The 144,179-nt window shown below is 38.9% G+C and overlaps 1 protein-coding gene across 3 annotated transcripts; it reads left to right on the plus strand.

The window, feature by feature from the left end:
• Positions 1-9,784: 9,784 nt before the first annotated feature.
• PLCL2 (phospholipase C like 2) lies at positions 9,785-114,155 on the plus strand. 3 transcript variants are annotated; one of them, XM_061464898.1, is made up of 7 exons: positions 9,792-10,247; positions 10,935-11,495; positions 70,975-73,461; positions 76,925-77,128; positions 92,154-92,229; positions 104,555-104,664; positions 113,157-114,155. In XM_061464898.1, exons 2-7 carry the CDS (start codon positions 11,163-11,165, stop codon positions 113,334-113,336), a joined length of 3,390 nt encoding a protein of 1,129 aa, XP_061320882.1. In that variant the 5' UTR covers positions 9,792-10,247; positions 10,935-11,162; the 3' UTR covers positions 113,337-114,155. The 3 variants fall into 3 exon arrangements, 1 of the variants encoding a protein (XP_061320882.1); XR_009745399.1 differs by lacking the exons at positions 92,154-92,229; positions 104,555-104,664; positions 113,157-114,155 and adding exons at positions 76,109-76,152; positions 76,379-76,465 and having other exon boundaries at positions 9,785-10,247; positions 76,925-77,058; XR_009745398.1 differs by lacking the exons at positions 92,154-92,229; positions 104,555-104,664; positions 113,157-114,155 and adding an exon at positions 76,109-76,465 and having other exon boundaries at positions 9,785-10,247; positions 76,925-76,985.
• Positions 114,156-144,179: the final 30,024 nt, after the last annotated feature.

Below are 144,179 nucleotides of genomic sequence, written 5' to 3' on the forward strand. Positions count from 1 at the left end.
AAGGAGAGTGACCAGCAGGTTGAAGGAGGTGATCCTGCCCCTCTACTCTGCTCTCGTGAGACCTCACCTGGAGTATTGTGTGCAGTTCTGGTGTCCTCAACATAAAAAGGACATGGAACTGTTGGAACAAGACCAGAGGAGGCCATGAGGATGATCAGGGGACTGGAGCACCTCCTGTATGAAGACAGGCTTAGAAAGTTGGGGCTGTTCAGGCTGGAGAAGAGAAGGCTGCATGGAGATCTCATAGCAGCCTTCCAGTATCTGAAGGGGGCCTATAAGGATGCTGGAGAGACACTCTTCACCAGGGACTGTAGTGACAGGACAAGGGGTAACGGGCTAAAACTTAAACAGGGGAAGTTTAGATTGGATATAAGGAAGAAGTTCTTTAATGTAAGGGTGGTGAGGCACTGGAATAGGTTGCTCAGGGAGGTTGTGAATGCTCCATCCCTGGTGGTGTTCAAGACCAGGTTGGACAGAGCCTTGGGTGATATGGTTTAGTGTGAGTTGTCTCTTGGAACTAGATGATCTTAAGGTCCTTTCCAACCCTAACTATTCTATCATTCTATGATTGTATATTAAAATCTTAAGTTGGTTCCAAACCCCAGAAATTCAAATAAAGTACCTATTTATGGAACCTACTGTATTTCTGGTCAGTTTTTCTGTTGTCCTTCGGCAGCTCATGTTTATGTTTACAACCAGTATTTGTGAGGTGTTTCCCATAATGGGGAACAGTGCTGTATATTGTTCTTTAGCTTTATTTAGGCCTTTCGCATAGTTTGTTTTTCCTGAAACATCTATTTCATCTGCTTTGTGTAACTACATCTATTTCTTTCCAGAGCATAGCTTTGTATTTTATTGGGAAAAACAAAGAATTATCACCACAGAATGTGGAAACAAAGAAAATAGTTGTGAATATGTGTGTGTGTGTGCGCGCATACTCATCATCCAGAAACCATGCTGATAAACAATGTGAAACAAAGCATTAATAATTCAACAAGCTGGATGGCAAAATGAAAAAGCTGAAGAAACTGTTTGGGTTTGTTTTTTTTTTTTTTTCCCAGCTGGACAATATTTAAGCATTTGAAGTGGTACCTCTTCAATCAGAAGTAATGACTGAAATCAGCAGAATTGAAAGTTCTGAAATAACTGGTCAGAAAAAGGTGTGGAATAAACTTAAGGTGTGGGATAAACACATCTGCATTTCTACATGCCAGGGAGCCTTTGTGAGGCTTTAAAAGATACTGAGTAAATCAGTCCCTGAATTTCATTGCCTATCTTACGTTAAAATGCTACACTTAATGAAGACTAATCAATATAATTTTCCTTTCATTGACACCATCACCCTTTGCACCCGTACAGAATCATTTATGTAAAATGGCTGGTATTATTATAGTGCCTCTTACTTGAGACTTCAAATAACATTCACGTGTATGAGGTGCCTTAAAATAATTAAAACGAATGAAAATACAAAGATGCAGACCTGTAGAAATCAGTGAAGCCTACTGATGTACATTAGCGGATCCTCAGGGCACACACAGTGCTTCAGTTCTTCACTGCTCTTTGTCCCAAATTCCTTCCAGATACACGCATGCACACCAGAAGACATTTTTCCAGAGAAGATAAATGATCAAGTGATTAGAAAAGCGGTCAGGAATTTTTGAGGTCCTGGATCCATTTTCAACTCTTAGACATTTCCTAAATTACCCAGAGAATGTCTTTGTGGTCTTTTGCTCGCAGATACAAGATCACACAGTTTGCATTGCAAGCTGGGTGGCTAGGTGCCAGCTCTGAAGTGTATGATGCCATATATTTATACAGTGGCAACAGCTGTGAGCCTTGATCTCGACTGGGGCCTTTAGTCTTTTCTGTAATGCAGATACAAATATGATAAATTTGAAAAAGATTAAAATCAGTAATCTGATCTTATTCTGCATAGATATGCAAATTTGTGTTCTGTTTCTTGCTTAAGAAGGACTTAGGAGCTTAAAGGGGGAAAAAAAGAGAATTTTCAATGGAGTGAAACCCCAGGATCCTTTTTTTGCCAGAAAGTGACTTTATTAAGTACTGAAATGACTAATGTCATACAGTTAGAAGCATGCATTTAGGCCTCAGCTGTTTCTGCTGGACAAAAAGCATGCAGAACATATCGTTTGCAGTATAGTCTGAAAGAGAAAATCCCTTCTTCAGCCTGTGTCATTGTATCTGGACATAAGGAGTTCTTGCATTCACAATCATTTCATGAGATCGGTCCAGTTTTCTTCTTCCCTTGTACAGTCATAACCCTTGACAGCTAAGTAATATCTTTGAATTTGATTGTAATACTGTATCTCAAGACATTCTTTGCTATATTTTTTTTCCATCCAATCAACTTTTTTTTTTTTTATTTCATTTTGTCTTCTTTTGGTTTCAACTCTGTTTCCCAATTCCAGTGGCTAACAGTTCTTATTCCCTTTCTCCTACCATGTTTTTCTATTTACCAGTTCCCCAGCTTTATCTCCCTCTCCAGTTTTGACTTGCCCTTTACCTCACAGTTCACTCTTCTTTTTTCCTGCCACTGTATTAGAGCTATGGAATATGATGACAATTATCCTATAACTTGTTATAAGTAAATTTTAATAGTTTTTACCATTATGTCCTTTTGTCCTTCTCTGCTGTCCCTTTTCATTAATTTTCTTCATTCATCCTCTTCCCCTATATACTATTTTCCTAACATTTCTGGTATTTCTTCCATCTGTCCTTGGGCAGTGACTTAGAAATTGCTCAGGGGATCGAACTTGTAGATTCTTATCTTAGATGGAGAAGGAAGAAGCAATTTGTACAGTGAGTTCAAGGAAAGTGAAATGTGTAGACCCCTAACAAGAAGGAAGATCTGGATGGGAAAATAAAGGATGGAAGGATTTTTTTCTTTACAAAAAGGAGTTAGAGGAGTCTCAGCTGGAACAATTTTGTTTTCCCAGGCCACTGATAACATGCAGGCAAAAAGGTGAGAGAACTAGAAATTCTTCAAGTACTGCTTAGTTTTGGCATTGTCTAGACATTTCTCTTCCTGGTGACTCTTCTTCCAGGAGTATGTTGCCATAGCAAAAAACAGAAGTGGGGAATTTCCCTTCTGTTTTTTGGCAGAAGAAAAGTGGTGCTTCGCATTACTTCAGATGCTGTTTACTCAGAAAATGATAGTGCCGTATATTAACAGATTTATCTGAAAATCCAGAGAATATAGGAAAATTTACATTAACTATCAGGACCCTGATTTTCATGGACGGTTTTTGCAAAATATAAATGTTTTAGAGAAATGAGGAAGAGCATTTCCTGCCTACTGCACTCCTATCAGTTTGTGGTAGTGGTACAATAGATGCTTAGTTAAAGTTCTGACCAGATGTTTCAACTATAAAGCTATTCTAGTAGAGAAGTTTTGAATATGCATATGAAAGCATCTATAAATACTGTAACTTATTAGCATTTTTACGGCTAAAAATAAAACAAATGACTGTTAACTTACACTTCAGAAGTTGAAAGATTAGGTAACAAATTAAATGGTAGAATTGACTTCTGTTAAGACCTGTGCTGGTTAGTGCAACATACCCAAGCCTACAATCCCTGCTGGATAAGAGCTGATGTTAATTTTACACATGTGAGCAATATGAAAGAAATTAATGGGATTAAGGAGCTGCATTACAAGCTTTGGTACAGGATACAATCTCACTGGCTGTTATGATGCAGTCTATGCGTCTCCATGTCAAACAGCATAAAAAACTATGTTCCACCATGTTTTAAAAACCTGTTTCAAATAATTTGTGCTGTGTGACTTTTCTCAAATGACTAAAAGGAAATTCATTTGTGTCATGGGGTATGATGAGTTTAATCAAATCCTGTTCTCTCTCCACGCCTTTTGTGGGCATATACTAAGAATATCATATAATTTCTTGTAGTTCAGAAAAGCTACTAGGCTAAAGTGAATAATGTAGATATTGATTGTCAATCATTCCTCTTTTATTCATATCTTTCCTCCTTCTGTGGTGTTGTGTGCTGTAAGCTTTCTAACAAGAGAAACTGAGCCCAGCATATAGTTAACTGTTTATCAGCACAAGTGTGTATGTGTTAACTTGCCTATTATGTCTTCACTTTGAAGACATAACACACTGCAATTCCTACTATGCATGTGTAGACCTAATGTTTACCCTCATGGACATGATAAAATGAAGACAATTTTAGAGGGAACTCGGATAACAAAAATCAACCTATTTTATTTACTTATCCTCCTATCATGGAAGAGATTCAATTTTCCTCAAAGCAGTGACAGTGTTTAATATTCTCTTATGAAGAGAATTCGCAAAGCATATCATCCTGAAATGACAAACTAAAAGCTTTATGTGTTGTTTTTACTTTTTTTTTCCTGTGTGAGAATTTAATGAAAGGTTTTGATCAGCATTAAAACTTTGGTTAGTTTACAAAACAAAAGTTTAGGTTTGAAGAAGTTTGAATCTCATTGTGGGATATTTTGTTTGCATGCTCCTGTAATAACGGAGTCAGATGCCTCAAATTACAAAAATAGATGACTTAAGAAATGCCTTATGTCCCAGAAGTCAAATGCCTCTGTATATATCCAAGAGTTACTAATAAATATAAGGAGGGACAAAATGAAACCCAAACCTTTGCAGAATTCTGGCTCTCAGCCTATTTTGTAACTCTGTAACTTCTCCTTAGAGGGCAGAGTACAACGCTGGGAGACTGCAAACACTGCTTGTATGCTCTTTTTAATGATGCATCAGAAACACTTCAAGAACAGGTTTGTTGTTGCAGTCTCTCTGGTAAAACATATGTGCCTCAGCTGAAATGCACATGATGCAAGTCTTATCCACCCTATCAATCTTTGCTAATATAAGAAAATACAAATATTGCTCTATAGAAACCTTAGCCAATATAACTTAAAATATTGTTACAAAATAAGCTTTTTCCAAACTGTGGTACTAAAATGAAACAGAAAAGGTTTCATTTTCAGCCTTTCCAAGAGTGGCAAACAACCAACATGCTAGGGTTACTCAAAATTAGTTCCTAGGTCATGACTTTCAAAAGAGACTTAATTTCTAGTTTGCAAACTGAGGCCTTAAGGGAGCCTGATTTCCAGAGAATCCTTCATGTTTGCTCTTTAAAGTCCCAGTGAAGTGTCCAGTTCACTGTTTTAAAGTCAGGGACTACTGCTGTGCGGTTTTGAAAAATCTTCACCTTTTTTTAAGTATACAGTTTCATTTTCAAAGCAATTTGATTTAAAGCTACACTGCAACCAACTAACCCCACAGCATGATAGTTTAGAGAACAACTCTGGAAGGATCTTGATTTGGAAAAACTGTCCTTCAGGTTTCAGTAATGTGCAGGGGAAGAGATGATTTACTGTTAATGTCTTGTTAACCCTCAACTATCAAATTTCGTAGATTGATAGCCAAACTAATTGGCATGACAGTAGGATAGAGAGTAAACATTCCTTAGGCAGCAACTGATAGGCTAAAATGGTTGATCTGCTTGATTAAAAACAAAATCCTTGCACCTACTGATAGTATAATGAACTTTCTAAAATTATAAACATAATTAATTTCAAGTACTCAATGTTAACAAATGCTTTCCAGTAAACAAATCTGTCAATTTAGCCTATGTTTGCCTACCTACATCCGTTCATATTCCCCTACTTGTACTGTCTGCTCTTTTTATGTGCATACAACGCACCTGCACTTTACAGATGTTGTATACAATAATGCATTATTTATAGCTAAACTTTGGTTTGGATTAATTATGAATTAGATTCTGACTGTAATGGGACTGCTTAAACATGTATACTTAATTATAAACAAGTATAATAAACAAGTATGTGCAAGAGTGTAACCTGAACAATCAAGTCAGGCAATTAAAAAAAAATATCACTGGAATTGTAAAGATACTTATAATAATGAAAAAACATATTCCAAGCAGACTGTCAGAAAAGCAACATTATTTAAACAAGAGAATTGCTAATTACAATTTTTCATGTTTGGAATAAAAAGTGTTTAGGATATTAAGAATAATTTGGTGTTTGGGTTATTTAAATACTGGTCATTTAGTCACTGGTTAGAGGTTTAAACATAGCCTGTTTCCTGGCCAGTCTCTGCTGCCACACTATTTGAGTTAGGAAAGTTCAATGGGCAATATTAGCTTAGCCGTGGAACTCTGATATTTAATAGGATTTTATGAAAATATCCAATATGTGCACATGACAGCAAGTTCTCACAGTTAAATATTGTCACAGAAGTGTCTTTTGATTCCATTATAATCCTGATTTCATTTTACAATTAAACAAATCGAGCTTGCTGAGGCCAATATTGAATAATAATAACGAGAAAGTTTCTTCTCCCCATGATATTCAAAATGTTGTGGCAAAAAAAGTGTACGGTTAATGTCAGTATAATGTGAACTACTTCCTGAGCTCACTGGGATAAAGAAGGTCTCTACAGACCATTGCTGGGACTCTGGTTTATCAGAAATGCTTCATTTTGTATACAGAAGTACTTTTCAACTTATGCATTCAAAATGTATCTGAATAAATGCTTTGCTAATATTAAGGAAATTCTGTGAACAGAATGGGGCAAATAAAAATCACTGAATAATCATCAGGAGACATCTAAGATTTAGATTAGATATTAGGAAGAAATCCTTTGCTGTGAGGGTGGTGAGGCACTAGCGCAGGTTGCCCAGAGAAGCTGTGGCTGCCCCAACTCTGGCAGTGTTCAAGGCCAGGTTGCACAGGGCCTGGAGCAACCTGCTCTAGTGGAAGGTGTCCCTGCCCATGGCAGGGGGTTGGAACTGGATGAGCTTTAAGGTCCCTTCCAACCCAAACCATTCTGTGAATCTATGATTTGGTGAAAGAATTATTTGCTACCTTCATCCTTCTAGCTCAACCTTTCTAGTTCAGTGTTTGATACCATGTTTTTATCAGTAGTTAGAATAAGCATAATGCCAGTACTATTACACTGACTTGCAGGCATGTGTCCTCAAGAGGACGTTCGGAAGTTTTACTGGTTCCTTTGCATTAAATCATCACTTTTACAGCCAAAAGTCTGGCAATGTCTGCAGGTCTTGATATCATTCATTACAGAACTGCCAAGGCTAAAGTGAAATGATTTCTTTTTCAGTGGTGTTATCTTGTTTCTATACAGGTTGGACAGATAAGCAGAGTTGAAAAGGGAAGTTTTTTTTCTTCTTTTTTTCTGTGAGACAGGACTGATCAAATTTTAAGGCTAGAGGCCTTAGAATTGGTGTTTTTGTATGTGCATCTTAAGTAGAAAAATGACAGAAAGCACACATCTTCCTCACCAGTTTACTGGCAACCCCTTGTGATGAATGATTCTTACAACATTTTGTACCTCTTGCATGTAAATCTCACCCCCCAGAAGAAACAGTTATGATCCTAATGACAAAGCATCTCCTGTAGGGATGGTTTATGATGTGCACATCTACAGATACAATGCTGAATGTTCCTTTAATATTCAAGGCTACCTTCCCTACTTAAATAGCAAGATGTTCAGGCAGGAGATGTTCAGATAAGGGCAAAAGGTAAAATCTCAGCTAATGAAAAACACAAACTTTGGCTGTTTCAAATCTGAAGTTTAATACTAGTGTCTGTCAGTATTTACAGCCTAAATCCTGCAGATGTCTAGGTTTTCATTTAAACTTAAGGATTGTTAATAGTTTGATTAAAATTGGGACCATATATATGAGTGATGTAGTAGTGTCAGGTCCCCTTGCCCTCTAGGAATGATACTGAATAAGTAATATCCTCCAAATAGGTTCATACTTTCCTCCAAGCTCTATAATACTTCATGGTCCCTTCTTCCTACAGTGATGAACGCCATTGTCCAGAGTTGCAGGCAGACTAATGCCCGCAAGTCATAGATCAGAGATTAATGATTTATTACATGCAATTATTAGGCACCCAAAGCAGATTTATTCTGGGTGAGTGGCTTGGCACTTCCTTGACACAAACCCAAGTGGGTTCCTGTATCTTAGTTACTGGCAGTCTTACCTGAAAGGTGAATTGTTTGGTCGTTTCCTTGGTGCAAAGACAATTATTTAATAATGCCCATGAGCAGGTTACTGCTGAACTGCAGTCACATTCCCACTTGTGTTCTGTCTTCCCTCTGGCCCAGTGTCTCTTGGTTTCCTTTCTATAGTGTGGCACAGCTTCCCAAGGAAAACACTGTCACCAGAACTAGTCTGTAATCTGGTGGCGGTCTAATAGCAGTGGGGACATGGATGTGAATCCCTTCAAGAAGGGAGGGCATTGAAATAAGGGCTGTGATGGAGACAGAAGAAGGCATCACTCCTGTGGCTCTCTGTGTTTTGGAGGAGTGAGCTGGCAGCTGGCACCTTGGTGCTCCAAGGGAGAAGATGGAGGTGCCTCCCCTTTCAATACAGCTGAAGGCAGTGGGCTACCAATGGATGGAAGCATTGCTCTGCAGTCTGTGGTAAGGCCCTGGAGACGATGAACAGGACTGAAAATGTCCTCTTTTCTCTCCAGTGCTTCTACTGTGTATCTCTCCACCAGCACACCAAAAGGGGTGTGTGTGTGTTATGCTGCTTCATTCTAGGTATCTACAATAGGCACCTGATCTCTGGTGCCAAGGCTCCAGATGCAGTCAGTGATCTCCAGAGGGCAACTGAGGGAACCTAAAAGTGAAGTGCTTCCATTCAGCTATAATCCCAGTGAGGCTCCTTCATTACGCACTTGAGCCAAACGCTGAAGGTCAGATGGTGTGGGCCATCTTAGGTGTCTCTGCTCAGTGAGACTCCTTGCACTCCTGTTTCTGCGGCTCCTAATTTTGCCTATGCTCTCGATGCAGTGGCTCGCTGCCTGACTCAACTCAGTTTCAAGCAGAGTTTCAGTTCCAAGTGCAATGTGGCATTTCATTTCCCTGTATTCAACTTGATCGTGAAATACCAAGCTCTTGTAAAGCACAGCCATCCCAAGACATACAAATAAATGTGTGGCTCTTTGAATTATACCTTGTACACAGAGTCACTCATGTTTGTCTCACCAAACGGAAACAAGTACACATGGGTAGATTTAGAGTAGACATTAGGAAGAAGTTCTTTACTGTGAGGGTGATGAGACACTGGAACAGGCTGCCCAAAGAGGCTGTGGCTGCCCCATCCCTGGCAGTGTTCAAGGCCAGGTTGGATGGAGCTTGGAGCAAGCTGGTCTCGCGGAAGATGTCCCTGCCTGTGGCAAGGGGTTGGAACTGTATGACCTTTAAGGTCCCTTCAAACCCAAAGCACCTATATGATTTAAGGGCACACCGGCCGTGCTTGCTTTGTTGAGGACACACGTCTCAGGATAACTGCCAACCCGCGATTTTCATTCGGCTTTTAACGTTCCAGCACTCCAGCACCTCCTTTCCTTCATTAACGGCTCCGGACATATCGGATCGGGCCAACTGTGACCCGCGGGGCAGCCCCAGCGCCCGCCTCGGCCATGTCCCCGCTGGCGCCCGCGGGTCACCTCACAGAGCGCGGGAGCGACAGTTGGGCCCTCGCCCCTGCCCTTCCTGCGTGCCCTGGCGGGCGATGCCCCTCGTCAGCGCCCGGGTGAAGGGCGCAGGGCGGGAAGGGCCGGCGGAGCCGTCCGGTGTGAGCCGAGCCCGGGGCGGGCGGGAGCGGGGAGCGCGGGATGCGGGCGGGAGCAGCGCCGGAGAGCGGGCTCTTTAGTGTCAGCCTGAGGCGACTACGCGGGGAGGTAGAGTATGCGTAGGAATCCGCCGATAACCCCGGGGCGAGGGAAGGGGCCGACCCGGCAGGACCGGGTCCTGCCCTCCGGCGGAGCTGCAGCGAGCTGCCGGAGGGGGGTGCTGGCGGCGGGGCCGCCCAATCCGCGCGGAGCCGGCCCCTGTGATTGGCAGCGGCGGCGGCGGGGGGGGGGGGGGGAACCCGGCTCGGTTACTCTGCCTTCCCGGGAGAGTTTCTTATCGGGGGCGGTCGGCGCTGCCGCTCCCCTCAGCGCTACCGGCGTATTCCTCCCTCGAGGCTGCTGCCGAGCGTTGAGCCGGGGGAGGCGGCAGCAGCAACAGCAACAGCACAGAGCGAGGGAAGCAACCACATGAATCAGTTTCTGTCTGTATCCGGCTCCGGGCAGAGGCGGCGACCATAGCGGGGAGGAGGAGAGAGGGGAAAAGCGGCTACTGCAGCAGCGGCAGTAGCGGGGCTGGCCGTGCCACCTTGCCGCTGAGGTGGGTAGCGGGGGCGCAGCGTACAGGCAGCTGTGGGGTGGAGGCGCGGCGGGTAGCGGCTCCGGACGGGTGTGAGGGCTGGGGTGCTGCCGCTCGTGAGGCGGCTGGATGTCGGCAGGCGGCGGGGAGAGCAGAAAAGTTGCCGATGGCGCCCGGGGGTGCCCCGCGGGGCGGCGGCGTGGCTGCCGTTCCGCCGCTTCTCAACGCCGCGCGTGGCCGGAGCGGGACTGCGGCGGGTCGTCCCAGGGGGACATGGGACGGGCTTTCCCCCGGGCGGAGGCCGGAGCGTTTGGGGCGTGTTGTTCGTCAAGTTCTCTTTTCGGTCCCGCTCGGATGCGCCGCGATTGCGGGTTTCGCTGTGAAACACGGGTGAAAACACCGCCATGAACGCCGCTCTTGTTTTTCCTGGCTGAGCAGCCCGCGCGGCGCAGTTCCTCCGGTCCCTCTCACATCTCCCCCCACCTCCCGCGGCCACGCCGGGCCCCTCTCCCCGCCGCAGGGCTGCGCTCGGCGTGCGCCTGGTTCCCGCGCGGCTCTGAGTCGCACACGGCCTCCGAGTCGCTATGCGCGGAGACCTCGCAGACCCTCCGCTCCCCACGCGTGTCCATGTGTCCGTAGGGAGCGCGCTGTAGTGTAACGCTCCCGCCCGCCGCCCCGTGTCACGTTTCCTTTCTGTCCCTTCCCCAGGTGCCAGGGGAGCGGTGTTCGCCAAGGCGCAGCTCAGCCGTTTCTGTGCCCCCCGCGTGGAGGAGCAGCGCGGCCTCGGCTGCCAAATGTGCGGAGGGGAGAGACTTGTGCTCAAAATCCCCCCACGATCGTAAATACACGGAAAGCGGAAGAAGAGCCACCGCCGAGCAGCTGCAGGAGGAGGGGAGGGGGACAGCGGTATCGTTGCAGCCGTAGTCAGGGAGGCTGATGGCGGAGTTTGGCAGTGGTGGCAGTACCGGCGGCGGGGGGCTGCCTTCCTCCCCCGGGCCGGTCCAAGGGAAGGTGGCCTTCAAGGCAGGGGATGGGGAAGGAGGAGGAGACGGCGGAGGTGGTGGTGGCGGCGGCGGGAGATCCCGCTTTGACAGTGGTGGCAGCAGGGTCTCCAACGGGGACTGTGCCCTGGCGGGAGCCGGCGACCAGCCGGTATCGGCTCCTCCTGCAAGCCCGGAGTGCAGCAGCAGCAGCAAAGAGAAAGGATTTATCACCAGTCAACAACGAGAAGGCAAACCCGGCATCCCCCGGAGGAGCAGCATAATTAAGGTAAGAGCACTTGCTCCTCCCCATCGGGGTCTTGCCTGTTTCTCTGTGACAGAGGCAGGGAGATGCGGGTGGTAGGTTTGGCTCACAGAGCCTTTAATTTTTTTTTCTTTTGTTTTTTGTTTTTTTTTTTTTTATTTCGCTATGGTGAAGGGACTTGATTTTTCCTTTATCAGAAGTGGACAACCAGTGAGAGGATGGCTTTATACACATCCATGCTTGGGGTTTGGAGAGGGGGAAGATGTCATGTTATGAGGTTTATTAAAATAGAAGGCTCTAACTCCTGCTGGAGAAGGGCAGGGAAACTAGCTGGCTTGTAAAGAGACAACATGGGCACCAGCCTGGCAGGGAAAGACGTGGATTAGACAGTATCCTTGTTATTTGGGATGCACCTGTGCAGAGCAATTTTGTGGCTCCATTGGCTTGTGTGTGTGACAAGCACACAGCAGGTGATGAGAGATTCTGGATCTCACTGGGCTGGGGGTGGGAGAAGGTAGGGTAGAGATCATTCTTCTTGTTGAAAGTGACAGCGCATTTAACAGTAGGCTGTGTTGTACTTCACCTATAGAAGCATCTTTATCCTTAGCTATGCATATTCTGAATGCTAATGTTTCATCTTGAAAAGTAGGGGGAGCATCGGTGGTGGAATGTGGATAAAAAAGGTTTGTTTTTTAATACAGTTTTTTATACAAATACAGTTGTTTCCTTTCCTTAAATCCATGGCTCCTGAGATGACTCTTTGTCTTTCCCCAATTCCAGTGAAAAGGTCGAGAGAATATAAAGAAATTACTCCATTGGTATAATGACTGTACTATCTGAAAAATGAAGCACAACTTCAAGTACTTAAGAACTGAGTTTAATCAAGGTCAGCTAGATCAAAATCAAGCTAGATTTGTTGTCTCTTAGATATTTATATGCCTCCAAATCAGCTGTGATGGATTGACCTTAGCTGGTGCCAGGTCCCCACCACAGCCTCTCTATCATATTCCCTCCTCAGCTGGACAGGGGAGAGAAAATGTAACAAAAGGCTTGTGGGTCAAGACAAAGACCGTGAATCATCCACTAATTACTGACACAGGCAAACCAGACTCGATTTAGGGAAATTGGTTTAATTTATTGCCAATAAATCAGAGTAGGATAATGAGAAATAAAACCAAATCTTAACTTCTCCTCCTCCCCCCCCCCAAAAAAAAAAAAGGAAAACAAACCCCAAACCCAAAACTTCTTCGCTGCCCATCCCTTCTCGGGCTTAACTTTACCCCCAAATTCTCCATCTCTCCCTGCCAGTGGCACAGGGGGGATGAGAAATGGGGGTTGTGGCCTGCTTGTCACATGTTTTCTCTGCCAGTCCTTCTTCCTCAGGGGGAGGACTCCTGCTACTCTTCCCTAGCTCCAGTGTGGGGTCCCTCCTATGTGAGACAGGCCTCCATGAACTTCTCCAGTGCGAGTCCTTCACACAGGCTGCAGTTCTTCACAAACTGCTCTCTTGTGGGTGTCCTATAGGGTCCCAAGTCCTGCACCAAACCTGCTCCAGCGCAGGCTTCTCTTTCCATGGGGAAGGGGTCACAGCCTCCTTTGGGAATCCCCTTGATCCAGTGTGGGGTCCTTCAGGGGCTGCATATGGAGACCTGCTCCTTATAGACCTTCAAGGGCTGCAGGGGCACAGCTGCCTCACCATGGTCTGCACCACGGTTTGCTCCATGGGCTGCAGGGGAATCTCTGCTCCAGTGCCTGGAGTGCCTTCCTCTTCCCCCTGCTTTTTCACTGACCTTGTTGTCTGCAGAGTTGGTTCTCTCATGTATTCTCACTCCTCTCTCTGACTGCTGTTTTCACAGCAGTTTTTTCCCCTTCTTATCCCAGAAGGCACTAGCATTGGGCTCGGCATTGGCCAGCAGTGGGTCCATCTTGGAGCTGGCTGACATTGGTTCTGTTGGGCACAGGGAAAGCTTCTAGCAGCTTCTCACAGAAGCCACCCCTGTAGCCCCCGTGCTACCAAAACCTTGCCACACAAACCCAATAGATTTCACCCCTCACCTCTGTGAATTGCGTATTTATAATTAGCATTAAAATCTACATCCGTCACACAGTCTTCAGAAACTTAAGTCACATCAACACAAAAAGAATTCCCTACAGCAAAATCAAAACAGTGCCATCAGAGCACTGAGCAAATGCAGACAGTTTACACATCCAATCTACCCCTTGTCACTTCACCACAAGTAGAATAACAAATGCCCCATGATGGTTCTGCTCTCTAATGTTAGGTCCATGTTTTGCCTGTTACTTCTGTTGTGTTGGCTGGATGATAGAAGAACGTGGAAATCCAAGACTAGTAGTGTATCTCAAGTTGTGTTACTGTCTCCTGGACCTTTCTGTAAAAACCGAAGGGAGAGCGCGGGCAGGCAGCAGTGGAACACATTTGGCAGCCTGCACCCACCCTTCCTGTTAGAGCCCTGGTGCTGGGCGTGTATGTTTGTGTGTGTGTGAAAGAAATTACAGCAGCAGACCAGGGGCAGTTGAGCTTGGTGTTGGAGTAACTTCATGTTTACTAGATTTGCCAGTGATTTTTTTTACAGGTCTAATTTTTTCCTAACAGTTATGTTTCTCTGTGGTAGCCCAAGTAAGATACTAGTGTTGTTTGCAGTGTATATCATGCCATCACACTACTTTGTAGTGTATGATTTGATTATATAGCAACCTTCTGCCTCTCTGGAGACTAAACAAGGATACAATACCTAGGGATTCATGATATAGTAAGATCAAGAAGCATGAGATAAGGAAATATGTTTTGGATTGTATTTTGTGAATACCTAAATCGAGGTTTGTAGTTTCCACACAAATGATAGCATTTTGTAATATAAAATTATTCAACTTTCTGCTATTATTACTCATGAATGCCATTTTGCAAATGTGAACGGTAACCTGTTTAGCTGCCAAGAACTGATTACTACACCTTTGTGTTACCATTTGGATAATTATGACATGAGTGGAAAAAAACAACACTCTGTTCAAAGTTATGTGATCCATATTTATCTTATATAGGACTGTTTTAATACTTCTGGGAAAAATCACATATACTGAATATTCTTCAGCCTGCTTAGTTCAGCAGTTCAGAGGTAGTTTGAATCCGGTTGTGTAGGTGCCTGCGTTTCAATATGAAACTTCTTGGAATATCTGGCATGAGTAGTAAACCTTCAGATGCTTCTTGTTGTCTGCTCTTGCAGAGCACTAGTCTGTAAACCAGAGTAGAAAAAGTAATATATAACCTATTTTTGGAAAATGTCCCTAGAGTTTTAGTAACACGCATCAGTGATGTAAAACTGCTCTTAAAGAAGATGTAGAGTAACCTCAGGGAACAGGTCTGTTCCATCCAGATGCAGATTTCTTACGCTTCATGCAAAACACAGCATTGTTAGTTGGTCTGTAAAACGCATGTTTATAGAATATCCAATTCTTTAAATGTTTTGCCTGCCGATTACTTGTAGGCTTTTGAGTCACAAACAGACAACTGACGTTTGAATAATAGTTCCAGTGGAGATTAAATTCTTTAGAACCCCATGTTTGTGCATGAGAATCAAGAGCACAGAAACCTATTTTATTTTGGTTTTAGTCTGTGCTTTGATTGGTTGTCTATTTTCATAACTCCTCAGAGCAGTTGCTGCCCTTTTTCCCTTTCGTTCCTTACTTGCAGTATCTGTTCTTTCTTTTTTTCCCTGGTTCCATATTTTTCTTTCTATTTTTATTTGGTGCACCTGCATCATTTTGGATTTTTCTTTCTTGTTTGGTACAAGAGGATATCCTCTTCAAGGCCAAAGTGTCATCTAGGATGTGGTAGGGCCACTATTACTGGAAAAGCTAATATGATCTTCATACCATGGTAGTTTACTTTTCACTCTTGTGTATAAGCTGTGTTTAGGCTGAAAGTGTTAAAGCTTGTACTCTTCATCTGTAGCAATTTTAATGGAATAGCCTATTTCATTGTTTACCTTGCTGAACCAGATTTGAGAGCTGGGGACTGCATTTCTGTGTTTACAGAGACTTTTTCACTTTCTGTTTCTTTCTGCCTATATTAATGAGATTTTTTATGTTTCAGAGGTGGTAGTGACAACGCATCATGCATTCATTAAGAGCTTAGGCTCTTCAGATACTTGATTTGTGGACTAATTTATGTACCACTTATTGGTATGTAGTGTTTCTTTCAGTCACTGTTTTGTTTTACCATAATATTTTTCTTCCTGCAAGTAACTATGGTATCCTATAATTCCCTATAACAGTTCCTTTAATAGTCTGTAAAATGAATTTACAGTGAGTCCATCTTGCAGTTTCGAGTGGATTTGAGCATCCTGTGAACTTCTCTTGGCTACTATCAAGTTGTCAGTGAGGTTTCTTTGTTTTTATGTGAGGTTCCTCTGCATCTTTGTTAAAGAGACTTGGACGGGGTAGGACTTTGAGAATCCTTACAGCAGCAAATGACTTGTGGTGTGTATGTTTCCTCAGAGCTGCTTGCTCCCAGGAGTCTCCAAGAAATGCTTACAGAACCTCACAGTTTGTCAAAACTATAGACCTAGACAGAAAGAGATCCAGTGGGATAAATATGTCTTTGTTAGGAGAGGTGTTACAGTAATAAAATGAGAAAAGATACACTTAGGAGAGACTGCAGTTATTTAGGAAGACAACAAAGAGAAATAAATGGAGAAAGGTGGTTTGGCATTTTGTGACCAGGAGTGTTCTTAGCTATATGTGTCTGGAAGCAAAGTCCAGGGTTTTTTTTGCATATAAGAATACTGATCTTGGTGTCAGTAAACTTCTTCGCTGATAACTTAAACAAATTTGTATCTCCATTTTATTCTGGGTGTAAACTCGTGCTTTTTGTGAAGTCATGCACTTGCTAAGTGTTGGAAGCTCCTAAGTTTCAAAGTCTGTGAGAAGAGACGAACCAAATTTAGCAGGTGTATATTCTAGGGTATAATTTTCAGCAGAGCTTTGCTTTCGAAACTAAACATTCGTATATCTGTGTCTTTCTGTGACTGAGGAATTATACAGCACATGCATCAAGATCTTGTTTCTTACTAAAATGCCAGCATTACGTTATTATCTTGTTCAGTCTTTTATGATTCCTGGTTCATACTGTATTCCTGTTTGTATCAGGTGTAAAAGATAGAAATATGGAGAACCTTATGCAGCGTTTTTTATCACTGTGATTGTTTTAGAGGCGTTAATAAAGCCTTTTGTATTCACAGTAAACGCTAAAGTAGTATTTTCAGTAGAACTATGTCCTCTCTACTCCTAAATGACCTTAGCCACAATGGCACATTACCAAGTCTTTGTGGAGAACCAGGCATAGATCATAACCATCTAGCTTCCATCTAAAAGGATATAAAGAACTTAGATTGCTGGAATCAATTTAAAGTATATGAAATAACCTGATTTTCAGTCATCTCTCATGTATGGAAAGAACCCTGGGTAATAATGCTGTTGTGATATTTATACATATATGCATTTATGCCCAATACCTTTCAGATGTGCTAAGCATTTTCAAGTAAACTTGATTGAGCAGTCACAGGTTCAAAGGTGCTAAGGCTCCCTAAGTTGAAAGAAAACAGCCATATAGAGGAAGGAAGGAGAAAAAAACCCTAACATGTACTTTCTTTCTCCACGCCTGTTCCCCATGGAAACAAAACGTTACAGCATCAGCTGAATTCTTCTTAGTTACAGAAATCTGTGTGGAAAAAAGACATGAATGTCCCAACAATAGAAGATGTCTTGCTCAGAGCACCCGTACTAATTGACACTAAAATTGGCACCACAGTAAAGCCTATATTTAGGAAACAAGGCTGTGACAGTTGAGGTACTCCTACGTCTTACCTTGGGCAGGCTTTCAACTAGACAACCAAAGCATAGATTTTTCTGAGGAGCTGTTTTTGGATTTGTTTCATTTGCTTGTTTCTTAGTTTCTTCTTGTTAATGTATTGTAGATCTTTCTCATCTCTTTAGTTTGTTAGATGGTGTGAGAGATCTGCTAAGTGCAGCTCCGTAAATCCTTTTAGAGGACACTTTCCTTTTGATCTATGGATTCCCAGCTAGACTATAGAATGTTATCGGTACCTTTTAGTATTTGCATTCTTCCTTCTTCATCCTCTACTACTTATTATGTACTGGCTTCCTAATTTTTAAAAATATAACCTCTATTTTAAAACAATACAGAACACCATATAGTATCTGTTCCTAAATTTTTTTTTTTCTGTCATAGCAAAGCTATAAACCTTAGGTATTTGTATATAGTGTTGTATGTATGTATTAGGCACATATATCAGGCAGTTTACTACTTGTTAACAGTGACACTGCGCTATGTCACAGCCACTAAATGGATACATGAGGATACTCGCTTCACCCAAGCTCAGTATGTAATTTAGTTAGCTTATGTACTATAGCCCATGAACATAAGGCATTTTTGCCAAAAGATGATTTGAAGCAGGAGGTTAATTTGGATGATCTGAACTTCTCTGTCTTCTCTTCTGGAAGAGCTTACATGTCTATTTCTGTTGACTGAATAAAGACTTTGGCTAGTGTGAATAATAGCACTTCTTCACCCCCTCCACCCCCAGATCCTTAGGATTCCACAAAATATGTTCAGTCTGTTCAGTGGTGAAAAAATAATTAATGGAATGTTAAATCATTATGAATACCTGATGAGATTTCTTTAATGCCTATTATCAGGCTTGATCAAAGATAGGACAAGTAGTTTAGCCTTTTTTTAAACTAGGAATAAGAGCAGTGGTCTACTACCCCTGGCTCACAGATAATACATTGCTCCTGTGATTTGTTTGAATTAGTGGAAGATTAAAACAGTTAAACTGAGACTGACAGGACAAGTTACTTGCATAGTTCCCCAGCCTTTGCTGGTCCATGGGTGATACTGACAGTGATCTTTGTTTTATTCCCACAGACTCTGTTAAAAAATCCCTTAAATAAGATTTGCTGGTTGTCTGTGGGCCAGATTAAGTTAAAACACATGTTATAATACTGGGACATTGATTCTAAAATGTTTATCTTTGCACACAAATATGGGATTGTGTTCAAAATTCAGAAATAGGCTAAATCTAAGTAGAGTAGGAGGTAGATTTTGGGGGAAGAAAGGTGTATAATAATTTAACGTGGAGAAGAGGAAAATACGGTGAAAAGCAGCATCATATGTGTGTTGTTCAAAAATAGGGCTGGAAGAGACCTCAAGAGGTCAGTCTGCTCTACTCCACTGCTCTGCTACAGGATCAACTGTTAATAAATTTCAGCATGATGCTCTTTGTCTTTTAATCACCTTTTGTTTGTGATCCTTCTATACAGCGCTGCTGGGTGATTATTCCTCTTTGGGTATGGGCAAAAGCAATCATCTGCATGGAGTTTAAAAGCTTGTACTTGCCCTACTGACTGCATTCTAATTATTTCAGATCGTATCTTCAATTTATCACATTATTCCTGATTTTGACTTATTTTCTAGAATGTATATAGCTTTTCCATCTTCAGGTGAACAGCCAGTTTTAAATATGCTCTTATTTCCATCATACAGTGATACATGATTTTTTTTTGTTGTTGTTAAATTATTGTAGCTCATGGTTTTAAATGTAAGTTCAAATTATATACACCATGTTGAAGATAAAAATCAGTTATTTTTACTCATTACAGCCTATAACCTGAACAGTGTTATGTTGCAGAATCTAATTCAGAAATACGGTTTATGAGAAAATGTCTTTCGTTCTAGTATGCTAAAATAATATTAAGTACAAATTCATAAAATACTTAGTTGGTTGCAGTGTTGGCATAAAAAAAAGGCTCTTTGAAAGGGGTGGCTTGTTTGTCTTTAAAGAGTATAAGTAGCAAGTGTCCTCTTGGCTTTTCACTTTATGCTTATGAAGACTTACTGTTTTACACTTGATTTTCACACCTAGCATGCCTTTAAGAATGGAGTAGTGCCATCACTGTACTCTCTTCTCCTTGTTGTAGGAGATGTATGAAGCAATCCTTTGGAAGGGTATGTTGCCCATTCTCTTGACTGCAGTACATCTCTTAGTTTCTACTTAAGTAGTTTCTTTTCAAGAACTCTTAGTATAGGCTTATTTGTCCCTTGCATGCCTGAGTTCACCCACCTCTTCCCTCCTAGACCTTGACTTCACAAAACACTGAAGTTCAAGACAGTGAGGAGTGCAACATAGCGTGTGACTGGAAATCCCAGTACTGAGGCTCACTGTTAACTGGTGCAGTCTTGGGAAGGTTAAATAATTCTGATTCATTTCTGCCTCTCCTGGGATTCCTTTTAATGTCATTTGACCCTTTGGAATAAGTAATAAAATATCCCTGAGTACTTCAGATTGTGTACTGTGTTCAGGGATCTTTTGGGATACGAAACATTCATGTTCTGGACATTGTAGTATGGAGTTTGTAAGTGCAGGCAGACAGGAAGTGCCTTTAAGCAAACAAACAAGGAAGATCCTTTTCAGAATAGTGGCTGAGAGTTTAATCAAATGAAAAATGTAAAATAACAAGATATTAACCTGGATTTCCAAATTTTCTGTAAAAATACTTTAATAAAGGGAACTGATTTGTGGGTTTTATTTTGATGCAAGAAATAAGACCCCCTTAATGTGACAGGTACCTTATCCCAGTAAAAGGTTATACTCCCAATAGAATGACCCCATGGCTTCCCCCATAAGGGCTAAAACTCCCAACTGGGGTAAAGACCCCCTTAACTTGACAGTACCTTACAAATGTATAGTGGATAATTGATATGATGCACATTAGTGTCATGACTTTCCTAATACCTTTGCTGAAATTGCTGTAAATGTTTTGATATTTCCTCTAAATTATGACATAATATTTTACAAGAAAAAGAACCAGTTCTGTTTTGCTAGAAAGCATTTCCACAGAATTTTCAAGTTCTTTTTGTAGTTGGGTTTCTGCAATAATAGCCTTCTGTGGCTATGATTTCTTTTTTCTTTCCCTATTTTCATTTATTTTATTTTTTCCCTCCTTCTTACCAGTGTTACTATTTTGCCTTCACTAAAAAAAGATAGAGCACTGTAAGGTTCTGTGCATGCTTTGATGTGTTAGCATTCATGTATGTAAGCATATCCCCATACCGTACTACCCTTTTTAGTGTAGGATAGGAGAGGAAGAATGATTCTGAAATTCTGGTTTTTCTTTTGTGATCTGATGGAAGATCTTGGATGCTTTATGTATTTTGTTACCTAGTTCCTGATGGCAAAAGTGTTTGACTTTGTCAACTGCTTATTGTGACTGCATTCCTTAAAATAAAATGTAAATGACTGTTTATTTAAAATAAAAATAAATCATTGCTTAATTCTTTGTACTATTAAAGTGTAATTTGGATTAAGAGGACAGAAATTCAGTTCACTCTCAAAGCTTTTGTTCCTTCATGTTATTGCAGGTGTTTTTATGATAGGCAGTTGTTTATTGCATTTAGTCAACTCCTGTAAACCCTACAGGAGCAATTGTTTAAAAAAAACAAGCAAGACAGCAACTGTGTACTCTACCATGCTTTAGTAAATTAGAAGCAGAATAAGTATCTTTCATGTACATGATTTGCTGTAGTAATATTTACATTCAGTACAATATTTGTTTTTACAAATAAGATACTTTTTTGATACATAAGACAGGAAAACATCAGTAATAGTTGGAAATAAATCACTTCAGGGAATAACTTGCATCAGTTGAAATGTATTTTGCCATTTACAAAAAATTGTCACTAAAGCAGGTTTTTTTAGATATGTTGGTAGCAGATTGGTGCAAAGAGCATTTCCAGTCTGAATCCTAAAGACTAATATTTACGTGAAATGAGAATGCATTTAGTCATGGCACATTACTACCACATAGTGGAGAAAGTAGAGCAGATGTAACTAGTTTTGAGTTCAGATAGTATGTTTTTCTTGCTTTTGAAGAACCCCCAAGAACATTTTATGGCTTACTTGGAGGTACTTCATTTGTTAAACTCCAGTTCTTAAATTTTTCTTTGTTCTCCCCAGTTGTAGTAGTTGTAGTGATACATCTCACGAGCATTGTTTGAGGTTGACAAGGTTGACGCTTTTCAGCTTTATTTGTTCCTCATCTTAAATAGCGCATACCGTGTGCCTTGTGTTTGGTCTGTCTTCTTTGTATGGGCAGCCTGATTTGGAATCTGCTCCGAGAGTAGTGGTATAGTGTTCAGGCAATGAGTGCTTTTAGTTGTGAGTGGTGTCTTCTGGTATTCTGTAGATTTAGAAATGAGGCCCTGGAAGAATTTGTAATGTTATGCTTTTACTATCCTGCTTGGATACACACCTGGTTCTGGTTTGTGTCACCTTGTGTCTTGTGTCACCCTCTCTGTTTGTCCCTCCCCTTCTTTGGTCTCTCCCCATCCCTCGTACACCCTGGGTTTTCTGCTTCAGCAGCAGAGACCACAGACTGGCCGTATTCTGTTTTTCTTCTTTAACAGCTAGTGGAGATCCTTCTGTTTCCAGCAAAGCACTAGAACTGAGCAGAGCCATCTGCAAGAGTTCAAGTCTGCTTGCAAATCCCCCAAAAGGAGTAACAAAAAGGGAGTACAGATTCCTGTGTCAACCTTCACAATAGGGTGAAGTCCGTCAGGGTTTGAGGCCTGAAACTGTGATGAAGGCTGACTCAACAGCTTAGGGTAGATGAATCTGTTTCCCCCAGTCTTCAGAAGTTGCCAGGCCTTGTGAATTTAAGAAAGGCTGCCAGGGTCAGACCAGAAGTCCATTTGACTCATTAGCTTGCCTCCAACAGCAAGTGCTATGAGAAGGAAGAGTAGCAAAAGCCTCCTTTCCTGACATCTCCTCCTGGTCTTAAGTGACTTGGAGCTAAAGCCCAGTTTGACTTCTGTAGGCTTTTCACTGCTGTGATGTCCTTGTGGCAGCTTCTTAACTATGTGTTGTGTGAAGTTCTTTTCTGTCTGGTTGTACCTGGCAGGTACTTAATTGTTTACCTGCTATCTGCTGGTTCTTGTGTTAGAACACTTTCAAGTTACCTGTATCTTGAAGAATAGAGAAAGGTGTTCCTCACATTTGCTTTATGTCATTTTTTTTTTTTTGTTCCCAGGCTAAAGAATCTGAATGTATTTAGTTGTTCCACCTATTCAAGCTTTTCTGTGCTTTCTAAAATTCTGTTGTCCTTTTATATTTTTTTCCTTCTGTTATTTTTTCTTTTTGCAGTGTGGGTCTAAAATGCTGTTCCGAATATGTGCCAGTTAATGTGTAAATCCCCTATGACATAATGAAGGTTTAGCAATATTGTGATGCTGACTTGGATTGTAATATATTTATTTTTAGTGTTTCCATCATCAAAGATTTAAATGGTATCACTGTCACTAATTGGCAGTGGGGGAGTGCTGTTAAAACCTTTGACTAAATATTTAAAACCTCTTTTTGAAGAACCGTGTAAGAATGCCTGTGCTGGTGATGATGCTTGTGTTGGAAGTGGCTGGCATTAACATCTTCACAGGAGATGGAGGTTCTGTTAGAAATCTTTTACCATGTTATAAAGACTTTATGGTGCTGGTGACACACAAATTGCTGATTAGCGCATCTAGCTCCTAGGTATAGTCAAGTATGTTTGTTTGCCTAGTAACAGAATGAAATGGCATGGATATTGCATAAAGCTGAAAAATATAGTGCTAATAAAAGTGCTTTCCTTTTATAGTAAGCTGTTAAATACGAAAGAGGAAGGACCTTGTTTTTGTAAATGCAATCTGAGTATTTTGGATGTCCTAGATTTTTTTGTTTTACAGTTTTTTCCCAAAACTCTTGTTAATGGATTATTTTATTCAATCTTGTACTTCTTTTGCTTTTGTAATTTGTGAGGCTGTTCAGGATGCCCATATCCGAGTCCAGAACAGCAAAGGCGGCATTTCTGGTCTTTAGTAAACACAGACAATGTGTAACAATGAGACCAGATAACTTCCTGAAAAACATCTAACATTTCACCTCAGAGAAGAATTCATCTGAGGGTTAAACTGGTTATTACATGGTTAGAGTAACACATGAAGGATAAATATAACTGGAAGTTTTTAGGTCCCACAAGATTGATACAACAACATTATCTTGGAAGGAAATCCCAACACTTTGTCACTTCAGCTGTTGAAAGTAGAAATGGTGTGAGGAGTCTGTCAGGATACTGTCCAGAGTTTTTCTTAGGATAATCTCCCTTCCCCTCCCTCCCTCCCTCCCCCCCCTTTTTTTTTTCCTTTTTCTTCTTTTTCTCTTTTCTTTTTTTCTCCTTTGAGGAGGGGAATTGTTTTCTTTTTTTACTTTTTCAAAACTTTCTGGCTAGGAAAAAGTAAACTAGGAAGGAGAGTGATTCCTGTTAGTCTATTCCTTCTCAGCCATGTTGACGGAGAAGACACTTCTGTTATTCCTGAATTCCTGAGGATTCTGGAATCCTCATGCTTTTGTGTGTCCACTTTGTGACAAAATCTAGTACCTGACTCATAGTTTCTGAGCATTACTTTCAGCAGTGTTACCGTTACAGAATTCTTTAAAAGCTTCAGGTAATTCTACTTCTTGTTTTTAAAAGTCTGATTATGTGCTTCTTTGGTTGTTTTTTTTTGTTTGAAAATGACACTGTTGGAGTAACAGGAATAGAACATGACATAGATTTAAATTGTTTTACATGTGGAAATAAATATTTCTGTCCACAAATACTGAACTTCACCTCTCAAAATAGTAGTTGCTCCTGCCTTGCCAGGAGACAACTGATCCTGGTAACTGCTGCTGAATTTTTATATTAACCAGAAATCACAGCTCAAATACATGCTTTCAGTGTGCTCAGTTGCAGCAATACTTTTTTTTTATTCCACATCTGATTTGAAATTCAACTCTGTCCTTAATGGATACATAAAATTTACTATAATCGCTTTGAGGGGGAGGTAAGTGGGATAAAAAAGAGCTTGTGATTAAAGCTTTGACCTCTAAAAAATTATTTACAAGATTAACAACTTCCTACAGACCTAGGAATCTTGAATTAATTTTATTTAGAAAAAAATAGATTCCAGTATTTGGTCTGCAAACAATCCCTGCATGTATTAGAAATACAATAAAGTAAATAATTAATTTTTTAATTTATTTCAGGTATTTATCAGTTTTTCTGGTGAACGTAAAATTACATTATGGAATGCCACTAACTAAATGCATTTTTCGCCAAGAAAACATACCACCTTCTGGTTTAACATGGTGCCACCATGAAGTAGGTCTTATATTAATTCAGTGGATGCTCAGAGTACTTTATCAAACAGTACCTGAGGTGTTGGAGAAATAAGATTTTTCTGATGTGTTCTGTTAAAGTACAGCATAGCTGTTAAATGTTTAAAAAGATTTTGTATAAAATACATACAAGTGAAATTATTTGTTATATAAAACAGAAATGCAGAGTAACATCTTTTTTTCTGTTCGGTTCAGAACCTTACCCTTATCTGCCATGTCACTACAGTTTGCAAGAGTCAAATTTGATTGTAGTGAAAGCTACTCCTTACTATTTTTTTCCTTACTACTTAAAATGTTTAGAATACAGTTATGTATTATAGAAATGCATACCTCATAACTCTTCCTTATTTTAAATTTGTGATCTCCATCCCTTACTGTGGTTGATAGGAGTAAGTCATGGGCTTCTACTGCAAACTTCTTGCCTAGAAGACATGGCTGACAAACTTTTAGAGGTCCTTGCAGGATGATGTAAACAGTATTGGTCTTGAATTGATCAGCTGATAATGTAGTTTAAAGGCCTTCTTAACCTCCTGTGTCCTTGAATGCCGATTGTGTTCAGGATAAGCCCAGTATTATTGAACATTCCTGTCTATCAAGTTCACTTGCAATAAGTCCTTATAGAAAGAAAATTTTTTGGGACTCACCAGCTGAATTTTCTTCCTTTGTTGATACCTCAGTTGCTTAAAACAGTGTGTACTTTTTTACTTACTTCAGTTGTCCTTTTCTTTGGTTTAACTGTAATGAAGCCCTTTGCGATAAAGTGTATGAAGTTCATGTTTTGCATTCCTGTTATGTTAACCTACGGTACTGTCTAACCTTAATGTTAAAAAATCGCAAGTCAAGACCTCAATCTCAGATTTTATTTTTTTTTAATAGTAAGACATGAAAATTAATATATTGGTTTGCTTTCAGTGGTCTTTCTGGCATAAGACATTTTGCACGTGTGCCATATTTTCCAAATATGGACACAGAATGTATGAATACATATAAAATTCAAGTTAATTTGGAGATTCTGAGATCTAAATATCCATAAAGGATTTAAGAAAACACCCAGTATTGTTGCCATAACATTTGGAAGACCAGATAACATTAGACGATAAAACACGATAATGGTAAACCATTCTACTTTCTATGTATTTACATAGGTGGTCTTACCCTTTTGTTTCTGTGTGTAATTGTTCATTTTTTTGCAAGACTAGCAAGGTGCTAATATATATTTCAAGTATTTTCAAACTTCTCTTAGCAAAGATTTCATGATCTTTGTAGTTAAATGTCTAATGTTTAAGAAGAATGTTAACGGTTCTTTAAATTGTTCCTTAAATGTAAATTGTTCCTTATATAATAAGGCAGTTTGGGAGCAATTGCCATGCATTTCTGAATGGTGTTAGAATAGAGGCCCTGCAAGCTGTGATAACAGAAATCAGATGCTCACAAACTTTTCTTTAGCGACTATTTATGAAAATTTCTCTACATGATAAGAAATATGGATAAACAGTTCCAAAAGAAGTCTCAAAACTTACAACCAGATACAGAAATCTGAGGACCTAAAGCATACCAGTTTAAAAAAAAAAGGTTATGGTAGTTTAAAAATTCTTAAAATGCTGTTCTTGACAGAGAAAAGAAAGAGTGTGAGGCCCCAGTTCAAACCTATTAATTAGTTATACCAGAAAAGAAAATACTTAAGTATTATTTCAGGCCAACAACTTGTTAGGAATTTAGATCTGAGTCCAAGGTTTCTGAAACTAGAGGCTTGAGAATGTTAACAGGTTTTAGCACTAGTAATGAAGAGAAAGTACAATGATTTCACATATAGCCGACATATAAATCATAGTCACAATGTTTAAAGGAGTTATTTGGAAACTGTAGAATTGCATGCAATCTCAAACAGAAAGAGCTGTAAGTGTTGGTGTTGCATGTGTTCCTTGTTGCTAAGTAGTAGGGCAGTTTTTGAGAGCTGGTGAAGAAAAAAGAATGGATTTCTGGTTGTGTGTCAGGAGGAGTTTTATGCCAAGAATAATGTGACTGAATGAGGCAAGATATTTTTGAGTCCTCTGCCTACAACTTCGGTTGCTCATAAATGATTTCAGCATGGTATAGCATTGTCAGGTTGGACAGGGCTTTGAGCAACCTGGTCTAGTGGAAGGTGTCCTTGCCCATGGCAGGGGGTTGGAACCAAATGGTCTTAAGGTCCCTTCCAACTCAAACCATTCTCTGATTGTAGAAAGCTATACTTACTAGTATTCTGTGGTGGTGTTTTTTTTCATCTTCCTGGGAGTCCAGTTAATTTCTTGCTGGAAAGTGTCTTGGGAGATCTTACTGTTAGAGGCAGTTGAACAGCAACAAAATCCCTCTGTGACTTGTCAAACCATCTTTTCTCAGCATTGCAGTGTATGAAATTAATGTGACACTTCTTAACCCTCCCTCTGGAAATAGGGTTCTCTTTATGGTGGTTCTTACTTTGTAAGATTTCTTCCTTAATGTAGGTGGGATAAAGTTTTGTGCCTAATACAGTTTTCTTTAGTTTCTACCTCTTAATGAAAGTCATGGTCATCCCAGGGAGGAAGCTGCATTTTCTCTCCAATGTTCCAGTGGGAAAACAAGCAGGACTGCCATTCTTGCACCTGCTACATTGAAGAAAGGGCGAGAGGCAACAGTTTAGATAAAATGAAAGATATTTGGACCTTTTTTCTACATTGCACTACTGCTCATTAATAAGAAGTGTTCTCATCTAACTATGTTTATGTAGATGATACAGGAAAATTCACTGTCTGTGGTCATTCTGTGTGTTCCACTAGCTGCAGTTCTATGGCAGAAATTATGCTGCTTGAAGCCTCCTCATTTTCATCCACGTTGTTTTTGTAGCTTGCCAAACTCATTACTTGTTTTAACTCGGCAATGAAAAGCCATTTCTCCTTGCCTCCAGGAAGTCTTTGTTTTAATGTAATTTGTAACTGTAAAACACAATAAGAAATGGACTATAACTGTAGGGGACTTTGAACCAGACTGTTGCTGAAAAATGTACTTATCTCACATTTTACATTTTCTTTCAGTGCTCACAAATAACTGATTGGTAGAAAGTGACACCTGCTACAATTTTATAACCCTGTTTTGTTTACATGTAAGAATCAGAAGAAAAAAAAAATCCGAGCCAGAGCAGTCTGGTTTTAAGCTGTAACTTCAACCACAGATAATAGAAAAATTAAAAGGTTATGGGCATCTTTTCTCCAGTTCCTTCACCAAGCTATTTTGAGATTCCTTACTAAAGGTATTTGTTGTGCTCAGCGTTTTATAATCTATTTTTCTCCAGTTATTGCAAAGCTTATTAGGGCTGAGACACTTGTTTGCAATTGCGTAGAGAAGCAAGGTCTCAATGTAAGAGACAGATCCATGATCAAAAAACTGTTTCTTAACAAATAACGGTGGAAAGAAATCTGGCAGTTTTTCAAATAGAAGGAAATAATCACTGGATGCAAGAAGGTGTTTTCTAAGGTAGCATCTTGTAACTTACTTTTGATTCCATCCACATGATACCTTTTTATTGGGGGGGGGGGGATTTTTTTTGTTTTGTTTTTGTTCTAAAGTATTTATTTTTTTGTGTCTCTTCTCTGGCCTATTATTTGAGTTCTGTATAGCTGACCTATGTTGGTAGGCAAGAACAGTAAAAAGAATAGTGTCATTTTATTTTCTTCTAGTGTATGCATAAAATTATTGTATTATATGTATTTCTTCTCCTTGTAGCATGCATATCCATTGTGTATCACTGCATATTTTTGGAATCTTTTTATTTTCTTTTAAAAGGTAGTAACATAAAGTTGTCATTTTCTTGGGCTGGACTTGTAAGATAGTTCTATTTAGTTCAATGTACAGGATTAACTGAATAGACTACTTCTATTTTGGTGGCTGTATGTATTTTAAGGGGAAGACCAATTTATCAGGAAGACAAGATATACTATATAATATGAGTATTGTTGAATCAAAGTTGTACTTTCCTATGAATCAGGAACAAATATAATGAAATGTTCTTGATTCACAAGATTTGTTGGAAGAGCCAAATGTGTGAATAAAACAGAGTTCTGTTTGCATTTAAAATTGTCAATATAAACTTAAAACCAGCGATATTTAAAATATTCCTTATTTAATTTGAGATTAATTAAAATTACAAGTTACCATTCAGGTTTATTTTGTGGCTTGTAGATAATTAACTACACAGGAAGAGAATGTTGTGTTGCTGTGCTGTTTCAAGTTGGCCAGCTGGCTTCTGGTGCACAACGATACAAGTTTGCAGTTCCGATGAGTTTGTATTGTTAAAAAGCCACACCACAAAGCAGGTCAGAGTGTTAAGGGAAAGTGTTTATATAAAGAGAAAAGGGAAAGGTACAGAGTGCTGGAGTTGCATATTTCTTGTGCTCTGGTTCTACATCTCATTTTCCTTTACGCTTTGATACAGCGAAGGAGAGAGGAAATGGAAAGCTACCTTGTATATTCCTCTTCTCCTGGGGCCAACCACAGATGTGGTAGTAAGATCCTTGCCATGAGCAAAAGTAGCTTCAAGGGTTGTTGCAAAGGCTAAGTTCCTTAGTAAAACTCACTTCTATCTAGCTGGTTTTCCTGTTGGGGGAAAAAAAAGGTGGGTTTTGGAGGCTGTTGAACTGGTAGTTAGCAGCTCCTCTGTTCCAGTGGAGTGCTATAAAGCAAGCGTGTCGGTGGAATAATCTCTATGATGTGAAGTGAATCAAAGACTTGAAAACAGGAATATAAATAAATTTATTCTTAAACACAGATCTCTTAAGCTTTCTTAAGTCTTCTTTTAACAAGGACTTTTCTGCATCTACCCCTTTTGATACTTTTCTGCATCATCCTATCTCCAGTGAAAGTGGGCATGCTTCAATAAGTGCTTGAATGATGCTCTGAAAAGCATACAAGGAAGGCAGAGCTGAAAGTCATGCAGGCAAAGGCTGAGTAACAGGACAAAAGAAACTTGATGGTTCAGTGCACAATGGATAGATACTAGATGGGACAATCTGCATGGAAAAGTACAGGGAGTGGAGTTGCATGGCTTGACAAAGGCTGGACTCAATAACTGATAAACACAACATGGTGCTGAATGTCCAGGCTGCCCTGTCCCTGATGCACAAGCACTGGCTGTATTCTAGCCCAGGGAAGGATAAGGTACCAAAGTACCACACTGGAGCCCCTCTAGCAGCCCAGGTGCTTCACAGTGAGGTCACCTGGAGGATATGGTCACACTAGGACTAGTGCAGCCATCACTGCTGCCTTTGCCTCTGGGGCTGCTTTGCCCTTGAGCTGTTGACTGCAGTCAAGGCTTCCAACCTGAGGAAGCTGGGTGAGAGCTGCAGTAGAGAAGCCTTGTAAAGCCAAGGTCCAGCTGTGCAGCTTCATCCACCTCTACAGAGTTGGAGAGGCCTCCGGAAGGTACCCAGGTGCTGTTCTCAAGGAAGCAAGCGCATCTTCCATTCACTGTCTCAGACACCTCAGTGTGGAGGAAGGAAGAGACAGGCAGTGAAGCCATGGTCTGTGCTTTGGCCTTAACTACAGAAAAGTTCACTGCTTGTTCCTCACCACCTGCAGCTTTCTGCAGAAAGAAGTGCGAGGATGAAGTAAGTGTATATCATTATCCCTCAGTATTGACCTAGTATTTTTCAGTGACTTACTGCTCAAGGGTTTTCTGAGTCAGAGGTGGTATTCTCATATTTAGTATCTGCATTTAAAGGACATTATTTTTCCAAGTTTATTTTTGAACCCTGTACACTTTGGATCATCTGTAGCATATCCCGTGGCTCAGAGTTCTGTATCTTGAATGTGTTTATAATGAAAAGGTGCCTTCTTGACTTTATTTTGAATCTGGCACATGCTAGCTTAATTTGATGTCTCCTTAATTCTCTTTATAGGGTGAGATGGTGAGCAATCACTCCTTATTCATGTTCTTTATTTCACTTTTTAATTAATATTCTGATGTTGCATTTGCTCTCCTGTAAAGTACTAGCGTATGATGTATAACTTCAAAGATTTCTTGAGATCTTGGAATCATATTTTTAACATAATGGCTGTCTTATCTGCTTGAAAAGTGTTGAAGTCTTTTATTAATGATGTGCTGTGTCTCTCAGCCTCTTTTTCCTTAGTGTTTGAAAATATCTTGAACACATGTGGAATCTCAATGCATAGGGATCTTGTCATATGTGTTGACAAGTTATTTCATTTAACTGTAAGCCACCTTTCACCTGTAGCAGAACTCTTCTATACTAGCAGCTTATTTTGACTTCGTGAACTTGTGTGCTGGTAGTAATTTTGTATTGACAGTCTGAAACATCTGTCGTGTCAACATCCTCATTTAAAGTTTGGCATTCCTGTTTCTCCATATTGTCTGTCTGTGTTGTTTAAACGTCTCTTTTCTGTTTTATCCTCATTCACTACTGAAGTGTAGTCACTTTCTCTCTCTTATTTGAGTATACAGTATTCTTCCACAAAGGATTCATCATCTTAGACTGTGGTTGTTGAATCTATAAAGGCTTTTCTCAGTGATTAAATTTCAAAAGGTTACAGGAAAGTGTTCAGTCAACTTGCTGATACTGGTCCTTTTTGGTTTAGATGAAGCCTTCTTTCCAGGACGTGCTTACACTGTTTCTTACAGTTTTGGCAAATCTGCTTGGAATTACTGTTCCCAGAATTAGCCTCTCTAGTGAGAGATGAGCTTTATATTATTTTTTTTTATTCTTCTTCTTTTCCATTCACCTCTTTTACCCATATAAAAAAGAAAACCCTTCGTAGTTCTACAAAGGATGGGAATGATTTGATGACTTCTGTGTGTGGGAGAGAGAGAGGTTATTTTCTTCATTCTTGTTGCCTTTTTCTCCCTTCAAGGAGTTCAAGCTGGCCTTTTGTTAACAGAAATTGCTTGCTGATTGACTCTATTAACAATATTCTTGCATTCAACTTAAGATACCTGTGGCTATGTCATGGTGGGTACTGGAATTATTTCTTCATGCTCAGTGGGGAACAGGGAATTGTGGTTTATATGAGAGGTGAAAATGATCAGAAAACTGTTCAGTGATTATCCATAGCATTTAGTAATAAACTGATGGGAATTGATGAAATCCACTTGATGTGGAGGGTCCTTAGCAGGTCAGTCTGAATCATTTGCAAGTGGAGAATATTCTGCAGATATGAAAATGACAGTTGTCAGTGTTCATCCCTAAAAGCTGAGGCTACAAGAGAGGATTTCTTTCACAGCTCCTGATTAAGATTAAAGCTTTATTGCTGCCATGTATTTATTACTGATTGAAAGAAGGCGAGATAAAAACTTTGTATTATGTCCATGCTTAAGAAAAAGTGAAATATATATATATTAGTTGTAGATCCACATTAGAATTAAATACAAACCCCAGAATCTTAAGGAAAATGACCATGTAAATCTGTTTGCTTAGAATGGCAGAATCTCTGCCTGGAGGATTTACATGAATCCTAATTTTGTTTTCAAGTGATAATTCTTTTGTTATTTTTGATACTGGTTGAAGGCTTTGAACTGTGGCCTCTCTCAAGACCTTTGGGAGATATCTCCGTTCCCTCTAAGGGAAATGTGAAGAATGGCTAGTCCCTCACAAGATTGTTGCACACGTTTTCTGTCTAGAGTACTAGAAACCACAGATAATTTGGAAGTAGAATCTAGAAAAAACAATCTGTACTGCGACTGGTTAGACTAAACAAATGGCAGTTTCTGGGGTACTGAGAAAAAATTTGAAAACACTCTGGCAACACAGCTGTTGAACATGGTAAAACTACTCTTAAGAATCTTAAATGATTTCTGTGTCTTACGGAAGTCTGTATGGGTTTATTATCAAAATAATGACAATAAAACCCCAGAAGAAATTGGATTGGTAAGTTTTCTTAGTCAGTAACTAACCCTGCAGCATTTTTCTTGGCTACCTCCCCTCACCTTCAAATAATGATCTTTTAAAAACTGAAAGGACAGTGTTATTAATCCCAAGAATATGCTAGCGATGATCCTTTTAGCAGAAAGCAGGGATGGAAAATATCTTGGAAGTTACCATGTGTAGTGGGTTGACCTTGGCTGGCAGCCAAGCACCTACACAGCCACTCAACTTGCCTTCTCCTCCCATAGCCGGAGAAGAGAATAGGAACAGCAAAAGCAAGGAATCTCATAGTTTAGGATAAAGACAGTTTAATAAGTGAAGGAAAGAGGAAGGGAAAACAAGTGATGCTAAGGAAATCACTCAGTACGTCCCACAAGCAGACCCATTTCCAGCAAGTCTCCAAGCAGCAGCCACCTTGGAAGACAAACCCTCCCCTTCTCCTACTTGAGTTTTACCACTGAGCATGATGTGACACAGTATGGAATATGCCTTTGACCAATTCAGGTAATTTGTCCTGGCTGTATCTCCTTCCAGCTTCTTGTCCACCCATAGCCTATCTGCTGGAGTGGGGCCAGGGTGAGGGAAAAAACAGCCATAACACTGTGCAAGCACTATACACAGCAGCAGCCAAAACATTGTGTTATCCACACTATTTTAGTCGCAGATCCAAACCACAAGTCCATACATAGGCTGCTGTGAAGAAAGTTAAGGCCATCCCACCTGGACCATGGTTTTTATGTGTCCCAGAGTTCATCAGAGTAATACACTTCTCCAGGATAAATACATGTATGTATGGCTTAGAGTTTTTCTATGTACTTTGGTTTAGATTGGTGAGGTCTTAAATAAACCACTTCTTGTGGTTAGCTGTTGACAAATGGAAGGAATGTGATACATTTGTGTTTAGAAACTTGCATACAACTAGCATGGCTTTGAAAAGTGAATGCCTTTAAATGCTTAGCAGCTCTTTAGGGTACTTAATTTTAAAGTATTACATACATTAATTAAAAATTTTGGCTCAATCTGTGGTAGAGATTGAATCAGCTGGTGCAGAATGAGGCCATAAAGGCTGGCTTTACAGGTGCGCTCTCTTCAGATTTCCTTTACCGCTGCTAATACCAGTTTATGTCTCTTCTTTAGTTGTGCATGCCTCCTCCCATCGTTTTCCAGTTAAGAATGGAGTGATGTTAATAAAAAAATTTAAAAATCTTAAGGTTTTCAGGCTTCACAAGATAAAAGACACACCCTGATCATTTGGAAAGGGGTGACAGTTCACTCCTCTCAGTGCTGGACAGCTGAAATCTCTATGAGTTTTTCAAAGTACAAAGTTAGCTTTTTGTAACAGTGAGAGACTTTGATCAATTCTAATTTTCATCTCACAGTCTACCCAGTGTTTCAAACTTCCTTATAATTTCAATAATTGTTTGTCAATTTTTAGGAATTAGCTAGAACATGTAGGTCAAAAGTCTGGTAAGATAATATTTTAATTACATTCTAAAACAATTAATTGCTCCTGAGCTCCAAAACCTTGTCTTGAATTCAGAGAGAAAGTGCTGTGGCTTGTGATCTACATTGCTCATAATATTTAGGAAAAGGAAGTTTGTCTTTCACATAAAAACTGTTACACTGAAACTGTAGAGAAATGACCGTAGTTATTGCTCCATTGTCCAAGTAGCTTTATTTCCTCTATTATACAGGTGAGTAGCTTAGCAGGAGTTAGTTTGAGAAATAGATCCTAGATTTTGTATTGCCTGTTACTCTTTTTCCATGTGTAGGTATTTAAAACAGGGCCATTAATTAACTGCTCTTGAAAGCCCTTGTGTATTTTTGCTTGTATAAAATTTTGATTTAGATATTTGACTTAATTTATAGGTGAAACTTTAAAGTTATTATCATTATATAAACAAAAAGATTTTTGATTCTCCTAGTTGTTCGTCAGTGAATGTGGGGGTTTTAAAAAGTAAAGTATTAAATGCTTACAGAAAACGCAAAGCTTGACTCGAAGTATTTTCCTGTAACTAACTACGCTGGCCCAAGTAGGTGCAATTTTGTACATGAATGATTTCGAATTAAATAAGAGATACACCAAGTGCTAAATTAGCATTAATTAAATTGGCATACATCTATTACTACTTTTTGTAGCCATCACAATATTGCCAGCTGAAGCGTTCTTTGGCTGACATCTGAACATGTATTGTACATTCTCCGAATATTGAAATTTGAATATTTTACGGAAGAAGGCAGCGTTAATTTTACTTCTGTGTTGTCACAGAGGTTAGTATGTGAGTGCCCTCAGGCTCTTTTTGTGTTTTTATGTAAAGCAAACAGAGGAATTGGAAATAGAAGAGCTTGCACGTTCGTTTACCGTGCAGCATACTAGCCTTGCATGCAGCTGAACAGGCTGGCAAACAGTCATCAGATGGCTTGAGAAACAGACAGCCGTAGATGGAACTGTTACTGATGGAAAAATAGGTTCCCAAGCTTGGCATCGGAGTCTGCCACTGCCAGAAATATCTGTGAATGGTCTGTTTGGAAACACATTATGGAGAAAATGTTTAAGAGAAGCACAGTATTAATACTACAAACAGGAGAAAGCAGTGCCAGGATAGAATTGGTTTTATCCTTTGGCCAGTTTTCTTTCTAGCTGCAGTATGGTAAAAGGCCAAAGTGTGAGTTACAGACTGTGTTCCGTTCACACCATATAGAAGTTGCAGGGAAAGGACTGCTGAGCAAGCATCCACTATCAAACAAGTTTTAGTCAACTGTTAAACAGTGCCAGATAGTTGGGGTTTTGTTTGTGCATTGTTAGGGAAAGTTTATTAGTCCAATTAAAGCATATTAGTTCTATTAAACCTGACAGTTTCAAACAGGATTAAGAAACTGCTCTTGTTTTAAAATTTAGGAATAGAAGAGTACTGGAATGGTTAATGCTAGAACATGGATATTATACTATTAAAAGCAATTGTTTGAAGAGGGTATTTTTATCTTTTTCTCCGCAGTCTTGCATTCCTTAGTTGTTGTAATTTAACATGTAAGACTTGCCAAAGTTAGATAGAATGTGGGAAGAACATACTTGTTCTTAATTAGCATGCATTTAGAGGTTAGGGAATGGTGGTGAGGGAAAAAAGACACTGCAGAATGTAGTATCTCTGCTGAATTCTAGTACTTACATCTGTTACTATGTTCTTAGTCTTTGAAATATAAAATAGGGTTTTTTTAATGTTTTAAAGCTTAAGAAAAAGGTGTTTGATAGATGAAGGTAGAATGGAAATGGTGAAATGTCATCAAAGAGCCAATGGGATTTTTTTCTTTATTTTTTTTTGGGTACAGCACTGAAATGAAAAAGCCAAGCGATACTGATACCGCACTTTGCACTCACTAAAGTAGAAGTAAGCAGCTGGTATATAGCTCAGTGTTAAACACCGCAGTGCAAGGGTCGTACCAGTAAAAGCAAAAAATTAACTTCCTCTGTTGTGCTGGAGAATGTTTGCACGTGCTGTTCTCAAATTAAGACCTGACCTGAAAGGAAGTGTTTGCTGATTCTGAGTAATGAGGTAATTGTCATGCTTTTCTGTGTTGCCTCCAAAGACATGACTTTGAGTAGCTGTTCCCTCTCCCCTTTGTTAAATCTACCTATGGAAGGAAACTTTATGTATATTTTGCGGTCATCTGAACAGCATTGCTTTCTTGACTCGAAGTCAGAAATAATAAGAAAAGTGCAGATGAGTTTCAGCACTTTGATTTCAAAGAAAATGACATGAACAAAACCGTCTTTCTAAATTGCAGGAGTGTATAGTTTGGAGACGCTTGAAATTCAAAATGTCACCTTTCTATTTCATTTGAACTACTTCCAGAGTGCTCGTGATAGTTAGGCAGGATGAGTGTGTTAGTAAAACAGGGTAAAATAAAAGAAAAATCACTCAAGCTTGAAGATAAATAGGCAATTCTTAAGTTGCTTGGGTATAATTCATAAAAATAAGGTACCAGAAATATACAAATGGCATGACTACTGACAGAATCTTTTGTAAAAAGATTTGTACTCCTGTAAAGACAGTAGCTGGCCACAGCAGCTATGTGACTGCCCTAATACTGTCTGTTCTTGGTCACAGTATAAATGTACCTTTGAAGGAAGTAAGAAAGAAATTGCAGTCTTCCTTACTTGCAGAATTACATGGCTAAGAACGTTCAGAACTACTGATGATAAATGAATATTTATTCCAAAGAGTAAGAGTGGAAGTAGTTCTGTGTTGCTGTTTATAAATGCGTCTGCACAGTACCTTTCTAATGTTAGTGCAAGGGGCTTGGGTGCTGGGGAAGGGGTTCTATCTGTGTTCTATGAACATAATTTCTAGAGAATGAGTTTCATTCCACTGAAGTGCTGTTTTTCAGTGAAAAGTGGTCCAAAGGTTAGGTTAGTTGCCATGTGAACCACTGCTGAGAAGTCACCACTTCCTTCCTTTTTTCCCCTCTTTTCATTGTGGAGACTTCTTTGGGCTGTCTTTGCCTTTTCCTCCAGTAACATGATCTCACGAGTCATCTTCATCATTCCAGTCTTGATTTCTTTTTTTTTTAAAAAAAAACCCAACCAAAAGCAACACCAAAAAATAAACCAAAACCCCATGCAAAATGGCTTTTGTCATGTTTGTCACCAGTGCTGTTTGTTTTCCTCTGGTCACCCTTGTCAGGATACTTGCTATAGTGATGTTTACCTTCTTACTTCCCTTGCTTCACCATGCATCATTTTCCTTTTATCTAGACCTAAGGTTTTACCACTCCTAGTGGGATATCCTGAAGGACTCTTACCTCTCTAATTACAAATGCTGTCTTTATTTGCTCTGTGAAGTTCATTCAGTGTGTCCTGTCAGCAGTGAAAGGAAGTGGAGTATACCTGTAAATGATTTAATACTGAAGACTCTGGTAGCTCAATGTAGGATAAAATTCCTGATCTTGAATAACACCTTACTGTTTAGCAGTTTATAGGGTGCAGAACAAAACCTAGGGACTCATGATTTATTTTTGTGAACTCTGGACTGGCAGTTTCTGATAACTGTGTTCAGGTACCTCTCCTAACTGCATCTAAGCACCATCACAGTACACTGTAGTAATTGCTGAACTGACACAGTTTTGCGTCCACTTCTGTTTAAATTTTGGAGGGCAGTGTAGAGTCCGTGTCTCTTCGTACTGCTGGCCTTCAGGAATTGGTCAAATGTGTGCAAACATTTGTAATCTCTCACCTGAGAGCAGAATAAATTTGCTGAGCTAATTCTGTAGTCAGTGTGCTTGCAGTGGCTGTTAGCATTTTCTTAGATTTTATAACATGGCATCCAGAAATGTGAGTATATATCTGACAGAATTAGTTAATTACAAAGCAGCAGCTTGTGCCAGTTGTAAATAATGATAGGCACAGAACGTAGCCCTAACATTATCAGTTTGTTTTTATAATGTGTTTATGGAAGTATGCTATTTAGATTCTATCATTTATTAAAACTTTAAAAATATGTATATTGGCCCTGATGACATCTCAGTTTCCTGGTATTTATTTCAGTGTCTATATGGTTAAAACAAAACTGCAAATACGATTTGAAAAGACTTGCTGTATTACACTGTATAATGGGTAGGGCAGTGTTTTGAAAGCTACTCTTGCTACTCACAGGGAATATCCTCCTTCACTGAGGACCTTGTAAGTGGAGAACTCTAGTGTTACATATTACAAGTGATTAGTAACAAGGACATGAATTTGACAAACTAATATACAGTGTAGCGATGGAAAAAGGTATAGGGAATTGACTTTGAAGCTCCCAAGAGTAAATGTACATCTGTGTTGCCGATTGTGATTAAGGTCTGTAATAGGAAACTTCAAAATCAATGCAGATACTTAAATGGCTTCATTAAAAATCAGAACTTGAAATTATTTCTTAACTGGTGTTAACATTTTAAGGTATATCGGGATACATCTAACCATTCACACATGTTGTGACAGATTCTGAGTAAAATGTGGGGTTCAGGCACATACCTCACTGCTTTACTAAGAAGCAGCAGGGTTTTTGTTTGTTTGTTCAACTGTCAGTAGTCTCAGGAAATAATTTCTTCCTCTCCTGACCAAAGCAATTCCATGTTTGGCATTGAAAGTTGTCTGAATTGCTCCAACATCTTAGACTAGCATACATTTTGATATATGGAATCCTTATTTGTCCTTTAGATCATTAGACCTGGAGAAGAGAAGGCTCTGGGGAGACCTTAAAGCAGCCTTCCAGTACCTAAAGGGAGTCCACAAGAAAGCTGAAGATGGACTTTTTATAAGGCCATGTAGGGATAGGACAAAGGATAATGGCTTCAAAGTGGAAGAGAGCAGATTTAGATTAGACATTAGGAAGAAATTCTTTACTGTGAGGGTGGTGAGGCCCTGGCACAGGTTGCCCAGAGAAGCTGTGGCTACCCCATCCCTGGCAGTATTCAAGGCCAGGTTGGATGGGGCTTGGAGCAACCTGCTGTAATAGAAGGTGTCCCTGCCCTTGGCAGGGGGTTGGAACTGGATGAGCTTTAAGGTCCCTTCCAACCCGAACCATTCCATGATTAGGATCTATATCACTAGAAAAAAAAAGGTGTAACTGTTTTCATGCACTGATTGTGGCTGCTGTCCTAACATCACTATAGATAGGTAGTAAAATACTGGAAGTGGAATGTGTGCACTACTGATTACTTAATAAGCATTATTACTTAGATTAATTATGTTTATCTGGGTACTTGACTGTGTTTGCTGCTGATGCAATCAGAAGTTTCAGAATAGCTAAATATGTTGACATTTTCTGTAGACAAGTGTGTGTTGGGAGAAGAGATCTCTGAAAAAGGTTATATAAATTAATTGTTAATGCAGATGTTATAAGAATTACTATGGAAAAAATGCATGGAAGTTAGAAGTGGTAGATTAGAGTTCACAGTTCTAATTTACTTCAGAAGTATTCTGAAGTATTTAATGCGATTATAAAGTATTGATAGGTATTGCATTCTGCTGCAGCAGAATCCTGTTGGACTAGGTTGCCTGGGGAAATTTTTTTTACAAATGGAAGCATATACTGAAAGATGAATCTGCATTTTTATATAATTAAAGAAACAAGGTTCCTGGTCGACAACACATGCTGATACTGGTGGTGTTCTTAGTTGGTAAAGTTTTATGACTTCATGTAAGAGTAAATGAAAATGAAGTCCATTTTCGGTTCTGCAGTGGAGGAAATCCCAGATCTTGCAATTTGTTGCCAGAAGAGGTAATGATGACTGTTGACTTTCCCACATTCAGGAAGTAATTCAAAATAACTTTCTTCCCTAGATTTTCAGAACATGATGTTCTCATTCGCAGATTAATTTTAAAGGGAAGAAATAAATGTTACTTTTTGATATTTGGAAGGGGAAATTGACAGAATGTTTCTTAGTGTTGTGATGTGAGTTTGGTTTCAGGTTTTACATTTTAGGTGCACTGAACACTTACAAGGGTTCTATACATTCTCATGGGCACAGGAATTGATAGACATTAATAGAAAACATGTAAAAGCTGTAGTCAATAATAATGACTTACTGGCTGACAAGAATCCAAGTGTTTGGAGTCAGCTTCCCCCTTGTCCTCCAACAAAGATTAAAGTCAGGAGTAATAATGCTGTTTATTTAAGGGACTTGTGCTGAATTGTTGAAGATTCTGGAAACAAACCAGAACATGTAATTGGTTTTAATATCTATTGTTACCTATCAACAGTGATCAGACCTCAAAGGTACTATTTTCTGCCTTGAATAAGTAGCACTAGCTCTTAAATGGATAGACATAATTTACTCTTCAAACCAAATCAGGTCATTAGCTTTCAATATTTTTTATCCTTAGCTGACTACAATTCTGTAAAACTCGAAAACTACTGCCCATAGTAGCAGTAGTAAGGCAAAACATGCTTTAAAAATTGTATTTGTAAATTAGAAAATCTGGTGTAAATTGCGATTGTGTAAGCTTCAAAGGAGTAGGACATTTTTCAAAACTGCATTAACTTCATCATAAAAATACTCCAAAACGATGAGGTGTAAGGCATTGCAGCACAGTATCTTTCTGAGCTGGATTATAGAATAATCCAGAGCAATTTCTGATATTCTGTAATCAGTTCTACAGCCCAGGGGAATGGGATATGCTTTATTTATGGGATGATATACTACGAGGATGTTCTGGGGCTGATGGGAGATTTCTGATTACCATCTGCTGCAAGTACTCAAGTTTCAGAGTGGATTAACTATGTATACTGAGATCGTAAAGTCTTAAATCCAGCTCTAGGCTGCTTATCAGTAGTGTTAGGCTATGTAACATAGAATCATAGAATAGTTAGGGTTGGAAGGGACCTTAAGATCATCTAGTTCCAACCTCCTTGGGTAGAATGTCTGAGCCTTTGTGTACAACAAAAGAAACTTGGCACTTGGGAGTCACAGTCTTAATGAAGCAGTTTTTCAGTCAAGCTACAAGTTTTTGTTCCTTAAATTCTACTTTTCCATTTTGAAGAAGACAAAATTCGGAATTGAATCTCTTTGGTCTAAAGATGAGACAGTGGCCAAAACGGCTTTGTAGAAGTTTGCTATATCAGCAGCTATGGTTTTGCTGTCTAAATAAACTGAAGCTGATGTTAGAATATCCTTTTGTTTGAAATTCTGAATCTAAGACATGTTTCAATGCAGATCTTAAGATTCTTGAACACTTCTGTGCATCTTTCTGGTCAGGAACACAAGGTGTTTTAAGGGTAGTAGCAAAAAAATGGGGCTTTATAATAATAAATTTAAAGCTTGATACATATCTTTAGAAAACTAAGAACTGCACAGTAACTATTGTGAAGTTCTCCTGTTAAGCCCCATTCTTGAAGAGGCAGCAGTATAGGTAGCTATAGATATGGCAATGGGTTTATGAGTTTTGATGAGCAGCTTAATTTTGCCCACCTTTTCTAGTGAGAAATACTGATTCGAATCTCCCCTTTTCTTACACTCAATTTTTAGGAAAAATGTTGGAATAAAATGCTGCGACAGATGTCTTATCTCCTTTTTCAAATTTCATTAAGATAGGCTAATACATCTAAAAGCTGTGAGTATGGAACTGTAAAAGGAAAACACTAGGTGAATATTTAAAATATTTACCTAATTTGTGTGTTCTCAGAGAAAGCTAGTTTAAAATATAGACATATCTCTTGCTGAAAGAAACTTAATTGCATCGATAAGGATAAACCCTTTCTCAGAAGAATGCCAAGACCTTATATAACTTCTCTTGTGCTTCAGTTGTCAGTCTGTCATAATTTTCCTGCTTGACAGTCTTCTGTGGGAATTTGCTTTCTGTTTAGGGAAGCTTTTTACTGTTGATAACAATGTAACTCTGGCACTAGTGAAGCTATGTAATTTTTTTATGAACCATAATTCATAATTGTAACCTAACTGAAGTAGTTTCTTACTTGAATAGATTTTGCCTTCCTGCAATCTGTTGCATCCCTAATAACTCCTGATGTCTGGTTACTCTGTTAGTTGAAGCTGACAGCCCGAAAAGGGAGCAGGGAACCTTTTTTATTATTCTTGAAACAGCTGCAACAGGAAAGCGAATAAAATGTGCTTAAACTCTTTTTCGGACTAGTGCTTTTCCAAGCGAGTTTTACTAAACATGTTTTGTAAAGGCTGTAAAATTAAAATACATGTTCTGAGAGCTGTCGTCTTTGATTTTATTATTTATTGTAGTGGTAGGTTAATTAATGTTTGTGGTATGATCAATGACCTCATGAGTGGTAGTTAGAGGCTGTTGTGGTTGAAGACTTGGCAAATGCTTTTAAATGAAAAACACTGGCTAGTTTTTGCAAAATAGGTGGTAATCTTTCTGGCAAGCTAAAGTAGCATTAGCAGAGGAAGAAACACAGTTTTGTTGTTGACTAGAGAACTTGATTTCTAACTTCATGTTATCAGTGAAATAATTTGTTTTCACTCTTTGTCTTAGGTGCCTAAGAGCAATTGGTTTACAATATTGGAAAGTACAGAATAGTGGAATTTCCCAAAGCAGACAGTACTGTGATCAGGAAATGATGCATAATTTTGGGTTCTTCTGTCATGGTTGTTGTTGGGAGGCATACTTCTTTACTAAGATTTTAGTAGTGTCTGCAAGGACAAAAAAGCCCCAAACTAAAACCCATGAAATGAAACCTGTACATATTAAATTTCCTGTGAAGTTACAAGAGGAAAACCATGGAAACTGTACAACAGGATTATCAGTTAAATTCTAAAAATCATGGAAGTCATAGAATGTTTTGGGTTGGAAGGGACTGCAAGATAATTTAGTTCCAACTCTGCTGCCATAGGCAGAGACACCTTCCCCTAGACCGGGTTGCTCAAGACCCCATCCAAACTGGCCTTGAATGCTGCCAGGGATGGAGCATTCACAGCTTCCTTGGGCAGCCTGTTCCAGTTAATGATACAGATCTGATTGCATCAGAATTTCATAGAATGCTTGCACACAATTTGTCATGTGTAGTAGTGCCCTGATTTCAGAGCAGCAGGCTTTCAGAACTCAATCAAAACACACTTCAAGCTGATTTGTCAGTGCTTTACAATTATCAAGAACTACCCAGAACTTTAGATTATGGACAGTTTGAGTCCATTCAATAATTTATAGGCATAAGTTCTGTGAAGAACAGTTTACAGGAATCTCTAGAAAAATAGTCACTTTCCTTCTAGTGAAAAATGTTATTTGAATTACATAGTTCTCTCACAATATCTGAGGCCCAAATAATGCATATAGTACCAGAGCACCAGGTAAGTGGGAAAGAAAAAAAGATTAGTTGGTATTCATTTTGAAAACTCAATGAAATATACAGAAAATGGATGAAAAAAAATTGAATTGAAAATGTTTATTTAGATTGGTCTTGAAGTATTACCCAGTGCAATCTCTGCATTCTTACATCTGCTCAGTACATTCTCTACATTTTATAATGATGAAAATGCACAGTATTGCTCTTACTAACACACAAGAGGAAGAGTGTGAACACTTTTCCAGGCATTTCATCACTTCTGAATACACAGTCAAGTGATCATATCTGTGGACTGGAAGCAGAAACTCCTTTGTTGTTAAATAATGTGACATTCCCAACATTCTCTGAGTTTTGAAAGTCCCTTCCAAGAGTGTTAGCCCTTCACGTTCAATGTAAATATTTGTAGATATATTCAACTACTATCAAGTGAGTAGCATATTACTCCCAAAGAATGTCCTGTATTTTGGAACAAACATTTTGAAGAGTATTAGCTACATATTCTGGCTGGGAAGAGGGAGAAGTGTTTTGACCCATCTGCTTCTGAATCACGCTGGTTTTCTAACATTCTCTGGAAGTGTTTGTATTTAGAAAGCCATATTATACACATAGACATGTGCATAAGTGACCTCTGATACAGATAATTTTTGAATTCTCTATTTCAACTTGGTTAACACGTGGCTCTATAGTTTTAAACTGAAAAAAATTTGCCTGCAAAAAACAGTCAAAAAAAGGAAAATAATGATTAAGAATAAGCTTATCCAGTTCATGCAAAAAAGACAATGACAAAACTATATGATTTGAAGATCATGTCTGCTCTGCAACCCATCTTCACAGTGGAGTAAGAAGGGGTTCCTTTTATAAGAATGATTGGGGGGGGGGGAAACCCAAAACAAACAAACAGTTACAAGGCGCATAATAAAGGTTGCGCTTAAAACCAAATTTATTACTTCATTTTTTAGATATGAATCAAACTTAAATGTTCTGTTCCTCTCTTACTGAATATATTATCTGACTTCAACTAAATTTCTTCACTAAGTGCTAGCAATTTGCAAAATGAAACCCTACCTGAGGTTTTCTGGTAGGGAAGGTAGTTTCATGTACTGCAAAGCACATGAAACAATTTATTAGAAAATTACAGGCAAAACCTAAAGTTAAAAAATAAATCTGTAACAGTTTTTTAATAAGAACTTTTTGTTCCAAAATTGATGACATTTAAACTTTACTCTGTCCCTAATTCCACCAACAAAAACTTTTTCTTTGCTTAACCACTCTCGAACTACTAGCTGCAGGACAGCATCCAGATTTTCCTTGTTGATCTGTTTTCAAATCAAATGTTAAAATCAAGTATTGTGGATTTTCAGTGCAGTGCAGCTAAGCAGAATTTGACTTAATCCCCTTATAATTACCCTAGAACTAGCTTGTTCTGGCCATTTCCAATACCTGAAGAGGGCCTACAAGGCTGACAGAGAAGGGACTTTTCAGTGGGGACTGTAGTGATAGGACAAGGGTAATAGGTTCAAACTTCAACAGAGGAGATGTAGGTTAGATAGAAGGAAGAAGCTATTTACTGTGAGAGTGGTAAAGAAATCAGATAATATCAGTGGTCATATTTGGCAGGATACAGTGCTTGTGGTTTGTTTCGAAGTAGAAACTGTGAGACTGGAAGGTAGCTATTCCTTATCCCTTCTTATGTGTTTTGTGTTCATGTGTTTACATGTGTCCTGGGTTCAGCAGTAGCAGTCATTTTTTGCCTTCTTAGTAGCTGGTGCAGTGCTGTGTTTTTGACTTCCAGCCTTGGAACAACACTGATAACATCGATGTTTTTAGTTGCTGCTCAGTAATGTTTACTCTGACCAAGGACTTTGTGAGTCTCATGCTCTGCCAGGGAGGAGGGGAAGCGGGGAGGAAGCAGGGGCAGGACACCTGACCCAAACTGACCAAAGGGGTATTCCATACCACAGCGCGTCATGCCCAGGATGTAAAACTGGGGGCAGGTACCCAGAAGGGCTAGATCACTGCTCGGTCGGGCTGGGTATTGGTCGGTGGGTGGTTGTATTCTCTTCCCTTGTTATTTCCCTTATCATTATTATTATTGGTGGTAGCATCAGTGGTTTGTGTTATACCTTGGTTACTTGACTGCTCTTATCTCAGCCCGTGGGAGTTACACTCTTCTGATTCTCCTGCCCATCCCTCTGGGAGCGGGGAGAGGAAGAAGCGGGGGGGGGTGAGAGAGCGAGCTGCGTGGCTGGGCTTAAACCGCAACAGCATGTATGTATGCACCCAAAACCCCCTAAATTTCTCTCCCCTCCCAGGTAGAATTATTACTATTTTATTATTCTCTTTTTTTTTCACTTAGTATAGGGTATAGTGTTCTGTACTTGAGAGTCATGGCTTGGTCCTACTGTAAAAACAGGTCCTTTTCTGTTTCAGAAATTTGAACCTATGTTGTGAAGTGTTTTTAACTCTAAAACAGAAGACATGAACGAGAGATTAACGTTGAAAATAAAAAGTATAAGGAGGCCGGAGTAGTTTGTCTTTTTTTTTTTTTTTTTTTAACTTTTCAAAGATATGTTACTTTTTGTCTTTTTTTTTTTTTTTTTAATGAATGGAAAAACTGCAAGAGAATCTTCACTTTTTTTTTAATAACAGTTTTTAATACAACATGTTTTTTTTTTTGTGTCTGTGTTTCAATGTCAGTTATTAGAGAGTGTGATTAACTGTTTTTCCCCTGCTGCCACTGTGCTCAAGAGGAGTAGGGTCAGCTGTTTTGAAAGTGGTTCCAGAGCTGTGTTTTCTTCTGTCTCCAGTCCTAAGCTCGAAGAATGATGCCAGAACTCTTACTGATCATCTCAGTGTGTTTTGTTGAAAGTTTTTATAAACAAAGTAACTCCACTGGCTTTTTTTTTTTTTTTACTGAACTGATGGCGTCTTCTACAAATGAGTGCTTTCCTTTATAGTACAGGCTTGCTTGGGTAGTTTCCTTCCAAAAACAAGACATAATAAAGAGGAGGTACTGTTCTATACTGCTGATTTAAAAACTTAGCAAAAGGGTCATAAACTAAATAGAAAGCTGTGATTCTTTCAGAGAATAGTGCAGATTACTTAGAAATGTAAGTGTGGCAATAGTGAGATAGACTAGGTCTGTGTGGCAGTGTGACTTTCTGTATAGCCACTAAAATATTTTCGATAAATGAGAAAACATCCCGGTTTTACTGTCTTTTTCTCCAAGTCTGTAGTCTTTTCTCTCCTATAAAAACTGTATCTGTTTTTTATAAAACCAGCAGAGACTGATCTTTTTTTGTATGTGCTTCCTGTCTGGAGTGCTCAGGCAATGGAAAAATAATTTGATTTTTAATGTTCTAGGATGCTAAAGTAAACCCTGAGGAGGATTCTTTTTTTCAGAGAAGCAAATGATAGTTTGAGCAAACTCATACAGTGTGTTTTCGCTTTAATGTTTGGGACATGCAGACAGGTTGCACCTCCTTACTTAAGTGAAAGAGAGAAGTATAATAAATTAATTACCTTGATACCTTGATCATTAGAGCTTAATCCAAAGATTCCCAGTTGTATCTATAAAAGATAGATTATAATTCTATGAGAAGATAATTTTTCCAGCCAGGTTTCCCGAGGAAGTGAGTTATTGCATCTGCCTGCCACTACCTAATTTCTGCCAAACAGAGAGTAATGGATAGAGTTATTGGACATAACTTAGTTTTTATAAATTTCATGGACATTTATAGCTGGGTGGAGAAAAGTGGCCCTGTTTATTCTTCATTACAGTAACTTAGGAAAAGTGCAATCACTATGTGTTCTTTTAGTCTTACTGAGCAGGCAACACATCTGTTGTTTAGCCTTTGAGCACAAGTGTCATCACAAATGAGCTACAACACATCCACACTCTTGGCTGTCCTGCAAGCCACGTGAACACAAGTACAAGAAGAAAAGATCAGGATTCACGTAAGGTAAAGTAGGAGCACTGCTCAGATGGGTGGAAGCAGTGGAGAGGATGTGCATGATTGGGAAGATGAGGGATGTGATTGAAAATGAGACAGCAGTTGTGGAATCTAGCAGTGTGAGAACATGTCGCTTCAGGCCGTGTTGAGGTGTGTTGAGGTTGAGAATGATTGTTTTGCTCTCCATGTTTGCTTTTGTCAGTTCTGTTAAGATAAATTCTCTCTGAAACACCCTTCTGGACTGGGGCTCTTACAGTGCTGCAACAGCTGTAGTGGCTCGATGCAGTGCAGTGGGTTGCATTCATGCATGGCACATGCAATTTTAACATAAATTGGAGTCTCTTGAAACATCCATAATTTACATTAGCTGACCGTGACCTCAGAGGTTGCCCTGGTAACTGGTGTCCCAGGAGCCTCTAAATATACCCGAAAAGTGGCCCAAAGTCTACATGCCAATGCACTGTCTAAAAATACTGAGTAATTATGTTTATATTTAAAACCAGTTATAGCAAGGTGGTTTTAGTAGCAGTCTCACCCAAATATAAAAATAAGAAAAATCTGCAAGATAGCATACACTTTGAAATTATGTGGGTTGCCTAAAAAGACATCATTGAGCACTCTCCCAAATTGTGAGCCATTATTTGATGATGCCTTCTACTTTTGCCATAATGACTTAAATTAACAAATAAAGTTCATTTAGTAAGAATTATATTTAAGTCATTAGAAAAATGGTTAAGGAGGATTGGGTTAGAGATCATTTGGACAAACTTGACATCCAGAAGTCCATGGGCCCTGACAGGATGTGGCCATGAGTGCTGAGGGAGGCAGTGGACGTCATTGCTAGGCCACTCTTGATCATCTTTGAAAGGTCATGGCAATCAGGAGAGGTTCTTGAGGGCTGGTAGAAAACAAATATCACCCAGGCTTCAGAAAGGGCAAGAAGAGGGCCCTAGGAACTATATGCAAGTCAGCCTCAACTCAGTTCCTGGAAACTGGATGATGGAATGACTCATCCTGGAGGCCATCTCTAAGCCTGTCAGGTTAGATGTAAGGAAGTTTTCTACTGTCAGGGTGGTGAGGGACTGGAACAAGTTGCCCAAAGAAGTGGTATATGTTCCCTGGCAGTGTTTAGGACCAGGCTGGACAGAGAATTGGGCAACATGGTCTAATGTGAGGCATCCCTGCCTGTGATGGGTGTGTTGGAACTAGATGATTTTAAGGCCCTTTCTAACCCTAACCATTCTAAGATTCTATGATCAGGAGTAGTCAGCATGGATTCACCAAAAGGAAATCATGCTTAACCAATCTGATTGCCTTCTATGATGGGACAACTGGCTGATGAGTTGAGGAGGGATTACTGGATTCTCCATACCTGGACTTCAGCCTTCAGCAAGGCTTTTGACAATGTCTCCCATGACATCCTCATAGGCAAGCTCAGGAAGCATGGGCTGGACAAGTTCATGGAGGCATGGACTGAGAACTGGCTGAATGGCATGTCTCAGAGGGATGTGATCAGTGGAAAAAGCCTAGTTTGAGAACTGTAACTACCAGTGTTCCCTATAGGTCATTACTGGGTCCAGTAATGTTTTAACTTTTACTCATCAATGACTTGGATCAGGACAGGATGCCGCCTCAGCAAGTTTGCTGATGGCACAAAACTGGGAGGAATGACCGATACCCCAGAGTGCTGTGCTGGAATTCCGAAAGATCTAGACAGGCTGGAGAGATGGGCAGAAAGGAATGTTAAGAAACTCAATGAAGGCAAGTGCATTGTCCTGCACCTGTGGAGGAATAGCCCCATGTACCAGCACAGGAAGGGGCCTGACCTTCTGAAAAGTAGCTCTGTGGAGAAGGACCTGGAGGTCCTGGTGGACAGCAAGTTGTCCATGAGCCAGCAGTGTGCCCATGTGGCCAAGAAAGCCAATGGTATCCTGGGTTGCATTAGGAAGAGCAACGGTTAAGGGAGGTAATCTTTCCTCTCTAATCAGCCTGGTGAGGCCTCACCTGGAATAGTGTCCTCTTCTGGACCCCCCAGTACAAGATGGAGCAAGTCCAGCAAAGGGCTATTAGAATGATTAAGGGTCTAGAGAATTTTCATATGAGGAAGGGCTGGGGGAGCTGTGCCTCTTCAGCTTGGAGGAGAGAAGGCTCAGAGGAGATCTGATTAGTGTGAGTCTGAAGGAAGGGTGTCAAGAGGATAGAGCCAGACTCTTCTTGGTGGTACGAGGTGATGGAATGAGAGGCAGTGGGCATAAAATAAAACACAGTAGTTCCACCTGAATATGAGGATGTCACCCTCTTTACTGTGAGAGTAAGACATTGGAGTAGGTTGCCCAGAGAGGTTGTGGAGTCTTCCTTCCCTGGAGATATTCAAGCAACTTGCATACACTATCCCAGTTAGTGTGCTCTAGGTGACCCTGCTTGAGCAGGGAGGTTGGACTAGATGACCTCTGGTCATCCTTCCAGCCTCAACCATTCTGTGATTCTCTGACTTCTGCCTTCATATGAAATAAAAGAAAGAGTGTGGATCTTGCATGCTTTCTGCTTTCACACTGTTTGCCTCTAGACAAAGAAGCCAAGAAGATACAATATTTTAACAGAGATCAAGTACATTATATAATGGTCAGATTCATTAATAAAGTTTATGAACTCATAAATAATAAATGATTAAAATTAATAAAATTGTTTCCCCTCCCCTATGGAAAAAACATATGGGTTAGTATTACCAGTAAAATGTTTGACAGCTTAGCAGAATTTTGATAGATCTAATAAAGGAATAATTCTCTTCATTGTGAGTAATTTTTTCCTTTCTTTCCCGCCCTTGCTCTCAGTTGTGAACCCTGAGGAGGAAGTGGCTTATTAATGGTGGCACCTTGCCTTTTTTTATGCAGTTCAGGGGAAGAGTGAGCTGTATTACCACTAGCTTTCAGCTGGAAGATGTATAGTCTCGCCTGTGTCATAGAATGCCTGTTGCCTCATAGTTACCTTGGCTTCTGAAAAGCTTTTTCTTTTGTTTTGTGGACAAGCTGTAAATAGAAATTGTAGAAAGCAGTCTAGTTTATTCTCATTTAAAAAATATAGGACTTGTGAATCCTTATTTAAATCTTGACATGTGGTGCATATTTAAATTTAGTAGCTGTACAGCTTGGTTTCAAAACATACGTCAATGGAATTTTCCTAGTAAAACAAGAATTTGGACCAGTGTCACAAAGACTTCCTGATTGTACTGTAATTTCACTAAAATAGAAGATCGGAAATGTGTGCACCAGTGACATAATTACTGGATGGTGAATAATACCACTGAACAAGAATATATTAAAATATTGAAAGGTGTAACAGCATATACAATTGCTATGATTGTGTGTTTTATGATAGAGTGGTCCATTCCTAAAGGAAATGCTGATCTATCCTTCAAAAGGAATCCAAGTGATATTCTTAAACTAGTTTGTGGTTACAGTAGTAATTTTATCTAACTACTGTTTTTAAATAAAGAAAAAAGATTACAAGGTGAACATTATGACCATATCAGGCAAGCTTTAGAAGGTCGTGGATTCTATAAATACTGGCCTGCTGTGGCAACATACAAATAACCAAAGGAAAACATATATAAAGGTACTACTCATCTCTGTTGCTATGGATTAGGGAACTGACTGTAAGGAAAAGAGTACATGATCTAGTCCCTTGTCTTTTATGCCCCTGAATCTTAGTCTTATCTGTATAGTCTTCGTATTTTTTATCACTCTTTATCTGATGATGGCAAATGAGCCAGTCTGTTTTCCTCAGACTTTGGACCACATTTGTAATATTTAAAGTCAGTTAAAACAAATTAATGTCACACAGTGAGTCAGAGCTGCAGCCTGAATTTGGAACGTCTTCCTGAAACTTGTTAAGAGTGGTTGGTTGAAAAGCATCCAAAAGATTTACTGTTGTTTAGCCTTTGGATTCAGCTGTTCAGTTTGTTTCTGGAATGAGCCCAGGACAGATGTGTGTGCAGTCTCACCATTAACACTCGTTGCCATCCAGTTACTTGTTTTTTATGACTCCTCCACACAGTACAGGATTCAGAGCTGTGAGAAGTCTGTCAGTTTTTCTTGAAGAGTCTTGTACTGCTAATGTATATGTTGTTCAGTTGTGTCCGTAACAAAAGGATGTGTATGGCAGACTTGTTATTCATAGTTTATATATATATATACCTAGACATTGGGTTTGGATATGGTAATTTACTTTTAATCTTAAATTGAATTGCAGTCCTCTTACCATACAGTACAGAATTTTAGGAAAGTTGCCTGTGTAATCAGTGAATAATATAATTTCATGCATCCGTAAAATGTGTGTATCTTCTCTGAATAACATTTTTTCAATCTGGCATATGGGAATGAATCTAGAATCATAATACTGTAGCTGCAAAATACAGCAAAGTGCAGTGAACAGCAAAATGGAGTAGAAAATTTTGGATATGTTTTCATGCATCTTTTTCATGGAATGGAATACTGGTGCTGTGATATTGCTTCAACAACTGTTAATTAGTTAGGAACTAAACAAGGATTACTGTCCTGTAAGATTTCCTTGTGATTGAAAATCCATTATTGTAGAAATAATGATGTTAGACTGTTGATTTTGAGGTGCCTGACTTCCAGCACCTCTTTAAAGGAATGACATATTTTTGCTAGGGTTCAAGAAAATTGATCACTTAAAAAGCTTCGGTAGAAGCAGATGGAAGTTGAGCTCCAAAAATCTAAGCTGGTCCAAGATGTCTGGGGCTATGTAATAATGATAATTTTGGAATCTTTAGAACTTTGTGGGATTTTAAAGTGCCTTTTAGTGTTGTCTAGTTTCTAGGCCCCTAGAGTTATCTAGTAGTGTTATAACAGGGTAAGTTTCTCAACAGCACTCTTGAGTTACCTTTTTCCATGCATAACTTAGAAACGACAGAAACTCTGAGAAAACCATATGCTGTAAATCTTAGAGCATGGGAGATATTATCATGAGGCTTTTCAGAATGAAAGAATGAGAGAGTTCTTATTAGTCCAGTAATGATCGTAACACAGTTCAAATTATGTGTGGTAAAAGTCCTTCCCACACAGTTTCTACTATATACCCCTTTCTGTGATGTTATGGTTTTGCCTTAAAGCTATTCTTACCCACTTTGCAAAGTTGCATTCCTTTGGCTAAAAGTAATGGACTGTTGAATTTTTTGAGTGTCCAGTATCATCCTTTGCATGTGCTTTCAAGGCCAGCTGATGTCTTCTGAGCTCTCTGCTCTATGCTGTATTTTTATTCTAGGGTCACCAACTGTTTATTCCACATAGATCATCTACTCCTTATTACTGTCTGTTAACTACAAAAATACATGGTGTTACACTGCACAATTGACCATAATCTAAACCAAAGCAGGTAGTAAACATCTTGGTGTTAAGATTATTGCTATTACAACTAGGCAAGCTCCAAGCAGGCCAGGACAAATCCAGACAAACCTGACATGTCTGAGGCTTTTGGTATTTTTTTAGCTCAAAGTCTGTGGCCCCTTAGTACCAGTGTCTTCAGAAGAGTACTTCAGGTAGCCTTTTATGAAGCTGATCTCCCCTAAGAGAACAAATCAGTTGAGATTAGGGTAGTCTTTACTGCTTTAACAAAATGAACTAATTTTTGCAACCTTACAGATTAGTTCGTATGTTCTAATACAGACAAAAGACTGTCTTCCTAGAAGGAAGTTTCATGATTCTCTTGTGTGTATCCATCACTTGTCAGTACCTACTACCAGTGGGGTGGGTGGTTTTGTTTAGATGCAATTTACAGCTGTGGTGGTAGAAAAAAAGAGAGTGAATAGTACAGTGCTGGCTTTAACCACTTCAGGCAATACATGAATTTCCTACATTGAAAGAAATACCTGTTGATCACAGTAGGGATTTTGACAGAGGTTAGGATCAGTTCTGAAACGTTTCCTGTTCTCTCTCAGAATTGCCAGTATCTTCTGTGGGAAGACAGCAGGCCGTGCTCAGAGGAGATAAGGAATCTTGGTCTCTGTAGTGGCAGAGGGTATTGTCTTTGAAGAGACAGGTACTCTACATCTGCCTTTCTTGGAACAGGGTTTGACTATGAATGTTATACAAGCTTTTGTTTTGCTTATCGTGCCCTCAGGAGTTGTTAGCAATGCCATAATGTCTGCTGAAGAAATCTGAACGGGGGGCCGTAAAGAGAGACAGTTCAGAGGTTTAGATCGAAGGGTTGTGTGCCTGGTTTGTTTATGTGAAGCCAGAATGAATAAAATGAAGGGGAAAAATTGTTCTTCGACTAAAATTTTACTTGCCTCTGGGAGACAGCATTGTGGAAAGTGGCAGGATCTTTTCTCTGCTTTGTACTTAGTTATGTCTGCCACAAAGTTAATCACATATGAGCTCCAGTAGGATTGTGTCTTCCTGGTTGACTTGGAGATCCAAGGAGGTCTGAACTCTTGATCTATGCTTTTTTTTAATGATTCGAATTTCATTTATCCTTTTTTTTTAATTCCTGGCTCCCAGTTTTAGAAAACTTGCGGAGTCTGGTTGTTCTTAGATCTCTTCTTTTGTCAGATTTAGTTGAAATCGAGAAATAAATTCTAAGTTAGGAGGAAGGATACATAAAGAGACAAACATAGACAATGTGATCCCTAGGATTATTTTCCTAGGAAACTATCTAAAACATATAGTTCATTGGTAGCCCTGGAAACAGCTTGCTTCTATCTCAATCACTTCTGCCATTATGAAGCTAACTCTGCCATGATTTTCCTCTCATAAATCTGTAGCTTGCTTTTAAGAAATACTTTTTATTGTAACTAAATGCCATTGTGAGAAGTGTGCAAATAGTGCGGTATGAAAAAGAGTGAGAGGCTGTGTAAACTGAAATATTTCTGCTGTGGTTGAGTGCAAACCGTTTAACGGAGCTTTCTGAAGGTTGAGCTCCTTTACATTCTGGAAATAATATTGTGTTGAATGGGACCTGCAGGAAATGAAGGGTATTTAAATGGAGGGTATTTATAATAAATTATTGAGCCCAAAATGAATCCTTTACGATGTAATGCATACAACTTCAACTGTTCTCAAAAAATGCTAAAGTAAATAAGCCGGTGCAGTAGGCTGTTACCAAACTGTTGTTGATTTTCCAAATCTGTAAAATTTTTGCATTTTTTATTGTAAATTTAGTTTGTTTCCTTTTATAAGTTCAAATAGCTAATTTATACTTTAGTAAATTATTGAAATAGACTTGCAGGATAGAGCAAATTAGTGAAATAAGATTTCAACATATATTGAATGAGAAGTTACCAAACATCAATAAAATAATTCTACCACTTACTGTTTGTTCTTCCCTTTTAAACTATCCTGACGGTTAAAATCCAGTGATAGAGATAAAATTGGCCAGCAACAAGTTACTGCAGATAGGAATAGACAGTTCTGGTAACACTGCCAGAATGCTTTTGCTTATGTTCAGTTTACTTTGTACCTCAGAGAATTAGTTGATTTATAGCATTTTGAATTAAAATGTGGCTATTTTTAGTTCAGAATTCAGAAGTGGGTAATAGGTAATGAATTCTATACTCAGATATATAAATATGCAAGATGCAGTATTCAGATAATTTAACAATTTTGTTAACTTTGCAATAAACCATTGCATGGAATTAATTCAGCAAATTGTTTTCCCTTATATGTATTCTTTCTATTCTGTCTTAGTACAGAAATCAAAATCTTCTGAATCAGCATTCCACTCATGGTGCATCTGCTTCCTCTGATTTTATGCTTCCCTTTGGCTCCTCTGCATTTCAGACTTAAGTTCTGTTGAGTCCAACAGGGCAAGTCATATTGTGGCATGAATTGACCAAAATGTGTGGAAATCCGGGTAAAACTGGTTAAAGATGTGCTTTTAAAATGTTTTACATACAGTCTGTTTTTCGACCAAAAAAGCAACAGTTCCAAATTTTAATGTCTGCGCTTTTCATTGTTTTCTTTTTATCTAACAATCTTTTTTGGCTTTGTAAGAAGTTAGAAGATTTGCTATTTTAATCTGTGTAATAATTATTCAGAGAGTTTAATATACAAAATGTAGGTGCTTCAGTTTATTATTATAGCGCTTGAATGCTTGCCTTTGTTCTCAGGGTTCAAATCTAAGTATAAATACTGAGGACTTGTCTGCTTTTGACTAAATTTATTGGTATAGGTGACTTGAGGTGCAGCTCTGTTTTTAGGGACTGCACAGATTCTAACAGCAAGCTTCTTTTGCACATGTAATTTAACTACTGAAAGGAGTAAGCTAAGGTAACCAAAAGACGCATTTGCAGATATAACTATGTCCATTCTAGTCTTTGGTGCACTGCTGTCATTTAAAGCTGGGATTTTCTTGACATTACTGTTTGCTGTACAGGGAAATTTTCAAATATAATCTAAATATACTCTCCACCGCATGTTTATTACACTATCTGCATATGCTTTATGTAATGCTATATAGATATGACATACATAATAATTTATATTAATATTATCTATAATAATATAATAAAATATAATAGATATATAATGTACATATGGTATATGTATAAAAGTGGCTACTGTGATTTTTTTTCAGTTCTGGTTAATGGTATTAGGAAAAGAACACATTTTTTTCACAAATGTTTCTGTATTGAAGATGAACGTTCTAAAGTTTTTTAAATAATAAAATACGACCTATTGAAATCTTAAAATGTGTTTGGAAAGTTTTTGTAAATCAGTAATTATGAGAAAAGTGAAATTGAACAGTTGAATGTGGGAAGCTGGGAGAGTGAGAGCACAGTCTGCCCAGAGAGCGGTAGATGCTCCATCACTGGAGACATTCAAAGTCAGGCTGGATGTGGTTCTGGGCAACCTGATCTAGATGAAGATGTCCCTTCTCATTGCAGGGGGGTTGGGACTAGATGACCCTTGAAGGTCCCTTTCAACCCAAGCTGTTCTATGGTGCTATGATTCTATGATTCATTGTTGCTCATACCAAGTGTAAAATACAATGAGCTGTGAAAACGAAAAATAGGTTTATTTTTACCTACCATATTATACTGAAGTTTGAGTGCATACTGGATCCATAGCCCTCCGCATCTAGAAAACGTCAAGATATTTGAAATTCTTGCATACTCTCTTGGTACCCCAAGTGCTAGAATTCTAATTCATGTTGAGAATTTGTACTAAGATCATCAACTGCTTGCTAATATGCCTCTGTTGTACGTGGGATTTCAGAAGCTGTCTTCAGTGTATTTGTCCTTGACTCTTGCATCCTTAATTGCTTGACACTTTAAAGTCCAGTATTGATGCTTGTTCAGCCTTCCTCACAAGGTAAACTTGTAGCTAATAATCAAAAAAGACGCCTTTAAAATAGTAAAAGTCTTGAGAAAATAGCTATACCTGGTAATTTTTATTTGTTTAATTGTAATTGCTTGGTAAAGCATACAGATGACTTCTTAGGTTTGGTTTCTCAAAGCTGTGAGCACTTATATAAATTTAAAATCTAAAGAGCATATGTCTTGTTTATTTTTTGTTGGCTTAGGTTAAACAAATACTTTAGTTAGTTTTTGTAGTCTTTCTCATGTCTTTCTGTTACAGTCATCTTGTATTAAATATTTATAGTTCACTGTTCTAAGTGCTTGTAACTGTTATGAATAATTAAACAACAGAGTTAAAGGGGAAGAAGGGCACTGATGTAGCGTTCAGAATGAGAATTTCCTATAATTGTTTGACAACTGTAAATTACATACATCTGAAAATCAACAAAGAGAACATATCAGAAGCAGCGGTGTGTGGTTAGCAAAGGTCCTTAGGTTCGTGTCTTCTCTGCTGAAGTGATCACTGAGTGATTATAACCTAGTATTTTTTGTCTAATTCATAAGAATTGTCCTCCTGAAAAATAAAGTTAATTATCACTCTTAATTATCGTTGCCATCTGAGTAATGAGGTTGAAACAGCAACTCAGAGAATTTGCAAGGTAATATTTGTTTAGCAGGTAGTAAGTTCTGAAAAGTTGCAACTTTTATACTTAATTTAATATTTAATTATGTACATGAACTCTTCATGGTATTAAAGAGTTAATACTGGTAATGGTCACTCTCCTACTTGACAATGAGAAATTTACCTCAAACCACAAAAGCAGAACAATTCAGTTTGTGAAGGTCCATCTCTTTATTTAGAGCTATTTTATGAAGTTTGCTAGTCCAATTACAGTTAATCAAGAAGCAAATCTGAAGAGACCGTTCATCAATCACTAGAATGAATAAAACCAGTTGATGAATAGAAGGCTGCAGGGCGGAGGTAATGATAGTTTTTAGAATTAAAAAAAAAGGCTCAATCTTATTCCTCTTAAGACTGAACATTTTACTTGGATGAAATAACCTTTAGGCAGTAATTCCACTTCTGTGTTGTTCCTGGAAAACACTCAGCAACAGGAAAGGACAAAAAACGACCAGGAACTTTCCAAGAGAACAGATGACATTTGAATTGAAATTTGGGCAGTACATACAAATTGTCAGTACAAGTGGCAATGAACATCTTGTTATATGAGTGACAGTGAATTTGTGTGATTTAGTCATGTAACCTCATGCAGAGAGCTTGGGTGGGATGACCTGTACGGATGTGTGAAAAAGTCCTTTAAATTGTATAACACCTCCGTGGTCAATCTGCTGCTCATTTTTTGTGAGCAAGAGTTGTTTTGCAGTTACAGGAGTATCATGCAGACTGCTTACCATGGTAAAAAAGAGACAGTGTACTTTTCTGCTTTTTGACTAAAGTAGTCATTTATAACAAACGCAGCTATTTTCATTTGTTGACTGCACTTGCAGCATTGAAAAATACGAATCTTGCCTGCATGGATTAAGGTGTCCTTTTCCTTATTACTGTTTTTTTTTTATCATTTGCATTTACATTTATGTAACTTTGCATCATGGGGTATGTACCTGTGATGACACCCTAGGATGCATGCTCTGCAAGCTTGTTTTTGTCACGTGGTTTGTCTTTTTGTCTCCCTTAGCTCTGGGTGACATGCAGAACATAGGAATGTTGATATTCATAAAACGAAACTTAAGTCAGTTAATTGCAGGAGAGTTTGGGCATCCCAGCACCCAGTCAGAATAACTTTCCTCTTGGCATTGAAAATGCCCTTCAGCATGAACCCTCAGAATGATTCCTTACTTGTCTTCTGTGATTCTACCGTTTTAAATCATACAGAAATGTGAAAAGTGCCATGTACACACAAATACATACAATTATGTTACTTTTAATAATTAAACCTTTAGTTCTTCAGAAGTAGTTCAGTTTGCTAGGAAACCTGTAGAGTTAGGTTCATGAAGTGTTTTAAGTGTTTAAGGAAGTGTTCAAGGCCAGGTTGGACGGGGCTTTGAACAACCTGGTCTCGTGGAAGGTGTCCCTGCCCATGGCAAGGGGGTTGGAACTGGATGAGCTTTAAGGTCTCTTCCAACTCAAACCATTTTATGATTCTGTGAACTGATTCTCAAAGGAAACAGCAAGAGGCTGGCACAATAACAGTTTCCCTATTTTGTGAACATAGGACTGCTGCCTTCATGTCTCGAAACATCTTCAATGAGTATTGGTTTTTTTTGCACCATTGTCAAATTTTTCAAAGCCTTATCTAATTCTGCTTTGCTTATTTGGAAGTAATGTGGAAACAGCAGTCTTTAACTTACGGTCAACACATTGTGCTCATACCTATGCAGAAACTGCCTTGTGGGTTGTGTATCAGATGGGAGGATGTCTGGACCTGCTAGGTAGGAAAGTTGGTAAAAAACAAGACCCAAAGAAAACAAAACCAACTCTTATGTCTGTGGGAAGCTTTGGAAAACCTGCTGGCAAGGCTTTACCAACAGGAATGGGAAAGGATAGGGAGGCATGAGCCAGTGCTCACGCTCGCCTCTTGCTGATCCTGCTGTTGGCTTCTCTTTCCTTTCTGATGCCAAAGAGGAGCAGCCCAGGGAGAGGTGAAGCAGCTTTCTGCAGATTCTGTGCTGCATCTGAAATCATAAAAATCTTAAATGCAGTTGCTGTGTTATAAGTCACCCACATGCTGTATTTTTGCTTTAAGCTATGAAGCCTGACAGCTGTGTTACGGAAGTTACTTATTTTGCCAATTCAGTCAAATTGTTGTTTATGCTTGAAATGGGAAATGGGAAAATGCCGTGCTGTCTACCAGTGGAACTGACTTGCAGCTATGAATGCTTTAAAAAAAAATAATCTGAGATTCAACTTCCCAATGATTGCTGTAGTATTCTGCATATTAAATCTTGTCAACAGGTTTTGAAAAGCTTGTGAAAATGAAGCTTTGCTATAACATTTGGGTATTTAAAACATTACTGAAGAAATGAAAATGCTCAGAGTTTAACTAGTAGTGCATGAATGCAGAAAGAGTGTCTTGTTGGTTTTAAGGATAGCCGCAAAAACTTGGAGGCTTCTTCACTTCTGAGCCATACTGAAACCTGTTGAGCCCACTTGCTTGTTTGAGGCCTCCAGTACCTTCACCTGTAATGTCAGCCTTGTCATCTTCAGTTATCCTTCATGCCGAAAGCATATGTAACTATTATCCCTTTGTCTATTATCCCTTTGTTTGATCATTGATGACTAAAAAAAGAAAATGCTTGTAATAAACATCAATTTATAGTAGTTAAAATGGTCTGTCACAGTTTAGATATAATTTCTTAGTAAATGAGAAATTAGGAGTCTAAACCACTTTCTACTTACTTATATAGGCTTATTACTCTTTTCCTGCCATCAAGTAATTTTTAGCAACTTTCTGACAATGCAGTTTCCTCAACTTAAGACTAATCAGTAATTTCTAGTTTTCATAAATAATTATTGTAGTTTATATGAACTTGGTTAAAATATTGCTTGTATGGATCTGAAACATGCATGTTTTGCTTTTTTCAGGCTTGTGAAAATTAAGCTTTGCTCTATTGGAAATGTTGCCCAGAAGCCTGAACTGTAATTAAGTCAATAAAATTAAAAACTTAGATGTTCATGCCAAGCATAACTCAGTGCTCCCAGCAGTGTGGGTAGTTTCTTTTCATGGTTCTTATTTATTTGCTTTTGAAATAGACTTTTCCCTTTTCCTCTGCTCATCTGTATTGTAAGTGAACCCTTGAAACCCAAATGCCCCTTTATTTTAATATAATGAATATGCAGATGTACTTCTATATGAAGAATGCCTCAGTGTTTGACTTTCTTACTACTGTATTTTAATGTTCAGGTATAATATTAATCAGGTTCTGTAATTATGTGTATTCCTTTAAAATATAACCAAGTTTGTGTAAGTTACAGTAATTACTGCTAGAAGGCAAAGGTACTTGGGCCATGAGCCTGCAGAATGGAAAAAGTTACTACAGACTTTTTAAAATCAAGGTCAAAATTGAACATAGTATAAGTAATTAAAACTACTTTATTTTCATCAGAGTAAGCAATACCAGATTGTTTACTTTCCTTTGAAAAACGTGGAAGGATTTATGTGTGCTGAGTTAATATGGTGAAATACCACTGTGATTTTATGTTTTGTTTTTAAAAAGGTTATTAATTGACCCTCAAGAGATCAGGCAGACATTTTGCCATTAAAAACATCACCCTAAGAAGAGATGGCTAAACTGTTTTGGTTTGTTAGCCTCTGTCACTGTTCTGTCATTTAACTGAAGAACATTTTCAAACTGAGCTGTTGTTTCTTTTCTAGCTCTCTTTGTAAAACTTGCAGTATGACTTGCAAACACCAGAAGTGAGGAATATGATACAGTTAATGTTTGCTTTGGTGACTTAGACCTGGAGTTAGGACATTCTCTTACTTGCTCAGCTTGTGTCAGCTTTAAGAGCTGAGCGCAAGGGAGCAAATGGCAGCATGCCTGTGGGTGTCACAGAATCATAGAACCGTAGAATCATAGGATAGTTAGGGTTGGAAAGGACCTTAAGATCATCAAGTTCCAACCCCCCTGCCATGGGCAGGGACACCTCACACTAAACCATCTCACCCAAGACTCTGTCCAACCTGGTCTTGAAACCTGTGTCTTGGGCATTTTGGTGGAAGAAGTGTCTGCCTTATAGCAGAGGTTCATGAAAAGTTCCACTGCAACATACTGTGAGAGCATTTGAGTGTTGAAGAACCTAAGGATACTTAGGACAGCAATATAGAATCATGGAGTGGCTAGGGTTGGAAAGAACCTTAAGATCATCTAGTTCCAGCCCCCTGCCATGGGTAGGGACACCTCACAGGTGCTCAAATTGTGCAACCTCAGGTTGCTCAAAGCCCCTTCCAATGTGGCCTTGAACACTGCCAGGGATGGAGCATTTACCTCTTCTTTGGGCAACGCATTCTGGTGCCTCACCACTCTCACAGTAAAGAACTTCTTCCTTATATGTAACCTGAACTTCCCCTGTTTAAGTTTAAACCCATTCCCCCTTGTCCTGTTGCTACAGTCCCTGATGAAGAGCCCAGCATCCTTGTAGGCCCCCTTTAGATACTGGAAGGCTGCTATGAGGTCTCCACGCAGCTTCTCTTCTCTAGCATGAACAGCACAAATTTTCACAACCTATCTTAAAGCATACTTAAAAAAAAGTTTCTTTTAGTAAACTGAACAAATGGCTAAATAAGCTCTTCTACAGTAAGGCACATGAAAAACAACAACGTGCTTGTTGACAGCCAGCATAGCTTCACTAAGGGGAAATCCTGCCTGACCAATTTGGTGGCCTTCTATGATGGGGCTACAGAACTGATGGACAGGGGTAGAGCAGTTGATGTCATCTACCTGGGCTTGTGCAAAGCGTTCGACACTGTCCCACAGGACATCCTTGTCTCTAAATTGGAGAGACATCAATTTGATGGATGGACCACTCTGTGGATAAAGAACTGGCTGGATGGCCGCGCACAAAGAGTTGTGGTCAACAGCTCAATGTCCGACTGGAGACCAGCAATGTGTGCTGTTCCTCAGGGATCGGTTTTGGGACCAGTCTTGTTCAACATCTTTGTTGCTGACATGGACAGTGGGATTGAGTGCGCCCTCAGCAAGTTTGCCGATGACACCAAGCTGTGTGGTTCGGTTGATACCCTGGAGGGAAGGAATGCCATCCAGAGGGACCTTGACATGCTTGTGAGGTGGGCTGATGCCAACCTTATGAAGTTTAACCATGCCAAGTGCAGGGTCCTACACCTGGGTCAGAGCAATCCCAGGCACAGCTACAGGTTGGGCAGAGAAGAGATTCAGAGCAGCCCTGCGGAGAAGGACTTGGGGATGTTGGTTGAGGAGAAAATGAACATGAGCTGGCAGTGTGCGCTCGCATCCCAGAAAGCCAACCGTATCCTGGGCTGCATCAAAAGGAGTGTGACCAGCAGGTCGAAGGAGGTGATCCTGCCCCTCTACTCTGCTCTCGTGAGACCTCACCTGGAGTATTGTGTGCAGTTCTGGTGTCCTCAACATAAAAAGTACATGGAGCTGTTGGAACAAGTCCAGAGGAGGCCATGAGGATGATCAGGGGACTGGAGCACCTCCTGTATGAAGACAGGCTTAGAAAGTTGGGGCTGTTCAGGCTGGAGAAGAGAAGGCTGCATGGAGACCTCATAGCAGCCTTCCAGTATCTGAAGGGGGCCTACAGGGATGCTGGGGAGGGACACTTCATTAGTGACTGTAGTGATAGGACAAGGGGTAATGGGTTAAAGCTTAAACAGGGGAAGTTTAGATTGGATATAAGGAAGAAATTCTTTCCTGTTAGGGTGGTGAGGCACTGGAATGGGTTGCCCAGGGAGGTTGTGAGTGCTCCATCCCTGGCAGTGTTCAAGGCCAGGTTGGACGAAGCCTTGGGTGATATGGTTTAGTGTGAGGTGTCCCTGCCCATGGCAGGGGGTTTGGAACTAGATGATCTTAAGGTCCTTTCCAACCCTAACTATTCTATGATTCTAAATTTTACAAGGAAAACCTTAGTCTAAACTTAATTTGCAAAACCATATCCTGTTATTTCCCTGCCCATTGTAGTCACAGTCTTTAACTGAGTTAAATTGCCTGCTCTAAACCAACAAGGGTGACACAGGATACCATGTTGCTCCTCTCTTCACAGATAGTTGTAGTCACCTCTCGTACAATATACTCACATTTTCTGGTGTCCTGTTTCTTGAGGAGAAGTAAAACAAAATGAGCCAAAGGAGCCCTGAGAACCTCAATTCTGTTACTTTATGGTGTTGGTAGTTCTTCCTTACACCTTGCCTTTATGATATTTTTATGAAATTGTGGATGGACATTCTGTGAGGATGGACCAAGAGAAGAGATTTTGTTTTCCCTAAGGACATAAAGTTCTCTTGTCAGGTCATGTAGGATCTGATTTCAACAGAACAGTTTCAACTGCATTGATTTTAATTCAGTTCATTTTTTTATAAAAGTGAGTTATTCCGTTCTTTCCTCTGATTTCTAGTGGGGAAAGAACTCTGATACTTACCCAATGGTGTGGCAGATTGTTTGAGCTCACTAAAATGGCAGAAAACTAATTCATCAAAAAAGAGATTTTTCCTTTCCCAAGGCAATGAGGTAAATTAACTTACTGTGTGTCAGAGAGGTGCTGATATGGGCCTGAGTGGGTGGGCTGGGGAAAAGGGAGATGCAGCTGGGGCAGGAAGAGACAGGACAGAAAATTAATGTTGTGAAGAGGGTTTGAAGGGGGAACTGTTTTAGTGTGTTATGAACTATGCAATTAGCTGATCTGAAGTAATGTAGATCATTTTTGTTTGAATACTGAGCTAAGACTTCCCCCTGTGTCTGTATTCCTTTAATGATAGTATTCCCTTAGTAAAAAAAAAAGATTATAAAAGGAAGAGTTGTTACTTGTGCAGCTAATCTTCGTATTTTTCTTTCCTCCTCACTGTTACTTATAACACTGTGTAACTGGGTCTGTCTGGGGTCAACCCACCACACGTTGAAAAAATGTTTCTCTTAAAAGATCTCTGCAAACAGCAGATTTGCCATGAATACCAGTTTGGAAAAATGCTTAAAAGCTGAGCTCAAATACAGTGATTCACTGTGAGTGGGAGGCCCTGTGTTTTCCAAATAGCTGATGTTTTGTCTCCCCCCAAATGCCTATTATTTTAGTTGAGGACTCTCTACTTTGTATTAAATACATCTGTTCAGTGCTGCGTACTATTCATCAGTGGCTGTCGTTCCATTCAGAAACCATTGTACATGATGCGATTTAGTTTGTGCCATTTCTGAAGTGTTTGGGATTCTGTCAGCTGAACTGCTAATTAATAGGAGAGTTTTTTCCCATTTTGATTTTCACATGCTCTGCGAGCTTTAGACAGCTGTGTTAAAGCATTATAAAGTATATGCCCTATAGTGAATTTGTGTTTGTAAGAATCTACAAGTAATGACAAAAGGTACTGACTAGGAAGGAACAGACATACTTGGCTGGAGGAGAGAGGCTGAGTGGTGGGTGTCATCAGATTCTTCTGCTGAGTTGTTGATGATGGGAGAATTAGGCTGAGAGTGCCTCAAGGGCATAGACCTCCCTCCTTCCAGGGCACAGCTCCTAATGGTGAAATGGCTTTCCTGCCGCATCTTCTCTGTTCTTTCCCTCCCCCTTTCTCTCTTTTCCTCACCCTCTTGCAAAGACGACTCTCATTCCACCTTTAATTGCATGCAACTTTTGAAATCAATCCTAAATTCTATGTAACAAAGATGAAACATCACTGACTTTAGTTACCTGTTGTTTTCCTTCCTATTTTCTACTGACTTTCTCACATGAAAAGTTGCTTAGCTTTTATAATGCTGCACATTCTGGAATAACCTGGCAGCTGTATGTAGGCTACCTAGACATAATAATGAATTCTTTTTTGTGTGTTTGCAAAAATAACTTGTCCTGTTTATTATTGCTGGACAGTAAAGATATATTTTCAGCAAAAAACCTAAATATTTGTGCAATGAAAATATTTATAAAGAGAAGGGTAATATGATACTGACCTTGCATTTGTAACTCATTTGCTGATCTGTGCCTGCATTTATCTCTCTAAAACCACCTTGAAAAGAACAAATTACTGGTATTGTGTTTTTATGGAAATGCATTTAGAAATTGGATGTTTTAAAATACTGCCTGAAGTATTTGGTTGGTTTTTGGTTTGGTTTTTTTTTTCCCTCTCCTTTGAATAGACATAACTATATATAGATTCTATATATGTATATTTATAAAACATTTTTTTAAATATAAAGGAAATCTGTAGAATTCAGGGTTCTGCAGAAAAATGTTTAGGAATCTTAATTAAATAACTAAAGCTTCATTATTGTTTCTTTTTTTAGCCACTTCCTGAAGTAGGCTTATGTTATACATCATATTTTTAAGTTAGGTGATTTTGCAGTTGCTGCTGAATTGTATTTGATGAAGACATGGCAGTTTTCATAAACTGGCTACTTAAATATCACATGCACTGTAAAAGCAAGTCATTAATGAGTTGTAGAGTGTCAGAATAGTAGTTCTATGTTCGCCATGAAGATCATTAGATTGTCTGTTCTCGTCATAAAGCAGTGAATTGTATTGCAAGTGTCGGCTAGAGATCTACATTAAATTACTTCTAAACCCTGTGCAAGGGTGACACACAAGCTTTCTTAGGTGTTGTGGGGTTCTGGAGAATTCACATCCCAAATTACAGTTTGATTGTAAGCCCTCTCTACCATGTGACCTGTAAGAAGAATGATTTTAAATGGGGCTCTGAGCAACAACAAGCCTTTGAGCAAATTAAATGTGAGATAGTTCATGCAGTAGCCCTTGGACCAGTCTGGACCGGGCCAGATATAAAAAACACACTCTACACTGCAGCCGGGGAGAATGGTCCTACCTGGAGCCTCTGGCAGAAAGCTCCAGGGGAGACTCAAAGTTGACCCCTCGGCTTTTGGAGTCAAGCTTTTCATGCTATTTGACATTAAATAATAGTGTGATTTAAAACAAAACAAAACAAAAAAATTAAACTTAGGCATGGTCTGCATTCTTACCTACTCACCAGTAATTGCTCAGAGTATTGCCACAACACTGACCCTCAGAATCATGTCACTTAATTCAGAATTTACATGCAAAAAAATTAATTGATTTATTTAAAAGCTCTCAAGACACTGTATGTGATTGCAATCTTGTAACAATACGTACGTACAGACATCACCAGTCTTTGCTAGGCTGAGTCGCTCAGCATCCATACTGTTTCTAAGCCTGTTTGGGATTAATTCAGTAGGCATTCTTGGGACTGTGGCTCCTGTGGACTGCCACAAGATGTGTGATTTTCTTCACACATTGTCAAAGCTCAGGTATTAGCAATCACAAAGCCTGCAGTGAGGTGCTGTGGTTGAGGGAGGTGTCCTGTGCTCTGTTCTTTATGTAGTTGCTTGGTTGGCAGAGCACTCACCTACCCATGGAGTGGTTGGTGAGCCCTTCTGCCTGGGGATCTTCAGATGCAGAGCTCCTCATGTGCTAGCCAGATGCGCTCGAGGATGGAGCTGCCTTCCATGCTTCTGATGAACCTCTGGTATACAAACAGAAATGGAAATTTTGTATGGTTAGAGTGTAAACAAGAAGCAGAGGATCTGTCACTTGGGGAGGTAGTTATCCTTACACTTCTGAGAGGGCAAAATTCAGTGTTCAGGTCCCTGCTGCATGGAGTGTTTGGGCATTTTGCATTCAGGATCACCAAGTGAAATGTTTATGGAGTCATGTCATCAGGGACTTTCACTTCCCAGACCAGTGCTCTGAAAATGTGTCATTCTGCCACTTCCTCTTGTTACCATTGTCTTTCCTTTGTAAAGTCCTCTGTCCCAAAAGAAGTACCTTACTGGGCTAAATGCAGATAAAGGCCTTAATCCTCAAATCCCAGCTAGCAGATCTGCTGTGTCAAAACTGCTTTAGCTCTGTGTGGAGAGTGGCAGGATTGCAGGCACCCATCTCCGGCATGTGCATTGGTGATTGTAAGGACTCTTCTACATAGTGCTCTCGTTGCAGACCCTCACTTCCCACCTCGGGGGGGTGTGGCAAGTCCCTGCCTTGGGCTGTAAGTTTCTTCCCAAAGTGTTCTGGATTCTGCTGTCCTGAACTTGGTAACTTTGGGATTGAATGTTTTAAGAGCTACTGCTTTTCCCAGGGAATCTTCTGGGGCATGATTCATTTGGGCATTTACAGGTAATAAATTTCACGCTCTGCATTATTTTCTTTAGTAGATGTTTACAAACATTTACTATTGCACTATTCATTGTTTCTTCTATCATCCTGATCTCTTATGTTATCAAATCTCTGGATTGTGATAAAGTTACATGTATTAAAAGCTTTGCCGTTCAAGAATGGTGTGTGTATCTCTCAGCATCCAATTCAAGATTCTTTGTTGTCTCCAGAAATCTGTTTTCTGGATAGTGCTGTCTTAGTCACACAACTATTTCTTTGTCAGTACCTGCAAAGGAATAAAAAAAAGGTTATCATGGAGATACTCTTCCCTGCTTGCTCATTTAAACTGTTTTCTCCAGCTGTCTCTCTCTTCAGTGCCATATATGACAGCTGGGATTATTTCTGGTTTTCACACTGCTAGATTCTTTGCTTTCTGTTGGTACGAACTCCTGGATAAACTAAGTCTCTGTGTTGTCACTTGTAGCGGATATTAGCAGAGTTTCATAACAGTTACATCTGTGGTCTGGGCTCTGTCTCAGAACTTCTTGTAGGTGACCTTGGATGTGGCACACATGGTTTTAGGAAATGTATTGATGAGGTGGGGATCCTGGTTTCAGTGATAAAATCTTCTGAAGAAAGGCAGTCTTTAAGGGAAGTCCTGATGTATGATGACAGTACCTGTTATAATCTGACAAGGTCTTCATTGTGTGAGTGATTCCAGGATGACTCTGAAAGTTGTTTCAGTACAAAACCCATAGCTTTTGCTGTGGATAGGATTATGCATCTGCATTGTAGAGCCAGTCTCACTCACTTTGAGCATCTTGAACAGCAAGAGCACTCTAGATCTCATGAATGAGAAGTCACTTCTGTGTGTGTTCAGATATATACAGCTTTCTGATGTGACAGTCTTTGATTCGGGACAGATGTAAGGCCAAGAGACACCTGATTTGGTTCATGAATGCCACCCAGCTTTGAAGGTGAAATACTCCACATCATATAGCAGAATATATCTGTCTCCCTTCTGCGTGACAGACTGTATCTGGGGCTCACAAACCTGTTTCATGCAATTTGGACACACTCTTTGCAATTATATTTTCATTTTATGAGTGAGAAGTTTTTTTCTGTTTCTTTTCAAACAGGAGGGTAATTTTGACAGGCAGGTCATTCCGGCCAGTGTCTTTGGGAAAATACGATTTAAGTTCTTCTGTTCATGCAGATTGATTGTGATTGCCATGCCTATGTCAGGATGGGGACTTCCACAGGAAATCTGGGATCATTGACTGCTGGAGAAGTCAAAACTTACGAAGGGTGTTCTGGAGCCTTGAGATGGACCTGTTTATATCAGATGACATCAAGAAATGGCAGATTTTTTTTTTTTCTTATCGCTTGCCATTCAGTGTCTTGGATCAGACACAATCCTGATAGTAGAGAAAGGCATAGACCTTTTTCCTGTTTGGTCAATACTGATTGTGGTCAGGCAAGGTAGTACTTCCCAAGCCTTGACGGTTTTGGTGTTAGGAGGTTATCTATCAGCTGTCTCTGACTGAAGAGTTCAAGAAATATATTCCCCCTCCTCGATCTGTGACTGAGAAATCTGGAGCATTATGGAGTTTCAGCATGCTTCATTCCAAACCTGAAGATACTGAACAGGAATCTAATTGCTCATTTCTGTGGGGCTGTCCCTTACCACTTTTTCAAGTTAGGAGGTATAGATACGTAGCCAGACAGGAAGCTAGGCTTAAAATAGAGCAACAATCTTGCTAAACAAAAATCACATTTGTAATTTCTTAATTTTTAAAATTAAGGAAAATGGCTTTTATTTAAGAGCAGTCCTTATGCCTAGAGGCATATGTGTAATGAGGTTCCAAGAGTCAACCCTGTATGGTATCTGTTGCAGGTGTTTGATCTGGAGTTGGAAATAGAACAGTCCTCTGAAGGTTTATTCACTTTTACTGGTCTCATGAGAACTTGAGCAAAGCAAATTCTGCTGTCATTGAAGGTGTAAGAATCATATGGTTGATTAATTTTCTCAAAGACAGAACAGCAGCTATTCAGTGTGCTTACTTTACTAATCACTGTTTTTGGTGAAAGCCTTTTCAGATGCTTATAAATCAATATACAAAACCAGAATTCTGCATTTTTATTTTAATGACATTGAACATACAGCACGTATACCCTGAACTGGAAATGCTTTCTGTAATGGATGTTTTTCATTTGACCATCTGTTCAACATAGTGATTGTGAAGTTTTCTTTCCCTCTCCTTTTTGCCATATAAGCAAATGCTGATTTGCACCGGAACATACTTCAGATGGAAAACTATTAGAGGGAAATTCAGCATACTGGTTATATAAAAAGTATTCTTTTGAACTGTGTTGGAGTGTAAAAACAGTTCTAAATGGAAAGATTATTTCGTGGAAGTATTATTTTGGACTAAAAGTTAGTTTATGAAGACACATGATGTTCTTAGAAAAAACAAACTTAGCATCTTTTCAATCTCAGAAAATGCTGGTAATGAAAGCACACAGGTTTCTTAAATTCACTTTTTTTCTCAAGAAATTGATTGTACTTAAAGTCATCTGTTATGGATTTATTTGCACTTGTTTGAATTAATACCAACAGGAGAGGTAGCTAAATTACATTATTTCCTCTCTCCCATTTTTATATGGTTTATATATATGCAGTTTTCTATCCCCGCTTTCCCTAGTAAATTAAGACCTCTGGGTTATTACATTGTTTTAAGAGCAAAGGAGAATCCCTTTTGGTCGCTTTCCAACCAGGTCTTGCATTTTCCCTTCAAGTTCTTCCTAATGATACACTGTGATTTCTGGTGATATGCTATGGGCAGTCTGTGGGAAGAGCGTGGATGGGTGCAGTTGAGGTGGGAACTATGCATAATTGCAGTTAACATTTTGTATGCTTAGATTAGGACCATGTCCTATGAATTTTATGTGGTTAATTGTGTATTTATGTTTCTCTGGTGTTCATAAGGACTCTGTCAGCATGGTGTTAAAGTATTATATTCCACACTGACAATCAGCAAGTATTTGTAAGACCGTATAAGGACTCAGAAAAGCTTACTTCCTACTGCCTTGGCTTTAGAACCCATTATTCCTGTAAGTAGGTTAAATGGTAAAATGCATTTACACAGCTTTATTGTTTCATTAGATTCAAAAGTTGCTTTGTTTACTTTTGCGTTCTTACAAAGATTAAAAAACAAACTCCAACCCTGGAAGATTACTTATACAGGCAAGATCAAATATTAAGCCATGATCAGTATTTTCATTTGTGATGATTCCATTAAGAATTTCCATCTTACTGGTCATCACATAGATGCTAGACTTTTTTGAACTATTTTATGAACTTTTAGCTTGCAGTTGAAACCTATTTCAGTGTTGAGCAAAATCATACTGATAGTTGTTTTCTTTTTTCTCCCCCTTGTTTCCCAGGATGGTACGAAACAAAAGCGGGAAAGGAAAAAGACTGTGTCATTTAGCAGTATGCCAACTGAGAAAAAGATCAGCAGTGCAAGTGACTGTATAAATGCAATGGTTGAAGGCTCTGAGCTCAAAAAGATTCGATCCAACTCTAGGGTGTATCACCGGTATTTTCTTTTAGATGCAGATATGCAGTCTCTACGCTGGGAACCTTCAAAAAAGGATTCTGAAAAAGCAAAGATTGATATTAAATCAATCAAAGAAGTAAGAACAGGAAAAAATACAGACATTTTTCGCAGCAATGGGATATATGACCAGATATCAGAAGACTGTGCATTTTCAATTATATATGGAGAAAACTATGAGTCACTAGATCTTGTTGCTAATTCAGCAGACATTGCAAATATTTGGGTTACTGGCTTAAGATACCTGATTTCTTATGGAAAACATACTCTAGATATGATAGAAAGTACTCAAGATAATATGCGGACTTCATGGCTTTCACAAATATTCAGTGAATCAGATGTAGATAATTTGGGATATATACCCCTGTGTAATGCTGTACAGTTTATAAAAGACTTAAATCCTGGTTTAAAAACTAATAAAATTGAACTGAAATTCAAGGAGTTACATAGATCCAAGGAAAAAACTGGTACTGAAGTAACAAAAGAAGAGTTTATTGAAGTTTTTCATGAGCTTTGTACCAGACCTGAAATCTATTTCCTGTTGGTTCAGTTTTCAAGCAATAAAGAATTCTTAGATACCAAGGATCTCATGATGTTTTTAGAAGCAGAACAGGGTATGGCACACGTCACGGAAGAAATAAGCCTGGAAATTATTCACAAATATGAGCCAGCTAAAGAGGGGCAGGAAAAGGGTTGTCTTTCTCTAGATGGGTTTACAAATTACCTTACTTCACCAGACTGCCACATATTTGATCCAGAACACAAAAAAGTTTGTCAAGATATGAAACAACCTTTATCTCATTATTTTATAAATTCATCTCATAATACATACTTGATAGAAGATCAGTTTCGAGGGCCTTCTGACATCACAGGCTACATTCGTGCTCTTAAAATGGGTTGCCGAAGTGTTGAACTGGATGTATGGGATGGCCCAGATAACGAGCCTGTGATTTACACAGGACATACAATGACATCACAGATTGTCTTCCGTAGCGTGATTGACATTATTAACAAGTATGCATTTTTTGCTTCAGAATACCCTCTTATTTTGTGTTTAGAAAATCACTGTTCCATTAAACAGCAGAAAGTGATGGTACAACACATGAAGAAAATTTTGGGGGACAAACTACATACGCAGTCTCCAAACATAGAAGAGTCTTACCTTCCGTCACCAGAATCACTTAAAGGGAAAATACTAATTAAAGCAAAGAAGCTTTCCTCCAATTGTCCTGGACTAGAGGGAGATGTTACAGATGAAGATGAAGGAGCAGAAATGTCGCAGAGAGTGGGGAAAGAGGGGGTGGAACAGCAAAACTCAATGACGGGGAAACGATTTCAGCTCTGCAAAGAACTCTCGGAGTTGGTAAGCATATGTAAATCAGTTCAGTTCAAAGAGTTTCAAGTTTCATTTCAGCTCCAGAAGTACTGGGAAGTGTGCTCCTTTAATGAAGTGCTTGCTAGCAAGTATGCCAATGAGAACCCGGGAGACTTTGTCAATTATAACAAACGTTTTCTTGCACGAGTTTTTCCCAGTCCTATGAGAATTGACTCTAGTAATATGAATCCCCAGGACTTTTGGAAATGTGGTTGTCAGATAGTAGCAATGAACTTCCAAACGCCTGGCTTAATGATGGATCTTAACATTGGTTGGTTTCGACAGAACGGCAACTGTGGCTATGTCCTTCGTCCTGCTATTATGAGAGAAGAAGTATCCTTCTTCAGTGCAAATACAAAAGACACCGTGCCTGGTGTTTCGCCTCAGCTGCTTCATATTAAAATCATTAGTGGGCAAAACTTTCCTAAACCCAAGGGATCAGGTGCCAAAGGTGATGTTGTGGATCCTTATGTCTATGTTGAAATACATGGAATCCCTGCAGACTGTGCAGAGCAAAGGACTAAAACTATGCATCAGAATGGGGATAATCCAATTTTTGATGAAAGCTTTGAATTTCAAATAAATTTACCAGAACTAGCTATGGTGCGTTTTGTAGTACTGGATGATGATTACATTGGGGATGAGTTTATTGGGCAATACACTATTCCCTTTGAGTGTCTACAGACTGGTTATCGCCACGTTCCTCTGCAGTCTTTAACTGGTGAAAATTTAGCACATGCATCCTTGTTTGTGCATGTGGCCATTACTAATCGAAGGGGTGGTGGGAAACCTCATAAACGGGGCCTCTCTGTGAGGAAAGGCAAGAAATCAAGGGAATATGCTTCCATGAGAACATTATGGATTAAAACAATAGATGAAGTGTTCAAGAATGCTCTCCAGCCTATTCGGGATGCCACAGATTTGAGAGAAAATATGCAGGTACAGTTTTTACGGTGAATTTATTGGTTCTTACATGTATTTTTGTATTATGATACATATGGAATATATGTTTTTGAGAGTCTTGCTGCATTTTATCAGTTACATTTTTTGAGCCTAATGCTGAACAGCTTTAAAAATGGATTATGTCAGAGCATCCTTTTAGGTGATACTGTCTGTTGAGGTGACTTGGATGCATATGCATGTGTTGTTGAATGTAAACTGAAAATATGACTCAGTTTTAGAACTCAGGCTTGTTAACTTGTCTTGTCTCTTTCAAGGAATGTTAGATACACACTAGAGGAAAGTATGGCACTATTTTAGTTTTAGAAAATTAAGTTAAATAGAAATGCAGGAGGAAAATACATCCATCTCCTGATAGAAAAAGGAGATACTATGCCTTGTTAGAGAACTTACTGTATGTGAAAGTATGTTTAGCATAGTTTCACTGAGGTGTTTCTTTTTCTCATTCCTAAATAGAAGGCAGTACTTTCTGAAGCATGTTTGCTTTCCATGATTCTTCCTAGTAACAGTATGTTAGAAATACATGGAATTAGTGCTAAAGCATTAGGAAGCATCCTCTAGAAGAAATAACCTTACCTTAAAGGTCACATAAAATTAACACATTGAATTTCAGGAAAAAGTACAGGCTGAGGTGCTTGTTTTTCTGGAAGTCAAGAGATCCCACCTCAAAAATGCATTGTTTGGAGATTCCATTAGAGGTTCCAGGTAAATACACCCTTTTAGACATAGATTAAAGTGAGTTGTAAGATTGTATTTTATTCAGTGAAGCTTTTAACTGTCTATAAAATTCTGATGGAATACTAGCAGTGATCAATTAAGCATAATCATTTCGAATGAAGTGACCTATTACATCCTCTTATGTAACTTTAAAGGGAAACTGATTGAAGGAAATGCGAGACTTGATTCTGGCACATCAGTGTAGATAATTTTTATTCATGAATAATCTTATATTGAAGAGATTTTAATAGTAATACAGTTTTAAAACTAATTTTTCTTCATATGAAAGAAAAAATTAGTACAGCATTATGAAGTTCACTCATTTACTTGGTATATAAAATTACTACACTAAAAGATTATTAAAAAATACGGGATGATATTATGATTCATAAATATTTCACATTATGGGCAACATGTAAAGTGAACTTCACCTGTAGTTAACCTATTGAAGGCTAGCATTCTGTCATGTAAAGGATACTGTGTGTTAAGATAGCTTTCAGTGAAGAGCTTAACCTAAGATTTGAGGAAACACTGAAAACATAAGTTTTTTGTAGCTACCTTGAACTCTTTGCTGTGAATGCTGCAGTATTTTTCAGAAATGATATAATTAAACCCAGGCTCTACAGTGTGGTTTCTTTGAACATGAGATATTAAAAGGTATTTTATGTATTTTATTCTGTCAGTTTGAAAGTTGTGCTAGCAACTAAATTCATTATCATCTCTCCAAATGCTATTAAGAAGATATTTTAGGTACATAAGGGAATAATAGTTTTGCATAGCTTTACTGCTAGATTATATAATGTGCGGAGTTTAAACTTTGCAAAACTAAGGTTTCACAGCTAATAGAAGTAAATAAATCACTTAAAATAAATATAAACTTATGCCAGGGAATGTGAAATTTGTTTGGTTTCTATATCACTGAAATTTTGTGTTACAAATTGTTATGATTTTTATGATGATAGAGAAATAATGTGCCCACAAACCAGCTTATAAAAAGCAAAGTGGTTTTTGTTTTAGTGATTGGTTTTGATTTGTTTGTTTGTTTTTAATACAAGATGGAAGAAGAGGAAAAAAGTGCAGATGTGTGTCTAATGGTTTCTCTAAATATGTGTAGAAATAGCCAGCCTTTTTTATTCCTTGTTAGGTATTACATTACTGTGACAAAAGCTAATGTCATAACTTGTTATTACATGTTAATCACTGACAAATGTGTAACATGCGTGATTAAACTGGCTGTGATGTTGCATTGTTGAGTTGCTTGATGGTATGAGGGATAGTCTCTGAATACAGAGTTGGAAGTCCAACGGCAAAGAGTTAACAGCTATAGCTCTGTCCTGCCTGCAGTTAGTTAATATGTATGTTCCCTGGGTCCTCCTGTCTGTAAAGTTGATGTTCATAATTGCTTACCCATGATGTTTATCTCAAACAAAATCTGTTTGAATGGGCTTACTGATGTCCATCTTTTCACCTATGTAATTATTGTGTCGTCAAGGTGCAGTCCAGTTAGTAAAAGTAATTTCTGTTTCCTGGACATTTACTAGATGCTACTAAACATTTACTTAGAGTTAAGGTACACTGTAACTCACTGTAGTAGATGTAATCTAGTATTCATGTCATTTTACATGAATATGCTATATATAAATATTTTGAAGTCATCTTTGGGTGTTCTGTCTCATGGAGGGACAACAAAATATTTCATGTTGGATTCCTATTTGCATTAAGTTTGGCATTATGTCTCTCTAAGAAAATTGTCCACAAATGAGTTGCATCATGTCAGCAAGGAGGAAGGTGATTTTGATTAAGATGAAAATCTGAGTCAGATATCCTGCTTGGGTAATACGTGAGGGAAAGGAGCACTGAGCACATTTGTAACTTAAATACACCATGTTTTTGTTTTTGTTTCCTACAGGAACACAAACTCCAGACCTGCCTTAGATCACCAGCTCCCACTTGGTACAAAAATCCTAAATTCGTTACAGTGCTGAGAATATGCCCATCATGGAATTTCAGTGGCTACTTGGGAGTCACGTTGTATTTCTAATACTGGAAATTTTCTTAAAGTTTAAATGTGTAGCTTTATATTCTACCATATTGGATATAAAATGCAACTATAATAAATTTAAGGGAAAGGTACTATTAAAGTGCCTTAAATATTCACTTAAGTGTGATTCTGTGATAGGAATGACATCGGTAGTGGAGTGCTGGGTTTGTGAATCACACCAAATGGGAGCCAGCAGATCCACAGCACGTCTGGACTATAGTTCAGGTATGTTTGAAGTTACAAATGTGCTGAATTCCTCCTTCCACATCACTTTTGCTGATTTGGGGTGTTCAGCACCTAATATTTTGTTTCTCTTGGTGGCATTTTAATAAATATTATGAAATATATTTTAGAATTTTTAAAAATACATAACCAGTATGTTTTAGAATTCATTTATTTACATGGTTAATTTTAGTATTGGTAGAGACCAGACATCCTTGTTCTAAATAGGCTGGGATTTTTTTCCCCTATGACAAGTATTGAATTCTGTTTGAATTTTTAACATTTTTGGTAACATATATCTGTAATATTGATTGCTTTGGAGAACTGCCAGCTCTTCAGGGAAAAGCTGTGGTATTTCCACATTACAGATCAACTATAACAGTGAAGTATTTTATCTTGAAAGAATAAGACATTAAAATTCATATTTAACTGTAAAGGAAACTCTTTCTTTCCTTTTTGCAGAATGCGGTAGTTTCATTCAAAGAATTATGTGGCCTCTCTCCTGTAGCAAATCTTATGCAGTGCATTTTGGCAGTGTCTATGCGCTTGGTTGGGCCTGATAATACACCCTTGGTAGTACTGAATCTCAATGATCAGTATCCAACTATGGAGCTCCAAGGGATTGTTCCAGAGGTCTTGAAAAAGATTGTAACAGCATATGACATGGTGAGTAGTCCTTTGTGGTTATTTTATATGCTATTTGAAAGAGCTTCTTTTTGTAATATACAGTGCCCTGCCTGTTTTGAAAGGTCATTTTAACCTGTGACTTCCTATTTCATGATGCATTTAATCTGTTTGACAGTGATTCCCATGAATGTACAGCAGCTGATAGTGTTTTCGTATTGAGTAAAACATAGAGATTACTAGATGACACGCAAATACATGTTTGCACACTTTGAAAGGCAGAGTGGTTATAATCAAGAGGATTTAACATGAAGAGGATGTATTAATTTACCTGTTTTGCAGTAACTTGAAACTTTTTGCATATTTATAAACCTCTTACATTAATTTGCTACTTTACATTTTCCCTTTTGTGGACCTTGATTTCTTTTGGCTTTGACTCAACATAGAACAGAAAAGCATCAGGAATTGCTTTATGGAGTTGCATTTTTATAAGCACCTTGAAGTGTTAATTCTGTACATGCTTTTTCATTTTCCTTTGCTGTATCTTTCTTATAGATCTCATTTACTTAGGTATTTTCACATCTGTAAGCAGCTGTAATGTTAACTTCAGCCCTTATACTCCAGGAAATACATCAATTGTGTCTTTAGAGACTGGAAATTAAACATTTTGCAGGAAGGAAGAACTGATACACTGGGAAATACTGATTTACAGCTGCATTTCATTAATGTAAAGCATGGAAAAATAATCCAGACAAGTGTGATTTGAAATGTCCTCCTCATTTCTGCTGAAGTAATCTGACACAAAGTAATCAAGCCCATATTTATTTAATAATTTCTTTAATTTGATATATCAGACAATAAGTAAATGTTTCTAAGATAATTTTGTCTGCTAAAATTAGAAACCTCACCTGGCAGGATCAAGTCACTTTAAAAACAGTCCATGCTTTTTAAGGAAAGAAAATGAAGGAAAAGGAAACAGTAGCCAAGTTTCATGTCTGTCTTTAAAACTGCTTTCTAAAGAAAAAGTAGCTTTAGAATAGTGCTCTAGCAAGGTCTGAAAAGGACTCACTACTAAATAGTAATTTAGGTAGAGTTTATGGAGTTCAGTGACGATGTAAATACAGTATTTGCTTAGAATGGTAGCAGAGTTAGAAGGAGATAGTGGAAAAATCCCTCTTAGTGGTAGCTTATAAGATGTCACTATAATTAGAATGCAAACAAGCTTGATGGTTGGGATTGCACCTGTAACATATAATGAAATTCTGTCTTCTTGATGGAGATGTTTCTACCTGAGGTTTGTTCTGATGTGGTAATGCCGTTTCTAAGTTATTAAACTATTCCAGATACTTAAAATCTTTCTGTAAGTCAGGGTTAATATTTTTGTTTGAATGTCACTTACATAGAGGTTACTTATGACTCCAGAAATCTTTCCCATCCAAGTTTGGTTTGTCTCTTTGTCTCTCACATGCATTTGCCCCCCCTCCCTGCATCCTGTAGTCTACACATGATTTGAATATTTGTTTACTTTAGAAATGTATATTTTCATATGTAAGAATAATAGAATATTTATTTAGTGGCATGTTCAAACCATTTTTCCATCTCCTCTTCCCTAAAGGGTAAAGACTCACTTTCAAACTAAAAGCATGATAGTGCTTCAAGATATAAGTGGTATTGAAAAATAAGTAAAAATTATTTTCATCAAATAAAACTTATAAATTAATGAGATGCATTTCAGTTTGTGGTCTTGCCAATACTCTGTCCAGGTTGACAAAAGGTTTTAAGGCAATTAAATCTGTAGGGTATACTGGAAAAGGAAGTCAGCCACGGGAACCATGCTGATAACTCTTGCTTATGAAAACACATTGTGAAACAGTAGGAGACATCCATCCATATCATCCTTTTCTCAAGGAGAGGAGTTATGAAGCTATTTACTTGATATATTATTATTTGCTATAGTGGCAGATGTTTAGAGTCTGATACTGTCATAGCTAGTGTCCTTTTTGTGTGTTTTTTGTGTAGATTAATAAAATAAGCCCTCAAAATGACATGTTTTATCTCAACGGTTGGTTTTGGCTTCAGGATTTTTTTTTTCCTTGATTAATTAACAGGTGGGTGTAAAATTCAGCTTAAAAATGAGAATCCTTACCTAGAATTAGGAAAGGATGGATGCTGAAATAATAATTAGCCGCTTGTCTTGTTTTCTTCTGGCTTAGGCCTCAGTATAGGTCAAAATTATTGTAAGTATGTTCTTCCAGTGTGTCAAGTACTGCAAGTATGAAATCAAGTTGATAACAGAGATTGTGTTAAATGTTTATTAAATAAACCTCAGTAAATACCACAGGCTGTCATTTTCTGTGCATTCTCAGTATGGCACATCATAATATTCTCAAATTACTGCTGTTTCAGGATCACAGTATTTTTGGCTAATGAAGGGATTCTTATTTGTCAGAAATATTCTTGTTTTTATAAACTGATAATAAACATAGGCAACAATGTTTTTAATTATTCAGCATTTGTTTGTGTTGGGGGTGCTTTAGTGGTCTCAGTGTTGCTCTGTGAAGTGAGAAAGGATGTAAGACCTTTACAGTGGGACAGTCAGTCCACACTGAAATAATGACAAGAGTGAGATACTGCAGAGGCACGTGAAAAGGTGAAAATACCTTCAGTGTAGCACAGGTAGATGTATTTTTTTAGAAACAGTAAGGCAAATGATGGTATGTTAATTAACACGTCACTAGATGCTTGGGGTTTTAAATGTAAACAGCACATAATCCTTCCTTAAATTGTCAGCAGTCAGTACTACATTAATGAAGGAGCTGTAAGTGATAAAGTCTAGTACTATTCAGAAGTTAGAATACTGTATTTTTGAACCTAATGAGCAATTTGTCACCAGCACTATTAGAACCAGAAGCTCACCCCGGAAATAAAACGATCTTTTGCTTTTATCCATGCTATAGGAGCTGGAGTTATCTTTTCAGAATAATAAGAAACAAATATAACTGAGAATTTTTTTGAGAAAGACAGAAGCTTAAATTATGTATTTTTCTCTAGCTTCTCCATGCTCCTGAGTATTTTTCCCTTAACATCTTTTCACTGTTTAACAATGTTTCATTTTTCCCTCTTGTTCATGAACTTCAGCTTCCTTTATGTGATACTTCAGCATGCACTCTGTTGGTGTCATCACGCCCATCACTGATCAGTACTGCAGACTGAAGCTTGGAGTTAAGGCATGTGTCTCTTCCACACCATTGCATGTTTGGTTTTTTTTAAGATGTCTTACAACCTTTAAAATAAACTGTGTAAACCTTAAAAAGTTATGCTGTGGCAAGAGAAAAAGAATAATTGTCTCAATCTAAGACTGCAGCATTATTCAGTGATGAGTATAATAGCATTGCAGTGATGTGCCAGAGAATCATACAAATGAAGCCAGAGGATCATACAGATATGCCCTTAGTGCAGGGTGAAGTATCCCATTGATGAAGATAAGGTTTCATGGACTTTGCAAGCAGACATTTACTTCTAAGAGGGAAGAAAACCCAGAAAATACAGATGTCCTGGGTTCAGCAGTAGCAGTCATTTTTCCCCTTCTTGGTAGCTGGTGCAGTGCTGTGTTTTGACTTTCAGCTTGGGAACAGAGCTGATAGCGATGTTTTGGTTTGGCCAAGGACTTTGTGAGGCTCATGCTCTGCCAGGGAGGAGGGGAAGCCAGGAGGAAGCAGAGACAGGACACCTGACCCAAACTGACCAAAGATGTATTCCATACCACAGCACGTCATGCCCAGGATGTAACTGGGAGTTAGCCGGAAGGGCTGGGAGACTGCAGGGTTGGAGGAGGTATCGGTCGGAGCTTGGTCGGGCTTGGGGGGCGAGTTATCGGTCGGCTGGTGCTGAGATGTTGTATTCTCTTCCCTTGTTATTTCCTTTATCATTATTATCATAGCAGTAGTGATTTGTGTTATACCTTAGTTACTAAACTGTTCTTATCTCAACCCGTGGGAGTTGCATTCTTTTTGATTCTCCTCTCCGTCCCTCCGGGAGTAGTAGGGGGAGGGAAAGAAGGGGGGGGGGGGGGAGGTGAGTGAACGAGTTACCTGACTGGGTTTAAACCACAACAACAGAGAACTGTACCTGTGTGAAAGAAGATAAAGTAGTGCTGCTACAATACTTAGGATTAAATGTTATTAAAGCCTGATTAGGTAATGCTGCTAGATCCATTTTTTCACAGTTTCCTTTGGGGATAGGCTCGAGAGCAGGGCTGGGTTTATTGGTGGTGTAGGTTCTGAAATGATAAAAATGAGAGATATTAAAATACAGCAAAGCTAGTAAACCAGAAAACACCATGTGATTAGTAGCTCTACAGTAAGTTTAATTCCAGTTACCTTATCATTGGCTCATTTCAACTACTGACTCAATACAGCAGGTTGCAAATGCATCACATGGAAGTTAATTTCATGTGAAGGAATCGCAATTTGGCCGATGACATAAACTAAATATAATAGTCTATATTTTGAACTTTAACATATCTGTCCTGTTGGGAAAGAGATAGTCTGAGAATGTACCTTGAAGAGTTATCGACTGGACTGGTACTAGTAGAATTTATTAAAAGACTACCTAAAAAGTAGGTCATAGTTATGGTAAAGTTTAATAGTCCTCTTGTAATTCTGCTACTGCTCAAACCCCTAAATATTCTTTACCTTTAAAACTCAACTTGGTAGGTGTATATGAATTGAGTGGGGCACTTTTGTATTGAACATGTTCTGAAAGAAGCAATATATTCATTGCCTCTTTCACAGGGCCTAAAAAAGAATGATTAGAAGATCTGTTTTGAGTTACGCTTACCTCATAAAATCTGTGTTACCTTGTTGTCGATGTAGGTCCTTAGTTGTCGTTAATTTGCAAACACAGGTGCATTTCATTCTGCTGTGGTTATAGAATTGTATCTTGAGAACAAGTACATGCATCTCAGTTTATTAGAGTGCCAGAGTTATTTAGCTGAGAAGCCTTTGTTCCACAAATTACCCTTTGAGGTTGCAAACTTCTGGGGTAACCAGAAGTGCTAGATTAAGTGCTGGTAATTAATTACCAGTTTATCTCTTAAACTGGAGTGAGTGAATAGGTTGCTTGAACTCTTGCCTAACTTTCTTTTGATCTAAATACTGAATTTCTGATTGTGACAGAGAAGGTTGAGTTCAAGTTGGTCACCAGTCTCCTGTAGTTGAACTCAGTCTTTGGATCTCATATGGTTTTAAGTCATGTGATACCATGTGACCACTATCTGCTTTGTGCACATTAAGAAAATCCAGATTTTTCCATCTTAGCCTTTTCTGAGGAATACATGACTTCCGTAGACTGTGATAGCTGTGTTCTGTTTCTGGGTTGGTTCAGAATGTTGGCTTTGAACCCGTGTCTTCTGGAGTACAGCTCCATGGGTGTTCCATGTTACAATTTAACTCTTAGCATCATCTGGCTTCTGAAGCAAAGAATTTAGGCTTTGCACAGAAGGTTGAAAAGCTTTGATACTGAAGAGAGTACCTACATTAAAATAAGGAACCTTGTTAAAAGAAAAACGTAAGGGGAATATTCAAAAGAACAGATGTCATAGGCACTCTAACGATACCACACTCAGAGCTTGAAGTAAATATGTCCCACTTATAGAAAAGGAGGAGGTGTTGTTCAAAAAAAGAAGGTATCTTCGCAAAAACTGAAGTCAGGTGAAAATGAGGAAGATAGGATAGATATTGAATTCTGCAATGGTTACGTAAAAAATATAAGAAAGCTGACAGTGAAGAATTTCAGGAATGACCTACGTGGACTGAAAAATAACATAAATGTCTTTTCTGAAAATACAAGAAACAAAGAATATGTTTGATCACTAGTTGATCAAAGTATAAAAGAAGGCCTCAGGAAAAGAAATAAAGCCACAGCACTAAATCAGTTTTGCATCCATTTACCTGTGAAGATCAAGGGTTCATATGAAGTGCTTTTTTATGAAGAGCACATGGGAGAATTCATCTCCAACTGAAATGCTGACAGAAGATACTACACAAGAAAGGCAAAATGACAGAGAAGATTACCAGAAAGAGGTGATATTCATTCAAAGGTTCTGAAAGATCTCAAGAATTGATATATCCAAACTGCTAATTGTTGTGTGTATCCTCTCACTTAAAACTGACTATCAAAGTGGTTAGTGTGGTGCCAGTGTTTTAAGAGGTTTCCAGGGAAGATCATGAAATTACAGAACAGACAGGCTGACATCTGTACTGTGAAAATGGGTAGAAACTATTTTGAAGAGGAAAATCAGAGGAAACATGGAGAATCATGTTGTCGAAGAGTCAATACAGCTTTTATAAAGTGAAGGGCTCATTAATCTCTTGGACTTCTTTGAAGTCAAAAAGCATGTAGACGCAGAAGATTAGTCTAGTTGGATTTTTTGAAAGCATTTGACAAAGTCCGTTCTCAAATGCTCATACTGTAATGAAGTTACTGTTAATTTTTTTGCCCTTTAAAATTCTTAGCACTTTTCTCATAGCTATAGTAAATGATGAACTTAACCTGATGTTCTAACAGGAAAAGAACTGTTAAAAATAGTTGCTTGTGTTTATTTTTGCAGTAGGATGTTTTTGTAGTGAGTGAATTAGAGGTAGTAGGTATAGCTCCAACAACTTTGATTTACCTTAAATAGCTAACTACTCTTGAAGATGTGTTTGCAAAGATCTTCAAGGTGAGAAAAGTATGGGTATTAAAATTTAAACAGTTTTCTTGCTGGATCGTTATAATGTGTGTTAAAAAAGTAAGTTTCAGAGTTGCCAATATGAATGCAGTATTTAAATACCGATAACACACTCTGTTTCCGTTATTGCCTCTGGCTTTGTACGGTATGTTTACTTTCATTATCAAGTCTCTGCAGAGTTAGAACTGTCTTTAGGTAATAAATGGATACAGTTCAGTGGTGAAGAGATTTAAGGGAAAACATACATCATTCATAGCAATTTAATATTGGAAATAGCCCAGGTAATGTTTTTTTTAACATGTTTAACAAATTAAAATAATTGTAGATCCTTTTTTTTTTTAGGCTAATATAAATAGTTACTGACTGTGTAGTTGTTAGTCTGTCACAAAAACTGATGGGAAACAAAGTATTGGTGGAAAATAAAATTAATAGCATGGGCAGTTTCTTCAAAAAGGGTTGTGTTGCTTATTATCAGTTTTTATTTTCCTTTTTTATAACAGGACAGTCATTCTAAACTGAATGTTGCAATTATGGTTCTAAAACCAGAGCTGCAGATGATAACCTCAGTTTATGTTGGGCTTTTCAGTCCACAAGGGCAGAAACAAACATCTAATTTAGGATATTCAGACTCCAAATGTTGTAAAGTAGGAGCTATTTTGCATTGATTGAAAAGCTCTGCTAATGACAACTTGATGCTCTGGGAAGTCAAGATTTCTTCTTCTTTTTTTTTTTTCTTAATAAGAATATGAACAGTGAAGCCTTTTGTATCTTCTTACTAATCCCATTATGGCTAATGGCTGACTCACAGTATTCATAAGAGCATAAAATAATACAACTACTTAGAAAGAGGAGTTCATCTAGCTTACTGTCCTCTTTCTGATGTAGTTCAATGGAATGTTTAGGAAAGAGCATAAAAATAGGTCAGATGAATAGCAATTTCTCTTAAATTAACTCCATATTTTCAGTAATGGTTCTCTTTCTCAGTAAATTCTTAATCTTCTGTTTGTGTCTTTGACTCGTAGCTATTGGAACTGTTACTGGTGGGTTTAGTTTCAAAAATAACACTACCTATTAATTTTTTCACAAGGATGATAAAATTTCTGCTTCTTTTACAGATATATTTTCCTTTTATATACATTCGCTTCTTCATTGTCTACTTCTTACATAGTGTTTTCATCCTATCAGCTTTAGTTTAAAAATTATGAAAATAATTTTGCTGTAATAGCAAGAGTGTCAGGAAAGCAAGGAGGAATGACTGTTGGGTTAAAAAGAGTTTAATGTCTTGGTGTGCATAGTTTAGAAGGGAGCTGCTGATTATTTTATTTACTCTGTCTTCAACCTCGCCTTTCTCAAATACTTTACTCATGAGGGATTAAGAAAGAATGTAAGAGTTTAGTGTAGAACTTGTGGACTATTTGTTCCTTTTGGTGAATTTTCTTGAACTTTGGGAAATCTAATTCATTCTGGGATACTACAGAATTAAGAACAGATGATGTCCTGTTTTTTCCCAGGCCTACAATAATTGGTTTTGGTAAGTGGATTTTGTTTCTTACACTACTGCATGACATTATGGCATAATCTCAGCCTACTTCTTACTGACGACAAAAGCCTGTGTTCCATGTATGTGTTTCTAGAACATAAATTATCTCAATAAGAGGTGAGAGAATAAAGGAAGGCTGAAAAAGTGAAACCATGCATCTGTTCATGTGTGTTGCTGACTTAGGTACAGCATTGTGTTTATATCATAATATGTCAGTGAGTTCAGGAAGCATAATGGAAATTTCCTCTGGATTTGTCTCACAGGAGGCCAGTGTTTTAAGGTCTAAAGGGAAACGTAATACTGATGCCATAATATGTAAGTTATGTTTGAGGGAGGTGATCTTTCCCCACTGGTGAGGCCATACCTGGAGTACTTTGTCCGGTTCTGGGCTCCCCAGTACAAGCATGGGCATACAGAACAGAGTCCAAATGTGATGAAGGCCATGAATGGAAGACCGCAAATGTGATGAAGGGACTGGAGTATCTTTCCTATAAGAAAAGGCTAAGAGAGCTGAGACTGTTCAGCTTGGAGAAGAAAAGGCTCGGGAGGATCTCATCAATGTGTGTAGATGCCTGAAAGGAAGGTGTAAAGAGAACAGAGCCAGGCTCTTTTCAGTGGTGCCCAGAGGCAGAAAAGGCCCAAAATGAAATCTAGGAGGATCTGTCTGAACATCAGGAAACACTTTATGGCTGTGAGGGTGACTGAGCATGGCAGCAGGTTGGTTGGAGAGGTTATGGAGTCTCTACCCTTGGAGACAGTCAAAAGTCATCTGGAATGGCCCTGGGCAGCCTGCCCTAGGTGACTCTGCTTGAGCAGGAGTTGGATCAGGTGACTTCCAGAGGTCCCTTTCAACCTCAGTGACTTTCTGTTTTGGTGTTAAATTTCTATTCTTACCTAGTTGGAGAAATAATTTCTAATTTAGACAATGTTTGCTAAAAACCTTGTTGCTTTGAAGAAAATTTAGGTTTATGAAGAGTTTTCTGTGTGTACAGAAATAGCAGTTTTGTTTTCTTACCTTGCTGCTTGGACTATGCTTTGGGAGTAGAAAGGTCAGTTATTCTTCATTATAGAGCAGCTTTGGACTGCCTGGGTAAAAACACACCTGAATTTTATCTATAATGAAGTTATTATTGATTGTTGTCTTGAGCCAGAAAGCTTAGTTCTGAAAACTTCTTACTGGAGATGTCCGCTTTACTAAAATCCTTTTTTACACAGAATCTTTATGATTGGAAGGTACTTCTGAAGATCGTCTAGTCCATCCCCCTTTCTCAAAGCAGGATTAGATAAAGCAGGTTGCCCATGACTGTGTCCAGTTGGCTGCTGAATATCATCAAGGATGGAGGCTCCACAACCTCTCTGGGTAACCTCTTCCAGTGTTTGAGTCACCAAGATTCCCCCTGAGCTTTCTCTGCTCCAGGCTGGACAGTCCCAGCTCTCTCAACCTCTCTTCAAATTAAAGATGCTCCAGTCCCTTAACTCTCTTTGTGCCCCTTACTGGACAGTAAGTCCATGTTTTTCTTGTACTGAAAGCCCCAAACTGGACTGCACACTCCAGATGTGGCCTCACCAGTGCTGACTAGAGGGGAAGGATATTTGGGATGCCCTGTGTTTGGTTTCCTTTTTTATGAAGTGCTGTTTGCTGTTTGGTGCCATTTGTGCTATCCTGGACTTCATAAAATGTCTGGAAAATGGAAATTACATTTATATTACTACTGTTAAGAGCACTTGTTTGGCCACTGAGTACTAAACTATTTTCAGAAATAGTGTAGTTTGTGGTATTTCTAATATGCTGAGATTTGAGATGAAAGGAGAATGTGAGTAGCATTTTGTGGAGAAACCCATTTCAATAAAGATTTGGTTTATACCTGCTGTAAGGATGGTTTCATTTGTACTGTTGGAATGCAGGTTTAACAGTATTAGCAACACTTTCACAGATTCGAAATATAAATGTGTAGTGTGCTTTACTTGGTAAAAATAGAGTTCATCCTTGTTGTTGCAACTTGGTCAGCGAAGGTTTTTTTTCTCACTGAGTTTCATCAGCCAGACATAGTTTATTGCTGGATGGTTTTTCCATTTTAAAATGCAGCTGATGTCTCTCTTGGTGTGCTATTAGCTAGTTCCACATGTAGAGGAATTAATACATCCTCTGGTTTGATATTGTTTTGGTTTTGTTGTTGTTGTTTTGTTTGGTTTTTATTATTTATTTCTCAATCCTGTATTCTGTGTTAAATGAAAATATTTAGGGTTGAGTTCAAGCTGCATCTTTTTCTTAAGTTGCAGGCATAAACAAGATTTTCTGTCTTTTACCAGAAGACCTGTTTTCATGAGCCTAGTAGAAATAGATCTTCAATTGTTCAAATTCAGCTGAAATTGAACGAATGGTTTCAAATACATGTATGTGTACATACGTTGCAGCACTTACATACATGGATAGACATATGTGGTGTTAGTTAATAGCATTTACCTCTTTTCTAAAGCAACAAAACTGACTTAACAAAGATTTGCAACATAAAAAAATAAGCCTAGTGGATAGTCTGAACACATATTCTTTTTAAAATTGTGTACTGTCTCTCTTAATGAGAAAGTGCTGTTTTGCTGATTAAGAGGATAGATACAGTTTTTTAATTATATGACTTTTTAACTTGGTTTGTGAATACACAGTCATCTAAAGGGTGGATGGTACTGTTAGCAACACGGTTCCATCAGTTTAAAATAAGAATTGTTTTGATTTCTAACCATCGTTGCCATGCTTTTTAGGGCAGGGACAGTAAATAATAATGAAGATCTCTACTTCACTGAGAACTCTGGGCGATCGTTTAGTGTTTATTTCTAAACTCCCTTAAGAATAACTTAAATATTTTTTCATACATCTTGCTTGACATTTGTCCTTTTGTTAGAATTGCTGCCAGCTTTTCTGGTTGCAATGGTTGCATGACTTGACAAATACAGTTTGATGAACAGATCAAACTGTCAGCCTGGCCTCTGCAAAACTGTGATGACTTCAAGTCTCATAAAGCATACCATTCTGCATTTCCTATTTTCCGATGACCAAGAAATAGAAGTAGTCGTGTATGTAGTGAGTACAAGAGCAGTTCTCTGGTCATACTGAGATTGGAGTGGATGGGGGAAGTGAAGGGAGAGTTGAAGCTATTCCAGCAAGTGTTATACATTCTGTGTTTAAAATATATTTATTCAGTATTTTGAATCTTTACTTCCAGAATGGGAATTAGTATTGTAAAAGACTTACTAGAAAGTATAACTACTAAACTTCATACGATATCCATTCTTATCTTAGAATAGGTGTGGGTAATGGCCATTACATTAACATTTTTAATGTTCAGCTGGTAACTGGTTGTTCCCTATTAAGTTTATTTGCATTTATCTTTCCAGTTTTGTCACTGAGAATAGCCACAAATGTGGCTGTAGTTAACAAATACCTGTTTACTGACAGACTTGATCCATATAGACTAGTCTAGTATATACTAGACTCAGTTTTCTCCTCAGTTTCCAGAACTAACTTGCCTTGAGAATTTCATTTCTCATTCTGCTGTGTATTGGTTTTCACACTGAAGCTCCTACTTACTCATAATTTTCTACTTCGCTTTTATACCAAGCACACACATACATACAAGTATCATTTGGATCAGGCTAATTTCCTCTCTAAGTACAGCCATTTATACTTAGTTGTTCCATATGCTATGTCTACCAAGTGTCTTTCAGTCTCTGTTAATATATACATGAATGTTTTCATGATGTTATAATTTTGGCTTGAACACTAGAACGATCTTGTATCAAACGCTCCCTCATAAGGGTCATGTAACAAATAGCTGAATCCATACCAAAAGTTGACTGCATGGGGAACAGCAGAAAAGGAATGAAATTATAATGAACTAATACTGTTAACTTTATCAATCAAACACAGCTAAAAGGTGACACCTGCTCGTGCACACAGCATACTGGTCTGTTACTTCCTGAGTGACAGGCATAAACAAACTTGGGATGTAGCACAATATTGATTTAATGGTAGTGGCAGTCAGCTCAACCAGTTTTGCTTAGTGATGCTGCTATCTTAAATACAGTTTTGTATGTATTTTAGAGACCAAAGATAAAAAAAGTAATTGTTATTGGCCTTGGTAATATAAAAATTGATGTTAGAATAATTTCTGTCACATGAAATGCATTGACATTTTCCTTCAATAGTTTCAAAGAAAATGTTGCTTTTGATCCGAGAGTATTTGGGCAAAGCAACTTCCCATACCAAAATGGTGAGATATGAAATCTGCACATTATTTTAGGTTCTTCTTAAGTGTTAGCCTTGCCATGATAAAAGAGCATTAATACAGCAATTAGGTGAATTTCTTTTCATCTGCAGAACTAGTGCAGCTTTCTTGCTATGTCAGTACAGAAAACAAAGAAGCCATGATGTAAGCATTTTTACTCATCTTTGAACTCTCCTATTACTGAAAATCAGTGCAGTGTCTCAGAGTTAAGTTTTTTAATCTACGGAGACTTGTTCTCCACTGTTTCTAAATCTGTATATAAAATGTATTGTACAAAAAGAGATAGAAATGTTCTTTGTCTCTGGAATAGGACCTGAGGTGTCTTAGAAATTACATTATTATACAAATGGTGATAGTTGCAGTTTTCTTACAGTTCCTTCAGAATATATACCCTTGATAGGCAACATAATTGGTCTGTCCCTTTTATGAATTCCAATCAAAAGGGTTCTCAGGTGGAAGGATTTTTATTTAACATAGAGTCCCACTGTAGTCCTTACTATTTTGTATTAGCATCCTGACAAAACAAGAGCCATACATGCTCAGCATTTCATTTTCAAGGTGATTTTCAATGCAGCAAAATTCAGTGGAGGATGCTTTACAGATTCCTTTTATCTGGTTAGCAAAATCAGTTATTGGATGTGTATTTACAGTTGAATTCAGCTGTGTTTTTGCTTCTCTTCATTTAAGTGTATTACATGTGTTACATGACATACGTAATGAAACAGGTAAAGTCCTTGCCTTTCAAGCAAATTTATAGTGGCTACATTTCAACTTCTGAATGCTGTTTTAAAGACCAAATGGTAATAAACCCATAGCGAAGTGCAGCTTTCTCATTACATACAGGGAATAGTTGGTTTGCAGTGCTACTGTAGTAGCCTATCTGGGTAAAATATAGTATTCGTTTATTTAAGTATGCTCTTCTTTAAAATGGTTGTCTTCAATTTATTACATCTAATTAGAAAGCAGCGTAAATTCTATTTACAGGCAGTTTTGCTTGACTAAACATTGGTATTTATATTCAGAAAGCAATCCAGTTAAAAATGAGTAGTTAAAAGGCTAAAGTATTTCACTTGCAGCTTAACAACCTGATAAAGCTTTTTTCCTCATTTATTATAATTTAACTTTTTTTTTTAATGGACATAATATAAATCAAGATAAATAGATACTTCGTAATTAAATACAGATTGATCAGGATGTGAAGATTAAACTATCCAGTATGATGACCTCCACATACTCCTATGTTCCTTATTCACATGTTGTTTATATGTAGCATAAATTAAAAATTGTGGGGTTTGCATAATTTTCTTTATGATTTTTAATTGAAATAATAGAAACAGAACTGGTTTATTTTTAAATGCTTTGTCATTTACTTAAACCGGATTTTTGTGTAGCTGAAAATAATAGAAGTCTGTAGAGTACTTGACATCACTGCAGGTGTTCTGCCTGCTCGCTTGCACACTTGTCATGATCAAAAATCTGAGGCTTACTTGCGTGTTTCTTCAAAGTGATTTATGCCTCACTTAGAGCAGTGTTCAGAAAAACAGCTTCAATGTCACCCAGCTGGAGAAGTCTTCTAATAAGTGTGAGGAAGGACAACCATAGTCATGCCTTTTAAAGTAATATTTCTCTGAGGAAAAGTGTTAGAGAGGTTTGGGTTGTTTTTCCCCTTAAAATGGCGTGTTCCTGCTCACAGCAGCAACTGTGTTCTCCTAAGGAAAAGAAATTTCCACATGAACGCCCCCACAAGTAACATGTTAAACTTCTAATTGTTTTAGTGGTGCGAAAACTGTCTGCTTGAGCGGATACCAGAGATGTCTGTGGGTAAGGCGTGAAGCAAAGTTGTTAATTCTCAATACATAACCGTCGGCTGGAAAATCTGCACGGTTCCATCTTAGTTGGTGTGCTTTCAGCTGAGCTTCCATTAAAGGGTTTTTCTTTAGAAAGACCAGGTAAAGGAATAAGTTATTTTCCTCATCCTCCAGTATCAGCCTCTACTGATTTTTTTTTTCCTCTATAGAGTGTTGTCTCATACATATGTACAGGTCAAGCCACAAAAAAGGAAAATGTAGAGGAACAAATCTGGAAAAGCAATGGGATGATCCCTAGGAAAAAGGAAGCAGGGGGTGGTGAGGGATCATCATCCGGTATGTCAGAGTGTGTGAGGAAGAGGAAACCTGCATGCAGGTTATCCCACCCAGGCCACCAGAAGTGTATTACCTGGCAAATGGTTGTATAATTTCCACTTGCTTTTGATAGGCAATGAACGGTGGAGTAGATGTTTTACTCCAGTGTTCACAGATCCCAGCCCAAAGCCATCATTTTTTTTATGTCTTTATGCTACGTTTAGAGCACTTCTCTGCCTGGTCATGACCAGCAAAATGAATGTATTATGTTAACAACAAATATAAGATTATTGATTTGAGTTGAGATTTAAGCATCTTCTACTGATTAAAATTTTTCAGTAAAAGTTGAATTTTACTGATATTTCTATATATTTTTTTATTTTTTACTCCGCAGATGATTCAGACCATCAGGACTCTAGTTGAAAATACAGATAGCTTATATGAGAAGATAGTACAGTGTCAGAAATCAGGTAAGTACAAGCTGTTTTTAAAAAATATTATAAAGAACTTACTGCATTTTTATTTCCAAATCCTTAATGCAGTTTAATTATTCAACTGTAGAAAAACAAAAAAAAAAACAAAAAACCCCACATACCAAAAACCCTCACCAACCAAAAAAAAACAAACAAAAAATACTGTGATTAGGCACATAGAATAATAGTGAAGAGGACATTTCAGATCAAAGAGCCATAGAATTACAGCTTGGTTTTGGAAATTGTGGGTATTTTATATATGGACAGCAGCTTGTCAGTATAGCCTTTTCCACAAATGCAAACATAGGATTACAGGAAAGGATACCTTCTAGTTCTGCTGATTTGTTACTGTTCTATCTGTTCAGAGTAGAACTGGTTTTGTAGACAGTTACATCTGTCAGGCTTTTCAAACCACATGGATGCAGAAGGTCTTTTTTAAACTTCATTATGATCTACTGGTCTCACAGGTTTTCTGAAAGTTTTTCTGGTATGTATTTGATCGTTCTGGATTTCTAAATCTTCCCCGTTATTCATAGCACACATTCCTAAGACAAAGAACTATCAAAATACTTGAAAAATTTTATTTTTCCTAGTTACTTCAAGCTGTAAAACATAAATAATCATAAATACTGTGAGTGACTATGATTATTTTCATATGTGACTACTCTGCAGATTTTGTTTTCGTAATAGTAGCAAATATATGGCTGTATTTTGGATCTGTGCTGAAAACAGTGTTGATGACATGGGGATGTTTTAATTACTGCTGAGCAGCGCTTACGCAGAGGCAAGGCCTTTTCTGCTTCTCACTCCACCCCTGAGCTGGCTGGGGGTGCACAAGAAGTTGGGAGGGGACACAGTCAGGACAGCTGACCCCAGCTCATCAAAGGGATATCCTGGACCATATGGTGTCATGCTCAGCGTGTAAAGCTGGGGGAAGAAGAAGGAAGGAGGGGGCATGTTCTGAGTGATGGTGTTAGTCTTCCCAAGTAACCATTATGAATGGTGGAGCCCTGCTCTCCTGCAGATGGCTGAACACCCATCTGCCCATGGGAAGTAGTGAATGAATTCCTTGTTTTGCTTTGTTTGCACATGTGGCTTTTGCTTTACCTGTTAAACTGTCCTTATCTCAACCCATGAGTTTTCTCACTTTTACTCCTCCAGTTCCCTCCTCCATCCTGACACAGGGGGTGTGAGCAAGTGGTGGTGTGGGGCTTACTGGCTGAAGTTAAAGCACAACAACAAAACTCAAAAAATACCATGCTGCCATTAAGTCACTGTCTTGCAGACTCGCGCACTTCTTGAATGATTTCCCATTTTTATAGTTGTAGTGTGCCATATTTTTTTAGCTTTATCAATGTCTGAAACAATTTAGATCCTTGGGTTAGAGGTAAGGCAAAAGCTAATTGCCTGTTTTACCTTGTATTTTAGAATTGTTGCCTTTCAGAAAAGACTGCTTTCTACTAGCTCATACGGATTCCAGTAAACTTCCATATATTTCATTTTCTTGAGTCTTACAACCTTATTTCACATGAATTGAAGCTGGGGCCAAGAATCTTTTGTTTTAAGAATGCTAAAGACTTAACTGCTAAAGACTTTGTGTTAAATAGCAGAGATTTTGATCTCATTTAAATGAGAAACCTCCAGCTTGATAACATAAGCCTAAATGTGGATTATGCAATAGATCCTGCTATCTAGGGCTGTTTTAGCCCTGCACGGTCAAGGTACTTTTAAAGATGAATGAGTTGAATTGAATTGCTTTTTAATATCAATGGTTTTTAAAGATTCCCTTGTGACTAATTGATCTCATAATATTACTGTATTTAATTCTGAGTAAAAGATTATATGTTTTCCTGTGTAGCTTCTTGATAAGAAAAAAGCAAAATTATGCTATCGTCTGGGCTTTTTTGCACTACTCAAAGTGGAAAAGCTGCTAAAATGAGAAGAAATACTGAAGCTGCAAATAAGCAGTAAATTTTTATTGTCACGAGCAGTCTTATAAGAGAATTGTTAGGCAGTCAAAGTTGACTTGCTCCATTAAACTGTTTTCTAACTTATGTTTAATAAGAAGACTTTCGACCTCCTTTAAAATTCAGAACTAATTTTAAAATAAATGCACCATTATTTCTTACTTAGTTTGCTCACCTATTGCATAAGTAGAAATACAGTTCTTTAGATGGCTGTTTTCAGAATTCAGGTTCTTTGCTGTTAATTTTCCTTAAGAACAATTAACTATAAACTTCTCATTTTGATTCTTTAGAATTAAACCACATAAAAAAGTTCTCTGCTTTCTTCCTATTGGCGTATTAACTTCATCTCAACATGTTCTGTTCTTAATGAAATAGTTATCAAAAGCATTTTCGATACATTAACTAATGAAAAGATATGGGAGCATAATAACTGCTTTGGTTCCCGCTGGACTTCTCATTCTTTAGCAAAGTTAAGAAAAAAATCTGCATGACTTCAAAATTACTGCAGTGTCATTAACTTGTTGCTGTTAAGCCAGCTAAAGATCCTGCAAGAAAAAAGAATGGGAGATGTAAAGGATGTAAAGATAATCCAGTCCATCCCCTTAATCTGTAAAAGACCTGAAATTCTCCTTTATCTTCTCTAGAGTAAGGAATTTGAATGTCCAGGTCACCTTACCCCATTCCTAACCTCCTCTTTACCCATCTTGCATCGTTCTTGTATTTCTCTTTTGAATCTTCCTTGTTTTCTTTTTGTTTTATATTTAAATACTGCCTGAGCTCATCACTGGTTTAAAGAGAGAACTGTAGCTTAGGAATTTGTTTCAGTGTTCAGCAGTGGGAGCTCAAAAGAACATGCAATATGCCAAGTACTCATTAAATGATCAGGGGGCAAATAATGAGCAACCACACTTTGCTGGTGACAAGGAATTACTGAACATAATCAAAGGTAGATATGGCTGTGAAACAGTACAGGAGGATCTCGTGACACTGAGAATTACAGTGTGTGAAATGTAACACCAGTAAGGGTAAGTTAATGGGTGTATGGGAAAAAGTAGCCTTGACAATACCTACAAAAAATGGTGTTTAAGGTTCCTGATTTAATTCAGGAAATAAAGGTATTGTATACAGTTCTAACAATGTTGGTTTACTGCTAATATTATGCAGAAATACACATTCCAGCACTGTGTGCTAATAATTCAGATCATTTTTTTCTGTGTTGTTTAAGACATATAATTTTCTGTAGTCATCTGTGCAGCCAGATCTCTTGTTCAGGTTCTTATCTTCTGGGATCTCAGCTACACTCTCCTTTTTCTCTGAGAGCAACCCTTACAGTTTTGCTTTATGTATACCATTTTCCTGGCTGTCATTTTGATGATGTCTGTCCCTGTATTCCTTTCTATACTTCCTCACTGTACATCCAGACTGAGCTGCTTTCACTTTTCTTCTGTTTGCTCATTTGGTAGCAAGAGTTTCTACTGCCTATATACGTTGTCAGCCATCGTCATGCTTTCTGTCATGTTGTCCCACATGCTCACTGTAAACATCCACTAGGCTACTTCCTTTGAATTGTTTTTTAAAAGCCATCCCACAAGTGTAGCTAGATTGACACATGTCCTCCTACCACCTTAACCAAAATAGTTTTTGCTGCTTCCTTGTCCTCCCCACTCTTTCTTTACCCATCTGTTCTCTTTTTTTCCTCATACTTTGATTCTAACTTGTTGGAGCAGGGACTGTCTTATTTATTCCATCTGTGCAGTGACTAAAATAGCAGGGACTTAGTTTATTAAATAATGCAAGTAGTAAAAGACATAAAATTAGTACATTTTCTAACATGTACTCCAAAGCAGTCCTTCAGGAGTTTCAGGATACAATTTCAAGAAAGGGAATATCAAGCCATTCTGGATGCTGTCAAAGATAAGCACAGTACACAATATCCATTGGGAAAAAGCTGTGTCTTGGCTGCATGTAGAAGAAGACAAGGATGATAGCTCTACAAGCACTGCGAATAGTTCTTGTTGTTTAAAATTAAAGTAAGTCATTTTTTTTTCTAATCGCTATAACTCTCAGTTCCCCACTGCTTAAGCTTTTCAGCAAAACAACACATTTACTGAGCTGTTTCTTTTACTATTTGTTCCTGTTATTTGCATTCTGAATTGGTTTTTGACTTAGGGTCCACCAAAACAAAGCATGTAAGATGCAAAAAAGGTAGTATTCTGTGTTATGTACAGATTAGGTAATCCCTTAATAGAGGCAAAGAAATTTATACAATTAAATCTTGATGAGCACTTTCGACTGGGTGTGCAATTGAGGTTTTTTTTAGCAGTGAAAAGGAGTGACTACATCAGTTGTTCCCAACATTTGTGTAGTTATCAGTGACTTGAAAGAGAATTTGTGATATTCATGTCCTGGGTACTGTGGAGTTTACACAAGTTCATCAGAATTTGTTAATCCATGTCTTCTGAAATAATGCCCATTATCAGCCAGTCTTTTGATGAGGAGGCACTGCATCGAAACTGTGACTTCATAAATAGGGAGTAAAGAAATGCTGTTTTATCTGTTAGTGTTGGACTTCATAAGTGACCAGTGTTTAATGTGTTTACATCAGTGGGACATGCTGATCTTAGAATTGAATCCTTTACTATATTTTTCATGAAGTTCACTGTTAAAAGTAAACAATCTACAGTATTTACCACCATCAAATAAACTCCAACATCACCTGCTATGACTAAAACAGCACTTCGAGGCCCTTCTCTGTCAGTAATCCGTTTTTCTGAAATACCTGATTTTCTCTGTTTTCTCGTTGTTCCCATTATTTCTAAGCCAGCTATCAAATTATTGTAAGTCCTTTCTCCACACTTGTCACAACATCATTTTGAAGGTTTGTTAACACAGTAGGCTGTCTCTGAGAGTTAAGGAAAGGTGTTAATGAAGGACACATTCAGTACAATCCTTTATATGTCTCAACTTTATGTATTCAGTCCATCATTTTTACGTGTTTTTTATACTTTACTCTGTCTGCTTCATTTTTTTCTACATTTTTTTCTTCCTATTTGTCCATCTTCCTCAGGCTACTCCATTAAGCATCTCCAGGTACAGCTCCACAGCAGCTCAGGTTACACTGTCATTGTATATATTCCGTAGCTCTGTAATGCTGGTCCTCTCCTATGTTTTGAATGTTCTTGAAGCCACATTCTGCTAGGGGCAGGGTAGGGGGAAGTGCTTAGATCAACTTTGGTAGCTTTCATCAGTCTTTTTTTCTTTGTGCTTAAATCTCTCTACTGTTATTCACACCAGTCGTACACTGTATTTTTCATATATTGCTCCTCACATATAACTCACTGTAATACACAGAATCATAGAATGGTTTTGGTTGAAAAGGACCTTAAGATCATTTAGTTCCAGCCTCCCTGCCATGAGCAGGGACACCTCACACTAGACCATGTCACCCAAGAGTCTGTCCAGTCTTGAACGCTGCCAGGGATGGCGCATTTACCTCTTCCTTGGGCATTCTCTTCCAGTGCCTCACCACCCTCACAGTAAAGAACTTCTTCCTTACATCTAACTTGAACTTCCCCTGTTTAAGTTTAAGCCCATTACCCCTTGTCCTATCACTACAGTCCATGACAAAGAGTCCCTCTCCAGCATCCTTGTAGGCCCCTTTCAGGTACTGGAAGGCTGCTGTGAGGTCTCCACGCAGCCTTCTCTTCTCCAGGCTGAACAGCCCCAACTTTCTCAGCCTGTCTTCATATAGGAGGTGCTCCAGTCCCCTGATCATTCTTGTTCCAACAGTTCCATGTCCTTTTTATGTTGAGGACACCAGAACTATACAGAGTGCTCCAAGTGAGGTCTCATGAGAGCAGAGTAGAGGGGCAGGATCACCTCCTTCGACCTGCTGGTCACGCTCCTTTGATGCAGCCCAGGATACGGTTGGCTTTCTGGGCTGTGAGCACATGCTGAAGCCAGCTCATATTCAGTTTCTCATCTGCCAACACCCCTAAGTCCTTCCCCTCAGGCTGCTCTGAGTCTCTTCTCTGCCCAACCTGTAGCTGTGTCTTTGGTTGCCTTGGATGGTGGTGTTTTGGGGGGATTCTGATACATTTTGTAGAAGAGTGGATGATCTTCCAGACTTGTAGATGTTCTCAACATTCTTGCTCACTCCTTCCAGGGCAAGTGCTTAAACTAGCACAGACTTTTATATTGTCTCCTGAGTTTGCCCCTTCATATGAAGCCTTTTTTCCCCCACACTGTTCATGTAATTCTAGCCCAGTAAAAGATCAGATTGTGTTAATGATGACCATCTAGAGCTCCATGCTCAACTTCCAGCAACCTCGGTGGGAAGAAATGATTGGAAAACTTGGTTATATACTGGAAATCAGGATATCATTGTAAGAGGCTAAAACAGAACTCTTGATTTTAAATAGCCTTTCCCAGTACAGGAATATTTACAAAATTAACCTATTATATTGGCTTGTAGTTTTTACTTTTAGCAGTTGCCTTATACCTGCAAAAATTATTAAAGAGTTAAGATTAATTATATTTCTTAAGATATAGAGAAGTATACTAGAGTGCACAAATGCAGCAGACATTTTATGTACCAAGATCTGCTCAAAGGCTACGCTGCTATGCTAACTAGAATCTAATCCAAAAATAAGAAAGGATGAGGAATCTTGTTTATTCTCCTGTGGATTTTCTGTATCTACATGTGACAGTTTAACTAGTACAACACCTGCTGACAGAGACTAACCAACAATTCCAAACTATCTGTAGATGAGGGTTAAAAAAAAAAGCAGAGGTAGTGAAGTGTTATAATATGGTTATATATATAATATAATATATGTATAATATATGGTTGAAAGATTTCATAACATGCTTTATTGGAAGAAGTGCTGGAAAGTTGAACAGGATTTCAGATGCACTTTCCTGCTCTTTATATTTTGAACAACAACAACAAATCCCAAGTTAAATAAAACTTGGTAAGATGGCTTAAATTGAATGTGTTAATCAGACAATTTGAAAGAAAAAGGTACCAAATTTCTCTGGTGCATTGGGTCATAGTAAGGAAAAGAGAAGTTACATTACTGTGGAAGCAAAAGAGGTAGTAATTACTATTGCCAGTGAAACAATGTGGGCTCAGGAGGATCTGAAGACTGGAAGAAATTACAGTGTACCATAAAGCAATGTCTATATTAAGTCTGTTTTCTAGCATTAGATAAAATCAAGGCTTTTTTTTCCTTAGACTTACGTTGGCCTCTCTTGAGGATCGAGGCTGATAAAGAAAAGACGGAAACAGCAGCCTGTGGAAAGAATCTTCTTTGGAGTTCTGTTTTTGCCCTTTAATGTCAGTGTTAGTTCATTCTCATGTGGTAGTGGCTTAACTTCACCCACATTGAGAAATGCAGTCTATCTTTTCAAAGGACTGTCATTGTGGAATAAAGTCTTCTGTACACTGGAGATGGAACACTGCGCATTGCCATAATTATTGAAAAATACTGAAAAACTAATTTTGTTAATGTATATTTTTGTCAAATATTAGTCTAAACCTACTGAATATACATAATTCAGACCTGGAGCTTTTTGAAGCTGAAGCACACTTAGGATCTGCGAAGAAATTTTGATTCTCTAGTTATGACATAAAATATTTTGGGTGACTTCAGTGGGAAGCAGGTGCTTGGGAGTACTTGAGGATTTAATCCTTATTCCTGTTAAGACTCAGTTTTTGCAGTTAGCAGTGATACTTAGGTAATACAGAGGTTTTCTGAGTATTAATTTATTAAGGTTCATTTTAAGCCTTTTTACGGAAAGTTCTGTAAGCAAAATATGTGAGAATTTACAAGTATAGTGACTTCTGTTTCTTCTCTAACATGATTTATTTGATTTATTGTTGATGTGATCTGGTAGCCAGACTCCCAACCACTTTTCTGATAAACTTATTTTAAGAGGAAATTGTTTGTGAGATTGAAATACGTGACTGTTTAAGGGATATAATCTAGAGTAAAAAAACTCAGAAATGTATTTAATACTGTAAAAAACCTAAAATCCTGGCTCTCAAAGATGTGGCCAAGTATAGCAGTTGAATGTGCAGATTAAATATTTATATGTGGAAATGAGTACTTGCAGCTTAATTTCCTAGAATTCTTTCCTATATCACCATTTAACCGATGCAGTGTAGAAGAAGTATTTTAATGTATGAGTTATTTTCTTGGATTTTTTTCTTTGAAAGAATAAATCTGTCTGTGCAAATTATTCACAGAAACTTAGTAAGCATTCAAGATGAATGTACATAGTACTTGAGCTGCAATGTGGTAACCTAATTGAGAACTGTATGGTATTTTCTTTCCATTTAAAAAAATATTTAATGTTTATTTTTATTACTTATTACGCTTTTAAAAAGTAATTTATTTGCTTCTAAATCAAAGGGCTCTACCAAAAATGAAATAAAATATATTTGGCTTGACTGAAGGTAAGCGCTTATTATCAGCATGTATTTTATAGACAAATGGTTTGCTACCAATTTCATATTAGGTCTACTCAGTAAACACATTTATTGCCAAAGTTTTACCATTGTGCTATTTGATTAAGGTATTTTTTAAGAGATAAAAACCTGCATCAGGAGGAGCCTACCTGCTGCGTAGTCGTGTCTCAGCTAGTTGAAATCATGCTCTTGGCAGGAAAGCCTTCATCAAAGAAAACAAAGGAGTGTGTTAAGTAGAGATTTGGCTAGAAATACAGTATAACAAGTGTTGTGCTCACTGTTTTGCTAAAGATTCCTTAAAAAATTAGTAACTCAGCTTTCAGTTGGTTGTATTCCAGGGCTTTGTGATAGTAACTCTTACAAAAGTAAACAAATTGCAGACTTCCAAACAGTCAGAACTCCTTCTTACCTTACACGCATGCACTCAAACGCTCTATGTTTTGGTCTCTTTTCACATCTTGATTTTATTAAACATGTAGTTATCATCAGAGTTTTCCAAAAAGAAAATATATATTTTACAGTCTAAAAAACCCAAAATATAAATACATGCAGCTCGGTGGCTTAAGGCGACTTACCCTTTTAGTATATGCTTCTTAATTAGTTTTAAAATAGCAGAATCACTTCATCTGCTTTATATGTCACTTTTTAATCAGTATCTTACATATACTACTTTGAAACTGCAGTGAAAGCCCAGTAGTGGGAGGAATTGCTAACCAATTTTAAATAGGTGTTATTTCTAGTTTGTCATTAAGGATATGAATTTCATATGGAGTTATTTCATTTTGAAGAAATAAAAAACCCTATTTTTTCTAAGCTAAATGCGGTTGGAGACAAGTAAATTTCAATAGTGTATATATATATACATATAAACAATGTTGGTTTTCACATAAATCTCTAAATTATTTTTTCACCTCAAAATACAGTGTTGGCTCTCCAACAGCATGCAGGGCAGCAATAGAAATACATCTTCCTTGTTCCAGCATTTCAAGTGTCAGCAAAACAATACCATGCCTATTGTAAATTATGAAAGGTTTTGTATCTGCTGAATATATTTGTGATAATTAAAATATTGAGAATCCAAGACCATAAAATACAGCTAAGATTGCAATCTGGAAAATATTCTGAGAAGTGATGGCTCAGAATTCTTATCAGCCTGTCAAGACTGTTATATTGCCTTGTATGTTTTATTTGGGAAGAAAAAGTTTGTTATTAAAGTATGTCATAGCCCCACTTTCTATACTGTCATCAGCCCTTTTTTAGTTCAGAAACAGAAATATTCCTTCAGAATATGCTAAGCATAAGTTAATGCAGGTTTGAGGTCTGCCATGTAATACTATTTAGAGAGATCATCATGCAGCTGGTTGAGGAAACACAGGCCTGGGAGGTCCTGAATTCTACTTCCAGGCACAGTTTTTGTAAATTGATCATGTCAGCTCTATTTTAAAATGAATATAAGTTTTTTGAGTAATTTTCTGCTTTTCAAAGCTGCTTACAGAACCACATCTACAATGGTTATAAATTTTACATAAATTCCGATTTTACAGACAGATATTCATCCTAATATTGTCCTTTAGCTGAAATGATTCTTTGATGTCCAAGGTCTTACCTGACTGATCTGTATCTAGGGAGCAATTACTCCCCTTCTGGTTTTCTTTTTGCTAGACTAACCAAGCAAGTTCTTATTAGTCTTCTCACATGATACAGGGTTCTTACTGCATTGATCAGCTTTAGAGCACTTCTCTTTTCCTCATGCTCTTTGAAGTTATTGAAAATGGGAGAAAAGAGTTGTACATTAAATTTCAAAAGAGCATCTTGAATGGCAAAGTATTCGCAGAAGGGATGAAGGAGTTTTAAAGCTATCTAGCTAGTGCCTTCCAGGGTTAGGGGTGAGGGTCTGAGTGAGAGGAAAAAGCTGAGGTGTCGTGAAATTCAAACTAATCAGCATTCACTGGGGAACCAGAATGTGATTCAGCACTGAAGGAGAAAAAAGAGTGATTCGGAAATACTGAAAGACTGCTTATCAGGATGCTTTAAAGAAGTGTACTGCAGAGGAGAAGGATATGCTGTGAAATCTTTGGTTATGATTGGGAAGAATTGTTAGCAGCATTGTATTCAGTTTAAAAACCTGCTTTTAAATCATGCTATTCCTATTTTGTTACATACATTGTAGTGTATTTACATGAATTACAATAGTTGGGAAGAATGAGCTCCAAAAGTTTAGCAATATAGTCTCAGCATTTATGGTTCTGTATTTCCATGGTGCTCTAGAAATGTAATGTTGTAAGTATGGATCTGTGCCTAATCTTTCCATGATCATATAGGAAGTTTATTTTTTGGATGATGTGAACAGGAAATGGATTCTTGGAAATAGTGATGGATGAATGAACTTCAATTTCTCACCTGGTTAGAAATCTGTCTGGGGGGAATAAAAGATGAATGGTTTACTTGAAGCTGCACTCTAGAGGCAGAGTTAGAGCTATGGAGAAGTATTTGAAATAAAAATGATACAGTAGTTTAATGCAGGAAAAATATTTGGCATTTATTTTCCTTGTAGTAAAATTTAAAATACTAAGAAAAGCTAAAAAGAACAATCTTTTCTTCTAAATGAATTTATGAATATTTTTTTTAATGTGAGTGTAGAGATATGTGTGTGTATATATAGGTATACACACATACATATGTATGTATGCACTGGCCTGAGGTAAGGGAATGTACAAAAAAACATTCATTCGTATTTCATAACAAGATATGAGTGTCAGGTAGAAATATTACAAAGAATAGGTACCTTAAAATGTCCTTAGAAGTCAGTCCACTGTAGGATTGACAGCTACTGTGAGTTCATATGCGTCTTCCATGATAGTAAATTACATATAAATTTTGAAGCACATACATTCATTGGGCAAATAGAGGATCTCGGTCAACTTAGTTACAGTTTTTACTTAAGCTTTGTAACTTGATTTTACATTTGTAGGTGTAAGTCACAACCATTTGCCAGCCTTTGCCCTCAAAACTACCTTTTATGTTTTTCCTGATGGAGATTCTGAGAGCTCAGTTTAACATACAACTTCCATAGGAGAGTTGCTGTAATCCATGGCGGGCTGATGTGTGTACCCTTGGAAGGACATTTTACTTCCCCTGCGTGAAGGAGGCCGTTTAAATTTTATTTTTATATGACTTGTAACAGCAGCATGGAAAGCAAGTTATTTTTCTTACATCTGTGCAGTGCAATGAGTTAAAATTAAAGCTTTGGTCACTCTACTCAGTGTTTCCTTCAAGCTAGTATGAATTTTGCCCGAAATTTTTGGTTTTAAGTTTGTCAGATACAGGTTTTGTGGACACAGCATTTTACGTGGGTGTGGTAAAATGTCCTTGGAGGTTCACTTGGTACTCCACCTTCACAGTTACTGCTTGTCTCCTCAAGGGTAAGGTGAGAAGGTTACTTTTATGGGCTGGCTGCAGCATGTAAGCTTTTAGCTGGACAACTATGATGTAGATTTAGTGCATAAAAGAGCAAGGCACAAAATAAATCTGTTAGGATGAAGTATTTCATGAAATTACTGTTTCCATCCTATAGCAGCTCACAAAAAGGATTTTACATATGGTGCAACAAGTTCAGTTGTGCTTAAACAGTATTTTTGTATAGCAAATATTTGCTTTGCTCCATCTTTGTATGGCAGTGACCCAACAGGTACTTCAGTGTGGATTTTGGCGTAGAGATTTGTGTATGTTGGCATGTTTATAATGTTGCACATACTAGATCAGATACATTTGTACTTGAAGAATAAAATTTCTGAGTGTTTTTCACTGTCCTTTTGCCTTACTAGTGATTACAAAATATGTGTTAAAATAGGTACTATATTCCTCCCTCTTTTATTCTCTACAGCAATGGAGTTTCATGAAAACCTGCACAATATAGGAGCAAGAGAAGGCTTAAAAGAAAGAAAACTGCAAAAATCAGTAGAAAGTTTTACATGGAACATTACAATTTTAAAGGTAATGTGTCTTCCTTTGGTTAGTTACTGTGTTCTTCCATTCACAACTGACATTCTAATATTTTTACTGGTCATTATTTTGTGTCACAGTTTAAATGGATTTATTCACTTCTTTAACCATGTTCAGTTTAATTTATATAACTTGAAAACACAGCAGGCTGTCAGTGTGGATTTTTCTTTTATTGTCGTGGGGGTTGTTTCATTTAGTTTGCGTGACGTTTTCTTCTTACAACCTTTTCACGTTAATGGGGTCTGCTGTAGTCTGGAATACATGGGTGAAACAATTAAGTGTTGATTTGTGCTGGGAAGAAGCTATGCTGCTGTTTAAACCCTGCTTTGTGATTTGGAAGGGAGTAAGAGCGTTGAGGTTAATGCTGTTACTGAAAAACAAAAGGGAAGGTGTTGCTGCTGCAGTCAGTTATGAATGGTGATTAATGATACATACAAATTATTAATTCAGACTGGAGTAAGCTGGGTGTATATGAGCTAGAGATTCTCCTTGCATTTTGTTGGGTGCATTTGCCTACATTTTGATGCCGTAATAAATGATGAAGTATAAAAATACCTTTAGCCAGAGACCCTCAGAAAACTGGAATGTGGAACAGTTCAGGTTTCTTATTGCTGGTCTTCCATCTCAGCAGAGTATAGAAAAATTTATAGAGATAGCAAACCTGCCTCCATTAATTTATTCCCTTGACACTATCCTCCTAGCCCAAATTATTCAAGTTTTGTGTTTACATGCACTAATGAGTTCTTCTGTCCCACTCAATCAAATGTTTCATCACTATGTTAAAGTATAATGCCTGTTTTAATTATAAAGTTATTTTCTCCCACGTATTTTATTATTGTTGGTCCTTATTTAAAGTAGAATTCCCTATGACCTCTTCTTACAATGAACTACTACAGAAAAGCGGTAATGTATATGTATTTCTCCAGCTTTCCATGCTGGTTTCAGCTGTTAAGCTTTCCACGGTGTTGCTTGGTGCTCTGTACTGCCCTTTGTGCTGTACTGCACAGATCTAATGCAGAGGAGAATCAAAATGAGGCAAAATTTGCTACAGCTTATACTGTTGATACATTCTAAAAGTATGCATACAGGTTTTACTTATAGGTAAAAGGGGCAGACTGTCACTTTATTAGAGTGGAGTTTCCTGAACACATACCTGCATGGGATGCGTCAAGTACCATTCCTGTGCTACTTAGGGAATAGAAAGGAGGGGAGTCAGTTCACTGGGTTTGGGCAAATGTCAGAGAACTAAGTTACCGCTTTACTCTTCTGTCAAAGGCATCAGATACCAGGTTGGATAGGCAGATCTCTTTAATATTGCCTGAAACAGCAGTACCTTTATTTCATCTCTACTTTCCATTCAGAGCATAAGGGTTGGTGGGGAGGAGGTCTGAGGTTGATAAGTGACTGAAATGTGAAGTCGTGATTTCTGTGTGAACCAGAAATTGAAGAACCCATGTGGCAGATCTGTCTCTTCAGAGCACTGAAGGGCTTTTGTGCATATCCTTAGGATTAATGTAATTACGGGGTTAGAAAGCCTTGCTTTTGGAGAGATTATTGAGAAAACCTCTTCAACATCGACTTAGTTTTTTTTTCTACTTGCAGGATAAGGTCCCTTCTGTAGGAAGGTACAATTTGTCCCATAATTAATACTTTATAAAAAAAAAATAATCTGTGAGATTTTTAATCACTCTGTTGTCAAAACTTTAACAGGAATGTTACAGAAAGTTCTGGCACTGTTGTTACATCTTAAAAGTTATTTACAGATCATACACAGTCATCTATTAAGTGCTATTCTTCACATTTAGATGTACAGAAAGTTACAGGTTGTGATTTGTTTGAAGTAACACATCAAGGTTTTTTGCTCCTAACTCTTACCTGTAGGCTGTAGCCATAACTTCTCTTGTGTTACATAATTAAATTGAAAAAGTTTATCTGTTTCTAAACTGCTACTCTTCTTGTCCGGAGAAAAAGACATTATGCAGTCATAATTTTGATCTAATGATGATGATTTTCATTTCCATTTTTCCAGTTCTCTAAAAACTATGTGAGGACAGGGATGGAAAGTGAATGCCCACATACTTTAAAGTGAAAATTGATCAGGAGAGTGACAGTCTGAGAAGAAGAAACTTCTTTTTTCTGTTGAAACTTCTTTTTTCTGTTGAATTCCATGCCTGTGTCAAATTAACTTCCCTCTTGAATAGCACAAAAATAAACCCCTGTCTATTTAATGGTCCCAAATTTTGCTGTTCCACAAGCAAGGCAGTTGAGCAGCCAACACGTCTAAGGCAGTGCCATGCTTAGATGGATTTAACTCTTTTATTCTTCTTGTAATTAGGAACAGTATTTTACATAGTCTCTTGGCTATGGTTAAGGAATTGCTGTGTGGCTCTGAACAGCCGTACTAGACAGCTCTGCTTGAGTGCCATCCTCAGCTCCCTCACAGAGGAGTCATAGAATGCTCACATGGTGTAGCTGATGTATTTTCCAAACCAATTAAGCTGCATTTTACCCTCCAGGTACATATTGATTTTTAATTTTTTTTTCCAATTGGGACATTCTGATGATGCAATGGAAAGATGGATAAAATAACAAAACAGCTTAATACTAGGGGAACCCTTTGTTTAGAACATCTGTTGTAGTTGTTAAGTATCTATATGTGTGAGTGTATGCACACACATCGCAGTTGCTACTTTAAAGGATTTTATTTTTCCTAATTTGAAGCCATGTGGACAAATAAATTACTGGTATAGTGTGTTTGAATTCAGCTGAAACATCTCTATCCAATTTGTGTATGTGCACACATTCCCGTTCTAATGCACTCCACATATGCACATAGAGGTATTTGGTTAACTTCAGAACATGAGTTGCAGTAAATTTAGTCTGCTTTAGTGAACTTTATTGCCCATCTGAGAGATACAGAGATTGTACAGTGTTAGAATATGCCTCTCTTCCAAATAGACAATTTGAAAGATCATTTGCTAGTAATTTATTTATTGTTATTACTCAGACTGATGGCTCTCATCTTTTCTAAACATAGATAATCACATTTCCTGCCAGAAAGAGTATACAGTTGACAGAAGAAAATGACTCTAAGTGCTGTTGCAGCAGACTCCTACAAACAGCCTAATGTAACAATTTGCAGACTTTTGTGGCATAGCAAAACTTTGGGGGAAAAAAACCTCTAGAGTCTCAGAATATGAGATGCCCATAGGAAGAGCATAACACCATCTTCAAATTAGTCTTTGCAACAAATAGCTGTTCTAAAACATAAGGAGATTCAGTGGAAGCACTTGGAATGAAGGTGGGACTTCAAACTCTAGCATTTGTTAGATGCTTCTTGTTGGCTATGAGCTTTTAGACATGTCACATTAGACAACATGAATTACTTTCTCTTAAAAGCAAATCCCAAGACGCGCAGTTAATGGCATCTCTTATCTCTGTAATGACATTGGTTCCGCACCTACATTATTTTTATAAATGTATTTATAAATGGAATATTCAAGGCAGTTATAGGGGTGCAACTTCTTACTTTATATATTCAGCCTCCCACATCGCAGTTCAATTTAGGTATCTGAAACTGCTAGTCTCTTGATATTGGACTGATGGGATTCTGGTTCTTAATTAAAGTCATGTTTAGAAGTTAGGAAGTTACATCATTCTGTAAATGCCCTCAGAGCATGTCAGCTGGGCATGGAGCATTGTGTTATAGTATATATGTGGTATATAGTGAGCAGCAAGCTTTGAGAAAGGGATACTGGCTTCTTACTTTTCCTGATACAAGCTTTGGGTCCTGGAACCTGAGCTAAAGCCCAGTCATTACTGATACAGTTTCCTGGAAAGAATGCTCATGCAGTTATTTCACATGTCATCTCTACATCTCAAGGGTTCACACATTCACTGAAGAATCTGTTAACTAAAAATCATGAGTGAATATTTACCAAATTATAAAGGTAGCTGTGCTGAGACATAGTTGATGCTATGTCCAAATGACTGAAATATCTCACTGAATATCTCATTTCATAGGTATGAGAACTGATAGGAACCATTTTGGGTTTGATTTAAATTACCCTTAAATTACCTTTCAGGAGATGTGATATATAAACACTGCCTCTTAGCCAAAAGCTTCAAAAAACCAAACAGATGATTTTTAATGTTGATTTAAAAAAAAACCAAACAAATAAACCAGATAGTTGATGCAGGCAATATTGCAACAGAGAAGTAGGAAGGATATTGAATTGGGCTTCCACATTAAAATTCACATCTTGTATCGTTGTTTATTAAAAGTTTATGAATGAATATCATTTTTGTTCTTTGATGTTCTTTAAAGTCTTTTTCATGTCTGCCTACAAAACAGCTTGGTGCTTGGTTCTGTTTGAGAAGCTTTTAAACATCAACATATGAAATAGGTATCAAAGTTACATAATACTCAGTTCTGTCAGTGAATTTTAACCACAGTGAAGGAAAGGGTTGTTCTGCTGCTGTGAGAACTGTGCTCTCACAGTTTTGTTTTCTCTTGTGTTTTGTAAGGCCTGTGTTGGTCCTATTCCCAGTTGGGAACTACCACAAACTGCCTGTTAACCACGGTGCTAGGGGTAAATTTGAGTTTTGTAGTGTGTTAGCCAGACAACACTAAGGACTAAATTTGTTTACACTTTGACTTATCTGTGAGGTGAAAGCCTGACAAGGCAGCTCTACATAGCAAGAATCATGGGGTTGGTTCTGTGACTGCTCCAGATCCCAGCATTGAGTTGTCTGTGAAACCAACTTTGCTTCTTTGAATGCAGAGGATTTTGTGTTTCTTATAATAAATCTGCTTGACTAAAGTTCGAGCCATTGATAGGTTTCTCATATTTGTTTTATAATATGCATTCAGAGCAAGTAGCCTGCAGCAGTTCTGGGGCTGGTAACAGGATGAACACCTGAGTAGCCCATGGATCTGAGATATTACTGTCTTCTAGCTTGTAGTCAGCGATTGCATTGTTTTTCAAATCAGCTGCACCTACTGTGAAAATCAGGATCTTATGCAGCTACAGAATGCATAGAATATAAAGAACTGAGAATGAATCTTGAGAGCCCTTGGACAAGATATAGTTGATATATAACTAGAGGGAAGGTCTTTGAGTTCTTTTAATTGCAGGGAGCAGGGGGGGCAATTTTTTCAGATGCATTGTATTTGTCTTTTCAGATGCATTGTGTTACTGTTCAACAGTGTTCACTGTGACTAGAATTTGAATTTTTAAGATGCCTACTTTTTTCCCCCAGCATATGGCTTCCTGATGGTACATCAGCAGAGCTAGGAACTTTACATCAGTTGCACAGACCTTTCTCACTTGAGCTTGTGCATATTCGGTAGCAGTGGTTGGCTCTTGTTTCATCTTTGGATCAAGACATGCCAGCAGATAATGACAACACAGTTGGTTTCACAAACATTTTTCTAAGTTCAGTGGCATTCAGAAATCAGTCACTTCATTCTAAGTGTTGTAGGAGAGAGTAATGTACACAGATCCATTCTTCTATTTCACCCTTGCCTAAACTTGGCCAGATGTGTTTAATCTGGACCCCTCTTGTATTAAATAATCCAGTCCCATATCCCAGATCCTCTCTTGTCTACTAAGTTAATCTTCCCTGATCACTATTGTCCCCATTACTTTCCAGTTCATACTGCCCCCTCTTTGCCTCCTGTAGAGATCCTCCCGATGAATCTTAGCTTTTGTTTTCTCATCACCTTACTTGATTTCATTTTATTCTACAGTCTTCTCCCTGCTCTGCATGTTCCTTTGTCTCTCTCACCAGCTTTTAGTCTCATTACCAAGCTCTGACACTCTTAGAGTTGTTAGTCGTTGTACTTGTCTATCATTTTCAGGCTCTTTTCAACATGGTGGATTTTGTCAGTCTGTTTTCTTTCTGTTCCAATCCCAAATGTCTTTCCCTTTCTCCACTCACCTGTCTAATCCAAATTCAGTGTTGTCACACTGTTTGTTTTTTGTTATTTCACAATCTCCTCTTCAGTGAGATTTAGTCTCTACACAGTGCAGTCCAACAACCCTTTCTGCAGTCTTAGACTTCTTGCCAGATCAGTCCCAAAGATCACTCTTGCCCCCTCCTTTTTTCCATCTGCCTTCTCTGCAGAGTCCCTGCCTCAGGCTCTTCCTCTGCTCCTCCAAGTCTGTCTTTTGGACTGCCTGCATTGGCAACCGAATGTTGGTGGTAAAACAACTTGGAGAGGCCATACAGGACAACTCCGACTTTTTCTTCTAATGCGTGTTCATTATTGTGTGGGAATGGAACATGCATTGTCTTGCCACATTGCTGGAGCTGTCAAGAGATGAAGAATGATCAGGAATAAATCCTGAGTAATTGTACTAACCATATTCAAAATCTGATTTTTGTGTATTGAAAGCACATAACTGGATTCACTACTTTCTGCCTCTGAAGTAATTTGAATTACAAGTCCCTACTCCAAGTGGGAGTAGGGAGGGAAGGATAGAAGATTGTTTAAAAATTCTGACAGCGTTTTCCTGTCTTTATTCTCAGAAGTGAATTAACCATATGGATGAGGGTAAAGAGTAATAATAATAAAACAGTAATAATAATAAAATCTGCCTATGGCAAAAATCCTTCATAGAAAGTATAAGCTTAAGTAGTTAAAGTTTGGCAAGCACATAAGCAACTGTGAAATCATGTTTTTTTAAAATGAGAAGTTTTGGGCAACCTTATTAATAGGCTGTTGCTCGCTGCTCTGCCTATAATAAAAAACTTGATTAAAGTTCCAGAACTATATTCTGCTAATCCATGTAAAATGGATCTTGGGCTAGAAACAGATGCACTCCAGATATGACTCATGTAGTCTGCTGGAGTGTTTTAAATTAGCCTTTAGTTGTTTGTCAGTTTGGAAAAAAGTATGTGATTTTTTAACAAAGTAGCCATGGTTCTCTTTAGCTGAAGCTTGTGCTGTGATTGGTGAACTTGTAGATCTTTTTTCCTGTTCGGTAATCAGAAAAAAAAAACACTTATTATCCTCTTGGATGGGGGGGGGGCATTATGTCTTTGAAGTAAGCAATATTTGTTTTCAATTTGTGTGCCTCAAATGCGTAATTCTGCTTACTTCATGCAATAGTATTTATGTTCTGAGTTGCTAAAGAAGTAAGGCAAAATATCACACCATTAGTGCACACATGGTTTTGGCTAACTGCTGTTCTACCTCTCCTCCTTCATTTTTTAAACCAAAAAGTAAAGTTGGAGTTCAGCCTTATTTGGCAAAGGAGAAGAGGCAACATATCTGTTATGTCTTTTAGAAGACAGATTAGCATCTCTTCAGGAGAAATGTCTGTCAGGAGCCTGGATTTACACAGGACAGACACGAGTACCCCAGTTACAGGAAAAGGTACAGTCAGTGTTTATACCTTACTAGAGATTATAGGAACTGACAGTCTCAGGAAACTATAGTACCTGATGTTGGTTTCTTTGTGTGTGTGTTTTTCTCCCCTTCAGTTGGAAATGACACTGTTCAAGATCTGGTATTCTTGAAGTACCATTTGCTTTTCTGTAATCTGTGGGGCAGTTCTCCTTTAGGAGGGCAGGCACAGTGCGGTCACTTCAGCCCTCGCAGACTTCCTGCACGTGTTTGTGAACTGTTCTGTGTGCACTAGTAAGACGGGGGTGCTCACCATGTGCTACAGCCTTGCTTGTGCCCTGTATATGGGCAGGGTAGGCAGGTAACAGCTGCAGGAAAGGCTGTCCATAGTCTGATAATGAGAGCTGTTGCTGTTAGAGGGGTTTGATCAACACGAAGAGATGGAGTAGGTAATAGTGCAGGACAGAGCCAAATCACCTATGTCTGGGACAGTTTCTCTTACACCTTTACTTAAAACTAATTACCATGAAGAGTAAGAGTGCAAGTAAAGAGGAATAGCAATAGTGCTGAGCCTCATACAACCCTGTGAAGTCTTTATCATCACTGTCCTTTTTATATGTTGGTTCCCAATCTGTATTTTCATATTTTACACTTTGAAAAACATTGATCCTTTACCATGCTACTATTGAATGAATCACATTGCTAGGGAAAAAAAAAAATCTCTAAGGACCAAAACCGAAAGAGTTGAATGACTCCCTGAAGTATTAAAATCAGCCTTCACAATTTCTTCATGCAGAAACATTTATAGCCCCTGTGGATTATAAATACTGCACATATTACTTTCCAAAAAACCATTAGGTAGAAATGATACCATTCCCTTTATTTATGCAACCGGTTGGCTCCAGAGAAAGCAAAAAGCTTGGTTCTTTCTAATGTCAAATAATCCAATTTTGATACTTGGTTTAGGGTTTTTTAGGGGGAGGATAGGGTGGTTTTGTATTTTTTTTTGGTTTGTTTTTTCTTTTCAGGAGGACAACTGTACCATTAATCTGAAAGAAACAGAAGGGAGGAGGGGGGAAGAGAATCTTATTATCAATTGTGTATTTCAATTGCATTTTTGTTTTTATAGGGACAGGCTGATCTTCTCAAATATGCTAAAAATGAAGCACTGGAGAATCTGAAACAAATCCATTATGCCACTCTTTCATGTGGACTCAATAAGCCAGGCACTGAGAATGCAGAAATCTCAAAGCCCCGTCGAAGTCTGGAGGTCATACCTGAAAAAGCAGGTGATGAAAACGGAGAATGAGAGTATGCTCTTCTCATAATTATGGAGTTTATAACTCTGTGACCAATTGTAGCTGCATCGGACATTTGCTTTGCACTTACTATTGGAAAATATTTGGAATTCTTAAAGCACAACTGGAGAAGCTAATTACAATCTATTGAAACTGTGAATGTATGTAGCAACTCTGCTTGTGAAGGCAATGATATTGTGTAACATGGGAATTACATTATTGGCCAAAATATAGTGTATATGTAAAAGATGCTGTAATTCAGTAATAGCGTGCTGAAAAGTTCATTACAGTGCCATAGAGAAATCAGCATTTTTTAAATGAGCTGTAACTAGTGGGAAATCAGTTGACAGAATTTGACATGATGCCTTGATTTTCAAATGAAATGAATGCACAGGTCCCTTATTTCTTTGCACAATTTGTTAACTGTGCTGGTGCAGTGAATTATTCTCTTGAAAATCAGGAGCAAAAAAGTAGAACCCACATGTTTCACACTATATGTAATGCAGCAGCTCAGATATTTGGGTTTGAAGTGGTATTCATTTTATTGTTGAGCCATAAATTAAAATGAGAATGTAATTAGACAGTGATCACTGACTTCAGTGCACTATAGGAGAGCCATTGCGTAAAAGGAAAATGTGCAATCAATCTGATAGCCTGTGTCAGAAGATACATACCTATTTTGCCTAAGATCTTCTGCAAATGTGTGTAGATAATGTGACCAAACTGCAAGCAAGATATTGTAAATAGTTTTTCATTTTGTGAAGTGCTCATATTAAAACAGGTTTTATGAGATTGCTCCCAGACAAGTAAAGCTTTTAACTAAATTTTAACTTTTTTATTTTTCAAGTATTTTCTTCCTTACAGAATAAGTAATATCTCAAAAGCAGGTTTGTCAAAAAAAAAAAAACAAACAAAAAAAAATATTGCTGTTCTGTTTTGGTTTTCTGACATTAGGTAAAGGTATTGTAGCTGATATGCTCATTGTAAAATACTATACCAACCTAGAGTGTTCTCTTACTGTTTCTGATTTAACGATAAAATGGACTATATAATTACAGAAGCTAATAAATTTGAAGAAAAAATTCTACAGAGATCAAAATGCAGCTTTTGTTCTGTTGTGGGGGAAAAGGGAAGATGGTGATGTCTGTTGAAAAGGATTGTTTCAATTAGAGGTCTTCAAGACATATATTCTACACTGATCTTTATTTTTTTAACCAATTCAAGATACTGTTTCTGCATTCAGATTGTAATGAATATTTATATTTCTATTTATAACATCCTGTAAACATCAGTGGAGCTCTGACCAAGAACATCAGTGTACTCATGCTTAATCTAAACTGTTAGGGACTTAAATTTGTTTTCTAGTCATTATAAAGTGTGAAGGGGTACAGGGGGAGATGAAATCAATTTCCATAGTAAATGCCACATTTTGAGCGTGCACTTTCAAATGCCAAACTGCCTGGGTTAGGAGCAGTTTTGGAAGGTGCTAAGCTCTTCTGACAGATCATATGCCTCAGTATTATAGTCTTGCCAGGAGCGAGTTCTATTCTGTATTGTGCAAAACGAAACACGGAACCTATGGGAAACAACTGTAAGAGTTGTTTTTTAGACAGTCCTTCTCTATGTTACTAGCTAGAAGTCTTTCAATTGCACCTGAAGTTGATGGGAAGCATCATGAAGTTCAATGTTGCTAACTATATTCTGAGATGGTATGAAATCAGTCTTTGTACCATAGCCAGTATGATATAGGGCCAAATCTATCAGATTTAAATCTGATTTATCTACAAAAAATAACTGTGTTACATCAAAATTCAGATGGGCCATAAATATACAAGGTCAGTTTCACTTTACCAAGAAACCCAAAACCTAGGCTGTTGAAATTTTAGTTTCAAGTTTAGTCCTGATTGAAAGATGCCAGTACAGTTAGCATTATACTTCAGGGAGGCCTAGAAGTCAGTAAGGCTCCATTTTCAGTTCTGGCCCACCTCTGCTTGCCTGGTATTTACAGAATGATGTAATTTATATCACAAATGAAGCATTTCTGTAGAGCCTCTTTCTCCAACTAGGTTATCAGAATAGATGACTTGGGTATTCTTAGCATTTATATATTTCCATTTAGCACATTAAAACTTGGAATGAGGTAAGGGAACATTTAAAGGATTAAACATAGTTTGGTGGGGTTGTTTTCTTATTTTTAAGGCAAAAAAAGAATAAGTGAAAAATAAGTACCACTTAACGCTAGGGCTGACAGATTTTGTGTGTTCATCTCCACAATATATATGCTCTGCTTACTCTGATCCTGTTCTAACTTGTTAGAAAGGAAGATAATACTTTTTGGAACAATATCCTTACCTAGTATCTGCTTTTCTAAAAAAAGAAAAAGTTTAAATATATGCATTTAGCTAAGTGATCACTTAATCTGTTTGGATTCAAGTGTAGTGCTGATTCCTTAAAATGAAGGTCACTTTTGTGCATTATTCATACTCAGTCCAAATCTGTATGTACATTAAGACTTAAAATGAGCTAAGTCAAGCAGATACTCTGAAAGATGATATGGTGCTAAAAATCCTTTAGAAAGTTTACATGTTGCATGTTACAAGAATGCAGAATAAACACCTGCAAGCAAAGGATCAGGTTCTGTTGTTAACCCCGTGATGCTAATTTCAAAACCAATTTTATCAGCATACTTTTCTTAGTTGTATTTCTTTAAAGTGTTCTTTGCATCCATGATGCAGTTTACTTTTATTATTAGACCATTTTTTACAGTGTTTATTTTAGATTGTATAGAAGAAGCACACAAGATCACTTTACCAGATCTTGTCATCAGTGAGTAAGTATGGGTATGTACGGAGACTTAAGTCAACATACTGCTCAGTTTTAAAGAAAATACTAATTGGGAAAGGAAAATCACATGCAGATTGACCACATAGATGCTAACAGTTAACTCTTTCTCTTTTTTTGAACACAAGAAATAGGGTGAACGGTAGCCTGTTTGAAAGAGGAGCACTCTAAGCTTCATCTGCATTCTTCCTGCCTTAAATTCCCCCTCCCCCCCCCCCATCAGTTTGTTTAATGTGGTACATAGCAGCCCCTGGATATTTAATGACAGAGCCCAGGACCATGCCCTCCATCCTCTGAACTCGCTGGCCAGCTGCAGAAGACAGCTCTGTGCTACAGTAATTTGTCCAGCAGCACTTACTGAGGGGCTCTGCTGAGCCTACTGAGGCCACCAAAACAGGAACAGAGCTGAGTGCCAAGCTCTACTGATGAAGTTCAGGCCTTTCTGCTGTTGGTGATAGCTCTTCTACTCAAGTCAGTAGGACCAGGAATTAAGTGCAGTGTTGCAAAATTTCCCCTTTGTTTCCAGTCTTTTGTTTCTTTACCTTCTCTTCACGATCTTACACTGGTACTAGGTTGGTGCCCTGCATAATTTCATGAGCTTGCCCATGGAGGCATGGTGAAAGATGCTGTATGAGCCAAGCCTCTTTTCAGCTACTTTGTACAGCATGGGAGTACTTTTGTAAGCCTTCATGGCTGGTTACTGTATTCACTTTTTCCTGTTTTGAAGTTGAAGCAGCAGAGAGAGATGATTCAGAGTTGCCAGCAGTGAAAAATGGAAGCGAGTTCCAAGATGACTAAAAATTTAAACTCTGGTCTGCTAATCAAATTAACTCATCTGAAAGGACCTAATACTCTTTTCTTGCTTGAGTTTCCCTTCTATTTGTATGGTTTCTTAGTTTTATACAGCATGACTTATCAGTAACACTGATTTCACTGTATTCATTGTTTGCTGCATAGACCATGGAAACTCCTCAATGTCCTGTGCATGCTATAATAACCTTTCATTAAGCTTTAGCCTGCCTATGTTTACACTTGTGTGAACTGAAGGTTCAAAATGAATGTAAAGAGCAGTATTTGCAGAAGGCGATCATACAGCCATATGCACGGCGCAGTATGCACTTGCAGTGGCATGTACTTCACTGTGAAGTCATTTTATCCCCATACAGGTAACAGCTGGAGTGCTGCTGCTGGAGGATGACTAACCCATGGGGGTTTGATAGCATGAGCAAAGTTCTGTAACTGGTGAAGTTACCAGCTTGCTTCTTATGACTGTTACGGGTGTAGGTCTCACCACAGTTTCTGTTCACACCTACTCACTCTGACCAGTCAAACAGTGTAAGAGGAACATTTAACACCTCCGTTTAAAAATTAATAGATCTGCATGTATCCTATAATGGCCTCCAGTCTTCTGAATGCTTGCGAACACTTAAAAACAGTATCTCCACAGTTCTTACCAGCCCTTGATTCCTTTTGCTCTCAGGGTTTTGAAAGCAGCTGTGGGACAGGTCAGTTTGGTGGTTTTCAAAACTAACCCGCGTGATGCTTTTTATTCATTACAACTTGTTTGTTCTCAATAAGAAAAAGGCAGTAAAACTCCTGAGGTTTTCTGGTTATTTCTGTTTCTGGACACTGTTAAACTTCCCTTTCTGACTCATCACCTCTCTTCTCTGGGTGGCTCTGGAAGGGAAGAGTAGCAAAAAGCATAACAGAAAGATTAGAAACAGGTCTTGAGTATAAGAGCAACAGCAAGCCCTCATAGGGGAGCATCCACTGTAGTCCTTTCTGAGTTGGAAAGGCAGTTGAGTATTTAAAGGCAGTGATGAGGGGGAGGAAGATGCACAGGATTGTATGGAAAAAAAAGTAATTCAAAGTTTTAGCCCAGGAGTACGTGCATCCATAGGATGGCTTGGTCCCAGCACCATCCTGCAGGATCCCCAGTGCTTCCCAGTGGTACTGGAGATGTCACCAGTACCTTGGGACAAAAGCATGTTTCTTCCCTTGACTATTACCTGGTGTGCCAAAGAGGGCAGCAATGCTGGGAAGAGCAGTCAGGTGAGAATGCTAAAGTCCCTCTTTAGCTTTCAGTGCCCAGCTGTGTGTGCTTCTTTTGCATACGTCCTTGTGCCACTTGAGCTCACAGGAGTTCCCGCTTGGTGCCACGTCAGCACTCCAAAATGAAGAGGGAAGGGGGAGGGAGGGTGGAGTGTGTGATCAGGAGAGAAGTGTTTGAGAGGTGGTGTGGGAGGGTAGTATGAAAGGAGGCAGCTTGAGCTGTAGTGGGAATAGCACAACCAAGAGATTCAGCTGTCATGAACCTGTCCTGCTTTGTCAAAAGCAATCTGGCCTTGCTAAGCTACCTGCAGTCTGTAGAAGAGCTTTCTGAATAAGCTTAGATGTCTTATTATCTGTTTTCCATGGAGATAAACGTGATGGAGCAGAAGGCTTTCTCGGCTGGATGCAGCACTGGCCTGTGCATTAGTGACTGTCTGGGAGAAGGAAAACAGCAGGGCCAGGAAACAGTGCAGGAACTCAAAGGCCTGGGCTTTGTTCTCTGGCCCTCAGCTTCCTCCATCAATAAATTGGAGGAAATGACACCTACCACTTTTTGAAGTAGCAGAAGAAGCATACTGTGTAAGTGCAGGGGAAAAATCCCCCCCCAGAAGGCATCAAGGACTGAAATAAACTGACACATGTAAACAGTACATGGAGGGAAGGCAGTGCTCTGTGTTTGAATGCAATGTACATTAGGTTTCACAGTTGCTATTTTACAAAGTGCATTGATGCCTACATAGTTTTTCAGTGGCATGTACTTAGCAGACATACTCAGATATGCTACTGATTGGTTAAGAGGGTTTTGAAATAGAAAGCCTATCAGTTGATTGTAAGCCAAAATGCAAATCCTATCAGTTGATTGCAAACTAAGCATGTCTGCGTGGGGTCCCAGGGCCTGGGGAGTTCAGTAGTTTTCCTGTCTAGTAAGAGAGTAAAAGAAGATTTTGTTACACTCTTAAAATATGGGCTTTATGCTGTGGCTCACAGCATGAGCTCTGTTCTTTATCTCAGATATTATGCTATGGATCAAAAAAACCCTCACAGAAATCTTAGAAAAAGCCCTAGGATTCAGCTGTCGATCTCAGTCTCTGTCCCGAATTCCAGAACTGATGGTACCTGCTGTGATTTTGGATTGTCTTTAGCCAAATAATTATGAAATTTCTCAAGTCTGAATATGTAACTAAATCCTCTAATATCTTTTTATATTATGTCCTGGTGCCTCTGCTTGTGCCAGGATTACTTAAAGACAGAATTTTTGTCTTGGAGAAATAATGTCACCCCCAGGAATCTGTGGAGGTGAGTAGGGAGCTTTTCAGGAGACTAATGGCTGTCCCTGCATTTCAGAGAGCCTTGTGTCTGTGACAGGGAGCAGTCAGCAAAAGAGACTATAAACAGCATTTCCTGAACATCCTTCTCTAGGGTGCAGTATTTTGTGCTTATGTTTACTTGCACACAGTTTTACAGAACCATACAGTTTACTCTTTACTCCCATCTTTTTCCTGAGCCTTGATTCAGAACCAGCATTCAGTTTATTCGCTTGGAGAGATTTGTATTGATTTGCAAACAGTATTTTTCCAGCACTCTTTCCAAGATTATGTTAACAGCTAAATAGCTCAGAAACAGTAAGATCCTGGGTGCATGAAAGGCAGGAGTGATGTCAGCACTGTCACAACAGTTTTGGACTGGTTTGGACTGAAACAATATGGTCACTATAACATGAGCGCAGCTTAACAGTGGAGGAGACTGCGCTGGTGACAGTGTTAACTGAGGAGACCTGTTAGCTCAGAAGGGGGAGGTTGCAGCAGTTACAGGACAGAACTGGGTATGAGAGATAGGATATATTCAGTCCTGGAGGAGGAATTAGCTACTAAATCCAGCTCCTTCCCCTCCCCCATGTCACAGGTGAGACTTCTTAGACATGTCAGTTCAGATAAAAATTCAGTTTTGTATTAGAGATAATTCTCTGCAAGTGATGATCCATCCCATGTGATGGAGCACTCTGACAGCATCTTCCCCAGAAGAATTCTGGCAAAAGAAAAATGGCATTTTCTACCCACATAAAATCTCTGCCACAGCTCAAAGCCCAGGGGAAAACCGCAAGAACAATGATCAGATACGAACAGTGTGTTTCAAGCTAATGAGAAGCACAATTATATGCTTTGCCTACTATAGCCACATTACTGAAAGTAGTATGATCCTAGGAGTAGGACCCTAGAAAGATAACATGCACCTGTACTGGTGAAGATACAGGAGCACAGCTTGGAGCACTGTATGCTCTAAAATCAATCACTGCCACTGTTTTCATAATCAACATAGAAAAAGACATCCTCAGTCCAGTTTCCTAGCAGTGATGTATTTTTCACATACGTACTTTCTTGTACAGATATAACCTAAAAAGACAGTTAATAAGTAACATTGTAATGAGCAACAATGGAACTGCAGCTTTTGCAAATTTCCTAAGTATATAACATGCAAATGACGTTGGTGCAGTTCCCCCAAGTGCTGAATCTCTGAAAATCAGATCCTTGCAATGAAGATCCTGTTCATAGACTTTTCATTAGGAGAGCCAGATTAAAATTGCCTTATGATCTTGTGCTGCAAGTAATAGTACCTACGACACTGTGAGAATGGCTGTATTTGATATTCAGATGTTACTGGGTTTAGGTTTTACTGAACCTGTTTCAAATACAGATAAAGTAGATAAATGGTGAAACCCTTTAATAAAATAAAAGGCTGCAAAATACAGAAATCCATAAAGGTCAATGCTTTCTCTTTATGGTAACTAGTAGTCACAGCCGCAGAATTTCATTCAGGCTGACTTACTCAGTGAGCTCAAGAAAGATACCTTGCAGTTTATACAGAATCTGTGAGTTCAGGGTGTTGCACGATACAAGGGACAATTAAATGTCATACATTAAGGCCTAAAATAATCTCTATTTCATAATGATTGACGGAACTTTGAGGTATCTACTGAAACAACTGGGACAGGTCAACGACCAACACTAGCTGCCAACAGTAGATCATGCGTTTAAAGCCATGTGATAATTCCTGTGATTTTGAGTAAATATAGAAATATTTCTGCTATATGTTTAGGGCACATGACTTCCAAGTAGCATTATTGTGCCACAAAAATGTGAAAAATAACCCTTCCCCTCCTAGCATTACTGACACTATGAAGGACTAGACACAGATTTCAGACCTATTCAGAACCATGCGATCACAACAAGTAGCACAAGCCCTGAGTATAAAATGGAATGCAGAAACCAGGTTGTATATCTAAATGAGTTTCCCAGTGGTGTAGCAAGGTATCCATGAAATACCTGATATCAAGAGACATCTTTAGCTTAGCAGGGCTGCTGAGGGCTGCTACATAAAGCTATAGAGCCATTTTGAAAGGCCCAGGACAATAGCAATGAATGAAAGACACCAAGCTGGGGCATCAAGGTGTGCTTCCAAAGTCCTTATTTCTCAGCTCATGTGATGATGCTCAGAAAAAAAAATACACCTTTTATTATTTATTAAAATCTGTTTCTCTTGCTTAGGTATTTCAGCTGTTTGCCACTGGCTACCTATAACACAAAGGCCCTTACCCTTAGCATACCAAGAAGGCAGCTTTACTTGTGATACTCTGACAGACTCTTCTCAGGGAGCCCAGAAATATGATTTTGTCATACTCCTTTTTCCTGGTGCTGACAGCTTCCAAACCTGCTGCCTCCATCACTGGAGATAGCTGTCCTCTCCTCACACTGACCTAGCAGGGGCTGCAGCAGGGCTCAGACTGCCCCACAGAGCAGTTTCAAGGCAAGGTGAAAGAGTTGCAGCTATGAAGACCTTCAGCTTGATGATCTACAGGACCCAGCAGCCACAGTATTGTCAGCTGTAGGAAGGGCTGTTTGGCAAGATCTGAGAAAGAAAGGATCCGGGGCAGATAGCGGAAGCACTTCTGAAACAAGGGTGAGGGAACCCTGCAGTATTTGGGAGCAAAGGGTCACAGAGAAAGGCACTTGAAAAAGTGGTGCTCTTCAGACGCCCTTCCGAGATTTTGTTCCCCCTGTCAGTGAGGACTCTCAGTCTGCATGTATCAAATGACCTGTAATAGCTTCAATTAGTCTGGAAAGAAGAGTAATCATTTCTGACTTATCATTGAAATTATCACTTTTAAGTATCTGACTTATTTTAGAAGAAAAACAAGTGATGTTTGAAAATGCAAAGAAAAAGATAAAAAGTATTCTTATACTGATTCTATAGGGGTGTAATAAACAGAAAGGGAAGAGAGCTATTCTGATTGTCCATCTGCAGCGTGATGTGGCGTGTTCATACCTTGGACTTAACTATGATTTACAGAAAGACAAACTCAAAATGGAACTTTATCACATTCTAAGTCTTCCCAGCCAAAATCCACAGCTACATACAGAGAAGCATATATTATCAAAATTAGGCAACAGATTTGGCCTGGGTAATATCCAGTTGTTTCCGGCTGAGTATGGTCAAAAAAAGAGAATCCTTTTGCAGTAATTGGTTCTGCTACTGTACTTATCTCCCATTTTCTAAACTGTCAAGCCTCATTTCTTCTGTTATGTAGATTGACAGTCCTCTCAATAGTAATTCTCATTATGGTTTGAAGGACACCATGGCCTAGTTTTCTGGGGTAGGCACCAAATGAGGGAAATGTAGCCTGCTATTACTTTGGTGCTCTGTAATGCTGATGATCATATTGGGTTCCTTCTCATACGCTGGCAATTTGCTAGACAGGACGATTGACAGAGCTGTAATTCATCAGCCACAGGCTTGGGTCTAATAGACAGTGGCAAGGTGGCAAATGTCCCAGTGTAGATGATTCAAACTGAACAAAACGGGGGATTTCAAAGGTTCAGCTGCTGTTTTCGTGTATTTTGATGCAGCCACATGGAATAATAATTCGCTCAGGATTACAAAGGAAGAGGATGGGTTGCTGAAGAGAGGAGGAGCTTCCATTAAACTGTGTGGTAGAAAGCAGGGTTTTCTCTCTGTTGGTCTTCCTCTGAGATAGTACTCTTCATAGAATTCTATGAATTCATTACCAATTAGATATGAAAAAGGTTGTGTTTCCACCAAGCCTTTTATCCTTTAATTAGATTTTTCTGTTATTGATGCTCTCATAATAAAGGTTATGTTTGAATGGAATTTATACACTTACATGACATTTAAAACTGCACAGGAACACTGTGTAAAGTCATTGCATGCAAAAGTGCTATTAACTGCATGTCAGCATCCAATAAACTCTGCACTTTTAATCCTTTTTTAAGATCTTGAAGCTTATCTGATGTTATGACATTTTATGGCATTTAAATGTCTCAGCAGTGGGACATTGTTCTTCTCCTCATGCACACAGCTCTTCTATGAGTGAAGGAGTTTTAACATTGCTGAAGAAGCAGGGAAGATGACAAAATGGGCTGCAGCCAATTATTTCTCCAGTAAACTGTTGTAGCCAGTTGCACTGCAAACACAAGCTGAAAGCTCAGTCTTTTCCAGTGGTTTGTAGCACGCTGAGGCAATCAGGAGTTGGAAGGATGGTAGCACCAAAAACAAAGTTAAATTCAAATGCAGCTGGAAGATCTAAAGGGATGCAGTATGAAACACTGGTCTGGTATTGTAAAGACCTGTGGCCACATACTGGATGATCCATTGTGAAACTGTTCTCAAAAGCTTCAAACTGCCAACGGGTTTCAGACACAACAGGGGTTTGTAAAATGAAATCTGACACAAGTGAGAATGTTTTAAGTGACTGAGAAACGGTGTGTGCTTATTTCATTAACCACTTCCCCTGCAGTGCTTCACACCCCTCAGTGGGCAGGCAGGCAAGCAGCCCAAACCCAACCCCAAAACAGAAGCTGCTCCCTTGTGCAATGCAGACATGGAGCGAACAAGCGGAGAGCAGGGCAGGAGCATGGTCAGGTCTTTCCCTTTTGGTAGGGGGTCAGACATTAATTTTGCAAGTTGTTAGTCTCTCATGTACTCCATGCCAGATGTGAATGCACTCTCCCACCAATGCAACAGGTTTTGGCTTAATGTTGACCCATACATGTAACCTAACTCTTTCACCAAGCCTTTTGTGCTCTTGGGTACGTATGTGACCAGCACAACTGCATTTATCCTATACTGCAGGTTGACCATGCAGCCAGACAGAGAGGACTCAGTAACTGAGGAGTTCATAATAGAAAAGTACAATAAATCGAAAACAGTGACAGCAATGGTTGTCTTTATTGCTGGAGTGCTTGCCTTGGGTTTGTTCTGCCAAAAGGGACGCTGACACACAGCACTGACTAAGGAAGAGGACATTGGGTCTTGCTAGACTCCCTAACAAAAGGAGCTTCTAGTATATAAATCTATGCAAGAACATATGCGGCATCATAGAAGTATGAGCAGACCTTGTGCATGGATTTTGCCCCTGTTAGGTGCAGCAGAGGCATTTTGAGGTGAAATCCAGTGCATGTTCTTCTTAGTTTCAGTGTCTAAGTCAGCTCATTGCAGAACTGGCTGTCTCCAGAGGCCTGTATCAAATGCTCATACCAGAGATGGCTTTACTGCTTGTTCTTTCGCTGAGAATGGAAAGCTCTCAAATCAAATGACTTTGTCCTGCAAAAAGTCGCCAAGACATTTCTAAGAAATACAATTCTAAGAAATAGATTTTTTTCAAGTAGTGTAACATTTGTTCTTGCCAAGTTTTAAGGGAGACAAATCCAATTTGTATAGAAGGGATCTCTATCCTGCCAGTCAAAAGATTTGCACACCTTTAGGAGAACTGACCTCAGCCTCCAAATTGCTTCCCTGAGGAAGCAAACTGCAAATAGAAGAGTTGTTTGGTGCCATGTAATCCAGAAGAGAAATGAGATCTCAGGATGTTTGGAGGCACAGCTGAGGCTGGCATGACCTGGAATATTTTGAGGGAGAAATATATTTTTGTAGATCTCAAGCTGTACTGGGTTCTTGAGCCCAGCTGAAGATACGCCTAACAGTCTGTGGGACTGAGTAGAGGTGTGCTGGTTTCCTGGGATCTGGCAGGAAGGCTGTGTATGGTTTATGTGTAACATGTTACTTGGGGTACACCACAATCTATTTCTAGCTACCCTGTGGCAGAGCTGTGGGTTTTCTCTCTGAAGATACTTCAACAAAGCTAAACATTATGCTGCTCTTACTGATAGATCTCAAGCGCTGTTTTGAAGGCACTCAGCTCCAGGTGAGCAAAACCTGGGCTGAATGGATGTCATCGGTGCTGGTGGGCATGACTGTAGGTAGGCAAAAATTCACAAAATAGAGCTGCACCATTAAAAATCAAAGTTTGTTGGGCTGCACTTCTGGGACCTTGTCTTTGAAAATGTCAGTCATGATACAAATAACCATCCGATGTCTCCCTGGGGTACTTTACTCATGTAAAACATCCTGACTTTAGCCACTGACAGCTATTTATATTCCAATTTCTCCACATATTTTGTGTAAACATTAGTCTGTGGCCCAGGCTGAGGTTGTTTCTAACTTTGTCTTGGTTGGTTTGCCTGCACTTATTTATAATACTCTTGCAGCCTTTCCTGAAAGTTGCCATGCAGCTGAATTTATGTTCTCGCTGACCTCTGCAGAGAACTAAAAGAAATATTGCAGCCCCATCCCCTCAGCATGAGGGGTGCCACGGCACAGGCTCGAGTTGGTCTCGGATCCACTTTACTAAAGATTTCTGACAAAAACCATCTCAACACATGAGAAAAAAAGGTATTCAGAGTGGTTTCTGGGTGGAAACACTTCAGATAATTTAGTCTGCCTAACACCAGTTATAAACACCAGTTCAATTCACATCTCCTGCCTCGATCCTTCACCTGCAGCAGGTCTTTACTCCAGATCCCTTTCTTCTTAAGAGCTATAAAATGCTGAAAATTAAACCATTTTTGCAGGCTATGTTTTTCAAAAGCTAATTTTTCTCGTGGTAAGGCTTGCACTTAATTTCCAGTTTCAGTTTGTCTGCCTTGAGCTTTCACTCATTCACCAGATAACAGATCCCACTATAATCAGAAATCTTTCTTGTAGTCTAAACATGCTGAAATTTAAATTATAATATGCATCAGATTGAAGTATCTCACTGAAGTGCATTGGCAAGACCTCAAGTCATTCTTTTGCTTTCTTTGTTAATCTCTTTTGATCTCTCAGCATAAATTCTGGTGTTGACACTATGAAAATATTTATAGCGTTTCAGGAATGACAGAGACGTGATCCCTCCTGGTGATAGATACATCACATGGGCTTCCATTGCTAGTCACACATTTCTTCTTTCCTAAATGTGTTTAATGTAGTCAAGTGATGCAAATCCATCTGTACGAATGACTTCACCTCACTTACATTTACACTTTGGTAATATGCTTCCTCTGTACATTGTATCTTGAATTATATTGCTTTTTTTCAGATCAGTATAAAGAAATTAAAGCAACTGTCAGGCACTGCATGGCACTGCACTAGAAATGCTTCTTGAAGATGGTGTCTTCCTATTAGTTACATATTAATATCATGAAGTTAATTTTTGGTAATTTTAATTATTTTAAATTGAAGATATAACATGGATTACCAGCACAAAATTGTTATAATCTCATCAAATTGGAAGTTAAGCTTACTTGACATCTTGCTTAGTATAATCACATCATTGAAATTTTTTAAGTCATTACGCATTGATTTCTCCCCCCCTCTTCAGCACCCTGCCTAGTTTTGACCAATGTAAATTATGTATCTTGTCTTTTTTCCAGGAGTGCACTGGTTGTGCAGTCTCTGTCTTTACTTCATTAGAATACTACCAATCTTCTGGCTTTTCTGTCTTGGACTTTCGCAGCTTACCACACTGTATTGGGAGCAAAGTCAAAGGTTCAGAAAGTTTCTGAACAATTCCTTCAATATTTCTATGTGAAGAGAGGGATCCAAATCCGCACTTTTTACTTAAGGGTACCTTAGTGATATGCTTTAGTGGTGGTCTTGGCAGTCCTGGGGTAATGGTTGGACTTGATGATGATTGGATGAAGTAGTGTTGTATAACCCTGAAACATCTGATAGACACAGGGACAGCAGATGTCATTTTCAGTGTGAAACAGGCATTTATGCTCAGTAAACAAAGCACAGAGCTGGGCTTGGGTTTTGTTGCTGAACATCATGTGAGTGTCGACGCTCCTCAGCAGGAAATACGAAACACAACACTGACTCACTTTGGTGTCTACTGCAAACCCACAAAACATCATTCTTTGAGTCTCACAAGTCTTGGGCTTGGCAAAGACCATCAATTTATGCACTTTGTTGTTTTTTTTTTCTTAAAGTATGGTTTGCTCTGAAGAAATTGGTAAAGCTTGTGCTTGCACAGTGCTAGGACTCTAAGAAACCTGACCTAGCCACCTCCTTGCCTTCGCTTCCTCCCTTTACAGCAACTCTCTTCTTAGTTTAAGGACAGATTCACTGTACTGAAACTCTCCTTTGGAAAGACAGCAGCAAGCAATCCTAAACTGTATTCGCTGCAAGTATCTATTAACAGAAAATAATAAAACAAAAAGGTTTTGAGCTCAGTTTTCAGCTTTTGGAACAGACATGAAAATAGATCTCCAATTATCAAAGCACAGCAGTTACCAGTTGCTATTTAATGAGTGACAGGTTTCATTCAGACTAGCTTGCACCCTTTTTTCCCCACCTTCCTTTCTGGCGCTGCAATATAGAACCAGACTCTTTATGATAACTCTATTTTGCTAATTAATCTAATTAAGTGCTGTATGTAATTTTGCAGAGTGGAGCAGGCTATTCAAGATTGTCATCATTAGGTTAAAGAGCTGACAATTGATAGAGATAATTTTTTCCTAACAGGCTGCAACCTTTCTGCAAGCAACCTCCTCCCTCAGGGGAGTTCTTCAATTAAATCAATAATGCTTCTGAGGAGAAAGAACTTTGCTTTTTAAGAATCATGTAAACAGACCTTCAGCAGCTTCTCCTTGCTTTGCTTGAGAAGAGAAGGAGCAGCTGGTTATTAATACCTGCTGTGCTCAGCTTTGACAAGCTTGCATTTAAGAATAGCAGCTACTGCCTGGCTATGGTGCAGGCTGAGAAGTGGGGGTTTTGAAGGTGTTAAGTGGGGTCTGGAAAAACCTTGGCAAGATAATACAGTATCTGGATTGGGTAAACGGCAGGACTTGGGGTGGTTCCTAGGCAGGGGGAAATGTACTTTAATCTGCTGGCGTATTTGTTGTTGTTCAGATACAAGCAGACCTGACAAAAAGATAAATGTAACTGGAGGAGGAGATGGGGAGAGCTCATCATGATGGAGTCTCACCAGCGTTAAAGCTTTAATAAGCAGGACCTGGAGGGATATTTTTGGCTTGTTTCATTTCTAAGGTCATTTCCAAATACCATAGTTTTTCCTGGAAGCCTCTCAGTCCCCGGGGGTGACCAGATGCTTATGTCCCCTGTCTAGGCATGCTCAGGGGGACTGCATGCAGCCAGGGCAGAGCTCTGTGCATGGAGCAGCCAAACCCATGTGGATCCTCCTGATGGCCCTGGGGAGCTCTGTAAATGGAGGCTTCTGCAGCAGCCAGAGGGAGATTTTCTAGTGCTCAGTTTTGCACCAGACCCCTGGTTACCTTCTGTGACAAAAGGGTGTGTAGCAGTTCACTGTGGCCGGGTCCCAGCTCTTTCCCTTGGCTCAGCACCTCCCCTGTGCCGGCTCACAGCACCCTGACGAGGTGGCCACAGAGACACCTCCATCTCTTCCTGCACAGCCTGACCTGGTGGCTAAAAAGCTCATCTCTGTTAGCTCCTGGTTTTGTGTGAAGCATCACTTGTTTGTAGTGACCACGGCTACTTTCTGCCTTCCTTTTATTTCTCAGCCCTGATCCTTTAACCACGACAGTTCTCAGGCTGGCAAGTGCTGGAGCAATGTCTACTGCAGAGCCCGTTCTCCTCATTGGGCGGGCTCCAGCTCTGTTGCACAAAGATCTGGCCAGTTTGGGGAAGCACATAGGAAACAAAACTCACATGAGGTAATGCACAACAACAAACCCCAGTCTTCAGCAAGAAGCAAGCCTGAAATATCTCAGCAGCTTTTGGGTTTGGTACATTTTAAGGTTTCATACGATGTTATGGATTGCCCTCAGGTTGTTTGAGGCAGTTGGTCTATCTCTGCTTACTACTGTTCATTAAAACTCCATCAGTATGACAAGTGGTTAAAAGGAAAAGGTTTTTCTCTACAAAAGGTCTCTGAGCACAGGCTGCAGCAGTGATAAAGAAAGGTTAAATTAAAGTCCAGGTCAGTACGAAAGAGGAATCCCATAGGACAAAATTAATGTAGGGAATTTCCAATATGATCTTACAGATTTTCCCATTGTCTCAATCCATTGGACTAATTTATAGCAGGTATCTTGACTCTAAAGACAGGGTTGTTTTTTTTTGCTCTGGCTGCAACCTTTAACAGTACAGTAGGTAATATACAGCCACAAAAACGTACCATGGTTTCTTGTTGTTTTTGTAAATAGGAATTTATCATGCTGTGGACATTAAGTGTATTTCATTACCTGTATTATACAATTACAGCATTTTTTACTTGGCTCTTAGAGCTAGAAAGTTACTCTGTGCAATGAAGGAAGAGGATTAGCTTTTATTAAATTGAGAAACTGGCTTTATAGGGATTTCGAAGGTTTTATTCAAGTCTTTACTTCCACCATCTTTGCTGTATTCAGTCAAAGTTCTCATCCTTCTAAAGATGCACACAGCAGGATGCTCATGAAGTGTCCCTGCAAAGCTGATTGATTGTGCCATCAAGAGAGGCAGTTGCATAACGCAACTTCTATGCTATGGCCACAACTGAGAGCTTTCTGTTTGTATGAAAAGCAAAGTCTGCACAGAAAAATTAGGGGGAACTCTCCAGTTTATTCCTGTCACTGTTGTGTGTTCAGCGTGGTTTTAGTGGCACAAGAACTATTAACAGGACTCAGAGGTGATGTCGCAAGAGGCCCTTCAGGTGGCAAATATGGTGCCATTAGTTAAAAGAATTAGACTGAGGCGTGAAGTCTTTGGGACTGAAAAATGGGACTGCAAGTTGTTGGACATTATTTCTCCTACTGGACATTTATACTAACTATAAATGTAACTATACATAGCATTACTTTCTTTCGGGGGATTGAATAATATGCTAGTCAGAGCACCAGAGCTGCTGTAAGGCTATTTATGTAGCTACTTGTCTGTACCAGATGCACCAAAGGAAAAGGGCTGCCAGCGAGAGCAGAGCAGTGCACACACACAACCTGAGCTCTCTTCCTGACATTGTCATTCTGCACATCAAATTCCACATGGCGAATCAGCTTCCTAAGCTCTGTACCTCAAAAAATGAGACAGATGGGCTGTATCAGCTTCCTCCCACTGTTAAATGAGGATGAAGCACACACTGATGAAAACTCCCCCTGGCAGATTGCTTTGAAGTCTTCAGGCTCCAAGGAACACAAAGGGTTAACCTTATAGGAGGGTGACTTTTTTCCCATGTTCTTGTTTGAGGGAGAAAGAACTTTTATATTGTTAAAAATATTTTTCCCCATGGATTTTGTCTTACTTTAGTTTTAGAGGGTTGCTCTAAATTAATACAATGTTCGTAATGGCCGTTGACCAGATTGGCGTACATGATTTTGCCATTAGGAGGAGGCAACACAGAAATGGCAGCACAGAAGTGGCAGAATTGGGCAATTCTGCTGTTGTATTAGTGTTAAAAAAGCAAAAAAAAAAACCCTCATGCTTCTTCTAATCCTGTCTGTGTTTTAAGGGGACTAGATGTGCATTTATCTAAAAAAGCCCAGTTCTATGTAATACATAATTTTCGTAAGAAAATAACATTTGATACACAGTCAGCAACCAATTTAAGTCAAAATTAAACCAGAGATCATAGATCTATGTTACATTGTGATCTTTAAATGGGCAAAGAAGCAGTGTAGGTTTACACATTCATATATCTTGCTTTGCACTGTTTATTTTCTCTAATGACTTCGGTTCACTCAATCAATTTTCCTCAAGCCCGGCTTATAGCTGAAGGGTATTTCTGACTTATTCAGGCATCTCGGAATACTTTACAAATAAAACAGAGGCAACTGACCATAAAGAATGTGATATTAGCAGCAGTGATATTAACATTTTCCCAGCAGAAGCGAAAGAGGAGAGAAAAGCCCACTCTCTCTCTGGGGAATGAGAGCTACTTCTCTGGGGGACTTCAGAAGGAAGGAAAGTGAGCTCAAAAATAATTGCCTTGGATCCTTATTATGGTGCCATTTTTCACAGGACAGGAATATGTTTTGGTATAGTTACTGCAAGACCAGTATTGGCCTTCTCTATATTCCCTTGAAATCACGCAGGGATTAGACTTATGTTGCTTGTGATCGCATCGTGTGAAGGGTGTTGTGTGAAGGGTGACCCAAAGAGGCTGCTTGCAGTGGGAACAGGAGTGATCGCTTCCTGTGCTGATAAATCTAGGACATGGGATGTGTATTCAATGTTGAACTGGCAAAGCAAATTAAGGAAAACAACAGAGGCAAACGCAGCACATGAACGAAAGAGGGAACTTACTCAAAGCAAGAACTAAGAGATTGCTGGAATCTTGTCTGTTTTTAAAAATAAAATCTTAGTCAGAGTAAGGGGAAAGAGTATATTTACAGCCTGCAAAACAACCTGGCTTTCCTGGCTCTCTATAGGCACTATTTTGCCAGGCTCCAGCTAAAACCACCCAGTTTTTTCCCTCAGAAACAAACAACCCTGTTTGCTCTCCAAACTCAAAGAAAGCTTAATTTGCTTTAAGCTGCTAAAAAAACTTCCTGCACCTTGGGTTGGCATTGTGCACCAGGCTTCAGCATGCTGAGAAATGAGAAAGTGCTTTGTAATGGAAAAGCTAGTTCATTCCTTGCTATGTGGTGCCACGGTAATAAAAAGGAAAGTTGCAAACCTTCCCTTCTTAAAGAGGCCAGAAGGAGCAGGGGATTAATTCGAAGAGTTCAGACTCAAGATCACTGTGATCAGAACTATACTCTCCAGCCATTTCCAGCCTCAGAGGACACTGGTTTTCTTGGATATTTGGTAATTCAGTGAACTGCATGATAGAAAGAGAAAGCTGTATAAAGCTACTCACTGTTACAGAGTGCGAGGTTAATAAAGTTCATTTAACAGACCAGTGGTGCAAACCTGTTATCAGATGGCTTGTGCAGATCCCAGATGGCTTAAGTAAAGCTGGGAACTTAAACAGATACCTTGAATTTTGTCATTGGCTTAATAAAGCATAAAGACACTTTCAGCTCTTCTGCAGCAGGGTTAATGCCTTCCCATAACAATGTACTTTAACTGAGAAGGAACACGTTTTAGCACTTTGTACCTCTGTCACATTTTTTCAGTCAGCTAATTGATTTATTTTTGTCACAGCAGAACAGCATTGGAAAACCTCAGACCTTGTCCTCAATTGCTGCACCACTTTGCGGATGAAGCAGGCACCATGCTGAGCCTGAAGCGGTACTCTTCCTTCTCACCTGCCAGATGAGGAGATGCCTCTGGCTGCTGCAAAGGGAGACCAAGCAGCCCCCCACTGCATCTCTGGCTGTGATAACAGCAGAGCAGGAAAAGCAGCCAGGCTGGAGAGAACAAGATACTTCATCCTGGCTAGGCAGGACATAAAATGCAAAGCTAGCTTAGTTTTCAGAAGTCTTTTACTTTGGGTCTATGGCTAAATCTGTAAGACTGTCATGTATCACTAATTCCCTGCCAGTTCAGTCTCTGCACCAGCTGGCCCTTGTAACACCAGCCTTTATACTTGGATATACCTGACATAGTCATATTTTTGCTTGTAAAATGATTTCTTCTAGTGCAGACTTTGACCGTACTACAGTTTATTCTGCTGTTGGCCAGTTGGCCACCCCATGCAGGTACACCAGCAACCCTTCTTGTCAACCCCCTCATCACAGCAGATCTGCAGGGTATTACTGTCACCAGCTGACCTTTTGCACATTACTTTCACCATCCTCTTCTGCAGACCCATAAAGAGTGTTTTTATAATGCAGTTCTTCCAAGAGCTGGAAGAAGAAAAGAAAATGTTCTATTGCCCTTCCCAGGGACAAAATCCAAGGCAAGGTCTTGCAAGAGCAAGTCCAGTTCTCAGTTCAGGCACGTGCTTACTGTGAGACTATGAAAAGTTTTATGGAGTGTATGCTGTGTTTATGTATACATACATATATCCTCTTCATACCCCAGGACTATGTTTACCATGAACATCTAAAAAGCCCTGTTGACTCCAAATTTATCACCCAATACTTAAATGCTTTGCTGTTTCAGGGTTCAGCACCTTGAATGACTGCATCTATAGCCATGTTTCTTTGTTAGATGCATGCTTGTGGAGGGCTATGGGAAGGTGCCCCAGGAAACACCTTTCGGAGGAACACCTACCTTCAGCTCCTTTGGCCACCAGCAAGAACTCTCCTGCATGGACCCATCTCCTGCACCCACCTAGACACATAATGTGTGGTGGCTTTCCCTGAGTCTGGGGTCAGCAGTGGCTAGAAGATAGGGTTGGGAAGGCAAGAACCCTATGCCAACAGCTTTCTGCCCCTTTCCTGCATCTATTAGCAAATTGAAATGGCAGCCATTAGAGGACAGAATGGCAGGTACTGACCCCATGGGCTGTGTCCCTGCAATTTAAATGCTTGCACTCCACATTCATCCCAGCAGGCCATGGCCACATCTTCCCTCTGGAAGGAATAAGACCCCATGTGTGCTTCCCCCTGGGGAGCTTTGTGCTAGGACACCTTGTCCCAAAGGACAGGTGCTCAGGCACTAGAGGGAGAAGAAGGAGGCTGCTGGTGCCCAGGTCCTTATTCTGAGCATCAAGCAGCAAGACCTAATCTCTGCAGATGTCAAGAAACATTGCCTGTGAGCCCACCCGAGAGCAAGGCATGTGTGGAGACCTCAACAGCACCCTTTCATGGCACTGGACCTGCTCCTGGGTATGAGAGCAGCCCCCGGCACAGCTGTGGGAGACAAAGGAGGATGCTTACAGGTACATAACCCAAACACAGGTAACGGTAGCATTATCTTTAATAATATATTTGCCTTTCTCTGGCCAAACACAGCATTTTAGTTAAGACACTGCATTTCACTTACATCTGGTGTTTACACAAGCCAGTGATTCAATGCCAGACAAATCCTGCATAATCTCTTCGGTATAATAGAGCTGCCCGCAGCATTTCTTCTCTGTCTTCTTGCTGGAGGCAATGGCTGGTTCTGTGGGCAATAAAAAGCCGATGACAGTTTCAGCCTAATCAGTCCATTCACCCTTTCAGGAGAAATGCCCAGAAACCAGCAACAATTTTATGTATCTCCAAAATTGGATGACTCAGTAAAGTCATGTCTTCAAGGTGGCCCTCTAATCAGCTCTCTTTTATACGTATCAAGAATGACAGCATATGGCATCTGTGAAAGAGAAGATTTAAAGCTATGGAAGTTAGCTTTACTCTTACAGGAGAGTATAAAAGGATGCCTCTGCAAAGCTTTGTGGAGGTCACTCAGAGGACATCTACCAATGTTGCTTAAATAAGAGTTAACTGAGTTATTCATTCCTTTTTTAGTCTCTTTTGGCTTCAAGTTCCCTGCCTAAAATACCTTGATCTTTCTTCTTTTCTCTGTGTCTCATGGTTGAGCAGAATTAGTAATTTGGATTTTGGGGTGGGGTGGGAGAGGCTGTGTTATGAAAGCAGTTTCAGACTGCATTTCTATGCATCCAGACTTGGGGGGGGTGTCTGCTTTTCAGAAGAAGTATATTCCATTTTATCTATCTATTTATCCCCAAGTTATCTACGTGCATCTCTGCATTTATGAAAATAAACATACGGGTGTCAGAATAAGGGGAAGAAACAAAGAGTCAAAATGAATTATCATGCACTCATTCATTAACCCTCCTGGAAGTGAGGTCCTGCTTGTAGGTAAAACAAATACCTTTTCTGTACCAACACATAAAAGTAACTTAGCATCCTTTGCTTGGGCTCTCATTCAGATGCTGCTCTGGAGCAAAGAAGGAAGTGCTGGTATGGACAAGTTTGATGTATTAGGGTTAATTCAGCTAACCATGTAGGAAGAAGATTTAAATTAAACCATTTTATGTATCCAAAGATAGTTTGTGAGTACTTTTCTATACTTTTCAACAGAGGCAGTGTTATTATGAATGTGCAGCTTGCCATCCTAGCCAGCAAGGGAAGCACTTGTCACTTGTTTTTTTTTGCTTTCTCTTAGGTTGCAGGCACACTTGCTAAACTTTACTAATTGCATTTTGGAAAGATTGGAGAAATTGTCTGGGAATGAAAAGAATCCATAAATGCCTGAAAACAAACCCAGACAGACAAGGAAGCTGGATAAAACCTGACAGAATCCACTAAAACCCCCTCACATCTGCACCTGTGTTGTGGTAGATCTGTGGATCCAGCTGGATTTTCATTTCAAAACCCTGAAGTCTCATCAACCAGAGGAGTTCAGCATGGGGACAGGTTGCAAAGTCAGGTCACAAAAGTGTTCAGTAAAGTCTTAACTTCCTGCTGAGGGCAGTCTTTTGATTCAGTTTCTTCCAAGAAAGCAGTACTGGAGGCTATATGGGATTGTGATAGAGGACTATCAGAGATGGATGAAATTTAAGGACATCCCCAGTCAATCTGAAGAAGACCCAGTATTAGCCATTCTCATATGTAGAATAACTTTCAAACATGCATACTCATTTATGCTATACAAGGGTGATCAAAGACCTGCATAATTTAGTGTTAACAATATTCGCTGTCAGAGTAGATGGGCAAAACATGGTTTATGAAAAACACGATTGGTCCATGACGTGACATTTTCAAAAGACCAAAAGGATTACTTTTTCCAGAGCCAAAGGGCAGATTCAATGCAGCTCTCCAGCCAGCTCAGACATCCACAAAGTAGGCTGCTGCAAAGTAATGCTCTGGGTCCTGAAGAGCAGGAAAATCGACTCAGGCAGGGCAAAAGGGAACCGAAAGCTTAAGCAACCAGGAGCTTACAATGAATAATCCTGCTCAGTTTGTGGAAAGACTTCTATGCAGAGAATAAAGGTAAAAAAAAGAAGTAGCAATCTAGCTGGTCATAATAGCAGTTGTTGGAGGTGAGTGAAGGAGAGGGAAACAACATCCTTGCTTTCCCCACAGATTCCACAAAGGGCTGGGAACAGACTACATTACCTATTTGGTCTGCCTAACAGGTCATCTGAACTTATTCTTCCTTCTGAGGGCAAAAAACCAGTACCAGCCTTTACCCGTGAATTTGGAAGGGCATCATTTGGTGCAGAGAGGGGAAAGAAGGGGTTTACATTTGCCTGTCCACTCTCTGCTGGAAGGGGAAGTACCAGCTGTGCTGACAGGTCCTTACTTGTCTCTTCTGACCATGCCTGTTTGGAAAGCAGCTCCTAAATTTCCTCTGGGATTCAGCCCAGCCTGTCTTGAAGCCCAGAGGACATGAACCACAGTGCACTAAGTCCTGCTAGTAATAGCTCTGTAACTTGCCATGAACAAGATTCCCGTGCCAAAATTAAATGCCCTGAAGAAGCACGTCAGAGTTTTCTGCAAGAACAGTAGCAGCTCTGTTCAGAACCATCACCATGCAGCAGATAAAAACCTTTTAAAGGATCATGGTGAAACAACAGTAGAATAAAAGAACAGGGGAAGAAAAAGCCTGTCACCAGCTTCGCATTAACCTGCCCCCAGCTGCCTTCATCATGTTAATTTGATATTTTACACGTGTTAGATCAACGGGGAGCACAGATGGCTGCACTCACGTGTGAGGCTGCAGACACCCACTGGGGCACCAGCAGCACCTCTGTCACTTCCCTGCGATGTGGGGAAGGGGGCTCCTGCCAGCTTAGTGACAGGAGTAGGTCACTGAAGGTTAATTAAGGCAGTCAGCACATAATTATCACTCCCTTGTCAGCCTCAGCCTCTCAGGAATAAATTAGAGGGACAAAGTACTGAGGAGCTGTGAGAAGATCAAACTGGGGCTGCACCTCCTCATGGTGCAGGAAGGGAAGGCCACCTTTCCAGAGGTCCCTGCTTCCATTTGCTGGGGTATTTTAGAGGCAACTGCAACTATATGAGGGGAAATACTAATATTTGAACATTTTAGGTAGCTACATTAAGCATTTAGTAGCACTAAATATGAACCCAGTGGCCACAGGCACATCTGTCAGATGGATTGTTTTCACACTTCCCCAGTCCTTTGATCAATCTACATTACTCTGGGCTTGTGGTAAAAGGGACACCTTAAGATGATTTATAGTGCTCTTGAAACTACAGCTCCAGAATGCAGAAGCCTTATTTGCAACAAAGATGACAAGAGCTCAATCAGCCGTCTCTTTGCACACGTGTAATCACTGAAGACAAGCCTTTCCCTGTATCAGCAGGTGAATTCCCAAGGTAGGGTACTTGTAAGGCAGAGTTTGCAAAAGTTACAGTTGCAGTTAACTTACTGTTAATGTTTTACCTCAATGCTGTCAAATAATGCATAAAACAGCTTATGCACAGAGAGGAAACAGTGGTCACTGCACTAAAAGGGCGCAAGTCACGATTCTGATGGGCAGCAGAGCAGAATGACTAAGGGAGGACAGAAGGTTCAGGGTTTAGGTGGGAGGTAGAACGAAGTTACAGAATATAAAATGTAAAACGTTCTGCTCATTGTGGGAAACTTGAAGGTCAGAAAAATGCCATTCCTGGTGTCACTTCTGCATTTTCAGTATTAAACGCTGTTCTCCACATAGTGGTTTTCCCCATCCACTGAAATCACATAAAAACTTCCCAACAGCAGCTGCAAAAAAAAAGAGAAAAAAACCCTTAAAATCTGAGTTAAAATTCATCTCTTGTTTGCTTCGGCACCTTGCTGGTATATTCTATGTAACAAACCTCCTCCTGTGAGGGATGCCATGACGAGTGAATAGTAATCTCTCTACTGTGTGAGTAGGTAGACTTGGAGAGGTTGCAGAAGACCTGTTGTCAGCATGTCCCTTATGGCTGTGGAGTTTGGAATATCTAATGCCCCTTTACATAGACCACAGCAGTCTTCACCATGCACAGACCGGCCACAGGGACAGCTGCACAGCAAATTTACATGGAGCTGACTTCATCAACACTAGAACCAGGAAGGGAGACGGCCCAGTACTGGAACTTTCCTGTCCTCCCATAAGCAGACATGACCTCTGTCCCTCTGCATCCTGCTGTGGCACAAGCCAACATATGCAGCTCAAGAAAGGAGGCCTCCTCGAAGCAGAAGTGTGCAACTATCAAAACCCATCTACTGCTGTATGCATGCATCCTTCTCAAGGTAACGGGTGGCTGGACAAAGGGACTGCCAGACTATGTCTTGTGTTTATCAGGCACCTTCTCCTTTTCTCAAAAATATACTTGAGTTAATGCCAGGTACTTGTACAGGTGGTCACCATCCCTAGCTCTTTATAGCTGTTTATAGCTTTTTTTCCACTGAAACAAAGCATAGACAGAAAGCCAGAAACTGTTTATTGAATAAATAATTGAATTGAGATCATAATTTCCTATGTGGTCGGATGATCTGAGGAGACACTTTGGCTGCAGAATGCCTAAAGCCCCAAAATACTGAATATGATGTCGATATGGGTTCTAGTTTTACAGTAAAGTTCCTTACACCCAAATATAGCTCTTCCAGGTGCTTAACCTCAAATGCCAATTGACTGGGTTAAATCTGCAATGAAGTCTTTTCTTTAAATAAAGTTAGTGTGGGGTTCATCACTGCTGCATCTGCATGCATCAGACTGTAGGGCTCTTGCTGCTCTTACTGCTGTTTGGCTTTTGCCAGACCTGCTGCCTCATCTGTGTTGCATACAGAGGATATTTTCCTCATGAAAAGTCCATGAGTTTTAGTACAAAGTCCATAGAAGTAATACGCAGGATATACAGTAATATATCCGAGATCTGATGTACCTCTGATGGGCTCCTGCTCTATAATAAAGCATTCCAAGATTTCTAAAACTCTACCCAAAACACCCAAAAGAATAAAAAAACTCAGTTAGTGAAATCATAGCTGGCAGGAAACTTCTTAGGTAGGTCGTGTTCAAGCCATTACCCACAGATATGGGATCACTCTTCTGTGATATTCAATATTCCACAAGTCAACAGAACCATTTTCTCAAGCCTTGTATGTCACTAGTAGTTTGTCTGTACTTCGGCCCCCACCCCCATTCCTAGCTTTCTTTTCTCAGACAGTTTTCTGGCAATAGAAAATGAGCAATTTCTGCTAAAAAGAAAGAAGGTTTTTCTAACTGTAGCAAATGCAGGGACCACGGTGTTGCCTTGCCAATTGCAATAAGAAAATGATGGACACAAAATTAAATAAGAAGGGATAGAGTGAAAAGATCCCTCTGTCTGCAAGTTCCCAAACCCAGGTCCAAAGGCTTAACACAAAGGTAGGCATCTTGATAACGTCAGTGGAATGAAACCTTTTCTGCCTTTGCACATCACTCTTTATAACCATCTCCAAATCTGAAAGTGACATATCAACAAAGTCATAAGCAGAAACTTCACAGGTCTCCAGCTCGCTACAGTGAATCCAAATTCCTGTGTCATGGTGTATTCTTAACACTGACTAGAAAATGCTTGAGAGTTGTGTGTTCCTGACTTTCTGTGAAAGTTGTTCCCTTATACTGCAGGCAGCCACTTATCTGCAGGCATGTGGTGCTGAGTAAATCTGCCAACCACTTCCAACTTTTCCCAAGAGAAAGCACTAAGAGAACATATTTTTCTGCACAGAACACCAAGAAATAACCTTGGGCAGAGTATTCCTGCCTTTTTCCCTTGCTACTTTTCCATGTTTTCAGTAGTGAGTTGGAGTGTGGCCTTGCAAAGCTGAACACTATTGTCTCACACCCTAATTCAGAGGAACCCCAGTTTTACCACCTGAACCACATCTGGCTTTGGCAGTGTAGCTGTTGTACAAAGAGACTGTTAAGTTCTGGATGGCATCCGGCCTCTGCTATACTGCGTGTTTGAAAGAAGAATGATTAAAAAAACTTCCACTGTGAGGATAAAACCTCAAAGATTTTGTCAGAAAAACGTGTCCCCATGTACCACTGCTTTCTGGAGAAGTGGGAAAATCTGGCTTGTACTGCCTTGTCATTCAACAAGCTTTTTGTTTGGGAAAGACTCCAGAAAGAGCTAGTTCCTCAAGGACTCCACAGAGGGCTATACTAGAAGCTAACTCATAGACAAACAGCACCTTCATGGTGTTTAAATGTGTTTTACCTGTAGATGGACAAAAGAACTGAGATTTCAGGAGATGTATGTGAACACCTCTTTCACCACTGCAAAACCACCGTCCTTCCCTTCCTCTCTATCTGTTGAACAACCTAAACATATGTTGGTGAGTACACTTGTACAGCCAAGTAGCACTTCTACTGTCAGCTCCTTTCCATTGATTACTCTTCCCTGCCGCTGACCTATCTCACAATAACTTCCCACGGCTCACGCTTTGTGCTGAGGGCCTGGTTTGCATAAGAAGCTTTACGCAGTAAGGCAGGATCAGTACACCCCAGCACTGCCGCTCCTATTAGCCTATTTTCATCGAGACATGAGAAGCTGAAGTGAAACGCACCCCATTCTGAGTTGTGAGGGTGCCTGCTGTGAAGATGCAGTGATGTCAGTGCTGAATAATTAAGTGATAATGTAATAACTGTGAGTTTGTGCTCCATTAAGTGAGCTCCCGCTGACTGCTTAATGAGCAAACAAAACCTCAAACCCCATTAATATTATTTTTGTTACATTAAATGTAAAAATGAAAACTCAAGTCCTCGGCAGTAACCACTGGGGAGTCATCTTCTAAAACACAGGCCAGGATGGAAATCATGAGTGATCCCATTGCTGCGTTTTTTAAAAGACCCAGAGTTTATTTTCTTTTCAGGAGGGTGGAGAACGAGGTAACAATACTGACGGGTTTGCTGTTTCCTCTGTGCAACATCTGAATCCTTTGTTGCAAAAAGATCCTCAACAGGTCTCCTCTTCCTGTAACAACACTGCAACCACTGTATCGCAGTCTGTGCAATGTGCAGTTCCTTTGCTTGTAGGTGTTTGTAATCTGTGGGGAGTCCAGAGGAAATAATACTCTTATTTGTCAATATAACAAACAAGATTTACAAAAGATGATAAGAAACCCCTCCCAGTGCTATTGGGATGGCTGCAATACTTGGGAAGAAGAAAGCCCTGTCTATGTTTCTCCTGTCAGGACAATGAGTGAATGTAGCATCTTTTAGCAAGGAGACAGGTGAGGTATGGCCACTGTGAGAAGACCTACAGACCACAGCAGCTTCAGGCAGCCAGGACCTCAAGTCACACGTAGCTTTTAAATCAAGGCTGCTCCTTTGAAAATAAAGCCGGCATGATTCAGAGATTAACACAAGGTTTAGGCTTCACACAAATGGTGACAGTATCAACAGAGCGAAGCAAGAGACAGATAGCCTTTTTGCTTGCACCATTATCTATCTCACATATGATCTGTGGGAACACAGTAAACCCTGGATTCTATTATTTTCCCCAGATGGTATTAAGGAAAAACAGGATGTGAAGTTTACAGCTCAGTGCCCTAATTTCTGGAGGTCTGTTAGCTGAAATGGAGCTTCTAACAAAATATTTATATGTTCTTAGAAGCTTTCTCATGAAAAGAAACAAGCATTATTTGCATTTTCACTGGTTTTATTTGAGAATCCTGGTCAACATAAATTATTCAATGTACAGAATTTATAATCAAAGCATAAAGACCTGTATTTGCTTAGGAAATCTTTCCTAGGGAAACGTGTTGTTCCCAAGTACCTCATAGGTGCATAAGATTTGGTACTCTATTAAGGAACTTAAAATTTGTACACAAAGAGAGTGAACTACCTGCTGTTTCAACTCATAATAACCTGCAGTGACAGTCTGGGTGTACCCTTGTTTACTCCAACCAACATGCCGAGTCTTACAGGAAATACAGAAAGATAACATGCTAGAATGACATCCCCCACTTCCTGAAGGACATACTCCCGTATATCATCAAGGACACTGTCAGCAGGTGATTATTTTTCTCCACTAAAAGTAAGCTGGTCTGTATTCTTTATGATACTATCTGTAAGGCAAGGGCTTCATACCCTTGGTAATAAAATAGGGTATTTTGTAAGAAACACAATACTAGCAATAACAATAAGACAGTAGAAGAATTGGGGAAAACAGCATGTTAAATATAATTCCACTTTTATAGTTCATTGCTCCAAAACAGATTTCAGCAGTGAGGTAAACTCCAGCTCTGGTTGTTAGGGAATGCTTTCCAGTGGTACTCTTGGATGCGGCTTTGTTGAAGAACAGCTTTAACAATGTTGGTAAGATCTTCCTCCATCATAAAGTGGGTCCTGCCGTTCCTCCCTGCCCCTGAAAGAAGTGAAAGTTATTCCCAACAAAATAATATCTGTGCCCTGTGCTGAGCTCTGTCTACTGTAAGAAGACAAATAAGATGGAGATTGAGAGGTCCATTAAGGATGGTGCTACCTAAGATGCTCAGATACGGAGGAATGGGAAACTGGTTTTAGCACAGCAATTGACAGGTGAAGACCATTGTAAAAGACCAGTTTGATGATGTCAACCATCTGGCAGTAAGTTCTTTGCATCCTAAACACTTACTGTATCATTGGCACAGGCCAAGCTGAGGGATTTTCTTTTTAAACATACTTAATAGCTGAAAGAACAGTCCTTTCTGTGATTATGATGACTGTCAAATGCTAATATCTCATTTAAGGCCAGATGAACATTGCAAGCCAGTTGTTGTTTTAGTAAAGGTATGCATTAGATACAAATGGAACAAGTTAAAATGTAGCAACTGCCAGAATGTTTCAAGCCAACTGGGAGTATGCTAGATTTTGAACTTGGACAGGTCATCCTCGTTTAAAACCCCTTTATCCTTGCATAAAGGCTTGCTTATGCTCCCAAAAGGTACTAGGTCCTCTATTAATGCTAGAGATTTTCAGCCTAAGGAAGATTATTTAAAGTCATGCTATATGTAAGAGTGCATTGGTATTCTTTCTCAGGTTTCTAAAAGGAGAAATCTTGGTTCCCAGATTCAGAAACCAAAGCATAACATTTGTTCTGCAGACTTCTAAAACGGCAGGAAAATTCCTCTCCCACAAAGTAAATGAACTAATGAATTCAAATAAAGTTCAGCACTTTAATGTAAAAATAATAAACACCCCAAAATAACAAACTATGCATACACGCAGAATTACTTCTTCCTTCTTGTGGAATAGGTTGATTTACAAAGAGCTGGAGCTGTACTTTATGAAAGACTCTGAGGAAACAAACCTGCTCTAAATTCTTTTATTCTATCATGCTGCAGAGAGGTTGCACTACATGGTATTGGCTAAATTGGCATGTAACAGTGCAGAGGCTGATGTACTGGATTTATTCCTCAATGAAAGTATAAAGCTAGTCCAGCCTTTATTGTCAAAAACCACAAAGGTAACCTAAAGCATGAATTACTTTTTCAGTCACTGGCAAAGAATAGGCACTGTCTGTATGCCCTGCATTAGTACACGTAGGCAAGTGATAATTCAGAAGAAGTCATGCATCTATCAGTCAATATTTCCATGCCGAGAGAGTTATTGTGGTCAGAGAATGATTTATTGGGTCAGGAACTTTATTTAAAAGTCATAAACACAGTGTCATCTGATTACTTTTGTGGTATGTACCTACTTGATCCAGGCTACACCTCAAACAGAGCCTTAATCTTGACTTCTGTAGAAAATCAAAGCAAAAAGTAGCAGGTATGCTCTCAGCATCCAAACCATTGCAGCTTTTTTTTTTTTGCAGAGTTCATACTAGTATGTGACACTAATGATATCTCTATAGTACCTTTAAAGTTACTTCTGAAGCCAA

This window comes from Pezoporus flaviventris, unplaced genomic scaffold (genome assembly GCF_033815535.1).
Source record: "Pezoporus flaviventris isolate CSIRO_AGI_PZ_B2104156 unplaced genomic scaffold, CSIRO_AGI_Pfla_v1 ptg000037l, whole genome shotgun sequence".
Classification (NCBI taxonomy): Eukaryota; Metazoa; Chordata; class Aves; order Psittaciformes; family Psittacidae; genus Pezoporus; species Pezoporus flaviventris.

Excerpts from the sequence above, each read along its gene's own strand:
- PLCL2 (XM_061464898.1), top strand. The coding sequence starts at position 11,163 with ATGGCGGAGTTTGGCAGTGGTGGCAGTACCGGCGGCGGGGGGCTGCCT. Across the intron at positions 77,129-92,153 it reads TTGTAACAGCATATGACATG|ATGATTCAGACCATCAGGAC; the intron begins GTGAGTAGTCCT and ends TTTACTCCGCAG. Across the intron at positions 92,230-104,554 it reads AGTACAGTGTCAGAAATCAG|CAATGGAGTTTCATGAAAAC; the intron begins GTAAGTACAAGC and ends TATTCTCTACAG.